The following is a 124,790-nucleotide window of genomic DNA, read 5'->3' as shown; positions in this document are numbered from 1 at the left end:
TGAATGGAAAGGAAGTTAAAATACTAATGCACAATCACATTGCGGCTTCCATTCAGAAACTAGATGAACATCCTGAAGAATTGTTTGGCGACAACATTTTGTTTTGTACACTTACAAAGCAAAGAGTGTTTTAAAAGAAAATAATTTTTACTTAAAAACTTCTCTCTCAGCTACTTCTTTGTTGTATGGCTGATCACTGCCTGCTCAAGCTGCATTATCACCCATAGATGAACTTTGTAGCAAAAGTGCTCAATCCATCTTTTGTTGTGCTACTGATGGGTGGTGAGATATTCAACCTATTCCCATTAAAATGTTGGAATTCTATACAGGAAGCATTTCATGTTTACTGTACCACTATACTTGATCAGGCACTGGAGATGCAGGTCATGTGCCATCATGCTTATAATGTTCTCACTTCCGGTTTTACAGAGACACAGCTAAAAAAAAAAAGCTTTATAAATATGGGTTAGTTTTGAAAAACAATGTAAAAGTTGATTAGGATTTATTTTTGCCTCATGCTGTTGATAGCTTTTTTTCTTCCTATTTTGTTTGCTCTATGATATTTGCCCTTTAAAATGATTATTCAGTTCCATGGCCTCGAGGCAAGATGAATTCTGTACAGTGCTGATGTTTTTTTTTTCTTAATTTTTATGTTTTTAATCAAAAACAATGCAAAATCACAATTGTTCAAGATTTTGATGCCTTTTGTATCCTGGACTACAGTTGTGTCCAACAAAGCACCTTAATCTGCAGTCCTCAAGTAAAGAATATATATATATATATATATATATATATATATATATATATATATATATATATATATATATATATATATATAAAGGTACCACTCTAGGCTATAATTGGGGACTGGACTCATTGTGATGTAAATTCACCTTTAATTACAAGGCACCCCAAGTACTTCCCTAATAGCGGTGGCTTTTAAGTGCCAATGTACCCCTGCATCATGTTAGGATTTCTGTGAGCTTCCTGGCGCAGTAAATTATCTAAACAGGTGTTTTTGTACAAAAAAAACAAAAAAAAAAACATTCCAGATTGAAAAACAGAATGAATTTTATAGGTTTTCCTTATGCTTCAATGTCACACAGTTGGACAGTCTCTTTATCTTTCTTTGAATGAAACTTTCGTATTCAAAAAAACTAAGTTGAATGTTGTTGATATGAATTTTCTTCGATATAAAAGTGATATAAGCAGTATATATTGTTGTCATAAGATTTTTTTTTCCCCATCTAGTTTAATTTGCAGTTGACTTGTCGTAGAACACCCCCTTTTGCTGTACTGTATCTTCACACTGGGAACTCCACTGCTGTCTGCTACATAGAAAATATTAGCTCTCAGTTTTAGTCTGATGTACTGAAAAATATTTTTGTTTTGAAAATGAGCTTGATCATGTCTCTTGTAGAGTTTTTGTGTGCGTGGGGAGGTTATTTCTATTTTCAGTATGTTTATTTTAATTTGCTTGGTTTTTAAATGTTCTCGACGGATAGTTTTCAGTTTAACGGTGCAGATTCTTATCTTATAATTACCAATAACAACCAAACAGTCCCATTTGATTTGCACAGCCCCCATTAAAATTCACATGACGTATCTGAGCCGCACAACTGTTTATATACCATAACCTGAAATGTAATTGCTAATTAGTGAGCGACATTGAATGCGGCGGACCTACAGCTGAGACTGTGAGGTCGCCCCTTACACCAAAGTTAATGGGATGGCTGTGATTATATTTAACGTGGACGAGATTCGACTACTAAAACTGCTCTCAGTAAAATAAACAAGCTCATAACTTGCTCGGGATTCTTTATTTTGGATGCTTTTTTTTATTTTTTAGCCAAAATAGTCCTGCTTCCCTTTGTTGGGGGTGATGGGTTGATTGTTCTCAGTGTGTGCAGTTCATTTTGAAAATGTGTTGTTTCATTGTAACTGTGTGGCACAAAAATAAAGGTCACAATCACAGTGCTTGTCTTCCAGTTATTGTAACGGCTTACACTCTTTAACTTTATGTTTGGTGGAAGCTGAATTTCTTCAGACTTGTTAGTGAGATGGATTAGAATCAAAAGAAGAGCCTGATATTTTTTTTTTTCTGGATCTTGATTGCTTGCCGAATATATACAAAAGCGTTTCCCAGTGCTAGCGTATATTGCCTGGTGGGGATACTTTTGTGAAAGGCTTGCAAATAAGAGGACTGTTCATCCAAAGAGCCTCAAACTCGACACTGATCCTTTAAAGTGTTGAGAAATGCACCTGCCAAAATAGTGAAGCAGATCAGACAAACAGTTGTCAAAAATAGTGCTTTTCATCTGCTCAAATGTGAAAAACTGCTGCCTCAGACTGGGGATTTGCTGAATATTAAGTGCATGGAAGAATTGCGCTTGGGTGACTGACAAAAGATAGACGAAGAAAAAGGAAGCAGAGATTTCCTGGTTGTCAGTTGCAAACAGCATCTTTCATTAGATGCTTTTAAATTTTTTATATGTTGAGGTCAGGGGCGGAAGAACCCTGACAAGGTCCTAGGGAATATTTCTCAGAATAAGTTTGGAGAAACTGTGGGAGTTTGTTTTGAAGGATGAATGTTATTTTTTTTAAAAAGGATGCCATAATGGAAGTGTGCATATTTAATTTGATACAACATCTTTACAGTACTTGGCAAAAGTATTTACCGATTAAACCTTTTTTTTTGCCTTTTGCAACATTACAACCCCAAACTTCAATGCATTTAAATTGGTTTTCTTGTTGGTGTTGATATCTTTTTTGACAGACCAACAGAAAGTATTGCATAATTAGTAGAAAGTAATGGTGGTTAATATTTGTTACACAATAAAACTTGAAAGTTTTGCCATATATTTGTTTTTGTAAATATTTAGTAGATCAATTTTAACCGCAATTTTTCTCTCCGCTCTTTTATAGAAAACAGCTCAAGTTCAATCAGACTTTATGTTAAGCATCTACCTATGATGTAGATTCTTAGATGATTCTATGTCAAAGTCAAAGTCTGAACTTTGACCCACTGCAGCTGTGGATGGGTATTTTTTTTGGGATTTGCTGCCTTGCAGGAAGATGAACATCAAGTCTTCTGCAACATCTCTCTGGTTTCCTTCACATATTATCCTGTATTTTGCTCCTTCAGTCTCCCTGTCACCTTTGACCAGCTTTCCTCATCCTGCTGAAGAAAAGACTCACCACCACAGCATGAAGCAGCCACTACCATGTTACACTGTAGGGATGGTGTGTGTCTGAGGGTGTACTCAGACCAGAGTCTACTTTCTACTTTTGAAGCTAACCGAATGCACTTGATTTTATTCATGGTATCATAGCATAAAGGGGTATTTTTACTTCACACTTATGTTGGAATGTGCTTCCAACAAACCACATTAAAATTTATAGTTATGTGAAAAGTGTGGAAAAAGTTCACAAAAAGTGTGGAAAAGGATCAAACGGTATAAATATTTGGCTTGCAAAATATTTAAACCATGGGATACCATAGGATTGTATTTGAGCAAAGTAAATTCACTCATGACTGAGCCGTGATACAAAAGTTCTCATTTATTGATTTATTTCACTGCATATCTGTTATTAAAACATCTGCAAAAAAAAAAAATAATAATAAAATAAAAATAAAGTCAACCTTACCTTCAAGGATCCTGTGTGGCACGGTTATTTCTTATCAAGATTGTTTTTAAAGCACAAAAGCATCACACAGACTTTCTTTGCATAGACTGCACCACCATCGCTTTCCATCAGACGCCTTAACAAGGCTGCACAGCACGAAAAGACTTTGACCCCTTTTAATTTGCTATCCTCCAGAGTTTCTCTTACTCAGGGGCCTCCTCCTCTGTAAATAGGAGGTAAGAGTGTGAATAATTACTTTAATTGACCTGAACTCTTTGTGATTATGATAGTTTAGCTGCCACTCTACAGCATTTACAAACAGTTTGAAACAGAGACAGGTTAAAGGGGTAACTGAAAGCATTTTAAGCTAGAATATTGGATATTTCTGATTTCCTCCCGACCAATTCTCATTAATGCAATATTTACAGGGTAATCTTAAGCAACCATAAAAAAATACACCATGGCCGATTTTATACTTCTAAATGGTTCGAAGAGTAAATGACAAAGAGAGCATCAGTGTATGAGCTTCTTTACCTCTGGCACGCAACAAATATTTAATACCTTAATGCCAAGTAGTAGTGACAGTCCTTCAGGTTATGCTTATAGTTATCCGAGTTTATTCAAATGTCAGTGTTTATTTACATAATTGTTTTGAGAAGAGATATTATAAACAGAAATTGTTTTTTTGTTGTTGTTGTTTGTCCAATTGAGACTACTTATGATGAACCAGATATTCAAAGTCATCTTCTTTATCCACCAACAAAATAAACAGCAATAGACTTTCAGCCAACCTGACCCAAAAACAGATGGTAAATGGTAAATGGACTGAATTTATATAGCGCTTTTTCAATCATTTTGACCACTCAAAGCGCTTTACACTAGAGTCACATTCACCCATTCGCACTCACAAATGCTCACACATTTCGCAGATCGCACATCTACCGATTCGCAGATCGGTAGATGTGTTTATACTTCACAATGCTGAGTGTCAGGCAAGAACAACACAGGAAACAACCTAAAACATACATTTCTCTCACCAACAATGTTGCTTTTTAGTTATATGTGGACTCTAAACTGAGGGAAATAAATCTGACTTTAAATGAGTCTTGAATTACATTGTCCGTTTAAAAACACAAAAACACTTAAAATGAGTGTAATGTCACTCATTTAAGCCTTGACTATAATCCAGTCAAGGCTTTTTTTTTCTTTGAACAAGTTTACATGTTTTAGAAAAAAGTGCTTTTTCATATTTTTAACTCCAGAGGCTAGATGCATAAATCATGTGTACACACACGCATGCATATGCACACACACACACACACACACACACACAGAAAAAACATACATATGCCTTCAACTATTTATGCTATGGGAATATTGAGCCCCATTTTTCAGACCATTTATTTAGCGAGTGATTTCAGTCAAATAGAATGAAGCAAAATTTGAAAAATGTGGAGATAATTTATCATGATTGTAAAAGGTTTTACTAGAACATAAATGAGAACTAACTATTTGAATACCATACTGTACTCAATGTATATATCCCAAATAGAGGGTTTCCTGTCAGGCTATATATTTATAGTACAAAAAAGGAGTTCTTTCATAATTATTGAGATTTTTGCAATGAAACTGAGAAAAGTCCTGCTCAGAAAATGTTATCTAGTGATAATGGGTTATTTGCCTCAATATTTGAAAACAAGACATTTTATGTAATCATATGAATTTAACAATGATATTATGTTCAGTACATTTAGTTGTTTTGGCATAAAAATATTTACTTTCTTGAGATAACTTTAAATAAGTTTGGAATCTTGAAACAAAAGCAAACAAAGAATATAAAACGGACAGATTTCTAAATGTGAAAATGACCCATTAAAGATCATCGAACTACTGTGGCACCAAACTGAAGTGTCATGACAATGACAGTGAACAATGAAACTGTGCCTTCTTTAATGGTTATGGTGCAAAATAATCATTTGCACCATAATCAATAGGTCAGTTCGCTCAAGATAAAAGAATATTCAGCCTGCAATCGAAAGAAAATCACATTTAAATTAATAATAAAAGCAATTAAACTCATTATTCAAAGAAAATGGATGTTGTTTTTGAGGGACAAAGAAATAAAAATGGCTTGCTTTCTTAAGACGAACGAATATTCAACTTGTGACCTTGGGAAAAAAAAAAATCACATCCAAATTAGCTCGCAGACTAAGATAAGGCTGTTATCCCAAGAGAAAATCCCACCTTACTATCCCCAGATAAAAAATAAAGAGTCAGTTTGTGATGTTAAGAAAATCCCATGCTAATTAATAATCTTAAGTAAATTTGTACTTAGCTTCCAATGCAAATGAAGGATTTGGTAGTCTACAGAAAGTAATTCATATGCTTTTATGAGTACAAACCATAGAGCCATGAGTGTGCACATCTTTATGCATCAAGCCCAAGATTTTCAGTGAAGTTTCACAGAAAAAAGACAAACTACTGAGGGAAATTACCAGCAATCTCTGTTTGATATGATAATCATGTGGTTGTCTGAGGCTTGAAAGAAAGACAAAAACCCATTTCATGTCCATCGAGTCGCTCTCAGAAGGTTTTCAAAGAAGAGGTTCAAAGTCAGGTCCAAAGTAATTCCTGAAGTCTTCAGAGATATCAAGTGTAATACTCACAAAGAGGTCTTTATTCTACTAACGCGTCCAGCTATCTGCGACACACTTATAGCCTTGATCCTCGTTCAGCTGTCCGTCGTCTGAGGCGATTCTGGTCTTTTAAAAGAGGTCCGGAGACAGCAGCACCTGTCAAGTGGTGTATTTCAGTTTTGGAGTCTGTGAGTTGCAAGAGAGGCTGGACAGAGAAGGAATCCCAGCAGTCGTAGCGCTGCCTTGGCTCTCCACAAACACTGGGTCCAGACAAGCAACTTTGGCAGCAAAGAAAGCGTGAATACAGTGAAGAACAGCAAAGAGGTTTGAGAACTCCAGCTCCTAAACGAAAGCAGAAAATCAAACATTTACAGATAAAAACAGATATTTACACACACTGTGTAAAAGACCCCAAATACTTTTTTGCTTCAGTAAAATGAAATTCAATCACTTTCTTTCTCACTTTTTTTATTTTATTTTTTTTATTTTTAGGTCAGCGAGGAACATTAAAATTATTTTCCAAGTGCTCAGTGTCTGAATAATAATAAAGACATCCAAAATTTCTCACAATAGTTTGGTGGAGATTTGGACCATTCCTGCTGACAAAGCTGATGTGACTAAGTGAAGTTCGTAGTCCGTCTCACTCATAAGCAACTTTTCTGCCTACAAATCTTTAATGGGGCTGAGCATGCTCCCATTTAGGGTTTTGTGGTGACCACTTTACAAAACCCTTTGTTCAATCATCTGATTATTCTATCAGTAATTTTAATGTATATAAATGCCAAGTTTTTAAAAAGTCATCAATAAATTATCTGAAAATTGTATTATATTATTATATATTTAGGAATAAAATTAATTATTTTGGTAAACTTAAAACAATCTAAAATGGGAAAAACATTTTCTCTGATTTAGTGGAAACAAGGGGAAAAACAGAATATATACCTTTTTAAATAAACTAAACACTAGTTTGTTTAAAAATAAACCATTAGTATCATGATTCAATTTGTACAATTTTGTAAAATCAGACTCACCTTTGCTTCAATAGACTTGGATTCTGTATTTTGGAATAAAAATTTGATCTTGCTTTTTCCATCATCAGAGGATCCTTTTAGCTGGGAGAATTTGTATCTCCACAGTACTGCCTGAAATGACAAGAAAAAGAAAACTAAATCTCCATATTCACTACAATTCAATTACAGGATTTCTTCTCGAGTCACTTTTTTCATAAATTATAAATAATAAAATCTTCAAGGAGTTGATTGGAAATGAGGCACATCAGCAGATTAGTCAAGTACAATCCATTGTGAGAGATGAATGTGCTGTTGCTGCCAGTGGAGAAAATGTGAGAATTCGCAGCACAATTTAATAAGAAGTAGCGCTTCGGTGACTCAATTAGTGCTAAAATCAGTAAACAAAAGCTTCCCAGTTAGTCAGTTTTCAGGCTCCTCAGGTGGACAGTGAGCTGTGCTTTCCACATGACTATGTCACAGTGTGCACACGCTGTTAGACAGTGAAAACTGCTTCTGGGACTGTAGGAACAACTTTAACAATTTGGTTAAATGCGGTGTGAAAAATCATGCTTTAACGCGACATGTGCATCAGATGTTTTTTTGAAACCGGCTTTCTTGTAAAAATCTACAGCGGGTAATAGCCAAGCATAATCAGAGTGCAGCAGAAGTGTCACCTCATCTATTTTGCCTTTGAAATTCATGCATGCTAATCTTGTCAGAGGTAATGATAGAGTATTATCTTGTCCTCAATGCCAATCACAGGAACTTTATCAGGAAGATTTAGAAGGTGACACTCTAAAATGCTAGACATCTGCAGCACTGAACTTATTGCAGCAATGGAAGTACAGCTTTGAACTATGGTATGGCTTATCATTATCTTTATTTTATGCTACACAGTAATTTTTCAAAGTCTGTTAGCTGCTATTTTTTATGCATGTAAGAGGAATCTTGAATGCAAGTTCAACATGTTTTCATAGGATTCTTTTTAATGTTGTTGCTTATATGTACAGTTCTTCTGTTGAAATAGTGTATATATAGACAACAGATCATATTTATACTTTCCAAAAACATTATAAATTTTCTTGAAGATTCCTGGTTTGAAAATACCAGGACAAGAAAGGAAAATAATCAATGTCATCCCAGTATCTGCCACCAATATTGGATTATTTAGCAGGAACTTCTTTGCAGTACTGCATCACTTTTTAATAACAACAATAAAGCCCTCATATTATACTTGAATATTTTTAAATTAGTTTTAGATCAAGTGAAGCCAGGACAGCCTTCCCCACACAGCACATTTCATTTTCCGGGAAATTTTAAATGCTAACTAAAAGCCACTTCCCCACTGTTTTTGATATTACCCTCTTGAAGACCCCTGTAGCGACACCACTTTTCTCTATTAAAAAACAAGTCGCACAATTTTTTAAGGTTTCCAAAAGTGAGAAATTCATACTAAAATAGAGCCCACTTTTTGAAAAGTCTTATTTGTGTTGCAGTAGAGCTTTAAAGCTTCACCATGAAAACTACAGTGTTTTTTCTTTAAGTAGAAGCTGAAATCTATTTATTTCTCACAAATATCTGTACTGGTGATTTTCAAAACAACACTCAGGGTTTTGCCCTGATGTTTTAAAAAGGTTTTAGTACAATGTTATCACATGAAACAGGAGGGAGGCTGGTATTGAGGCTGTACTCAAGACACTGTTAAACAGGACACTTTTTTTCATCCTTCAGGCACAGGCTTCACTTGAACCACTGTAATACTGACTGCCACAAGAGATCCTTTCTGCCCACAGCCATCAATATCTACGACTCTTTGAAGAAAATTGTGTAATATGAGTTATAGTATTTCATTTTGCTCTGTGATTAATAAAATATTTGCAAAAGAAATTCTGTGCACTTCCAATGATCTGGAAAGAAGAATAAATATATAAAACCAAAACCAAACAATTCAATCAGAATGGAAATTTGAGAATAATGAGCAGAATAACATATCAAAAAGTAAAGAGAGTCCCAGTGAAAGGCAAGGTTTATAAAATCAAAATTTACAAATAATTGAAAAAAAAAATCTATTGAATAGGTATCAAAATGTATTATGGCAGCAAATAGTGCAAGACATTATGATAAGCAGGATTAAATCTGTCATTCTGCACTTCTCATGGTTTACCTAATCACATCACTGAGTCATGTTTAAACTTATGTTGTTTAAACATGATGCACATTGAATGTATATAATGTAGAGTATTTCACCAGATTATGCAACTACAAACAGATGTCCTTGTCACGGAGGAACAGAAAGTCGTATTGTATCTTCACTCAAAATTTAAACCTGCTTAGGTGTGACTTTTGACCCGAGACAAAAGAAAATGGAAGTAATGTTATGAGTTTAAATGAGAGGACTTGATATTTCTCGCTTTCCTCTTGCTTGGTATAAAATTCTCCGGTTGGTCTGGAAATGTTAAGACACAATTTAAACAATGGTTAAAATAATCTTTCATTGTTTCTCCGTTTTACTGTGTCACACAGTTTGGCATCAGAAGGCCCAAAAAGCATAAATCATATGAGATGATGCCTCAGAGACATGTTACGTTTTAAATCAAAACCATAAAATCAAATAATAATTAAGTAGATTACAAACAGACAATACTGAAGGAAAAAGATACAACTGCAATCTTCACCCCACACTTTGATGTGCTTGGCTGATCACCGGCTTGGCAGGCTCTGCTTCCCCAAGGAAAAGAACACACATTTGATTGGCAGAAACAAATTCATTACTGCGTGAGATCACATTCACCTTAGAATCTATCTATCTTTACAGGCTCCAAGCTATCCATTTGAAGCCAACAGAAAGACTAAGATCAGTCAGCATCCTATAGTAGCAGCTAGTTGCCAGCTGAATCAACAATGTTAGTTTGTATTTGCAGAGTGACTGTGAGCAGGGTCTGCAAATATAATGTAGGTATTCTCAAGCTCTAGAAAACCAAGAAAAGAAAATAAACATCCATGACTGAGAAATTTGCATTTGAAATTATAGGATGAGAGGAGCAGGGACCTTGTGTAGTTATCCCTAAATCCTCTGGTCAGCTCAGGTTCTGCTATTAGTTTTGACACGCTTCACGCTTTCCAAAAGGTGTAATACATCAAGGGTTTACCTTGGTTGGTTTAAACATTTAACTAGGTGAAACCAGAAATTTACAAACAAAAACTGTCATGTCTGAAGTTAAATCAGAGTAAAAAATATTTCTATTTGCTAAAAAGACTGAAAAGATCTCAGAACTTTATTTATTAATATCTTTAAAATGAGATATTTACATACTGTCATAAACCTGAGTTATCTCTGTGTTGTGTGTCTTATTTAGAATCCCTCCTTTATTTCTGCGTCTTAAATCTCACCATTTCGGTTTTCTCTCTCTAAGTTCTTTTCTGTCTGTATTTTCATTTGTACATTTAGATTGAGGCTCCTTAAATGACTGTTTCTTATTGTTAACTGTTTATGATAGTTTCAGGATTTTCCCCCTTAAGTTTTATGGTCTCCCATTTCTCCTGCTCTTTTTATCTTTCTCCCTCAGCGTGCCAGCTTGCCTCTCAGCACAGATGTTCTCAATCACCTCGTTCTCCTCTGCGTGCTTTCTCCCTCAGCTGTTCTCATTTCCATCTGATTAGGCTTTTGGGTTGCATTGTCATTTCTACCTTTGCCTCAGTTGCTTCCCATCCTTGTTGTTTTGCCGTTGCTTTCTATTGTTCAGGGTTGCTCATCTGTGGCATGTATCTGGTTCCCTGAAGACTGTCTCTGTAAGTGTTTTTGTTTTTTAATGAGCATGCATATTATGACAATGCCCAGTTTTTGTCTGCAATTTTGTCCAACCTCGACAACATCAAGCATACTACATTTCCTCAACATTTTGTAGCGTTGCCTTCGAACTAATATGATTTGGGGCAAATGTTTTGGATTTTTTTTCCACAAGTTTCTCACAGTAGTCTGATGTTTTTAGATGTTCCATTAATATTTACACATAATGTTATTTCCTCATGTCATCTATTTTATTAAATTAACTAGATTCTCCTGAAGCAAAACAGGATGATTCTGCTGCCATATGTCACAGTTGGGGAGGGTGTTTCTTGACTTATAAATGTCCACTTTTTTTCTCCAAATGTAACTGCTCATTATAGCCATTAAGTTTTGTCTGATTTTAACTTCATTCAGTATATGTGAACCTCTAGTTTCAACTGTATGAACAATAAAACACTTATTTTTAAGTGTGAAGCATCAAATGCAGATATTTTGCGCCCTAGTGTTTTCTTATGTCTAAAGAGTGTGCAGTGTCCCAATGGAAGACGAGAAGTAAACTAGATCTCAATTACAAATGTAATCTGTGATGCCTACCACTGGGAAATTTATATTCATCATAAAATTGTAAAGAAAAAAAATGTGGATTTTATTTTGTTTACTAATCATAAAATAATTATAAAAAAATATGCTAGACAATTATACCAGAAGTAGCCACTTCAATATTAGAACAAAAACTTCCATTGGAAACACTGTATGCTACTTCATAGAAGAAAAGTCAAGCCAGAAAAAACGACACTTAAGAAATTTACTACCCTGCTAATACTCTGCTAGGGAACATTTCATTCTGATATTAATGTGGCTGTGTCTAACTCTTAACACAATGCACTACAATAAATGTTGAAGAGCTCCAGGAGGTCTACAAGAGTACAACTAATTAGACGCAGTCTAAGGACCCCCCCCCAAGTCCCCGTCACATTTACTATCCATGGGTCTCACCAGAGGAGAGCAGAACCACAGAAGGGCCACCCTGAAGACAAGGATCTACTGCTCTCATCTCACTGCCAGACACCCCCAGATTCCCAAGTCTGTCAAAATGACTTAAGCAATATGATGCTATATTACACTATTTTAGCAGGAGGTTATTACTTTTTATAGTAAGCATTGATTCTTTTCATATTTTTTAAGCAAACAGCTGTCAAGGTTTTGTTAAAGTAGCCTAAGACTGATTGAATAATTTTTGATGTCAGTCTTCTCATGTTGAGCACTATGCAGATTTTAGCAATGCATTTTTTTTTTAATTTGTACAACATTTAAAATGTACTCACAGGGATATACAGTCATCTATCTTACTAGTTACATCTTGCTATGACCAGATGGGAATTCTTTTGTCTTGAGAACTGCCTTAATTCTCAAGGGTGTAGATTCAACAAGGTGTTTTCTAACATTGCTGGGATTTTGCACTATGTTGACATGCTGGCATCATACAGATGCAATAGGTTTACACAAGTCTCCTTTCTACCACTCTCCAAAGGCATCCTCCTTGGTTGAGATCTGGTTACTGTGAAGGCCATTGGAGTACATTACACTCATTGTCATGTTCAAGAATTTATATCCACAAGGAGTCCCTGACACATGCAAGTGTGTTATCAGGAGCTAGAGGTGAGTTTATTGAAGACCAACTCTATGTAATGGGTCAGGAATATATGAGAATAAATAATAAAGCCATGGATTATTGTGTCAGTTTGTTGTCTGAACATAGCATTTCTTAGTCAACCAGATGGCACATAATTTCAAATTCCTGCTGCCTGCTGAAACTCTAGCATGGGTAAAATAAATAAATAGTTATCTTGCCTAACTTCGCAAAATTCAAACTTGAAGTCGGTATTGTCTGAGTACAATGCCACAGTTTATCACATAACTTCATTGAGCTGTTCTGGTTTACATATTTTATGTCCTAATATATGCAACACAGTAGTAAGTACCATATGCATGCATTGATTCATCTTCCCACTCACTGTGTGTTCATCTTTTAAAGGTCAGAGATGAGCTTACTTGTGTGTGAGCACAGAAGAGAACCGCAGACATGAGAGAAAAAACTCCAAACAAAAGCACTGGCAGATAGATGGTGATGGAGATTAACCATAAATATTTTATCAAGTCTTTGCTTTGTATGTTGTCCATGTGGAAACAGTACTGCAGAGATAGAATAAGATCTGACTGTATTTTGAACCCGCAGATTACAGATCTGTTTGTCAAGCAGTTACATTTTGGTTGGTTTCTGTCAAAGCAGCATGCTTGTCAAATTTGCCAAAAGCAGTTTTCAATTATGGAATAATCCCACTCACATTGTCTGCTACTGCAGTTTACATATGGATTGTGCTTGGTGAATTTCTCTTCATAAACAATGCTCTGGCAACATTATTGTCATGCTTGGGGGACATTGTTGCCACCTACTGCTGGAATTAGGGCCAAAATCGTAGAGAACAATATGGCAGTGTTTGTGTCCCCCTCATCAACATAATGTGCACCAGTGGAGTTGTATGCATGCCTGTGAGACTTGGGGAAAGGCCAAAATGAACTGTACGCTGCATTAAGAGGTTTTAGCTGAGAGGGGTTCAGCCGTCAAAACAAATGAACTCACAACTCCTGAAACACACAGTGAGCAGAATAAGTTAGCAGCAGCACAAAAAAAGTCAGCTGAGGCGTCATGATTTGTTCCATCCAACTGTATACAACATGCGCTGAGGAGAGCACTCCTCCATATTTGAATGGACAACAGAGGATTCCCCTGCCCTAACATAGAAGTTGGCCAACTGTATGACCAGATACTCACCGCTCAGAAGAGGCAGAATCTAAAATTTCACACTTTTCGTTTTCAATCAGTGAACGCTAGCTCGGTAAGCGCTACTGGGTCATGTTAATTTTAACAATCACCAGTGTGGAAGGTTTTGCTGTGAGAACAAAACTTGGTTATTTTGAAAATCACAGAGGTTTCTGGTAAATTTGGAAATATTTGCTTTCTTTTGGAAAAGGTCCAATAGCTCTACATGTAATACAGAGAGTTGTAGAGCTCACCACATGCAAAGCATACCAGTAATGTTCGTTGTTAAGAGAAGAAGCTAAGACGATTTAAAATGTAAACTCTGACCATTTTGTCCTTGTCTAAAAAACTTTGCAAACTTCTGTTGAACCGTAGAGCTGTGTAACACTGACTGCTCCCCATTTCCCACACATAGCATGAGGTTTCCTCCAGTCCTAATTCATCACAATAGAATGCTTGTAGGTCATTTATAGTTAAAAAAAAATTTTAAATAATCTCAGACATCATAGCTTACTTGCGTAAGACAAGTTATTTCCTAATCGTATAGAAAAAAAATCGCAAGTGTGCACCACTTTTTTCATTCTGAGGCATGCACAAAAAAAATTACATATGGTGTAATCTGTCGTGGAAATTATATATACTTAAATACTTTTTACAGCAACAGCTCAATAATGAATAAATTATTTTACCAAAAACATTTTAATGTGAAGACTTTTTAGTTTGTGCAAAAACTGGACAGCAAAAGTTTGTAGAACTGCAATAAATGGTTAATATCGGCATCAGCAGGTCAGAACTTGACAAAACTGTTGATATGAAAAATGTGTACATAAATCCAACTTTGCAATGCTGAAAAATGAACCGATAAATGGAGATGCTGAAGGCTTAACAGAGGGTTGTCATGAACTTGCCTTTGAAGCAGCATCGAAGCACACAAATCCCATGCTGAAGTCAACTGTAAGTCCCATGAGGTGGCTCTCCATTATGCAAGCATATGTTTTACACTGCAGAACAGCAAGATACGATGTTACAACAGTTACAGATGTCTCGAGAGTGTTATCAGTTTTTTGTGCTAAAACAACTGTGCTGAAACAGCCTGAGGCTGTTGTATAAAAACCAGACCTGTATCCTCTCCACCTCCAGAAACGTGGCCATCTGAAAAGCCTTTTCCCAGATCAGCAGTTCACACTCCAGCTCTACGCTGAAGAACATGTCCTCCCCACTCTCTGTCTGAACACTGAAGCAGTGTCTCCTTTTGTCCAAAAGGTCACCGTCCTAAGATAACACAGAGCAAGCTGACAGATAAGACAGCAGCACAGTTCCTTGACAGGCATTACTAATTTAAATAATCATAATTTAATGTGTCGTCTCACAGCTTTCTATAAACTAAAATGCAATTTAAGTTCAGCCTACAGGTAATTGCATTTGTGAATCCATATCAAGCTATTCAAAATCCGTTTTTAGATAATGAATGGCAGATAAATTCTCACCATCAAATTCAAAGTGACCTGAAACCTGCATAGAATAATAACTACAAGCCTTGAGTCTGTCTGTGGAGAAGAATACATGCAAATGTACTGTATAAGTGAGTCATATAAGAGCATCCCTCAGATTCACTTCTGCTGCTTAATATTCTGGTTTACTTTGTTTGAGATCCGCTGCTCTAAATGCTTGGGGAATTGAGTGAAAAATAAAGACTGATACCTTTAAAATTTTGCACATTATTTCATACACGGTAAAGCTTTTCTCTGCTCTGGTCCAGTCCCACGTTGTCACCTGAAAACAGCACATGAATGTTGTTTGATTTATGAAAATCTCAGTGGAGAGGAATAAAAAGATCAGTAGCTGTGCCTAAGAGGAAACACGGCATGTTCTTTTTTTTTTTCAATGGGAATTGCTTGGGAATACTTTTTACATACAGAAAAAACTATTTACAGAACAATGCACAGAGCTTTTGCTAGTAACGTCAAATCCAAAGGACTGGAACATTTACCATATGTCCTTGCTGATTGATTGATGTACCCAGTAACTTGCGAATAGAATTTTTCCCATTTTCAATTTATTTGATTGAGATTTTATGATACAAGTAATGCATTTTTGTGAAGCAGAAGGAAAATTATACTAATCTTAAATCTAAACATAGTTTCGCAGGGTGAGCCTGTGAAAAGCAATTTTCATTGTAAGTTCAGGGTGGTGTGCCATGTTAGTTATTCACCACATAATATTTTGAATGTAGGCCACATAGTTCATTTATAATGTTGTCTGACAAGGAACCTTGTTCGATGTCTCAGCTGTGTTCTCTACATGGGTTGGGGAAAATTGTTAATGGGACATCATATGGCTTTCTTTCAATAATGGCTTGCTTTTTTCAAAATAACTGCACTATTAATAGCAGTAATGGATTTCTGTAGTTTCTTCAGAGTTACCAAGGCCTTTTTATTTACATGCACACAAGTAGAGCGTATGGGATTTAAGGATGTCATTCTAAAGGGGGTCTGACTCGACTCTATGCTTTTCAGATTTGTATTTTCCTTCTACTTCACCAGTATATGAATCCCGATAAAAATTTATGGTTGTAATGTGACAAAACCGAAAAAAGTCAACAGGTTATAAATATTTTTCAAACCCATTGCAACCTTTCAAATTCCAGTTACATCCTTCCACATGAAGGAAGCCAACATCCCAGATAACTAGTTTGGATTAATAACAAAGCATGTCCTGACTTTTGAACGTGCAAGCTCTCATGTTCCCTCATCCTCTCACATTAGCATATTCCATTTATATCAGCACAGTCACCATCAGCAGGCAATTTCAGTTATCTATCAATCTCTTGCCATCAACAGGCGCATTGACAGCTTATCCCTCTCATCATAATAACCCAAATAGCTGCCAGAATGTAAACACATTAAATGATCATCATCAATCAAGACAAAGATCAATGCACCACAAATGATTATAAGTGAGCTGCTTCCTGTTTCTTAAGCAGGAACGCATGCCCCCTCCCTTTCCTCAACAATAGATTAGCATTAAATGAAAATTCAATATTCCTCCCTGAAGAGCAGCAGAAAGAAACAGGAGTTTGATCTGATGAAACAGAAATTAAAGTGACACAAGAGAATGCTTACGGGAGGAGCTGTGAACTTGAAGAGGGAGGAACCCCTCAGAGCGAGGAACTTTGGTGAGTACATCCTGTCCTGAACAGAGTCCTGCTCCTTCTCATCGACCCAGCCCATGTAGATAATCTGTCACATAAAGTCAACAGCATTGTACTTTATAAAGTAAAATAAAATTCAACTGGAATTAAACATGACCTTAAAGGTGTTAAATTTTATATTTTAGCCATGAAATAAGAAAGATGAAATAACTATGTTCACCTAATAATCAAAAGAACTTTTCAACCATGAATATTTAGTACTAAATCCAGCTTTGCAAAGTTGTGAAGTGCCTGGAAAATGAAGGATTTTGCAACGGTAGAAACTATTTTTGAACTTCCTTTGTCTTTATGAGCCTATAGAAAAGAGTTCTTGTGTAAAGATTCCAATTTTTATCTCAGAAAACAGAAATCTACTTATATTCTGGCAAGTGCAAATTTTGGCACAATCTTCGAACTCCAAACTGACTCAGCAGTGACAAGTTAGTATCTGTACTTTTTTCAGAAATTGCTCAGAAGACGGACAACTAACTATTTGATTTGTTTTGGTTTTAGAAAAGACTGATTATTATTATCCCCATTATTCTAGACAGACCAAGATGAGATTTGTCAAACATTTAATCTTTTAGAGAGAGTGCGTAAGACTGGCTGTATAAAAAAGTGAAGGTCAGTGGGTGATATTAATGACACAGTGGAGAATGAGTTTCAAAACTCTAGTCGTAAAATGAATAAAACTGCAGGAAAAGACCTTTTAAAAGTTTTCAGAAAAATATTTAAAAAAGCTATTTCTGCAGAGAAATAAAGACACCTCAGCATGACTCGCACATAAAATGGTTGAAATCTATGCATTTTCAACATTTGCTTTGTTTAGACCCCCAACATTTCACTTGGTGTGGTCCTCACACCAAATGACAAAATGAACTTTATTATTCCAGATAATATGTTAGGTGATGATCAATGTTTCAGGCTTCAGCACATATGATTTAAATTAAAGTCTGATTAGCAGGCTTGTACTGAACTGTAATTCTCTGAATGTGTGTAAAAGCAGGGAAACATCTAAAACATGTTTCCCTGCTTATCCAGAGGGATATTCTGAATAGGGATATTTCTATCCAGATAGGAATCCGGGTAGAAATATCCCTATCCAGATGGACTTTAGGCAAATATCCAATTGATAAATTCTGATAGCATCTAAAAATGTGCTGCATCATCTTGATGGTCCAACAAGAAAGAAAATGCACCAAATCTCTAAGTAAAATTACAGTTCTTTATAAGAATTATAAACTTTGGCACCTTTACTGTCATTTCTCCCTGATGGTTAATACCTGGGATTGAAAGATGCTTTTTTTTCCCCTGATAGATTTCTTCAGTTTTCAAAAGACAAGGCACATAGTTTCATTTGCTGTATGTTGCATATGCCAAGCCAAGTGTGAAAAAGTCCTGATGATTCCCAGACTTTTGGGGAAAGTATTGTAGACTGACATTAAATTTGGATGTGATCTCTCTATGGGTTTTCAGCTTGAAGTTGGTATTTGTTTGAGGTGAAGTCTCCGTAACATGTGAACAGGCTGTCAAAAGTCCAGTCACCCTGTTTGAAATAGACCTGCAAGCGACTAAACAAGCCTAAACGCTTTCATATCCAGTTCCTCCTACTCCTCATTAGCAAACGTATACCCAAGGCTTTCATCTGACAACATGACAAAAACATTCTGAGTTTCAGTTTGGGGCTGGAAAAAAAAAAAAAAAAGATCCCAAGCTGCTTCTCTGATTCATTGATTCATTTTTTTTTTTTTTTTTTCACAAAGCCCTCAAATCAAGGACTGGTTTTATTCACAGTTAATTAAAAATGTGTGAGAAAAGTCAAAGAATTTTAGCTTTAACAAAAATTATTCTCACACAACTATGTCATACTTATTTCTTCATCTAAAAACATGGGATAGAAAAAATGTTAAGATTTTCAAAAATAGGGAGGTTAGGACGTGTCAATATTCTTCAGAAGAAGGAGAAATCTGTTTTAAATATAAAGTATATTTGAAACATCTTTTTAGGTTTCATCAAGGTTTATTTTTAAATAATTTAAGGTTGAAATCTTCTCACAGTCATATATAGGAAATGTTATATACAAATGTGTAGAAGGATGATGATGTCTTGATCAAGGTGTTAAAAAGTCTTGAAAGAAATGCTTTTCTAAACTGCAGCAGCATAATCTTCCACTGAATGTTTCCAGAAAAAAATACAAACTATATTTTGAGCCTTTTTACTCATTTTGGGGAGAAAAAACTGCATGGCACAAAATAATTGTTTTGAATAAAATCAGCAAAGTCAGTTGTTGGTTCCTCTGGTCTTAAAAACTCTGTAAAAACTTTACACTGAGGCAGGAATCTTTGACTATTCCTTTCAGTTAATTCTCTAAAAATCATCCAGAGTTTGGAGTTCACGTTAGGCTTTTTATTATGCTTTCGCTCAGTGACCTAAAATTCTGATGGATTGTTGCATTTCTTTCCTGGTGAAGACAGAGGAGTCTATTATCTTTCTCAATGTACAAACCAAGAGGAACATAACACTGATCTGGAGAACTCCAGAATAAACGAATAAACTAACTACTAGGAAATGAAGTCATATAACAACAGCCCCACCAGACAATAATGAATAAAGGTATGAACAGACAAGAATAGGGCAAGACCTTTTCCTGTTTTACAAAACAACAAAATGAAAAGATTTGTGACACTGTGTAACTTTCCATTGTGAATTATAATCTTAAATTTGCATGGCTGCTATTTTTTATTGTTGTGAGGCAGAAGCTGCAGTAAATAAGCAGAAAGCCCTTGATGCATGTTTGATTTTCTCCATTTAGACTGAAGGTTGACATGATGAGTTAACTGACTGAAAGCACTTAAGTTGTTTTCAGATCATCCCCCAGTGGATGGACTTAAATGATGCAAGCACTTCACATGTGGTGTAATAGCTGGCAATGCAGGCCTGTGTAACTTCTGTGACTTACAGAAAGGCTCAGAATTGACTCCGTTTTTATGTTGGCTAAAGCACAAACATTAAGGATATGTAAAATAAAGTATGTTGAATAATTAATAGAAGAGCTCACCTGCTGGTTTACTGGAAAATTCCTGTTAATTTTCTTCACCTGCAAAATTTAACAGGAGCATCAATACCCACAGTAACATATGTCATAAACATTTTAAAGACCCTATGTGCCTCATAGTTACAGTGGCAAAGTAAGTAAACATTTCAGTTGCAACATATTAACCACACATATTGAAGGAGAACTCAATTAATTCAAAGCATGCAAATTTCAAAACGAGATAGATCCAGCCATTTCCATGAAGTCCAGAGGCTCTTCCTAAAAAAAATCCATTTAAAAAAATCAATTCTCTCTCTGGTAATAAAAGCAGAGAGAGCAGTCAGGCTTCAAATTAAAACCCTGTGTTCAGGTCACAGGTATCACTCACAACTAATCCACAGCTACACCATCAATATAACTCTTTCTTAGAAGCAGAGCACCAAATTAAGATGTCCATTCCCAAGTCCATCCTCCTACAGAGAGCAGAACAAGCCAGAGGAGTGAGCAATTGTTAAAGATACTGAAGTTTTTTGGGGAGCGGAGAGAAGAAAAGCTATGTTTTTATTTCAGCAGAGAAACTGTGAAGGGGGAGGGGGGAAAGACTGATGTGAGCTGGGTGCGAATTTATGGGAACAGTGACAGCAGGTTTTCTCAGATTCAGCTCTAGGGTCTTTATGCTGCAGGTTTGTGAAGCTTTAACTCAAATCAGGAGAGATTTATTAGTTCACTTCTAAACTTCTAAACTCAAAATCAATAATCCACCTCTTCTAAAAGTATAGACAGGAAATCATATCTGAAATATTTTGGCCTCTGCAAGAATGGAAAGAGAAACAAATGTGTGATCAATTTATTTAATCTGTTACTGGTAACAAATTGTGTTGGTTCTTAGTCTATTTGGTTAATAATTATTATTTAAATGTTCCTGATTATGTTTTTTCCTGAATTTGTCTTAGTTTATGACTTCTTATTATTGAACATTTACCACATTCAGATCAAAATAGATACAAAATTAATATTTCCCACGCATTTAATTCCATTTTAAGAAATTTCACAAGGAACCATGTTTTTAAAAACTACACCAAAGAACTTAAATCCTATAAATGACAATACATAAGAACCATGCTGATTTTAGAATTGTCTACTTGTCATTGTATCATGCGGCAGTTGTGCAGAAAAACTGGGACTTCCAAATCATCTTGCAAACTTTTTTTATGGCTATAATCTATTTTTGGAGGGATTTTATTATACCTAAGTCAAAATACACAACAAATAATAACAATTTGACACACTCACACTGTTACTAAATCTAAATTGAGTTTTATTGATTTTATACAAAAGTCTGACTAAAAGCCTGAATGTAGCATTCTAATTTAATGCACTTGTTTCTTAGGTTGCACAGTGGTGCAGCTGGTAGCACTGTTGCCTTGCAGCAAGAATGTCCTCGGTCCGATTCCCGGCCCGGGGTCTTTCTGCATGGAGTTCGCATGTGGGTTCTCTCCGGGTACTCGGGCTTCCACCCACAGTCCAAAAACATGACTGTCAGGTAAACTGGTCTCTCTACACCAAGGTCTGAGTGTGTGTGTGAATGGTTTGACAAACGTTCACTGCCTGAAACGTTCACTGGAGATGGGCACCAGTGAACCCCCCCCGAGCCCACTAGGGATTAGGTTGTACAGGAAATGGACGTTTCAGATTTCAATATGCTTTTAAAGCATTAAATGATTCCTATTTACTGTACATCTGATTCAGATTTAAACTGTGAAGCATGAAGAGATCTGGGATGTGTTCACATTATCAACACAAAGCAATTGGTAGACACGCTTTCTGAACTCCTGATGCCTCCAAAAACTGTCAGATCATTTAAAGCTGCTGTTAAGAAAGAAAGTTAATTCAACGTCTTAACTTCTGAGAAGTGCAAACAAAAATCTACCACTGTTTGTCTCCTTTTTTAAATGTTCTGTAAAGTCAAATCCCTTTAATCTTTGGCTGCAGTATTTATGCATTATTTTTTCTAAATTCTTTTTCGTTTGAAAATATTTAATGCCATCATCTCTTTCTTATGCTCTTTCTTCTATTTTTAAGTATCCCAATTAATTGTTAAAATCACTAAATATTTCCTGCTGAGGGAAACTGACTTTACAAATACACATGCGGTGCCCTGTCATAAATAAGACAAGCGCTACATCAAAAGTAAGAAGCATTATATCTTCACTTTAAAATATAAAAAAAAATACTAAAATTATATATTTGTGAATTTAATTCATTATGGCAGACTTAAACAGCAATGCATCTATTTATTTTCCTTATTAGCAATGTCTTGTTAAGCAACCATGTTACAGGAAACACAAATTTTCCTTCAAGATTGCTTTTAAACTCGCACAAAGAGACAAAACCTAATCTATAAGAAGGGAGAGTGATCCCAGCCCAATGCCCGCTGACTGAACTTAGAAATACACTTAACAGTGGGAGCTACTGAATGTTACTGAAGTAGAGCTTTAAAGATTTCCACTGAATTGAATCGGCACCTTGGAGCCTGAGTGTTCAGGCTGCACTTTTCTAGAAACAGCTGGAGACTTGAAGCCGAGCAGTGATTAAAAGAAAAAAAGTAGGCTTGCATTTAAGGTCAATACGTAGAGAAACCCGACATGGTGGGAAGAGTAGAGTACCCAAACGTGAACGCAATGAGTCATTAGAAGTTACTCATCATCAACCCTTCTCCGAACATCATATCTGATTCACAAATCGTGTTTGAAAATAAAATGGCAGACGGAGTTCAGCGTGCAATAGCACTGTTGTGCGGCAGCTGACTGGTGGGAGTCATTAGGCGCAGTGGAGCAAGTACTTCCTTTCATAATGTCCTCAATGATGCCTTCAAATGCATCGCTAAACAAATTCAAGAGGGGCTTCATGTACCCTGAGATGGCCTCTCCAGCCACTAGACCAGAACATCACTGAGCCTTTATGGAGGGTTGTCGAGCGCTGAGAGTAGAGTGGATTTTCCTCCTCTGCCATCGCTCAAAGAAATGAAAGCGTCTCACTGTGACAAATGATACGTGTTTGACTCCAAATAGATTGTTCAAAAGACTGACATCTGCAAGCAACAAAGCACTCTATTCCGTAATTTATTTTCGAAATGCTATAGTTCAAATAGCTGATTTTATTTATAAAAGAACACACCCTTTATTCACAAATAATATTTTTCAGATTAAATTAAACCGAATCTTTTCTACTTTTGGTCAGTTAGCATTACCGAAATGACTTTTATTTGCTAATACAATCCAAAACAATCCAGACATATGGACAGATTGAGAATGTCCATATGTCATAACATTTAGCATGGAGATGGATTCAGCGCTCCAGAGACAAATATGTGTTTTGCTGCCAAATTTACATACCAAACCCCAGACAGCAGCATAAGACCTTGTGAAAATGTTGTATGCAGTTGGTAAGTGTGTCATATTCACAGAGAAATCAGACTAATACTGTTTGAAAAGCCCCTCAGCAAGGAAGAAGGCATTGTTTCAAATGCAACATTACAAGATAGATCCAAGACTGAATATTCACACACACACACAAAAAAACAACTTTGTAAGTCCTTTGGTCTGATACAAAGGTTTGACCCAAGTCACAAAGTGTAAAAGGATAATTTATTAATACCAAGGAAATGTAAACCGATGTATTTGAAGTTTTATTGCGGAAAGGGATAGTTTTTGTTTTTCTATGACCTGAAGCAGGACAACATCAGTGTGATTTAATATTAGTGAAAAGGGGTCGTCTTGCCATATTTTCTTTTTATACAGTATGTAAAAATATAAAGTTTCAATTAAATGTTTCTGTGAGTCAGATTTAAAAGTACAGTTTTCTTACACTTTTTCAAAGATCTCTTTAGGACTCTGTTGAAATTAAACAATAATGATTCATGATGAACAAATCAATAACAGTTTATACGTCCCAAACGCCTTTTTGGTGTTCCCTCAGTGTGATGAAAGCAGGAAGAAATCGGATGACCGAAATGAAACTCGCACAATAAATCACACAATCTCCTATAAAAGAGCCAAACAAATAATAGTGAAATGCACTGGTGGCTCATCAATTTCATTCACAATACCGACCCTAACAAAGAGATCTTCTGAGCAGAAATCTGCACCTCATGCACCAGTCTATGTTACTCCTGCAGCTCGATCAAACACCTTTGTAAATGCCAAGGCTGAAGTGAGAAATTCAGTGAGTCATGTGTGTTATGTTTAGTGTGTCCCTCACTTGGTCCACTCCAATTACCCAGAGTTCCATTATCCCCCCCCCACCCAGACACAAAACCCTCCCCATGGCCACATTATAATTACAAAATCCTCAGTTTTTATTCTGCTGCTAGCTTTATGCCACATTCATGTCCCTTGGAGAGCCAACACAAAGGCCTGTTTACGTCTATGAGGTCCAAAGCTTCATAATTCCTCATTAATTCTTAGAGATTTCAACAAAGAAACAGCAAAAATATATTAAGGTTGTGTCAAAAGCCTGAAAATAAATTAATCTTTTGTTGCTGAAACAAAAAACAAACTAAAATGAGAAAGAAATCAACTACTGAGTACTTATGGCGATGGTTTAAAAAATCCGGTGTTAGGGAATAATAGATTTGGGTTTTTTTTTAACAAAAAAGTAGTAGTATTACAATAACAGCAGCTTTGTTCTGCGTTAACATTTTACAAGGGTAATGCATGGAGTGAGAGGAACTATAGACTATCTTTCCAAACTGATCTTTCTCTGAATCATTCAGAGTCCCTGTGTTTTCTACTCATCAGCTCATCCCAATAGTTTTCAACAGGATATATGACTGTCATGAAGGAAGGGAGAACCATGTCTGTGATGGTTTTTGGATTTGCTTTAGGTTATAAGCCGAAAAAAATAAGGAATAAAAAAAGATAATTATCCCGATTACATTTTATAATTTCAATAAAACAGGATTTAAAAAAAATATTTTCCCAAAATATTAAAAGCTAATTTGAGCATTTATTTGAAGGAAATTATCAATTGTCAATGTAAAACATAACTTTCAGATCTCAAATAACACACAATCGTCTTTATTTTAACACTACAGGAGGGTAATATTTTACTAATGTTTATTGTTTTTCACTGTTTTGGATTCAGGGGATCACTTATTTCAAAAGTCAACAACCTTTAGAATCCAAAGAGCCATTTTTAGTCTTTCCTCCTTTTTTTGAGAAAAAGATTAAATCGGTTTTTAGAAATATAATCTAAAAGCTTTTTGTCTCGATTTTCAAACTAAAGAACAATTTTACTTTCAAGTGAAGGAGTAAGGTTTGACCAAAAATACATGCAGATTGGCATAAAAAATTACAAAAATGTCTTTTTCTTAATTATTCCTAGCAAGATTAGTTTTACTGTTGTGTAAATTGCATAAAAGTTGATATAAAAATGCTGCTAGAAACTTGTATTTTGTATCCATTGTTTTTATTCAATCACATTGCTATGATCTTTTTTTTTTCAGCTGTTCAGCTGTCAAGAGTCAATGTGGAGGTTTTAAAGAGCCACTAGGGGCTCTGAAGCTGGATACTTGAGCAATTTTAATTCAGTCAATGGTCCAGCTCTCCACAACTGTCACAGCTGCTTAAGTAGCTCATCGCTATCAAAGAGACCTGTTGACCCCAAAATAACCATTTTCTCTGCAGTTCTCCAACAATCAACGTCGGTAGTTTGTTTTTTAATTTTCATTCCATCCTGCTTACTGTGCAGGCCAGTTAAATAAATGTCCTCATTCAGCCATTAGCTAAATACACATATATCCACAAGGATGGTTTTTCTACAATGTTCACCAGAGATTAAGCTATTGCATTAAAAATACATTCATTTTCAGACCTTTTACACATCTTGAAGGCAATGTCTCCTAATGTGGCATGCACATTTTATTCTTAACGTAGTGTTTCTAAGTTATACACTTTCAGAGAGATTTTATGCAAGCTGTTCTCCATGATTGAGCTCAGTCGGCTTGATGTATTTTCCCACATTAGCTTTAGCATAGCTCAAAAAAAGATAAAGCCTGGCTTCATCTTTGCTGTACTTGTACCTTGATGTCATTATTGAAAGATTATGTATGATGAATGTTAAATAACACAATCGGAGGAAGTGTAGGGTAACGGTATGGCTTTTTTGTGCAATCTCTGGCTCTGAGATAAGTGTGAAGACACATTATTACTTGTCTACATTACCTAATACTGTCTGACATTTCTAAGACAATCAACAAGACTGTGTGAGTGCTGCGTTAACAACATGCCCAACATCCCCCTGTTTTACACAGGGGACAGGGCTCTAAAAGCTGTTATTGTTTCTTACTCACATTGTGCTTGGTGAGACTGGAGATGTTGCTTGCTATTGCCTGAAGCCAGTCCAAGCAGTCTTCAGCAGTGGGAAACTGTACGACTCCGCTGCAAACTCCGTCCACAGCTATGACTTGGAAAGCATTTTTCCTGAAAGTGTCAAAGGAATAAAAAATTACAGCAGGAGTTTTCTTTCAGTATATGTTAACATAATAGTGCATTTTAATGTGTTTTAGATAGCTATCAGAACCTATTTTACAAGTGTAAATTATTATTCATCGTTTTCATTTAGTACTCTTATTCTTATTCTTGTTATTTTTGTTGTTGTTTTTTTTTGAGAGCAACACAAATATTTGTAAAATAAATAAGACTGGGGGGTGCCGTGGTGACGCAGGGGGTTAGCACGCCCCACGTTTGGAGGCCTCTGTCCTCGATGTGGACATCGCGGGTTCAACTTCCGGTCCCGGCAGTTGCCGCATGTTTTCCCCCCTCTCCTTGCCCTCTTTCCTGTCTGCCAACTGTCAAAAATACGAGCCACTAGCGCCGCAAAAACTCTTCGGAGAAAAAAAAAGATGATAAAAAACCCCCCAAAAAAAACATGATAAAAACATGGTTCTTAAAATTCTTTACAGTTGAAATCTGAAGAAAAAAAAATCTATGCTGTTAGTATGTATTCCAGTCATTTACTCTCATACCTCTAAATTCAGTACTACCAAACTGCTTTCAGAACTCAATTGAGAAATCAAAATCAAAGATAGATTCAAATCAAAGGCAGATTCAATCGCTCAGACATTTGTCAAACTGAGAATCAGTGGCAAGACTTTGAAATGACAGTTTGTGGACACTTTCCATTCAATCTGACAGTTAACTATTTTTAAAGATGAATGGAAAAACATTTTAGCCTCAAGATGTGCAAAGCTGGTTGACATATATTCCAAAGAACCAGCTGAGGGACTGAATACAAGTAGATCCCACACTCTGATTTTTACATTTGAAAACTTTTTCTCACTTTATTAAAATGAATAACATTGTGTTGATTTATTACATAAAATGCCCCCCCAAAGATGCATAAAAGTCCATTATTGTAAAATGACAAAACGTTAACAGTCTAACAGATATAATGACTTTTACAAACCAAGATAACAACACAGATACCACAAAAGTAATTGACAAAGGTACGTTAGGTTCATGTCGATGTTTATAATTACACATAAGCCTAATTACCTCATTGTATAAAACAACACAATAAAAATCTATGATGCTGTTTGAAAACTGCTTCTTTATTGTACAAGACCTTCAGTAACAGGTAGAAAAGTTTGCATTTTTAAAATATAATTCCTCACATGAGACCATTAGCCTGTATTCACTTCTTGACACTGGGGGCAGGAAAGTTTTGCTTGCCAAGGCAGAAAACTGTCTTACAGCAGATCTAACCCATAAATTAACATTCTAAATTTAAGTTTAGAGTCAGCAAAGGAACAATAACTTCAGACTGAACCAACTGTGAGGTTTTAAATGAGATTTATATTTCTAAATGTTGTATTTGCTCCATCTTTAAAAAAAAACAACAACCGAAAGTCTTAATATCTTAAAGAAAAACAACACAATAAAAAAGAGAACACATTTAAAATCTGTGATGCATGTTTATCATCACTCAGCCACAACACAAACTGAAAGCCTTGTCTGTAATATGGCCCATAAATCCTAAAAACTTGTGCAATATCCCCAGCCAGCTGTCAGTTAATGGGCTAAAGCCGGCCAAACCACAAGTGAGATCCATTAACGTCTAATCCGCAAGATTACTGCATCTATCACTTACAGGGTAATAAAATGGAAATACATTTATTGACAGCTTAATGGTTTAATACGTCAAGCATAAAAAAATCATGAGATCAATTCTGATGCATATGCAAAGAACCCACATGCAAATAAAACTTTGGGAACAATTTTTTATGTTTTGATCCTAGTTGACATGTAACAGAGAAATAAAGTTATAAAATATTATTGAATAATGTCAGCAATTTTTACTCTCGTCATACTGTTTTCACAAGAATCAAAATAATAAAAATGAGAAGGCAGGTTAGTGTATTTCTTAACGGTTGTAATATTAAGAAACAAGCCAAAATTTTCACAATTTTATTGTTTCAATAGTTAGATAGGCGTTTTGGGACATTTAATGTGATAGAACAATATAAAGCAGTAAAAATTGTGGAAGGAAAGTGGAATGAAAAAAACCCACAATTTTGAGAATTTTACAAAATAAAAATCTGAAAAATGTGGATTCACTCCCACTTCTCCTTCTTTGTAGGACCACCTTTTAATACAGCTGCATGGATTTTGCAGAGTGTCTCTACCAGCCTTGCAGATCTAGATACTAAATATTTACCACATTCTTCCTTGCAAAATAGCTCAAGTCAGTTTGGAGTTTTGCATAAAATTATTTTAATGAATGCTTTCTCATTTGTAGAAAAGGATACATCTCCAGCTAAAAAAAATACTGCATAACAGCAACTTGTGAAAGACTCAGCCCTTTCTGCTTGACTTGTGAAGAGCTGATCTGTTAACTATGTTTTCAAATAACTAATTGGATAGGAAAGGGTGATAATGAGAGGATTTGAACAAGGTGAAGTTAAAATAATGCTACTTGAGGAGTTCTGTGTACAGCATATTTACAGACAAAGTAGGTTTGTCATCTGAAAAAAAATACATATACTTTGTAAAGATTTGGCTTAATTACTGCTCTCAGTTTGTTCTTTCAGCAAATGGCCTGTTTCAGAACCTGTGCACTCTAATTAACAATATTCAATTATTAAATTAGATGGTGATTATTCCTCTAATTCATTAATTATGGTTAATCTGATTAATTATTGCAGTTCTAAACCTTTTCATTGTAGCTTTCTCTGAAGGTTTAGAATTGTTGTCCTTCAGGAATTCCTCATTCTAAACACTTTTTCAGCCTCTAGCCGGTTCTCTTCCAGCATTGTCCAGTATTTAGCTCCATCTTCCCATCAATTCTGTTCAACTGTTCAAATTGCCATCATATTTCACAGGCAGAATAATGCAAAAATCATAGGGTGATGTGAAGTGTTTGTTTTCTGCCAAACATGTTTTTATATGGACAAAAAAAAGTTCCATTGCTGTATGATTGACAAGCACCTTTACATGGGTCAGGTGTCCCCAATATGACTAATGTAGGAGAACCTCTTATGGATTTCAACAAATGACTTCTTGTTGCCACCCATAAAAGGAACTGCACGACTAATAATTGCCCTTTTAACAGATTCTCATACCTGAGCTGTAGATCTCTGCAGCTGATTGTGCTCCTTCACAGTTCCCATGAGCATTTTGTCATGATTAATACTTTCCTCTAGCCAGCCTATTAGTACAGATACGCCAATGGCTTTGTATTTCAGTAGTGCCATGCTTTTTCCATGTTTCCTATGATAAATTGGAGAGTGCTGTTTCAGACATTTAAAGTTTGGGACATTGTTTTTGGTCCTGACTTCTCCAAAACTTTATCCCTGACCTGGCTGCTTTTTTCTTCGCCTTCCTAATGGTGCTCCATTTTTAATGTTCCCCAACACTCTTCTGAGGCATTCCCAAAAAACAGCAAATTTTTTATCTCTACTGAGATAAAACTTGTCGACTAGCAGACTCGTTTCCCTTTTTCCCTTTCTACAGAAAGCAATTGATTTCCAGATTTTGAAATTGTAAAAAACAAAGAGTCTTCACCATTTCTTCTAATTTTTGTACTTGTGTGGAAATTGGTGGTTGTGATGTGGTCAAATAAGAAAAAGGTAAAGTTGAAAAAAGTTAAAGTGGTAAAAATAATTTTGCAAGTCACTGTATATAATTTGTTAGAACAATAAGCTTTTTAATATATAATCTGATTATGAGCATTATTAAAGTGTTACATCGCTACTATAAATGTTACAAACCGGTAATAACATTATATGATGTGTAACATTTCCAATTGTTCTAAAATATTATTGTAGGACTGCCCTATTTTATTAAAATAGGTTATTGAGCAAGAGAAGAATGCAAAGGTCTTTTATTGCACTTTAGATTTGATCTATGAGGGACCCAAACAGCTCATAAATAGAAGGAGCTTTATTAGTGGATTATATTAGTGGCTTAGTAAATAAAAGCTAGTTTATTGTTTTATTTACTCTGTTTTGTGGGTATAGATCAGTTGGAAGCAAAGTAAGTATGTAAAAAGGATGTTGTGCTAGATTTATGAACTACTTACCACACAAAAAGTTCATTTTTATCAAAAAGAGCAAGGTCTGACCAAAGGAGCCACGTTGAGAAATCATAAAATACGGCCTATTTATAGATGGACCTCAGCAGAGTGCTCCGTTTTAAAATCCCCAAGAAAGAGATCTCAGCACAACTACTGTATTGAGCCTTGAAAAATAATTAATAAAAAACAGCCCGGTGCTTCAAGATTCTGACTCACAGCTCACCTGCAAACGTCAGAGCCGGGGATATACTGCGACAAGCGTGAGTGTAACAGAGGAATAAGGCGCAGGTCCACCCATCTCTTCTCCCACCGAAGCCCCGGGGAAGTGGGCCAGGACGAGCAGGACAACGTGTCCTGTAACAGTGTGAAGGATAAGTTAGAAGAGGATTTTATTTTGTGTGTGTAAAGTCTTTCACATATCAAGTGGTGCCACTGCTGCAGCAGCTACTGGTGTTGCAGATGTACAAACAGGCTGCAGATTAGAGCTGATCCACCCCTTTTCAAGCGGTAAAGACGGAGCGTCGTGGTTATCAATGAGCAGTGACTGTTGCATGGAAACAACTCGCTGGTAGTGACAGTGAGACGTTTGTTGCACGACTACAGAACAGTTATGGAATCATTCAGTCACACAGTCTGAAGAACAGTACCGTGTTGTTGGGGTGGTAGTTTAAGTGCAGGCCGCTGTCACACAAAGGAGATGATGTCCCACTACTCTGGTCACTGGGAATGCCTAGAAATGAAGCAAGTACATAAAGGCTAAAAAAGAACGTATATATTATACATTATTTTCTCAATCTGTCACATCAACACGCGCTTGTTACTTTGTTCTGCTCCATTGCTGGGTCCTGCTTTGTGCCAATTTGTATTCAGTTGACTGACTGACGGCCAGTCAACCTGGCCTACATATGCCTATAAAAGGATTTTACAAAAGCTTTCATGTCTGATGATGAGCTGAAGTTCTCTCATGTGACACAATCAATTGCACCACAATGAGCAATGAGTCAATTCTTTCAGCTTGGTCTTTAGTGCCTTTTGTGGAGCTCAACATGAGTCTCCTTTCCTGTTTTTCTCTTCTTAAAAAAAGTAGCATCTTTTTTGGTCTCAAACAACCAAGTGTTTAGAAAGACATGGTTAAATTTCATATGCTGTATAAAAAGACACAAGCTTGTTTTTCTCTTGCTGTCTGATATAAAATCTTTTTTTTTTTTTCTGGGTTAGGTCAGAAAATCCCAGAATTTTCCGTTTTCTTCATTACTGAAGTGGACAGTGTGACTAGAAAGGTCCTATATAAATTCAGTCCATTTACAAAACTCATCCAATAATATCGGTTCTGTCAAAAGGAGACAAATATCCAAAACTATATACAAGCTTATGCAAGGATAGACTAAATCTTTGAGCAAAACCTTAAATTAAAAGACACTTAGGCCATAAATACAATGTATGTGAACATCTGACTCTAAAGAAAGTCTAAAAATATATCTAAAACCCATATTATTCTGACATTTAGCAAATCCAAGTAATCTTAGTAATCCTAACCATTTTAAAACATTAATACTTTAGTTTGATATAGTGAAGCCAGAGAGAAAAAGTGAATGTGTTGTCCATTCACTGTATATAAACATCACTTTTATTTTTCTCAAAGAGGCTTGAGTTTATTGTTTCCAGGACAACCACCTCTAGACAGAAAATAAGACCAGCTAAAAATAATCCTGGTTAATTACTTTCCAGTGCTTCAGCGTTTGGTGGAGGGTTCTTACATGTGCAGTCCTCACACAGCGGCAGTTTCAAAAAGGCTGGAGTCTTCTTCAGGAACGACACCGTTAGGGTCACCTCTTCACCTGCGTTTCTCAAAACCTGCACCTACAAATTACACAGAACAAAGTTTTTTCTTCACTGGGAGGTTGCTGAGGGTGAGACATAGCATGGCAGTGTCTAGCTAAGAATGGAAATCCAAGATAAGGGATTTAAAGAAGCTGCATATGAGTTGCTTATAAGAAGGGATGAAAGAGGGAAAAAGTGGCTTTACATGTCAAAAAGATGCACATCATCAAAATAAGTCATGATAAGCTGTTGAAAGAGTTGTTTCTGTGTAAGAGACTATGAAATATGAGCTGACAGCTTACCACTTCCTCGTGGCGATAGCTTCTGACATTTATTCCATTTATCTAGAAAACAACAGTAACATCAGTCCTCTGAATAACATTTTACCACCAAAGTACTAAAGCTTTCTTCAAAATGATTAATGAGAGAAGCATATTATAGTGCCTTTCAAAAGTATTCAAACTTTTACACAATCTAGCTGCAAGTTTCTGGTTGGAAGTCTAATAAAATGTTTTACTATGACTGTAAGTAAAGCACAAAGTTGCATAATTGTGAGATGAATGGTAAATAAAGCACGGTTTTCAATTGTTTATGGATAAAGCTCTGAATGAGGCCCACTCCCTTAGACCACTTCACCATCAAATATGAAGCCAGTTAGATGTGGGTATGACATCTCACTGATTCATTTCAATATGGTTTGATCTGAGCCATTCGGTTGCAGCTGTTGCTTTAAATTTAGTTGTCATACTCAAAAAGGTAAAACTTCAAATCAGTCCCTGGTCTTTTGCAGCCCCTAACATGTTTTCTTTCATGAATATCTTATATTTGTTTTTATCCAACATCCCATCAAGTCTGACTATCTTAGCTGTCAATGTAAAAAAACAAAAAATAAAAATAAACATCGCCTCACCATGTTACTACCATTACCCTGTTTATCAACCTAGCAAATCTAAGGACTGGAATTATTGCCCGTTCTCAACATTAATGGTACCAGACTTGTCTGGTGTGTTCACCAACAAGTGTGATTATATTGCAACATAATCTCAACAGTGGGATTATATTACACCTAGATGGACTCTGATTACTAATTAGGTCCCTGAAGGCAGTTGGTTGCTCTGGCTTTTACTTGGTGGTCTTAAAATAAAAGGAGTTAATGCCACACTTTTCAGATTTTTATCTGTGAAATAAAATATCCTTTTCTTCTACTTTACATGTACATAGTACTTAGTTGCTCTCACATAAAATTTAATAAAATTTTAGTTGTAAGATGGCAAAAAAACAAACAAACAGCAATATAATTGTTCTACACTGAAAAGTGTAAATATGAGCATCATAATTACATGTCTCCTACAGTTACCATGTGGGACACCATGTGCTATTTCTTTTTAATTAATTCCTTTGGCTGAAATATATGTGATAAATGAGACTTTTGCCCGTGTGGAAGAGTAATTATTTCACATAGTTTCCAGGACATGTGGCACATGAATTATTAAATATTCCGGGTGTGTTATTTTGCACAATGAGAGAAGAAAACATTAATGTGACATTTTTACCTGAAGGATGCCGTCTCCGATGAAAAGCAGCCCAGAGAGTTCAGCTGGAAACAAACAGAGCAACAACAAACACTTTATAGCAAGCACAAATTAGAGGGCTGAAACATCGGGATATGAAAAACATCAACAAAATGGATCTCATACCTTTTTGTTCTTTTGATATTTTTGATATCACAACAGGGATTTTGTGCTCTGCTCCACCCTGTGAAGGCAATGCAAAATGAGCTGGAACATAGAGGCATTGAGTGTCTGATGCTGCTGTTGGTGCAGTTCGACAAGGAAATGATCAATAACACTTGTCCACACTCAACTTAAATAAGTCAGGTTGGGCAGCCTTATCAGCTGAGATCTAAATTACCTTGATGCTGAGACCAAACCCTCCAATCGTTTGCCGTCTGATTGTTACAGTCCTCTCCTGCAGTTAGGGGGAAAAGACGAAATTAGGCTGCTGTCAGACCTGTCAGGAATTGCTCTTAAATTCAAATGTAGTAATAATGAAAGGGCGTGAATCAAGATGAAAAATGAATTTAAAAAGGACTCCATTTACTTTTAATGTGCACTAAAACTGATAGCGTGGAGTCACATTGTGACTGTTATTTTCTCCTAGGTCCACATGAATAACTATGTCATCAATCTAATTAAAGCAAACAAATTAGCAAAGCTTTCTTTGACATGGGGAGATCATGATCTGATGTTCAATAATAGACAGCAGTGGAACAAATGTCACGGTTAGCCGGATGAATGAGAATGTGGCTGTATTTTTGTCATTGCATTAACCAAGATCAAGATTCATCTTTAAAAATGATTTACAGAGGATTTGCCTGTGAGTCTGTTTTCCTTTCAGCAATTTTCATCAAACAAGAGAATATCCAAAATCTTTGAAATATGACATCCAGCATATTTTGTTTGAAATTCTGACTATTAATGTTAATAGGATTCAAAATGTTTTTTGTTTTGTGTTCCATTTATGATGGTGAACTCCTAATTAAGAGAGTTTATTAAGAATTCGACACTAGGAACAATCCAGCTGCTTGCTTTACTATTCTCATTGTTTTTAGTGATTTAGCTGTGAACTACATTAACATTCAAAAAAATAAGACAAAAGCAACATGAATGCCAATCTCTAACACTTAGATATTAGTATTAGCATAGCATAGTGGCATGAAGTTCTGATCATATATTTGAAAACACACATTAATATCATACTGATTAGAGGATTTATTTAATCTTTATTTAGCTAGTTAAGCAATTTGGTCATGATTCATTGGAATAAAAAATTTAAATAAAACTGCAAGACATTTAAAAAGCAAGAATTTTGTGCACAGGTTTGAAACTGTTTTTTTTTTTTTTCTTAACACAGGCTAAAGATTATAAACAATTTTATACAATCGTTGGCTTCTCTGATGGACACACAGTGGAAACTGCAAATAACGTTAAGAGCTAATCACACTAGAGGGCTCAAAGCATTAAGGCACCTATATGTGCTGAAAATGGCTTGCTGAAGCTCAGAATGGAGAGCAGAGGGGGTTTAACTGTATTTTAATAAGTCATGGTTGTTGATGCCAGATGGGCTGGCCTGAGCATTTCTGAAACTACTGATCCGCTGAGATTTTCCACCATCTCCTGGGTTCACAGAGAATAGTCTATGAAAGAGAAAATATCCAGTGAGCGACAGTTGATGCCTTATTAATGTCAGAGGTCAGAGCAGAGTGGGCAGACTGGTTCGACATGATAGTAAGGCAACGGTAGCTCAAATAACTCGTTAGAACAAAAGTATGAGGAATGCTATCTGTGGACACACAGGAGAAGAAATGTTGGACCAAATGGGCCACAAGAGTAGAAGATGACAAAATGTGCGAGCTCCGTCATCAATAATTCAGCTAGGTGGTGGTGCTGTAAAGGTGTGACATTTTTCTTAACACAAGTTGGACCTCTTAATAACAACTGACTTTTGTTATTTGTCACAATTTGAGCATCGTTATTGGTCATGAATATTCTTTGTGATCACAGCATTACAGGCTTCACATTGATACTTCTAGCAGGATTATCAACAATCCCAAACATGACAAACTGTTTTTTAAAACATGGAACTTGATTTACTGTTCTCTAACGGCCTCCATCGTCGCCAGCTTTCAGTCCAACAGAGGACTTCTGGGAAGAGGTGGGACGAGAAATTTACATCGTGGATGTGCAGCCAACAAATCTGCAGCTACTGAGTGGTGTTATCAAGTTAATATTGATCAAAGTCTCTAAGGATTTGAATTGTTGAATCTGTGTCATCAAGAATTAAGTACTTCCTAAAGGCAAACTGGGGATCAGGGCACACCTAATTAAGTGACCAGTTAGTGTAGTCTAACATACCGATACATCCCCTCTAATAGAATAGACTAATAGAAAGATGTTAGCTTCTGGTGGATCCCTCGCTGGATATTTAACCGCTGTTCTTGGCAGAAATTGTAGAGTTCATTCCACAAAAAACTATATTCATTTTAAAATCAACTTTATTTGCAACCATTGCACTATTACGGTAGAACAAATTCCAGCCAGCTAGCTTCTTTAAGGTAAGATATGTTTGTTCATAGTCCTTCAGATCAATCATTCCACCCACATTGTGCAGTACCAGAACAACTGGCACCAAAACAGACACTAAGAATTATGCTGCCAATGTCCCGATTCACAGTTGGAAGTGTTTTGTTTTTGTTTGTTTTTTTAAGGATTTTAAGGCTCACCTTGACACCTCCAAACATTTTTGTTTTCTTTGTGAACAAGTAACAAAATGTTTGTGCAGAGGGTTTTTGCTTCATCCATTGTGATATCTGCTGATTTCAGCAAATATCACAATGGAATAAGTGTTTGTATTGAAGCAAAATTTGCATTCTTGGTAGCTGTACTCTCAGAAACCGTTAAATCTGAATCTGCTTTGACATAGGCATTGAAATAGGTGTTTCAGCACTTTCCAGACGGAGTCTTATTGGATTCTGAATTGGAAATTCACTTTGCTGTCATGTGTAATTGTAATTGATGGTTGGTTAAGATTATGATCTCAAATGGTTGTCAAAAGTGGTTTTGGAAGGCTTCTTGAATGATGTTCTTAAATCCTGAACATTTTTTAAAAAACTGGAAACTAACCAACTAAATAAAACTCCTAACTCTATTTATACATGATAAAACATGATAAAATATGCAGCCAGAATTATGCCCAGAGCTTGTTGATGGCTACAAAATTGAGATTAACAGGCAACTTGAAAAGTAACAATTACTCAAATAATATGTGTTTGTATTTATTTGAGGATGTAGTAACTGTGTGTGTATTATAGAAACTCCTCCAGAAATTCAAATGTCTGTATGCAGTTTAAATATCAAGAAGTTGTGTACTGTGTCCTTATTCTATTGTGGGAGAAATGGCTTTTGATGCCTGCATAAACATTTTTTTTTTTTGTAATTTTGGCTTTACCATACATTTGCAGGAATATAATCATTTCTAAAATATAAAGATTGCAAACAGAAACAGGCTATGAAGTCTTGTGTAAAGTGAATTCACATCAATTTTTAGAGGCTAAAATCTTCCTTGATGCGTTTTTGAACCAATTGGTGCAACTAAGTGTAACACTGTTTGAGCATGTCCCTCCTCACCCTTATCAAACCAGTGCCAGATGGCGACCCAAGCACGACAGGGTGGGAATGTGTTGGAACAGGAGGAAGGCAGACACATTCTGCCAGAACAAATGAAACATAAGGCCCCTCAGTCCACTCATCTGTCTCCGATGCAGTAAAGTTTTATCAGGGGAAAGTTTAACATGTCTGCAAGGTTAAAAACATCCTCACTTGACATGCTAAAGATGTGTTTGGACTTCTATGTCTTTGACCTTTTCGTAGATTAGTAACAATGTTTTGGAGGACGTAAACCTCCATTTGTCTGTGGCGACTTTTATCCGGGAAAATGTTATTACACGAATGCCATTTTGGTAAAGGCCATAGTCTCCAGCCTTGTTTCTCATGAGAGAGTGCATTTATAGATGCAAAGGAAAGGCCGTCGGAAGTGATGACAAGTGAGAGCTAAATGCTATATTCAACACAAGATCAGCAGATGAATCACTATTTAATGAACATATTTCATTTATAGGGCATGATTCTACTGATGTAGATGTGTTGTGAATGCAGGCAGTGCCATGACTTTGACTGGGTTACTTACGCTTGAATAAAAAGGTTCTCCTGAAATGCAGATGACATCTTGTTCTTGAAGGATAAGAATATCTTTGGCCAAGTGTAGTCGAATATTAAATGGCTCCTCATTACCTTCTTGCATCAAATAAATCCCAGTCTTTGTCTGCAAACAGTCAGAGAGATAAAATCATTCATCATCCCCCCCCATGACAAAATTAACTGGCCATGAAATGAAATGTCATTGAGAACCCTCGTTGCAGGATGAACATGGAAATTAGTTCTGGCTGATGTCTGTTATTTTCCATTTTTTCCCAATGCTTTAATTGTTAATACTAATATCAAAACAAATAGGGAACCATTTCTATTAGAAGTATCCATAAAAATGGATTTGTAACTTCAAATATTGAACTGTATTTTGTGAGTCCTGAAAATGATTTGCTTTCTGTGTGCTTTGTATTATTTCACAGACAAAGGTGCTCTCAGATTGTATCATCTCATTTAGCCTGAGAGAAAGGCTGCGGTCAAATCAGGAAGCTGTGACATGGAAAGACCAAAAGAAAAAAAAAATTTAAACTAAACGCTACGTTTGTTTCTACTTCATAACAAGCAAAAGTGAGGACTGTGCGTGTATTTCCAACAGTCCTTTAAAAACACACTAATCTGCATAAATTTGCATTCTGCATCTCCTTTCCTCCTTCAAGGCTAATTGTGATGCCGGTCCCGTCCTTGACTTAAAAAAGGTCTGAATAAGAGAAGCACCTTCACCTGATGAGACTGCTAATAGAAGAAAGCCACCAGTGTCAGCATCCTTGTCACCCAGCATATGACGCATATGAGCAGATAAGACGCTGAGCTTCGTTGCTGCTGGAAGTTTAAACTCAGGTGATAGTCAGTTTATATATTTAGGGTTCGATGAGAAGCGCAGGAAACTGAGCTCGTCCACTCCCACCTGCACCCGTGGCGTTGGAAATTGAATGACTGAGGCATTAATTCACATTATTTGAAGTAATATGTGTCTGCACAAGCATCATTAGTGAAGCGAAATGAGGGCAGTAGTGTCTGTGTATTATTGAGGTCAGGCAGCATCTCACTTGACTAAGTGTCGTCTGACCTGCTGTGCCTCTTATACTGCAAATAATTAGCTTTATCTTCCATCCTATTTTAAGGTGCACCATCACTCCCCTCCTAACAGTCCAATCTGCATCATCATCTTTGCTCTGAGATGGAGTGTATTAAATTTTACTGACAACATAAGATAATGAAGCAAGGACATCTTGTTCTAGACAGGGAGCATAATATTAAGAACTAACAGGGAGGAAAATATGAAAGGTGCAATTAACAGCTGATTTCTTTTTGCTATTTTTAACTTTGTTATGTAAATAAAATACCTTGCAAAAGTTGTACCCTTCAAACTTTTTCAAATTGTTACAACACAACCAAAAACCTCTGTATTTTATTTTATTAGGATTTTATATTGCAGGCCAACACAATGTAGTGCAAAATTATTAGAGGGGATGTTGATAACTCCTGACTTACCTAACCCTGTTTTAAACTTATCTGGCTCTTTATCTTTGACTTGTATTTGGTCTTGCTGATATTGTTTCATCATTAATATTCTCTAAGAAGCATCTGAAATAATAATAATAATAATAATAATAATAATAATAATAATAATAATAATAATAATAATAATAATAAAAACTTGCTCTGAGAGTACACTTAGCAGTAGAGAACTTTATAATTTAATTTGGTGAAATCTGAAGACAATGGGTTCCTAAATGTTTATTTAGGGGAATTCAAGTAAATTGGTCTTTTACTTGAAAAGATGATGAAAAACAAATTATTTCCTTCCACTTCAAATATATACACAAGACATAAAATCCCAAAAAAGGCACATTAAAGTTTGAGGTTGTACAAATGTGAAAATAAAATTGGTGGTTTGAACACTTTGTAGAAACAGGTTGAAGAATAAAACAGTGTCATTCCTATTAAAAATCTAAATTATGTTAGAGACTCTGTTGTAAGATTTTTTTGTTCTTATATTTCTAACTTACTTGTAAGACAAATGCCTAGAGCACTTTAAGTTTCTACGTGAACTTTCATTTCTTCATGTTTTACTTGAGAAGAGGCATATTTTCTTAAAACCTTTTCAAGCGGTGGTGAAAAATATGTCAGACTTTCTCGAGGCATTTTTAAATTTTATTTTGGCTTATTTTTTGCTTATTTTTTTGACTCGTGTCAGACCATCTTCCATGAAATGCTTTCTTGTTACGGCACCTAATTTAAGAGACTCCTAACTTCCACATCACTAGCTAAATCTTAAAAAAAAATTTAATTACACCCTTAAATAGATCATAAAAGATAACTCTGTGCCCAAAAACTTTCTCATGGAGTGATCAACTAAAATATTGGCATAGTTGATGAATAACCATGTATCTGTCAAGATTTGTGTCAGACATTCGCTAGAGTTTTTTTTATTTTTTATTTCTCAAGGGCATGATTTCAAGTACTTTTCATCACATTCTGATATATTTTTCTATTGAGCATTTCTTCATTTGCGCTTCAAACAAAAATGAAAGCTAACTGAAGGACAGGTCTGAGCATGAATTTAAAGAAGTTTGATGCATTTTGCAACCATTTTTTAAAACTGAAAGAATATCTGGCTTCTTGATATAAATGTATAATGACATGAGAAATGATTTTAATATTTCTGCAGTGTTTGTTGGCAAAACTCATATGTGCACTTCACACATTTGTGAGTCGATTCTGTAAGTTACAAAAAAGTGACACAAGAAAAGAGGTAATGGTAATTTGTGTCAGGATTTTTGTCAGACCATAGAACAGAGGATGGGTAAACGGCACATAAAAAGAAGGTGGAGCAACTGTGTGTTTCTTCTGGTAATGAACTCTGCATGCAAATTTAATCAATTGTTCAAATTACACCATTTCTAAAGTTCTCTAAGTTCACTGGAGTGTGTTGCGAGATGGGTTACACCTACATGAACAGCTATAAGAAAGTAACATTACATAAAAGTTGGATCGGTTTAGAGATAATGCATTTCAATATCAAAGAGTGGGGAAAAAACAGCAGTAGTTTTACATCAACCCAGAAGTTAGTTAAATGAGGCCCCAAGAGTGAGAATGAGCATGAAGTGTCATGCTGATTCAAAGTACTTTTTTGTTCTATAATGATGTGCGCTTCATGATGAAGGATGTACTACTGGCCTCATTTGAGATTAAGCCCCATGGTTGTAGTTTACTCCACAATTTAACAAGTGGACTGAGGACAGAAGAAAGCTAACTGAGATCAGATTGGTCAGGTAACATTCGCTGGCAGTCCAGGCTGATTATTACCACAATACGGCCAATGTTTTGTCCGTTTGCTAACTTTGTAAGTGAGCCCTCATTTTTGTCATGTTTTATCACAACTTGGTGTTTTGCACAAGAACTTTTTCATATTCTGTTGCATCACAATCCCAGACCTCATTACATTTTATTGAAATTTATGATCAACACAAAACAGCATATAACTGGTTTTAAGAAGTTGTCTTTTTTTAAATAAAAATCCAAAAATATGGTCTTTATTTCTAAGAGAACATTTTGAAAACTGCTTTTTGATGACATGACACCGCCAAGTCTTTTCAGGTATAACAGCTATTTACATCTATAGACTGAGGTGGGGACCCAGACTTCTTTACAAAATACCTGAGCTCGGACAAATGGAGGAAAAGAGTCTCTGGAAGAATAAATGTTTAAGTCTTGGATGGTTTGTTCACAGTGATGTGTTTTCACAGCACATACTGTAGGGTTTCTATGTAACTTGGTATATTATTTTATAAGTTGTCTGTCTGCAGTATTCCTCACCTTTAACAATAAAATTGTTCAAAAACTTTTAAAGACATTCACAAAACAGCTGGAGGTACCAGGACTGTACAAACAGACAAAATATTAGAAGTAATTTCCTTTTCTATGAATTTTACCAGTTTGTGTTGGTCTATCACATAAAATCCTGAATAAATCCCATTGAAGATTGGCTTTGCAGAATGACAAAATACAGAAAAGTTTAGGAGCTCTAAATACTTTTGTAAGACATTGCATAGTTAAGGAATGACTAATGACATCGGGGTAGACTTAACATATACTGAATATATAGCTCCAGACATTTTTATTGCAGTGACAGTGGATGCATTCCCTTACCTAAGCTATGAATACGTCCTGTATATCCTGACTGCTCATCCATAATCCCTGAATGTTTAAAGCCAAGACAAACTGTGGGTCTTTAAAATGTGTACTTTGATATATTATATTGGGATGTGTAGCGTGAAAAGCGGGAGGAAAAGCATTGTTGAACATTGCTCACATCTTATGCAGCCAGTGAAGCTGCAAAGAACTGTCGAGACTTCTTAGTTTTTATATATATATTTATATATATATATATATTCTCACACAGTTACTGATCCAGTATTAAGAATGAGAAGTTTAAAAGCTTTAATTTTTCTCTGTAGTCAGCAGAGGTGGGCTTACACACAGAGAACCTGTCAACACAACATCAGTCATTTCTTCATCAGTGCAAGCATGACTTACCAGAACCTCTGTCAAAATACAGTTATTAACATGACGCAGACAGATCTGACAAGTGTCAGATTAATGTCTCTGTCTATAAGAAAGTCTGTTATGTGGTTTGCTCTGAAAGCAATTCCTGATTTTTTTTTTTTTTTAATAAAACATTTCTACAGCCCCCCGCTGACTGTGAGTCAGATCCTCATCTGTGATATTACTTTATCGGCATGTGGAACTGGAGCACGGAGCTTATCGCAAACGGTCACTTGAGACCCCTGTGGAGGCGCACTCTAATGTGAGATATTGGCTAATGCATATAAAGCTGTCCTTTTGTGATCACATAGGATGTAGAGTCATAATAAGATAGAAGTTCATCCTCTTTAGGGTTAGGGTTTTACGTATGAAGAATAAAAAATACATTTTTAGGCCAATCATTTTCCCAGTCTTCCTTCAGTTAGTTGAGGTTTTTATACTAGAGGAAAGATACACATATAACTAAACCGAACGTCACACTGGCTTTGTAATTAGGGGACGGCTGCGTGTCAAGAAAAGGTCTCATCTGTCCCAAGTCATGCTGTTATACATATTTTTATACATACATTTATATTTTTATAAATGTACTTTTTAGGCACATAGTGCCATTTTATAGCACAATCAAGTAACTGTTACCTTCAGTTGTTATAAATATGCTCTATGTCAAACATAACTAAGAAGAAATTTGACTCTGTAATTTGATGCTTTGAATTTGGCCTCTGTCTCTTTAAGAAGCTCCTGAGTTCTCAGGATTGTTGGACTGAGAAGTACTTTGCATAGTAAGATCAGCAAACTCACAGTTCCACCAGGAACCAGGTGAGTAGCAATTACTAGTGTGAGTAATTGCTACTCACACTAATCTGGAGGAGATGAGGGAATAACATTATAACATGATGGAAAGGTCAAAAAAGTTCATTTTACATAATATCCACAGGTTAATTCACTCCACTTCCATTTCTAGGAAATTGATAAACTATCTTCAGTATTTTCACTTATTTACAATACTTCTCAGTGGCCTCAAGTTGTTTGGAAGTTGCTTTTTAGAACCTCACTATCCATTGCTTGTTATCAGCATCACCTAGATACATTTATTGTAACAAATGTTTTATTTATTGTGTCCAGATATATAAACCCTCTAACTGAAAAAGGATGCACATCTTTTTTTAACCACTACTGCATATTAATAGCAGATATAAAGATGTGGCTTCTGTACATCTATCATCACCATCTTCTAAGAGGCTAAGGTAGCGAATAAGAGGCAAAACCATGAGACAAAAAATGTTCTCCTGCGGTCCTACTCTCTAGCTTTTTAAACATGCTGGGAGGCTTAATGTTGTGTTCTAATGCTTTAAAATGCTTGGCCACTTTCTGTAATTACGGTCAATTGTCAGACTGATTAAATCCTACCAACCTCTTCATTTGAAGTCTTGAAATCCATGTGCTACAATGCAGTGAGAGATTCTGGAATGGAGAAAAAAGAAAAATTAATTTAGGTCTGCAGGGACAAATGCTTAATGATAGGATGGAGTCATGTAGGAAAACCACACGGCTGAGTTTAAATCAGCATTGTTAGCAGGTTGCCTACACCCGTTATGCTCCACTCTTTCTCATCTGGAGCTTAAACAAAAGAGGAAAAGAGACTTTTCTATTTAAATGTTCTTCTAAACTTGACTGAACAAGGAACCCCAATGGTGCAATTTTCTGCAGAAAACTGGAGACCATTAAGCATTAATGAATAATTTATTAGCAAAGGTGAGAGCTAAGGTATCCTAATAAATGTTTCAATATTGAATCCAGCCTCCCAGAAATGAACTGTGTCACCATGTCTGATGGCTTGTCGGAGAGATGAGAAAACCAGCCACAGTGGAATGTTCTGTATTATTTTGAAAATAAAAACCTAAAGATCTTTAATAGTAAACAGTCTATATGTTTACAATTTTACACTCATTATATTTTATTCTAATAATCAAGTCATTTTGACAGCTGTTTTGAAGAAGCTTAATCGACACAACCAGTTTTAATGAAACAGGACAGTCACTGGGATACAGAAAATAAGCGCAGAAAAAAAAAAAAATCAGTTCGCACTCAAGTTAAAGAACCAATGCAGCAGAGAGACTGAGACTTACCTCATCAGAAAGGCCTCCAGCTCTTTGAGTGTTGAGGTCTAGCCATCGAGCGGCGAGCTGATCCCTGATCTAAGCCGTAGCAGGGGGCCTCTCAGGATCATGGTTGTCAGATTTGGGCGGCGGGAGAGCAACACTGTCACTCCTCCTGGCTGGCTGTGTGTATGTGTAAGCAGCGCTATTCCCAGTAGAGCCAATGCTGGAGAGCAGATTGAGGTTATCGTTTGGAGGATGGAATTTCTTCTAAAGGTCCCTGAACTGTGGCTGCGCTGCAGCATCAAGGAGGATGGGGCTAAGAAAACATTCTGCTCTTCCACAGAGGTGAAGTCTGGAGAATAAAATGGATAAATTAGTGGATGTTGTTAATTGCATGCTTTTAACTTTGAATGAAAATATATAATCTACATTTGCAAGCAATACAGATGTGAGAGTTGTTATTGTAAAACTAGTATGTATGTGTGGGATGTAGAATCTGAGGCAGTTCTGGGCTTAAACTCCTAAACAATCAACCGGAAATAGAAATGACACAAACTCAAGATCTGAATGATTCTGATGAAGGATCTGCTCAAACACTTCACACACAAACCTGTAGATTAACATGCAAGAGAGCAAAAAATGTAATCAACTCACATTCTTCTATTTTCTTGGATTTTGCAAATACCAAACAATTTCATTTTTCATGATAGTTATTAAATTCCAAAAGCATACCCTTGAAAAACCTGTCTCATTAGTATCCATTGTTTATTCAATGCCACATTAGTGTTGAGCAGCAGTGCTGCTACTATCATCATTGTCCCATCTAAATCACTAGTGCAAACAAGTGATTTAAAAAGACAAAGTAAATTTTAGTCAAATACATGTTTTAAACATTTTTTACTATAATTTGTACTTACACAACCTCTTGGTAATTAGCTGTGCTATTTTGAGGACACTATTAATTGAAAAAAGTTTAGGTTTTCTTTATTCTCTCTCTGTATTCTTTTCACAGTAGATTTTGTTATTTATATCAAATTTGACCAATGTCTGGTGCAATGACGAATCGAGAACATATAACAACAATGGTCTGAAATATTATGAAACAAATCCATTCAAATAATTAGAAAATTGCTTCCAATTTGTTTGCAAAGTTGTATATATCCTCATCTAGACTTAACTGAGCTTCTAATTTTCCTCTAATGTACAAAGACAAAAATGCACTTTGCTGTGATGTCAACGTATCTCCAATCATGAGCTCTTTCTCAGAGATTCACAGTGAAATGAAAGGATGATTATTGTAAAAACTTTATTTACACAAGTTTAGATATATTTTTATTTCAAATAGCATAAGATAGGATGCCCACAGGCTCTATTCTGCGATCCATACTGACTAGCATGCTTCCCTTTGGCCATGTTTTTTGGGAAATCTTGGATGTATTTTTAATAAAATATCGCAACTCGGTTTCTCTTTAACAACTGCTTGTTTATTTGTTTGTTTTCTTTGGTTCTAGGAATCTTTGCAAAACATTTTCTTTGGATTCAGCTACTCTGAAGCCTTTTGTGAAATTGCATGTCAAGAATTTGAATGTGATATTTGACAGTGATTTTAACTTTGAGAAATAAAATTCCTAAAATGAGGTTGTTATCAAACTGCAATTCTTTTGGTAATGTTAAGTCATGCTTTTATGACTTCCAAACTACAACAATTCATTCAGTTTTGATAACCCAGGTCTTCTTAGCACTGGAATAGCTTGTTCAGATTACTGCAGTGTGTGTTAACACTGAGAAGAAAGAATGTAAATACAAATAGTTAAATAGTTAAGAAGGCACCACTCAAACATGTTAAGAATGGGGGTAGATCTAGATGTAGACATTGGACAGAACAGTTTTCATACAACTTGACAGTACTTAAATAAATTTAGTTTTACTACTTCTGTACAAAAATTTGTTGAAGGTTTTGCAGATATAGCAGACAAATATTTTGTTTAATCATAACAATAATAACAGTTTAAGATAATCTCAGCTTACATCAGTCTATAAGTCAAGAAATCTCTTTTACTCAGCCCTGAGCTTTTCCAGTCCTTCAACCTTACCCAGTATTTCTTAACAAGCTTATGGAAAGAGAAAAGTGTGAGTTTGCATACTAGATACATTTGCAGCAGATGATTATCTACCAGAGTGCATGGGGTTATATTCTGTATAGAGAAGATGAGATATGTCATTCAGTGGCCTTTTGTGCTTGCCTGTAGGACAAAATGCTCATAAATCCCCTAGAGAGAGTGGTATTCCTTTATCTCCATATCTCAAGTATGTTGAGTGCAGTTATTTTTCTCAATAGAAAAAAAAAAACAGACAGATTTCTGCCTAAATAAAATAGCATAAGAGTTTTTATATAAGGATAATTTGCCCACATATCCATAAAGAAACACTGTGAGATTGTGAAGGACAAATCTTCATATTCCACGTTCCAATAATATATGTGAGCAATCCAATGGAGTCTCACTGCAAAAGATGCACACACCTAATTGAGATGACAGTGGTGAAGATGCTAATACACAGAGAGTGTCGGGAGCATTGTGACAACAGAAGAGAAAGAGAGGACATTTTGCACTTTAAGCCAAGATTTTTTACAATGAAAAAATCCCCATTTCATTGGGTCAAGTTTTATCTATTTTGCCAACAATATAGACAAATAATACAATTCATTTAATTTTCCTCTCATGAAAATGCAGAAAAATCTGCAGGTTTTAGTTTTTGAATTAAAATACACACTACTTTACCTTTTTTTGTTGTTGTTGTTGATAAAATAACATTGCATCTTATAGACACCTAAATAACAAAAACATTTAAGATGTTAATCCCTTACATTTGCTCATTGCAAGTGTATTCATACTACTGAAACTACCCCATTTTGTATACAGTCACAAACTTTTAAGTGCAATATGTCTTTGTGGGATTTTATATGGTAGATCAACACAAAATAACACTTATCCGTGAAGTGTGATAATAATGTTGCATGGTTTTCAAATTTTACACAAATAATGCTGTGCATCTATATTCAGTCCAATTTACTCTTATATGCAACTGCAAAGTTCCCAATTACAATGATAACTAGAAATGTGGGAGGGGATGAAAGGAAGCTTGAGCAAAAAGATGGTGTGCTCATATTAGTTTAAAACTTTTTGGGATACATACTGCATGCCAGAAATGTAGAACAAAAAACTGACAGTAAATCTACCATAAAATAAATCTACCACCCTGGAACATGGTGGCAGTGGCATCATGCTGTGGCGATGGATGTATTTCAACAGGATGACAGCCCTAAACATACACAGCCAGAGATACAATGGAGTGGTCTACATCCAAGCTTAAAACAATCCTTTAGAGTGGGCCAGTAAAAGGTCACACCTACATATAATGGCGCAATTGGAAAAAGATAAAATTGAATTTTGTATTTGTAACATCATCAAATATGTAAAAGTTTTAAGACTTTTGTGAAGACGCTGTAAAACAAAATATTTGTTTCATCGATCTGATGCAGTTACAGGATTTTTTTGCTTCCAAGCACACTCTTATAAAACAACTGCGTGATTGACAAGACAGCAGCCCTAGTAAATGTTAAGACATGCTTTAAAATTGGATGTCTACAAATGGTCAACTGAAAGACATGTCTGCAGCTAGAAGCAGAGCACTTTCTTTTAACAGGCCCTCCTGAACAACCTGCAAGACGGCAGCACTTCCCTTTGTCCTCTGAGAATTCAAAGATTAAACTACGGACCTTTTGTGTCATTTCAGCAGAGTCAGTGTTGCTCCTTTTATAATAACAGGTACTTTCTATCCAAGCAGTTTGCTAAGCACTGTGTTTCCAATAATGCTCTTCCTTTTGACAAGAAAAGGAAGCAAGCACACAGAAAGAAACAGAGCAAAATCGCTTGGATGATGTGGCGATTGCAACATGACATCTCCATCTTTGAGAGCTGACGACAGCTGCGGGCCACGGCGGATGACAAATGGCCCTTGAAGCTTCCAGGTGAAGCAGCTGACTTCATTGAACTCCACTAAATTCAGTTTCACTCTTCAAATACTGCGATGGGCTTTTTTCAGTCTCCTGCACACTCGTGTCATTTTACCCAGAACAGAAAGTCCCGGTGACATTTTTTGTTCTAAGAGATGATAGGCATTATGTTTTTTAATACAAAATTACAGCATCAAGAGGTCATGAGCAACAGCAAAAACACGGCAGAAAGAACACTTCCTATTCCTATCCCGACAAAAAATTACATTTCTTCTGCAACCAGTATCTTTGAAGATCAAAATCCCCTCTTAAACAGAGTATTTCTTTCCGAAATGAATCAATTATGATCACAATGTGATCAGTGATCAGTTTTAACTCATAAGATTGCTTTTTAATAGTCAATCTCCAAGCTGCAAAGAAAAGACATCTGCAATTGTATCTTTCCAACTTTTATAAGGTGTTGATCTGCCTCACTTTTTAATGCTAATCATGCAGCAGAAAACTGTATGTTTAGTGGTAGCCAGCAGGTGCAAGATACATATAGATCTAACTTAAATCACAGCAGCCTACATGTGGTTTCTTGGAACAGGGTAGAGCTTAATATAGCCTTTCTGTCAAATGAAATGAATGTTTTTTATAAAAACAGGAATAAGAAACAGGACCTAATTTTACACAAGGCACCAAACAAATATAATCTATCATGTTGACAAAACTACATTTCAGGTATTTTTCTCATGCATTTTTCTCTCTAAAAAAAATCCTCTATTTTAACTAGTGATAGTGGTGATGTTCAACATATCACTAGGAGTAATTTTATCATTTCATATTGTATTCAAGATTTATCAACACATATTTCTCCATTTGGAGAAATATCTCTAATAATCAAAGATGAATCTCAAGGATTAGAAAAAAAAAATAATTTTTTAGTGAAAGATGTTTGGATCCATAAATGAAGTTGATGTTTTAATCCTTTAATTTTATCTTGTGTAAAATATAATATAACTATTATGGCTATAAAGCAAGGCTTCCACAAATAAGTCTGAATGTAATATAGTTGTAAGAAATAAAACTGGGATAAGCAGGTTTGATTTCAATAATATGTAATAATATATTACTAACTCAGACTTTTTATGTTTTAAAAATCCTTAAGCTACTTGTCAAATGTTTCATTGACGTAACTTAGACTTATCAATGTTTCTGTTGCACATTTATCATTGTGTTGTCAAACTGTGGCCACTGACACTGCTACCTTTCTAAAGCCTGACAAGTTATCAACTTTACTCTTACATGTGTGAAATGATCTAGATCTGATGCTTCTATAGAGCAAAAGTTGTTTTCTGAAAAGATTGCAAAAAGCCTCCTTCTGTCCTCCTGTCTGCTTGGTTTTAATAGAGACCATCAATCAAATTACCCAGAACAAATACAAGTCAATAATCCAGTTTTCTTTTCTTTTAAAGGGGAATTAGAAGCATTGTTCTTTTGATTTAGAAGGTCTTTATATTTTGTAGAATAAAATATCTTCACTGCAGCAAGTCTACAGGGGCAAAGTTTGGCCAGTTTGGTTTGTTCTCTTTATGTCAACAAAGCAAACTTTTTATCACCATCCAGCTGAGAGCTGCAGAAATCCTTTACGGCGTAAAAGTAATTAAATGAAATGAAGGAAGAACAGTCTGAAATCTCTAACAGGTTACGTCACACGTTGCTTGTACAGCCTCTTATTGTCACTCATTTCCACCACTAAACAAAAAGTGAAAGTTTGTTTTGAAAAAGCAGCTCTGACTAGCACATAAAAACTACATTTCAAGTTATAAGATCACAACATTTTTGACATTAATTCCTTAAACTGCTCCATAATTTTAATCATTTGCGATTCATTCTTGATGACTATGGTATTCAATAAAGTGTTCTTGAAAAATGAAGTGTAAAACTAAAACTGCACATCACACTGTGACTGAACACTGGGGATATTATTTTTAAGACAAAAAAAACTGGTCAGTTAATGATGTCACATATCATTTTCCCTTCATAATTTGGTTTCCCAAATAAGATCACTCACATTTGTAAACAAAATGGGAACATTTCAAAATGTGTTAATAGCTTTTGAAGGAAGGGTAAACAATGTCCTTTAGAAATATTCATTCAATGCTTTGTTCCCCCCCCAAAAAAGAAAACATGTTCAGAATTAAAACAAGCTAAATTGGAAAAGTTTGTGTGCACAAACTAGGGTCTGGACTTCAGTTTTACAGTGTTCAGACATTAAGTAATAATATCTAAACTGTAGACGGAATCAAATAAAAGACAAAAAGAACAATACTATTATTTACTTGTATTAACACAGTAATGAGCAAAAATGTGGCCCGGCAAAAGCAATCAGTCTAGCTTCATGGGGTTTTCGTAGAAACATCTGCATATAAAATGATGTGTGACGCGTCCTCTTCCCCTGACATATTAATAAGGCCGTCCCTCTGACTTTCTCCAGCAGCGAGCAGCCTCATACCAGGAGGCTGTAGTCTGAAACATTTGCTTAAGAACATCTTCTATTCATCAGGGGTCGTTTTGTGAGCCGCTAAGAGGTGCAACTTCTTAACCCCCCCATCCTCATTCAGATTATGTTCAAGATCGATTACTGAGAAATGTTCTGAGTGTCTCATCACGCTTTCAATTCTTTTCCCGCATTTGTCAAAAAAATAAGACTTTCATTACCTCATAAGTCAATACCTGCAGCTCCAGGCAGAGCGCGCGATGCTCTCTATGCCAAATGTGCATGAATGATAGACAGAGAGGAAAATTAATGATGGACACATTTATAGACTGAGATCCTGACCTTGCAGACTATGATGTATGTATTCCCTGGCTGCAGGGAACCTCTAGATAACAGGTGGGTGCCAGTTTATATAATATCACACACTATTAACGGACAAAATATCAAGAGTAGAAACAGATAAACACCAGATATACCTGATGATAAACAATAGGGAAATTGTCTCTTTAGGTATCCTCTACCCTGATTGTTAGCCATTTTTAAAATGAAATGATGCATTAGCACAGGACAGGACAGATCAGACCAGGTAGATACAGTTTTTGAGCCACTGAATTTATTTGCTATGTCATTCTGCTTAAGCATGAAAAAGATTCTGAATATATTAATCGTGTAGCTACTTTTGGTGTTTAAACCAGCAAGATCTACACTGCCGTACAGGAAAAGACTTTTGGATCTGGAAATGGCTCCATGCTGAGTGATGAGTACATGAAAGGATTTAAAAGCTCAGCTCTTTCCTGAAGGCTTGCTCGCTGAAATGATGCACATTTTAGGAACAAATGCGTTTACTGAATGAATACAAAGTAAAAGAGTATATATCCCCCTATCTCTCTCTATTCCCTCTCTCTTCGGTTCGGGCTAATTATTTTCAAATTCAAACTGTGTTGGGTAAAACAAATTTCTTTCTTGGAGAAGAACCCTCATTACATCATAAACCTTGAAGAATAAAGGTCTAATTGGAGTTCAAGGCATCATTTTGAAATTTCTCAGGATGATTTTCTGGTTGTACTTAATTTTAAATTGCATCTTAATGCCACAATTACATACTATGTAAAAGTGTGGAGTCTTACCACTTCATCATGTTGAGTATTTCCACAACTTTGCCTGGTATTTTGCCTTGGTCAAGCATGACAACAAGCTCAAGGAGTAAGACTATTTTTGCAACACTGTAAACTCTACCAATAAAACCAAAGTTATCAACCTATAGGACAGGGAACAGGTGTAGTTTTTGCCATAATAGCTGATTATTTTCATGGACTTCCAATATTCATTCCCAATCAAGTTCATTTATAATAAAAATGATGAATACATTTATACACAGATATGCATAGATTGAGATGATGCAGAGTTTAATGAGACGTAAAGGTGTACAACTATCTGATTAAATAACAAAATGGGAAAATCTTCTTTTTCTGTGAAACACAGATCCATGTACAGAAACAAATTTGATACTTTGATGAGAAAATACATCTTCTATCACAAAGGTCATTTTCTCTCTGAGTTTTCTATTAAAATAATCTCACAAGCAGTTTGTGGAATTAGTCATGATTCACAGTTTTTCTAAAACCCTTTTGTGTTGTAACACAGATGGTAAAACGTTGAGAAATGGCGCATTCACAAAGAACTGTGTTTAGAGTGATAAAAGTAGGTAGCATATTGAGCGCCTGAAAGGAGGGCGGCTTTACAGTTCTTGCTTTAAATTTTCTTTGAGTCTTTGAATTTTAGCGAATAAACATTGAATATCGTCCTGTGTGTAGCAATTGATACATTCCTCAACATTTTGACATTCTTATCAAATGTTATTGCTCAACAGCTAAAATGACTTACGATCTGAAATGCATGCCTCATACTCAGAATTAGTCAAAGTATAATTATTTTCATTTTCCTTTGTGCATTCGGCTCAACTGTACATCTGCTTTTAGTTTAAAAAACCATCACCATGCATTAGTAGGGCATTATTTGTCAGACTGTGATGTATGTTGTTGTCTGTGGACAAATTAATGCACTATAATCTCAGAGAAAGCTGTATACAGAGTTTTATATACCAAGAGAAAGAGCCTGAGAGTTGGAGACAAAACATTAGTCTTGTGATTTTACGCCTGTCTTTCAATAGTGGTGTCCATAACGCTATCAAGCAACAGTTGTCTGTGAGTGCTTATTGGACAAAATCACTACCTCTCATTGTTCAAGGTCAGAAATAGCTCTTTAGTTGCACAAGCATTATGTGTTTGTGTAATATGTTTGGTGTTTTTATAACTGTATCGGAAACGGTTACCAAAATATAATCCCTTTAGAATATGGCTATTTAATTCCTTCTTATTTAATTTCTTACCCCTAAGCAAACCTGTTTATTTTTATCTTCTCAAGTCACTTAGTGTTAGTTTAGTTCTCTTGGTAGGTAGGTGGATACATGATTTGAGGAGATAAATATTAATAGAAATGGCCAAACCTTCAGGATTTTTACACAATGCCAATTAACAACAAATATAATCTCAGGACACATTTATTGTTACGTGGACTGAATTTATCTCATGCTTTTTGAGTTTTAATAACCACCCGCAGTGCATTTATACTGCAGTCTCCATTACCCTGCCACACTCTACCATATACCAATATGCAGATCTGTAGGCAACTGAGGATAAGTGCCTTGCCTAAGGACAAATTATTGTGCTGTGGAAGGGTGGAATCGAAACCCAAAACCTTGCAATTGCAAAACGACTATTCTGCAATGTACAAAACAAATAGATTTAGTTTGTATAATTAAAATTATAATCACTAGTGCACTAGAAGATAGGTACACTCAAATGTTTGACTGCTTTCCATTTAACATCACAGTTTTACAGCTTCTCTTTTTTGTATCCCTGTACAACAAGGCAATATCGACTTGTAAAGGAATAATTAAGAATCTAGAAAACAAGTTTTTTTTTAACCATGTTTGAACAAAGCAAGTAACTTACTGAAAAATTGTTTCAAGTGCTTGATTTAAACTTAAATACATCTCAAGACAAAATGAATAATAAATGAAAAGAAAATCTAAATTACATGTGCAAATGTTTTACATTCAAGCCATTTTTCTCTAGAATCATTTTGAACTTAAAATTAGTGAATGGATGTTCTTTTGCAATACTGTTGGCAACGATAAACTTAATAATCTCTGCCTGGTTTGACGATCTGTTTGCTGCTGTCTGGCGCTGAAAGGCATTGTGAAGAGGGGACACTTGGGCAGTGCATTTACCAGGGTATGTCATTTTATAGATGCATTGTGCATTTTCAGCGCTTCAATTCAAAATGTAGAACCGCGGGGGGTGTTTATGAGTGGTTCATTTACATACACTTTGAGATGTGAATGCAGACATTGGGCTGAGCACCAAAATGAGAAAAAGGAGAGTCAGAGTGGAGCATGTGTCAGCACAGCAACAGGGCTGAACATAAGCACAAAGGAGGTGGAGCAAGAGTTTGTTAGAATGTATTGCATGCCAGAAGTGTTGGAGCACAAATAAAATGCCATAATTAGTGGAAGTGCAGTTCCACTAGCTATGGAACTGCACTTCCAGGTCCATAACTAGAGAAGTAGACAGTTACTTACTTTTCTGAGTAAGTAACCATCTTACTCAGAGAGGTGTGGACCCAAAAGGCCCACATCTCCCACAGATATGATGCCCATTGCTTCACATAACCTGGAAGGTTGATGGGTTCATGTCAGAACATTGGTAATACTTGGAGCGTTCATCCCTCAGTATTTCTATTCATCAGCCTACTCATCTTTATATCTGGCTACAAGTTACAATATTCACACAAATAAATAACAGGGCAGTGCATTTAGAGGAAGGGTCTTGGCTATCACTATCGCTGATTGGTTTAGTACATAATATTTATACTAAACTATACTAATGTATGTCTAGTGTTGAAAATAAAATGTAAAAAAATGTTAGAGACTTTTATTTTATTTTCTCAAATGACTTCTAGACCAATGTGACCTGAGAGTTTTTGTAATTACACCAGTGTGAATTAAGTTACATGTGTGAGCAAATTGGTCTAACTCTAGAACCCTGGCCTTGATCAAACCAAAGTAACATTATGTCACTCAAATATATTTTCAGCTTGAGTAATCCTTCCAGTAGACAAGTAGATTATAAAAAAGTACTTTAAATTCTTGGTTGTCAAAACCAATACAAAACATTCCCAAGGTGTGGATGAACTGATGTAAGGTGGCTGCAAAAACACTCCGTGGCTCCATTTTGTTCCCAAAAAATTGGGTGTGAAATGACCAAAACTACAGAGATTAAAATGGCAAAGTACCCATCTGAAAGACTTTTCCTGTTTGTGGTTGTAACTACTGGATACCAGTATCAAGGCAACCCAAGGTTTTAAAAGTTATGGTTTCAGACTGCTAAACCCTGATGCCATTCCAAAGGTTTAAAGTCCTTTTACTGAGACATCAGACAAAATCCAGGAGCTGCCAGAGTGCCTTCTCTTCTTTTTCGTAGCACAGAGCTAGATGAGCTGGCTGAAAGAAGACTATGAAAACTTTCCAAACTTTAAGACAAATTCCACTCTTTGCAAATATTATCAGCTGCAAAAAGACACACTTAACCCTAACCCTACTCTATAAACTCGTCTTTATTTTCACTGTAGAATCTTGAAGACAACAGCTAAGTTTCATAGGTATTCTATATTTCAATTATCGCTTTAAGTAAAGCAGTTAGATTCTGTTTTTGCTTGAAGTGTTTGTGTATTTACTGCAAAGCCATGGTATTATTACTAAGGGTGTGAGAATTTATTACACTCTAATATTACTTAGTAATTAATGCTTAATTACTGTCACTGATGTACTGCTCCACATAAACTTCTGTTGCAGACAGTTCCACAGCTGTTCAAGAAAGCTATCAGTGCCATTTTAGGCATTATCCCTGACAAAAAAAAGTAAATCTGAAATGAGTTGAACACTGCTTGGGGCTATTTTAGGCTTCCATTTACTGATTAAATGGATTGCAAATATTAAATGGAAACACAGTGACACAGATTACAGCGTGAGCCATCAAGGCTGAGCTGTTCCCATATCGTGGCTTCAGAGCAGCAGTGCTTAACGAACAAGCAGACTCTTACACATTAATCAAATATGACCTAAAATTGTCCAATGTGGGCTACTTCCAGGTTGCAATGTGTACAGAAAACATCGTCCACCCACAACAGAAACCCTCCTCTGGAGGTGCAGATGTTATCCGACTGGGTTTTGTCATGTATATGTAAAATGATCATTTATCATTATAGATAATCTAACCCCTTATTGGTTTTCTCAAGGCAGTCATCACCACGCATGTGTAGCTTTAAGTGAGTGGGTCTGTGTTGCAGTCCCGGATCCTCTAAATCAGATAGGCTGGTGTATGAGGTGCATATAAATGAGAGTTGTGCCGTCCCCTTCATGAAGAGTTGGGTGTGCATTCGCTTCATTAGCCATCAGTCTCTGTTAAGACAGAGTAATGGTTTTCTTGTGGCATGACAGTGATGCCATGGAAAAGACCGTCAATATATTTTCTCCGCAGAGCCTTCTTCCTGGGAGAAATGTCCACAGTTTCTTTTTATTTGTGCCGCTCATATATCACTCTGCAATAAAGCCGCATTGCTCCTCCTCCTTAACATCTGGTGCAGCTTGTATGGATGACTGACCAAACATTTGCTATAAAAACCCCTCAGAAACATCAGGTAGAATACTTCTTCTTCCCTGCTGCTGAGCTCCAGGGCTCTGCTGTGATGAAGATGTCCAGGATTGCTGTTGCAGACGGTTTAGGTTGAGGAAATACGCATGCACAAATACTGGTTTTATTTGTTGCTTACTCTTCATGTTAATTTCCTGTTTTCTATATGCAAATATGAAGAGTGACTTGAAAGGTTTGAATTTTCAAAATCAAATCAGACTCATGGCTTATCAGTAAAGCTTATTCATCTGAAAATAAATTGTTGTTCTTTCCAAGAAGGCACAATCTGCACTGATAAAGTAAGAATGGCAATTTTTATTTATTTCCTTTTAAAAAAAAAAAAAAAGAGAAAAACTAATAGTTTGCTGAGGATTATAGATGTGATTAAAGGCCCCACCCACTGTCTTAAGGACAGACACTAATTTGTCACTGACAGTTTTATTTCAAAACGCCCCACCCCATTGTTTCTGATTTTGTCTGAAATAATTTTAAAAATCAATTAATATTTACTTGCTACTTTACAAGGCATATATATATATATATATATATATATATATATATATATATATATATATATATATATATATATATATATATATATATATATATATATCCCATCAGAGTTCACGCACAACAAAAGGAGCAAGTGCCTTTTAAGTCCAACACTAACATTAAATGGCCAGCTGTATAATCACTGATGTGCGATCTCCCTAATGCCCAACTACTTAGTTTAGAAATACTGTACATCTGGACACAAAGGACATAAGCACAGATTCTGTCAGGGACTGAGGTCTATTGATATGGAGAGCCATTCCATTCAAATTTAAAGAAATACTTGTATTACTAAATAATTACAAAATATTCCATCAAATAATTAAATGTTCCCATAAAATAAAACCAGAATAAACAAAAAATATATAATGGGAACCTTATTTTACCATTCACAGTTTTTATTTATTTATTAATTACAAAATATACTTATGTCAGAATTTACATACGTATTTATTTCAGCGTCATTTTGTAACAGCCCAAAGCTACTTTGCGCATTTCGGGGATGTTTACATTTCAATGCAGTTAACTCATTATTTCAAGCTCTTTTTATTTTATGTTCTTATATTCAAATGAGAGGATGTAGTTTTTTTTTTTTTCTGTGGGATGGGGCTCTGCTGGTCAGAGTGAAGTGAGCTGAGACACTGAACTTCAATTCAGTTCGATTCAGTTTATTTATATAGCGTCAGTTAACAACAAACTTCAGCACATCTGCATGAGGGTGAAACGTGCAAGACATCGGGGGTTCAACTTGCCTCCTGGTGTCTTGCGAAAGTAACTATCCCTGACAGAATTTGCTACCCTGCTTCAGAACGACAGGCCTTGCTTCCCTTTTGTAAGCAGGGAAGTGCCACAAGTTTTGTTTTTCTTTTTTAACAAGTGGCATCCGGGGTAGCCACTGCCTTGACTGGGTTGATTTGAGCAGGTTGTGAAAAACCTTTGTTTAAGCAGAGATGGGTTCCCGTACTCCAAAGATATTCCACCTCCTTTATTGTCCCAGTAGAACCTCAAAGCTCACACGTTACACTAGATGCACTGTAGTTTGCTCTCTCAGCTAGTTTCATTCACAGAGAAAAATAGAAATAGAGTTAAAGCACATAAAGCAGCTTTACAAAATAAAAGTCTCCGAAAATAAAACAATTATGAAATGAGTAAGTTCTCATTTAAATACATTAAATCTTTAATTTGCGAAAAAAGAAAATAAATTAAATAGAGATTGACAAAATAAGCTCCCCATCATTTTTGTTTTTCTCATCTATTTAAGTTTCATCTCATGGACACATTTACTTATTTGATGGAAGAATTATTATTATAATAAATTTTTAAAAGATTTTCTCCAGCTCACAGGGCCAACAATGGTCTGATAGGAAAGTGGGTTATGAGAGAGGAGGAAGACAGATGTCAAAGGTCATCAGACTGGGACTTGAACCTGTAACAGCCTCATTGATGAGTAAGGCCTCCATATATATGTGTCACATAATTTACCCCTGTACCACTGCCGTGCCCAATGAAAGACTTATATAGTACTTATTGTTAACATTATTTGTTTATTTAATTTTCAATCATTTTGTTTTCTTTCTTTTTTGATCCTGGACTAGACGTCTTTAAGTCTTTTGTTTTGGACTTACAACCAGGCTACTGAGACAAAAATTATGTGCTTGAAAAAGTGACAAAAGAAAAAAGAAAAGAAAATAAAGAAGATGGGTAAAATCAGCTCTACTCAAACACAATCAACTTAGCCTAGCACAGAATGTGAACCACACAATAATCTCAACCACAGATTGATCTCCCCCAACAGGGAGATTAATCCCAGTCCACTTTGTCGGATCCAGCTTCTTAGCTTATAGGAAAGCTTTCTGAGTGTTCAATGCTGATGACACTTTCACACGGGGACCGACTCATTCTATGCAAACCAAAGCCTAGTGTAGCTGCATCATATTATCAAGCTAATGAGTGAAAGGGAGTGAGAGATAAGATTGAGTTTTTCCTCCCTAAGAGATTCAGAGATTTAAAACATTTACCAACATCATTTCATCTTAATGAAAGAAAACTATCCACTAGCTTGTGTTTTGCAAATTCATATTTTAAACTTAGAACTATCTTGCAGGACAAAAACTGTTTCCCATTCAGAACTTTGATTTAATCCATCTTATGATGAAGAAATAATATAGTTAACCTTTATGATCTCTTGTTTACAAATCACCGGACAGCTTTCATGTAGGAAGTATGATACAATAACCTAATAGCAGCTTGAAATGTAAAATAATATACTTATATTATTTTATTGTTTTGAGAAGAGTTGCTAAACTAAGACTTAGTTATGAAAAATCAGCTGCACTGCTAACGTGAGCAGGAAAGCAAACAATATCCGGAGGCGAAAGGTCAAAATGAAAGTTATTTCATGATACATTATTCAGTACAGTGCTCGCTTTTAAGATCAAAATAATTCTGAGAACAGGACATGTAGCATTAAAAAGGTCACTTATGCTTTATTCAAAGGAAAAAAGAGTAACCCTTGAATATTTAGAGCAGCTCGATTACATATCAAGTGACTAGGTGTTGCTGGGGTAGTGCAACAGCACTTTCAATGTGTTAACATACAAAATTAATGTCAATGCACTCATTCCCTGCTTCAAGTGATCCTTTCGGACTACTGTTCCTGCTTACATATTAGAGGATAATTAGGAAGGATTTTTTTTTTTTACTGGAGGAAAAGGACAACAAAAAACAGATGAGTACAAAGAAGCTGTTTTTTTTTTTTTTTGTTTTTTTTTCAGAATTGACTTTATATCATGCCTGTGTCAATTTGAGTGCAATATAGCAAAGATGGATTCCGAAACAAAGTTGTCTCGCGGCCTGATGTGCAGCTCAGACAAGAGTGACAAGCTTTTCACCTGTTCCCTTTATCTTTTTTCTCCATCTTGAGACGGCACATCCCTGTCACTTGGTCAAAATGCTCTTTGATTTTGGATATTAGCAGAAAAAATGTAATGGGGGTTATGAAATAAAACTGTCAGTGACAAATTAGTATCTATACTTAGACAGTGGATGGGTCCTTGAAGCACATCAAACCCGAAAGGACCTGATCTCTGAACACGTCTTTTCAGGGTAGGTTCAACCTAGACACACTGAGCAGGACTCCTTTACCTTTAATTACCTTTAATTATGTTAAACAAATACATACTAACTGCAAGAGTAGTCTGTTGTGTAGTATCTTGCAAAAATATTCAGATCCATCAAGCCATTTAACTTTGCATTTTAAAACGACTAACTTCAGTGCATTTTATTGATATTTTATGTGATAGACCAACACAAACTAGAATATAAATGAGAAGTGGATGGAAAATGAAACATGTTATAAAAAGGTTTTACAGCAAAAAACAAAATCTGAAGAGTGTGGCAGCCACATTGCATTTGATTTGGCTCCTTTACTTTGATATATCTAAATAAAAGCCAGCACAACTAATTATCTGAAGAAGACCAATGCAGTTCCCCTTTGTGAAGGATTTAAAGGTTTGGTGAACAAACACTGTCATGGTTTGATCATGAAGACAGTGCTGATGGCATCATGTTGTCGGGATGCTTTTCTTCAGCTGCCAGGGAAACTGCATGCTTAAGTTTGATGGGAAGATAGATGGAGCTAAATACAGGACAGTCCTGGAATAAAAACTCCAAATTACAGCGAAAAAGACTAAGTTCACCTCTCTGCAGGACGACGACGCTGAAAATATGATCAGAGGTGCTATAGCATAGTTAAGATCAGAACATATCTTTATGTTTGAATGGTCAAGAAACAGTCCAAACTTGATTCCGATTGAAAATTAGTGGCAGGATTTGAAAACTGCTGTTCACAGATTATCATCCTCCATTCTGTCTAAATTTGAACTAATTTGCAAAAACAAATATGGACAGATTTCTATCTCTAGATATGCAAAACTGGTAGGAATCATTAAGCAAAAGACTTGCAGTGGGTAGAATGCAAATCCAAGCCACACTTTTTAAATTTGTATTTCCAAAAATTATATAAGTCTATATCATATATTATGTCTAATTGTAATGCTTCATCAGTTAAAACCCCAATGAAAGACACTGAACTCCAGGGTTGTAACATGATAATATTTGAGAAAGTTAAAGGGCTATGAATAATTTTGTGCCACCATAAGGGAAGCAAAACAAATGGTCTGATTTAGAAGTTTTTTTTTGTTTTTTTTTTTGAGCAGCTAACAATGCACAGTGGGCCAGCAGCAGTTGCTGTCTGAAAGCCCTCCACAGATGGACATTGCCTTGATGCTTCTTCCAAGCAGGGAAGGATCGAGAAAAAGAGGAACAGCACTGAAGAATGATTTGTGAACAGCTATAAAAATTGGCTTATTCTCCCTCACCCCCCTCCCAACCGCTTCCACCCCCAAGTGGGGATGTTGTGTTGGATTGGCATCCAGCACAGAGAGAGCAGGCTACTTGAACGCAGCTGAATAGCTGCGTGGATGGAAGAGGTCTGCTGCCACTGCACTGGCTTGAGGAACTGCAGTTGCTGCCTGTATATACCTTCACTGATGCAATGAAAAGGTTTGTGCAAGCCCACGTATCCTCCACTTAATCAAATATATATATTTGAATCCGTTTTATTGGGATGTTTCCATTCAGCGCACCCCACTAGTCCAACTATTAAACGTGGGTATGCTTTATTACCTTCTGGCTCACAAAGGTGATGGGTACATAAATCTTTGGTGCGCAACATTACGGTGCATTTCACCTTTTAAAAAGTACAGTGCGACTAAATCCATGTTTCATTTCATGGCTCTTTGGGAGAATAACAATGCACTACGTGCCGCTTACTGTGAGTGATTAGAAGGTTGTGCAAATGTTAAAAGCGACAGTGGGTTTATGAGGCTTACCTGATTTTCTGGTAACAGGTGGCGATATCTTATTAGATCCCTCGTTACCTCCTTTACTTGTTTTTAATCAATGCAATGGTGGCGAACACATCTCCGCCAAATCACAATATATCCCTTGTGACTGCATCGCCCACACGGCATCCAGGTCCACTATATGCTGCGTGCAGGAGGAGGAGAAGGGAAAGAAAAAAAGAAAAAACAATATTTAAAAAAAAAAAAAAAAACGAAGGAAAAGGCAGCCCGCACTCGCGCAGGAAAACACATATCAGTCCGTATAAAGGCTGCATCCCGGGTTGGCGGAGGTTTCAGGGACTCCGGCTCGTCGACATCCCTGGCAGAGGGTCCGGTTTCACAGCCCCGCTCGCGTCTCCGCCGCGCATCGTGCTGCCAACATGACTGAAGCTGGAAATCACATGCGGCGTGTTGAGCGCGCGCCTGCGTTCACCCAGAGGCACCTGCACAACTCTGAGCGCATCAATATTACATGACTCCACTTTTTTTCTATGCTCTTTTATTTAGTTATTTTTTTCCGCCGCCCTGGCACGCATCACTTCGCACAGCCTTATTTACACTCTGACATGCTCTGCAGTGCTTTTCTGGGAGTGTTTGCCTTTTACCTGTAATTTAGGCTGAATCCCATGCCACTTCTCTCTCAGCCCTCACGCCTACATAAGGAAGGGTTAGGGCGTCCAAACCGGAAATAAAGTGGTAGTAAATGTATGGCTGAATTAAATATTCTTGGTTTATCCTCGGCTGTATCTCATTTAACCTCTTTTTCATTATTTTAACCCTGATTTTCTTTTCTAAGGGGGAGAGCGTCCTAAACCTTTCTGTATAGGAGAAAAAACAAAAATATCAGTTTCATAGTGAAAAAAAAAGAAAAAAGTGGAATTTTTGAAACTGCTGTTCTGTTTACATGCAGGATTCAACGTATCAAAAAACATATGTGCTGACTAATACCGTGCACATGTATTAGCATATGTTTATATGCCAATACAGTAAAAATGTCTTTGTTATTAAATAATTCAAAATTCAACATTCCAATTACACAACACATCACTGTTGCAGATCTTTAGTGTTGAATTGTTTTAACGTTGTAGTAACTTCATTCTCTTGTGACTCCTCCATGTTGATAAGCTTTTTAGACATTTTTCACATTATTTCTAAATGTCTTTTTCTTTGAAGGAATGCAACAAAATACTTCCACCTAATTCTTTGTTTCTTTTTCATTCCTTGTGATCCTAATTCATTGTCATACTACTGAAAAAAATATATTTAGAAGGTACTCATATTTTTCATGAGTATCTTTTTTCATGCCACACTAACTTGTGCATTTCATAAATCTTGCTATTCATATTTTTCATATTTATTCATATTTTTCGAGGGAACCTAAAGTTTTGTCAAAAAAGGACATATTAAATATTCAGTTCTTAACAAAGAACAGTGTTATCTTGTTGTATATTCTCTTTTGTGTTTCTGGGAAGGAAAGTGATTTGACTACATGGAAACAGAAAAAAGGAAGAATTGAACATAAACATGAACTCATTAAACAAATATTTCAACAAAAACATATTTTCTAATTGAGGGAAAAGTTAAGACACCATAATCCCTTAATGCAAGTCTTACCCCCTTTGGTTAAAATAACTTAAATGAATTGCTAGATCTATAGACTGATAAGAGTTTGAAGAAAGTTTGGCCCATTCCTTACTTTCAGCTGGAAGATGTTTGAGGGATATATATATATATATATATATATATATATATATATATATATATATATATATATATATATATATATATATATATATATATATATATATATATATATTCCAGAATGTTTTTTTAGATTCTCTTTGAAAAAAACTTTACCTGGCCTTTATGTTTTCTCAGACAGTGAAGGAAATCAGCAAGAGCCAGCTGTGGGTCTCGTATTGACACTCCTAATGTTTTGGGAGTTTAGTTTTAGCATCCTGTAGTCATCTCTGACCACCAACATCCCAGATGAATCGGATGTCTTCCACTTGTACTACCTTTAAATCTCTTATCGTCACAAACTGCTACAGTATCATTTCTTAAGACCTCAGGCAGCTCTTTCAATCTCAGAATGCTCCTCACGTTTATTTAAACAGTCAGTAATACACCAGCTCAACATATAAGGTTTGGACATGTTGGACCTCCTTCAAATGCTGGTGGATGATGTTCTCATCATCTGCACCTGGTGTGATACATCTGTACATTACTTCAGCCATTTCAAAGGCAAAGGTTTGTGTTCGTGTTTTATTTTACTCCTCACCGAAAACTGTCACATTTTACTGAATATTTTAAAGGGTTCATTCTTCCTTTTTTCAAAGGATTTCATTAACTGATACAAAACCACATCCAAACCAAGCTGGTCTGTGAAAAACAGTAGCAGATCTGCTTGTTAAATTATAAATGAACTATTTCTAACTAAATTATTTGGGAAAATGGAGCTTAGTTTCATCAGCCACACACAGACCTGGTTATTGCTAGGCTCACAGAATCAAGAAATTAAATAAATAGTTCCTGTCTGACAACATGAAGTTGACTAAAAAGAACTTATCAGGTCTTGAACTAAAAAAAAAAGAGAGAACTTACCCATAAATGGAAAAATCTTCCCAGGACTGACAAGTCAGCCAAATAACTCTGGACAGCACTGCAGGCCTCACTTGCCTTAGTTAATGTTTGGATTCATGATTCAAGAATAGAAGAGACTGGAAAAAATAATAGCGTTTTCCAAGGTCATTTCCAAGCACTTGACCTTGGAAATGACCAAAACATAAACAAATGTTCATCTCATATCATTTACTTAAAAGAATATTGATAATCACAAAGATTTTTGGGGAAAATATTTATGTAAGTAATGTTTATATAAACACCAACATTGAACACCTGCTGCAGAAGGGACGAGAGTTTAAAGGACACACAGTCAAAATCTGGCTTTCACACTAAAGCCAGATTTAGTGTGAACCAATTTAAGATTCAAATTAAGGGCAGTGGATGAGAATGAGAAAGACAGGTTGGGATTTTCTCTCTCTAGCTGCATAAATGAAGGAATGACAAGATCAAATTAGCTTCAGGGCAAGGGCATGGATATAAAAATATAAGTAGGTTCATAAATTTACTTTTCCAGTCACATTTTGCTTCTCTTTTACCGAGAAGCAGATCTAGCCATTATCATTCATCCTTTAATTTGAGGTGAAATGAAATGATTTGACATCCGGGTCAAGCCTAACAAGGTTGAGTAAGGACAGACTCTAAGGTTATATAAGTAGACAGGTTTGTTTGGGTTATCTTTAGGGTATGATGTCATCCTGCTTATAGGCAATCCAAAGCAAATCAATTCACTTTGATGTCATCAATACATCATTCTCAAGGTTCAAGTGGTAGCATGTTAGAGGTGAAACTCTCCTGAACGGTAGAAAGAAAAAGCATGGGTGGATTTCAGAGTGTTGCAGAGTCTGACACTCCTGACTCATTTTGTGCCGTCAGTGTCACTGAACACATACACACACACCCACACACGCAGAAACACACACGTACATTCACATACAATGTGCATGCATCCAGACTCCCAATATAGCATCTGAGCTCGCCGTGAGGCCCTGTGAGCAGCTGAGCACAATGACCAGGTGCTTCTCATTTCCCACACTGTCATCTCGACGGCTGTAGCGTCTCTCTGTTTCAGCGTGTCAGATCATCTGATGTTTAAAAGTTGCTCGTCAACCTGAGCCAGCCATCATAGTACAGCTAATTATAAACGGAGGGGTATGTGAATAATTCTGTCTCAGGCAACAATCTCTTAATTAAGGCATGTTAATTAAGTTTTAACACTGTTGCAGTAGATTGCTTTGTATTGTATTGTATTGTTCCTGACAGCTGTTCTTGAGGTCATCTAGACCAGTGGCAATGATGATGTGATTAGGGATAATAACTGTATGCCCTCTGTGACGCTTTCCTCACCAAACAGGTTTCCCACTATTAGTAGCTGCTGTTTCAAACAGTCTATTTTTAAAATATTAATAGAGTAAGCATATCTCTAAGTCATGCTGTCATGTTTCAACATCCCCAATATATCTGGATCTTAAATAAAGAGTCTAACTGTGGACTGTATATGAATACAACTTGATGCAACAAAATACAATATGTAAAGACTGAACGAAAACAGAAAGGGTGGAGTGCTGTATCAGAAATAACATTTTCTCAGTCTTCTCAAGATTGTTTGAAAAAAAGAGTGGACATGAATAATCCATATTAATTCCTTTTACAAAAGAGACTGTGTGTTATTGTTAGTCTCAGTGTTTGTGTGTTTTTAATGTTCTCTTGTTCTTTGGTGGGGAGTGACCTGGGTTCAACAAGAAATATGGCAATTACAGTATGGAAGCAGTTGCATTCAAGTAAAACTGCAAAAGAAATCAAAATCAGCTTAAGTAAATAAACTGATGCTTTTGTTTTATAAGAGCAAATCCATCACATTTTCCATAATTCATTTTCTAAGTCTAACTGCAGCATTTATCCTTAAACACAATCACAGAATCCAATATCTTTTACTGCCCCTAAATACACATTAGAGTTTTTCATATTTTGACCCGTTATAACTATAAATAAGAATAAATATTTTTTATTGTATAGAATCAAGACAGAACACTTAACTTTTTTGAAAATGAAGAAAAAATACACATAGGATTTAATGAATCTCAATGAACTGTGATAACTCTGGAGGAGCAGCTCAGGTGGGACAAACTATTCACAGGTAACTTGTGCATTTCATAAATCTTGCTATCATGGAAGGTTGGCTTAAAGCAAATTATGATCAAAAGAAAACCACACAAAGTCTTGGCAGCAGGTTGCTACTACTCATGTAGGGTACACAGCAAAAATGACAGCGCAAACCTTCCACTTACACTATGGTCAGTGCTACAATAGCAGAGCATGTCTCTGTATCAGAATGACCTAATTAAAGTCCAGAATTAAATCTAACCTGTAGCAAAACCTCAAACTTGCTTTTCACATATGCTCTTCACTCAGTGTAAACCTTTTTTTTTTTCTTAGCTATTTCACAAAGAAAAACATGCAAGATTTCTGTATAGATATGCAAACTTGAAAGAGATAGTCTTCAAATTACATGAAGCTGTGGTTGCAGGTAAATGTGGTTCTACGGAGTATTGACTCAGCACAATTCTGCCACACTTCTGATTTTTTTACTTCTATTTCACAGACGTGCAATAGAAAAGAATATTAAAAGAAATCCTATTAAAATGTACATAAGTTTGAACTCATAATATGATAAAATTCAAAAGTTTCAAGTCATTTCAATACTTTTCAAGGCACTACAAAACATGTATCAATGTAGGCAGAAGCACTTTTGCGTATAGTTGCATAGATTTAGAAAGATTCAAGAAAAACAAAAGTAGGTGCAGAAGTCATGTAAAAAGACTCCTTTGAAACTCAATGCAGAGAAACTGCATTACAATTAAGAAAAGAAGAGATGAAAAATGAAGCACAAGAGATAAAACAGAATCATTTCTCATTCTGGTGATTCCCCTCTTAACACCAGTTTGATGTTGGTGGTTGGTTTAAATGTTTCCAGAGATTAAAAATAATAGATGACACAAAACACAAAGGATTAAACACAACAAACATCAATCTAAATTAAAATTACTGGAACGTGAAGGAAGATGAAAGTACTCGGATTGTGCAGCAGATATCTGCACAATCCGCATGTTATCCCTTTTATGTGTGCTTGACCAGAGAAACAGAAGCTCGCAATTTAATTTGGTCCATTTTTTTTTTTTACACTATGACCTCCCGCAACCCAAAGATTCAGAGAGCTTTTAAATAATTTTCAAGCTCCGGATCTGCAGCCTCTGCTTTTCAGGATTATTTGATATGATGTGAGTCCTGGCTGCTGCTTGCTTTAACTCCCACTGACAGTAAAAGAGCATCCACAGGACTGAGGGGAAACAGAGGTGAAGCATAAAAACTGCAAGATGGCATCTTTCACCTGTCCGTGCACGCTTTGCTTCTCTTGGTTGCAGTTTGGGCGGTATTGATTTCGAAGCGTTTTACTTAAGTGTGCACAACATTTTCTGCTTGTTCGCCTGCAAATGCCATTGTTCCTTGCTGTATCACACACCATACAAAGAGCTGAATCTGCCACAGAGGCTGGGAGTTATTATACACTGATAACCTTCCATTCCCTTTTCTAATCCAAGCGGGAGTGGAGGAAAATCATTCTTGATCTACAATTATGCTTTCTAGATAAGATAAGCAAATCTCAATTAACGTAACGCTCAGCCCAGACATAAGGAGTTTTTTTCATATTTGCTGACCCAACCCATCAAAGTCCTGCAGGTTGTAGCTAGTTTTCAACTTCACCTCAGCCTAAGCCTCTGACTTGTTTGTGAAATACCCCAAAATTCCCTTTCTCTGCAGAACTGACTCCAACACAAGGGGGCGTACACTGCTAAGTTTGCCTCTCTTTGTCCAATTCAGCAGCAGTGGGGCTAAACTTGATTATCATGCTGACCTTGAGACAAATTAAAATTTACATTCTAAGGAGGAAAGCCTTATTGCATGTCCCTTTTTTTTTTTTTTTTTTTTTTGCCTTGATCAAACTGACCTATTGAGGAATGCAGTTATGAAGTTTTGTCTGTTGATGGTTCTCATGAACCCAATGGTCATTTTTCTGTTTGGAATAAATAATTGTGCAAATGTCTGCATCGGGAGTTTCAAGTCTAAGACCAGATGACGTTCACTTGATAAGAGTTGGGTTGAAAAGCAAAACTGAAGGCAATGATATCATTTCAGAGTTTAATTGCCGTCATGTTTCATGTGTGTGTATTGGGGTTTATGGGTGTCTAACTTTGAAACTTAGGTCAGTTGGAAAAAAGGAACAGGAGTGGGGGCCAGAACACTATAATAGTCAGGCACCATGAGTGAAAAAACAACCAATTAAGTAAATGAAGGCACTCAAGAAATGTGTGTGTGTGTTCCTTTTTTTTTTTCCTTTCTTAAAATCATATGTAAAAAGATCTTTGACATCCAAGGTGTTCTGCCAATAAAAATGTATCAAGTTGGGCAGTTCCCTAAAGCAGTACATTTTAATGACTGAATTGCTAATGATTACCAAATAATTAAATTATATTGATTTGCAACTGGTTGTAATTTATTGTCCTTGAAGTGAAAGTATTATGCATATAAGATTGTTCTCGCCCAATGACTGCTGCAAACAATGCCCAATGACTGCATTCCCTACCTGTCTATGCATTATTTTTTGTGTATGAATGAGGGAAATATGATTGTCTGTGGGCGGATTACCACAGGATTTCTCTAAGAATGATATTATCCACCAAAGGTAGATGATATCACACAGCAAGGGTGGTGAATGATATCATCATCATGATGATGATAAACTTGATATCATCATGATGATGATATCAAGCAGGAATGGGGCACCCCCATTCCCGCTTTTGGTGGTGCCCCTGCCTTATCTTTGCATCCTCCACTGAGATGTACAAATTAAGGGGAGAGAATAATAAAATCACACATGACAAAGCAGAAAACTTTTTTGTGAGCACCTTGACAGCAACAATTTCTTTTTCAAAGTGATGACACAAGTTCTGCAGAAAGCACCTGTTTTAGCTGGAATAATAAGCCTGACCCAGTTTAGATTCATGTACTCCTATAGGCTAAAATCAGGAGAGATTTAATTGGTTTGAGCTCCCAGCATATGTAAATGGCAGTAGATGGCTCCTCCTATGCACCTGATGGGGCAGTATTTACAGCTCTTTACAGCAACTACCCGCGGCACTGCACAAGAACGCAGCGCACCAGCGGACACACCACTGGATTGGATTACGCAATAAGGATTTCCGTCTTTGCGCAACAAACTTTAAGGCTCGCAGACTGCTTGCGGGTGCGAGAAAGGGGAGAGAAAAGTTTGACAAAAGTTGTCCTCTTGTTTTCCAAGATGCCACGCTCTTTTCTGGTGAAGAAGCACATAAACTCCGCAAAGAAGCCAAATTACAGTGAGCTCGAAAGCCCAACAGGTAAAGTTTGTTTATAGAGTGACTTTATGAAGTTGTAAAAGTTTTGTATGCATATTGTGCAGAAGTTCATTTTGTAACTTAGTACCACTCGCCATGCCAGCTCTGAAATCAGCGCTCCTCACTCAGGCAGATAACAGTGTTCATCCCACGCTCTTTATTCCAGTGTTCATCACGCCGCACTTCTGCAAGGGCCTCCCCCTGTCTGTCATTCCCCAGCCGGAGATCCTCAGCCCGGCCGCCTACAGCCCCATCACCGTGTGGACCACCAGCAGCCTTCCGCTGTCCCCGCTGCCCAGCGACCTGTCCCCCATCTCCGGATACCCCTCGTCACTGTCCGACACCTCCTCCAAGGACCACAGCGGCTCGGAGAGCCCAAGGAGCGATGAAGATGAGCAAATCCTGCCCAAGCTGACGGACCCGAGCGGGGTGGAGGTGGAGAAGTTTCAGTGCGGTATGTGCAGCAAATCCTACTCCACCTACTCTGGACTGCTCAAGCACAAGCAGCTGCACTGCGACGCCCAGGCGAGGAAATCCTTCAGCTGTAAATACTGCGAGAAGGAGTACGTCAGTCTGGGAGCTCTTAAAATGCACATCAGGACTCACACCTTGCCTTGCGTTTGCAAGATATGTGGGAAAGCTTTCTCAAGACCGTGGCTGCTCCAGGGACACATCAGGACACACACGGGTGAGTGGATGGAGAATTAAAACCTTGGGCCTTTTGGGTTAAGGAGGGAGCAAGACCAAGTTAATGTAGTTTGATTTATGGAGCTTACATGAAGATGTTTGTGTTTTTAGTTCCTCGAGTTCTGTCTGACTGACCTCAGAGTTTGAAATTACTGCGTCCTCATAGAGTCTTTTGTTTTCATTTCTGCCTCCACAGGCGAGAAGCCCTTCTCCTGCCCACACTGCAACCGGGCGTTTGCAGACAGGTCCAACCTCAGGGCTCACCTACAGACCCATTCGGATGTGAAAAAATACCAATGCAAGAACTGCTCCAAAACCTTCTCCAGGATGTCTCTTCTGCACAAGCATGAGGAATCTGGCTGTTGTACAGCCCACTGAACTGGGAATACATTTCTGTGCCTTTTGTGCTTTTTTTCCCCTCCAAAGCTGCAGAAAAGGTGTCAGGGATTCACACCAAATATCACGTAACACGCAGACTTATTTTGTCCTGCAGGCGGCCCATTTCATTTCAAACTGAGAAATAGCTCAGCGATCACATGTTGTTCTTTTTTTTCTTCAATCAGTGTTCCTGATTGCAATCAGTGTTGAGCTTTTATCGAACAGCGAACTAACGTACCTGTGCTACTCAAGCACTTTCTGCTTGCTCAGAAAGTTTTTCAGGCCTTCACAATGTTATCTTCAGTGTTTGTACCAACCTTTTTCTACAAGCTTTAACCAAAAGCTGTCTTTGATTGGCAGTATTTATTGTAAACCAGTGTAATACTAAAGTCATTGCTACATAGGGAACAAGTGCAAACTTAGATGTAGCAAGATTATCATTAACTTTTGCACACTCTGTAGAAACAGTTTGCCAGCACTCAAATATAGCAGAACAAGTGCCTCATTTTTACTCTGCAATGTTATGTATTTTTCCGCAAAAGGGTGCCTTTTTTATATATATATTTTTATATATTGAATGTAAGTATGACTGAGATGATTGTACATTAGCAGTGAAAGCTGTGATGCTGAATGAATTTGATATTTTCATATTTTTTATGACACTTTTAAAAATAAATGACGTTTTTGTATAATTCCTTTGGCATCCTCTGAGTTGCTTTTCATCTCTGAGGCTCTCTGTCAGCAGCTCTTTCAAGCAGGAAGGACTCAGCTGGATTTACTGATTGTCACACACTTCAAAAAGGAGAAGAAGCACACACAGGAAAAAAGAGGAATAAAAACATAAATGATATTTAATCTAGCTTGCACCATCTCTTGTTATGGAGTTGTTAAAAAATGAGGAGCGGGGTGACTCAGCTCTGTCAGGCCTGAACCTGTTCCTTGTGAACCTGTCCAGACATCAAACAACCTTGAAATTTAACACATACTAGCTATATTGATCTGCACTCACTTGCTATACCCTCCTGAGGGTCCTTGACTCTATCTTTGTCCAAAGACTTGCTCAGTTGAAAGTGAAGGTACAATAAAGTTAAAACGTTTGCCATAAAAGTATAACTTAAGCTACATTGAAGACATTTTTCTTTATGTGTTAAAGCTCAATCACTTCAGGGAGCTGGGGTATTCCAATATCAAGACTGTAATAATTTTTTACCGTAACATCAAATTTGCATTTGCTCTAACGACCTCCTTGAGTTCTGGGCTGCTTGTAATGGAGGATTAAATAGATTTCCTCTGGCTACATTTTGTTACCACATGCTATCTTGCAGCAAAAAAAGATTAGACTACAAAAAGCTCGACGCCTTGAGGTATACAGTCAAAGCCAAGCTCTGTCTAACAAACCCCACAGTGTGTTCCTGTTTCCACTAATGCCCAAAAGCAGCTGACCCAAAAGATGGGATCTGACAAACAAGACACTTGTTTTTGAGCTGCGAAAAGGCTGAACCACCCTGCAGGTATATTCTCTCTCTCTCTCCCCTCTTTGAGTCAGCATCGAGCTATTCCAGTAGCTCACCTCTGATTGGACCTGCTGGCTTCGGGGGCTCTCCAACTTTGCTTGGAAAGCAGGTGCATCGAGCAGGACTAAAACCCACACCCATAGCCTTACTGATACAGCAAAAACCCCAACTGTGACCTAATCTGCAAATGGCACTAGCAAGCAGGTCCTATTATTCACATCATAAAAGTAAAGTACCATTGAGAGGGCACTTTAAACTCTCACAAACACTTTCCATCCTCACTCCTCTTTGGAGGGTTTTATATCACTCCATCCATTGGCAGAACTTTATCTTACCCGTAACAGAGAGGAAGAGAAATCTGAATGTGCTGATGCCTGTTAGCTTTATAATCTGGCTCGATTTTCCTTGTACAGCAATAATTAACCGCCTGACTGGTTTCTCAGATAATAACAATGTGTTAAACCTCCCCACTAACCCTAAAAACATGAATATTTGATTTAGCAGCTTTGACTGTGTAGCGGGAAGAGGTAGCGGGTGGGAGAAGGAGTAAGAACCTATTTGTTTTAAAGCATGCAGCTTTTGGGGGATGTGCTGCAGAAAGTGAGAGCAAATATTTGCCAGATTGCGGGGACTGCTAATAGTTGTGTTGTTGTGCTAAAATCTTTATGATGCCAAATGCAGGTAGAGGAGATGCCCGGTGGGTGTTTATGCAATTAGATTTGGAAGAGGGGAATCTGAGTGGAGGTATGGTGAAAAGGCATGCAAATTTAATTCCCAATAAATAGATTGATTGGATTTAAGCAAATCTGACATTTGAAGTGTGTAAAATGGCCCCAATTGTTGCTTTGCTTTGTTTACTTGGTAAATCTAGATTCATCCAGGCCTGAAAAACCCTCCTTAGGGAAAAGCTTAAAAGACACCAACCAAGAGTCTGAGAGGTTCATCTTGCAAACAGTCTCATTAGGTCTGAGTGTATCTCTGCATGAGTTGTGCCCAACTCACACAACAAAGAGATCTATTACTTGATCCAATTTGTCCCAGCAGACAAATTAGAATGTCTCCAAACTCATAGTCTGACTTGTCAAAGCAAGGAGAGATTAGAGTCCTGCTCAATATTATGTGCTTTTTAATAACGTTTTGCTTCATTAAAGTGTTTTAGGACCTAAATTGAGTCATTTATTATAAATGTATACACAAGTCTGCTTAATTTACCCTTTTATTCTTTGCATTATCATCAACTAAAGATTAACGTTGAATCTTATTTCTCCAACATCATTTAATTAATATGTAGTGATCTGCCACTTTATTGGGTACACCTGTCCTATTAATTTTAAACACAAGCAGCTCATCACCATGTCAGATGGCAGCGAGAAAAGGCATTTAAGCATCTAGAAAAGTTCAACATAACTTGCTGGTGATCAAACTGGAAACCAGAATGAGGAAAAATGCAGATGAGACTTTGAACATCGCATGGAGTATTTAAGAAACCTTGGATGTGGGATTTCCATTTCTTATCCATCCACAGATACAACAGGAAAAAAGGAAAACATCCAGTGAGATAGGGTTTAAATAAAAATGTCACGTTGATGTAAGAGGTCAGATAAGAAAGATTTCAGACCACAATCTTCAAAGGAAGGCTGACCAAAGTTTCTGAATAACAAAGATGAATCTTAATTTTACCTGTAACATGCAGATAACAGGGTAAGGATTTGGTTTAAACAAAGATGAATCCAAACTGCCCTGAATTAACAAACAAGACTGGTGGGTCTTATGATGGTATGGGTCATTTTGTCTTTATACACTTTGAGCTCCTCAGAGTCAGTTGAGCATAAGTGAAATAGAGATATCAATGCTAACCTAATCCAAACTGAAAAACATAAACATGAAATAATTAATTACTTTAAACTTAAGATTAAACACTGACCACAGTTGTCCTAAGTTTTGATAGTAACACTATCCATCCACTCAAATGACAGACAGATTTGAATATAGTAAATGAATCTAGGCTCTGATCCTGACAGGATAATGCACCATGTCATAATGCACAAGTCATCTCAAAATATTTTTTTCAACACCACAAAGAAGTCACCAGACCTCACTGTAATAGGGCATATTGAGGATGTGGTGGTGTAGGACTTTTGCACCATTGATGTGCAACAATGTAACTGAGCTGTTATGTCCCTGCGGACCCAGATCTTTGAAAAATATTTTCAGCATGTAATTAACTTGTTGAAAGCGACAAGTTAATTAAATTGTTTTCACCTATAGCATATTTTCATGCAAACACTTTGTCTGCAGTTTTAGAAGTGCTAAACGCTCCACTTACCCTGAGCCATAAACTCAGTGATATACAACTTGCTCTTATGAAGGACAAAGACAAAGCTAAATAGCTGACACTCAACAAATTGAAATAAAATGGAGTCATATTCACCTTTGATTTAAAAGAAAAAACATGACATTCTGGTCTTTTGGTACAGCATGAATTTAACTAATGGCTGAATTAGTCACATCATTTATTCTGTCACATGTATTTTATCACATGTTAAATAAATGTCCACATTTAGACTGCTCAGAGCAAAATAAAGTTCCAGCTTCAAAGAAGACAGTGAAGGATGTAAAGTGTGGGATGATTCCCCTAAAAACCTGCTGACTTTATGGTGAATCAGAGAGCATGATTTCTTTATGACCATCAAGTGGAACAAATACAATAAAGGGTGTTCTCTGAGGTCTCGCTGTGCTAACCCGGGAAGCGATCCTCAGCACTTCTCACAACCCCACCACATCAGAAAGGAGATGATTGTGCTTTCCTTTCTCTCCAACCGCCTGGAGGAGGAATGTTTCACCAGTTTACTGAATGCCTATCTCTCTATAAAGAAGATTTTAGTACAATGACGTTTCCTTCAATGAATGGTTATACTATATATATCAGTGATTTTGTTGTGGTTTTATTTAGCTGTTTGGATCAAATTTTTGCTGTATGTTTTGTGTTTGATGGTAAATTTGTTTCCTGCAGCTCAAGAACTCATAATCTAATCAGTGGGGATGTTTGATTTCTTCAAAAAATGCTGGATGCAATGCATTTTAAAGAGGAAAATAATTCATCTAAAGGATTTCAAATTGTTACACAGTTGGAAGAAAAAAAAGAAGCTGACTGCCTGTTTGATGAGTGACAGACTGCTGTCATGTTCAAATAAATTGTGGTTAAACCCCCACGTAGGTCAAAAATGATTTTTCTTTGGTGTCTCATGTAGAGAACAAACATAAAGTAGCCTGTAGAGACTGACAAGGCAGCATTGTCCCAATCACTGGTCTCTATGGTCTCTTTTTTGATTTTCCATTTAAGGTCAGTTGTCAAAGAATCCTGTGATCATATTTACTTGATTGTATTTCCTCCTAATTGCCTAACCCACTGAAATCCCATGACCACAGAACTAAATGATGATCATTGTGAAACAGCATCATCCTTTGTTGCCACATATAGTTTGCAGAACTTATGTTTTTTATTCACCAAAACAAAAAAGCCCATATCTTGTTTTGTAATTAGAAGAAAATTAAGCATGTTCATAGTAAACACACAAGCCTAAATGTAAGGATTAAAACCTCATCAGTTATTTACATCCCACTAAATGTTTTCACATTCTGTATGCAATCCATTTTACTTTCTGACATAAATTGAGGCCCAACTTTATCTGTCTTAATTTTTTACATTACTAAATGCAATTCCCTTTGCAAAATGCCAAAATGAGAATGTGATTTTTTTTTTTTGTTTCATTCAGACGTTTACTTTAATTCCCTCAATCTGTGGTAGAATTTTGTTTCAAACTGCAGGACTTTGCTTAAATGTTTAGTCTTGCATAGTTTGACAAAAGTTGTGAACAGGTCAGGGCTTTTTTGATGGCAGCTTCAAGTCATTTATTTTGTCGTCTAATTCGATTCTATCTTTCAGGTCAATGTCTTTGTGAAAGACCCATTTATTATTGAAAGTACCCACGTTATTGAAAGTTTTTTTATGACAGTTTTAGGAAGATTATGTTATCGCAAACTGGACATTTTTGGTTTATTTGTCTTGTCCAAATTCTAACCAAAAGAAAAGACAAAAACAGTACACCCAGGCTTATTCTTGTCAACTAGATAGAGAGCAAAGACTTTGAAGTCTTTTCAACTTTTTTTAATCAAAATCTTTGCTGAAGGTGGTGGTGGAACCCATGAGAGTTAGGAGTGTATACTAGAGAGGAGGTGCAACACTACCTCATTAAAATCACTGGGTTGATTTCATCCAAACAGACCAAACTCTCAGCAATATCTCAAGGCTATAATCTCTTCTTGCTTCTAAATGTCACAGCAAAGTTTAATTAGACCATCTATGCAAAGATGTTTGATATGATGGGGCTGATCTATTCCTGTAAAAGTGAAGAAAAACTGTACCATATTTCCTGCCACTGGAGTCTGAAGAAACAAATTGTAATTTTAGCTGCACAAACCCATAAATATTCCAATTTAAGTATATATATATATATATATATATATATATATATATATATATATATATATATATATATATATATTGACTCAGTTTGACACTGCAGGCCAGCAATACAACTTCTTCATTTATAAAATGATACACATAATCTTTTTTATGTATTTGTCCACATCTAATGCATAATTGATGTTTTTTGTTGTTGTTTGTTTGTTTGTTTGTTTGTTTGTTTGTTTGTTTGTTTGTTTGTTTAAATAAATTAAATTCCTTGAAGGTTTAGAACTTTTCTCCAAACTCCAATAGATATAGTCTGGGTTGTACTAATCAACTCATGTTTTCAGGTTTTTCCATTTTGAATTTAGCAGAATATTTTATGGTTGGTTGGTCAACCAAGTCTCAAAACATGCAAGATGACTCAATGTCATGTACATTTCTTGAAATGTAAGCACACAGATGTCACTTCATTTGGATGTTGTGTCCATCATCTTGAAACTCTCCAACGTGAAGCTTCGTCCCTTTATGTCCTGCACAACCACGTGCTGCATCCACACATCTAACATCCTCTCCACTGCATATCAGGACAAGTCATTTCAGGACAGCTTCCAGATGGACAAAAAAAAAAACCTCTGACAATCTCTTTGAATGTTGTCACTTTTACAAAGCGTCTACTGCTGGAGTGATATGAATTTGCTGGCACCCAAAGAGGGGAAAGCCTGCTTTTAATTTGAATAATGATGGTGACATTCTTTGAAAAGCGGGTACAGCAAATTGCTCATTTTTAATCCTTTTAGACCTCAGAACTGCCTTTGACACCGTTGATCATCCAATTTACATTTTAATGCTGAGAGCACTGGGTGGTATTACCTGTCATGTGCTTGACTGATTCACCTCCCAGAATTCAAACTGAAACTTTGGTTTCAAAAATGGAAATTTTCATTTTTTCATTTGATTTTTTATTTTGTGGAAAACAAGAATTCCTGAAGGCACATTCTGCTTAGCCATCTGCTTCAGACACACTTTAATACATTACCATCCAGTGTCTTCAAATAAGTAATTGCTGAAACTGTTTTGATTTAAGCGTCTAAATCACTGATGTGGATTTTTATTTTTAATTGATTGTTTTTAAATGCTTCAGTAACCTTCTATCGCCTTCTGTTAAGCTGAGTCTATTTCCTGAAATGACTCATTAATGTAGCTACTAAAACCATTATCCATGTGTACGCGTTGTTTTTATTTCAACAGAAGGTGCATCTACTTTCTTGAATAGAATAATAATCTAACAGACTCATCAATCTCAAGAGATTTTTATGTACATATAAAAGATTATGAAATTAACAAAGTTGTGGCTACCACAAGTTTTGTGTCCTTTTCTTTTCATGGATGGTACACCTAGGTTTATGCTTCTGTGTTTTTTCTGTGTCTGTTTTCTCCTTAACCTTCACTGGTTGCAGAAGATGTCCACTCCTACTTCCTGTTAAAAATTGAGCAATTCCTCTCCATCACCCGCACAAACCTGCTCAAGGTCATACTGTAAACATACGAAAACTAATGAATGAGTGAAATCTCAACTATTTTATACATTGCCAAAAACGATCTATAACTGTAGTGTAAGCATGCCAAGATAAATTGACATTGCAGGGTTTTTTTTTTTTTTTTTTTTTTTTTTGTGGAAATCAAGCATCAGAACTTCTTCCTGTTGGTAGTTTGCATAATGGCCTCACATTAACCATGCCCCTTTAAGAAGAGAGAAGTCCAGCCTCCTGTCAATGCACCTGTATTTAGTTTTTCAGAAATGTTTGCTGTACTGCTCCTTTTGTTTGAGCTAACCTAAGAAAGAGAGACATAAGTATGCAATTATTTCAAGAAAATAAAGAAATTAGAAATTTACAACATCATTTTCTTACAGAATGTGGTGTTACCATAAAAACTGGGTAATGGTCTATCAAAACAACAAAATTAATGGGGGAGGGGCTAAAAATTCTATTTACCTTCTGAACAGTTTGTTTTACTGTCTAATTTGAACAAAGTCTTAGAGTGAGTGTTAGTTTGAGAAAAACATATTTTAGTCATCGATGTTGTTTGTTGGAATCAAAGTAGAACAACTGCTTTGAACTAAAAGGTTTATTCATCAATAAAATAAAGATAAAAATCTGTTGAGTTGAAAATCACATAAGATTATAAATATCGGGCAGTGTTGGGGTAAATAAAGAATATATACATATATACATACATACATACATACATACATACATACATACATACATACATACATACATACATACATACATACATACATACATACATACATACATACATACATACATACAGACAGACAGACAGACAGACAGACAGACAGACAGACAGTAGGTATATCAAAAATTTATTAATCTAACAGCTCTTGTATATTTACTGTGCTTATTTTTCTGATGGTAGAAGTGATTTGATGAAAAAAAAATGAAGTCCTTATCTTTGTACTATAGAGTTTTAGACCAGCATCAAGCAGCTAATTCTGCAAGAGTGAGTTTCAGCTGTAACAAAGTTGGTAAATGTTCACCAGATAGGAGCATGTGGGTGTTTGACCCTGCAGGATATTTTTGGGTGACTCAATGCGACTTGTGAGTTCTGGCAGAAGAACCCCATTACTGGGTCTCCACTTTTAAATGTGATTATGCCACTTCAGACTCAAATCTGCTCTGAGCAACAAATGAAGGGAGGGAAGGTCTAAGCAAATTGCATATTTGCCTGCTGTTTGGATCCAATCAAACTGTGCCTGCATTCATTCACACCAAGGTAAGGAAAAGAAATTGCAAAATTGAGAGACTTTGAGAAGACAAATGGAAAAGAAGACTAGCTTCTAATTGTGCAGCTGTCTCCCAGGCAATTTATCCCATTTAGTATCATCCTTTTGTTTACTGGTGGAAGGAAAGCATGGTGCATTTCAATGTATTTTTTATTTCAATCTATTACATGCTCTGCATATAGAAAATATCATAAGTCACTTATCATAAAGTCTAATGACAAGGTGATTGGAGGTAAAAGCTGTTACCCTTTATTCAATTTACCTACTAAATACATTCTAAAGAATAATGTCGTGCAGTAGATGAGTTCAAGACTGATTGAAAGACAGTTTCATGCACATTCACTGCATCATATTTTGACCACTGATTATCCCTGAGTACTGTTAGCGGGGCACATGTAAGTGGCTGAGTGTGAACTGAACACTAAGAGGCCAGCAGACCGAGTCAGTGACCTAATTATGATGAATCATGGTTGGGGAAAGCTGTCAGACTACAAGTTGTTTCTAAGTGGTTTTACGCTCCACGGCAACAACATGCACAGCTTCAAACAAAAAACAGCAGAGCGAGGTTAAGGAAAAATCTGATCATTTATCCTTTCTAGCTGAAAGAGGAAGAACATTTTTTTCTTCTTCTTCTTTAAACATACAATTCAGAGATGAAAAATGTTCACCTAACTCCTTTAGTAAACTGATATTTTTGACCTGCTCTATGGTAAAAAAACAACCAGCTGTCTGGAAATTGTGGAAAGCTTTCATTGTGTCCAAATGAAACAAAATCCAAATACCAGCAACTCCGAAGCTCACTGGGGGTTTTCATCGCGGACTGTTTCTTGAATTAATGTAGCAACAGCAACATTTTTACTATAAACTATACATTCTATATGTACTATTATTCAATCACAGCAGGATCCCTGGCAAGTTCACAAACATATCCAGACAACAGCTAAGACAGTGGTTCCCAAAGATTTTCTTCTGGGCCTCCCAGTGGTTCCCAAAATCTTTCTGGTTCTCCCTATGGATAACAATAACCGGGCACATGCATCCTTCAACCAGACATAAACCTATTCACATATTTTCTTTTCAAACTCCACAGAAGTTTATTTCACACTTCAGGTTGAAACAAAACACACCACAAACCATTTTTACAGTGAAACACTTTTGTCTAACTTTTTTTTTTTTTTTTTCATCCATATCGCTTCCCACGCCCCCCTGCTATGGCACTGCGTCCCCTTAGGGGAAGTGCCCCACACTTTGGGAACCACTGAGCTAAGATGACCAAGAGAAATAGTCTTGGACAATATGTCATTCAATACTGAGACTTAGATTTTTTTTTTTTTTTTTTAAAAAGGTAACACAATGTAACATTATTAATATTTGTCTATTTCACACAAGCTGCTGTATGTCAATTTTTTGTCATATATGAGCTCACTTTGGTCTCTCTTCTCATAAGCATAAAGAGCCTGGTAAAGATATTTGATTTTATTTAGGGTTTTAAAAATGAAAGGTGGCTAATAGAAACCACTTTCAGGCTCAACCTGAAAGTGGTTTGACCTGAATTGTCAAACGACTTCATTGTGTGTTGGCGGAAGAACCAACCACAGGCGGGAAGCAAGTAGAATCCAGAGATAAGTGAACAATTTAATAAAAATAAAGAGTGCAAAACTGCCATAATAAGGGAACAAAGACATCAAACAAATCTAAGTTAATGCATTCTGGGAGGAGTGATTAGTCGAACAAAGAACAGGTGAGTCTAATTAAGAGTAGGAGCTGCAGCTGTGTGGGGGGCAACAACTGAAACATGGAGAGAGAAGAGGCCTGAACTGCACTGAGAATATGTACAAACTTCAAACAAACAGAAAATAACTGAACAGGATAAGTACAGGAAAACTCAGGAAAGAGTAGAATAAAAATCAAGTAAAATATGAATTACTCTACCAAAATGTAAGATAAACACAAAGTGGTGAAACATCCTTCAGTTCCTGGGAGAAGAAATCTCTTTCTAAGCCACAATTTGTTGTTTTGTTGTTAGTCTGGAAATCAAAGGTGGAACTGCTCAGCCTCATCATTTACTGCTTATTTTGCTCTGACATGTCCTTGCGTCCAGGGCAGAGTGGTCTTCCACCAGCAGAAGGTCACTGCTTCGATCCACATCCTCTTCATGTCTCAAAATGTCCTTGAGCGAGGCACTGAACTCCCTTGCGGCTTCTCACTTGCTTATTTATGTGTGACTAAAAGAGAAAAGATGCTTCCGATGAAATACATCCACCTACTCATTACTATGCTATACAACCTGTATCCTCAGAGGTTTGTAACATATATATTACTATGCCGGTATTAATGTTATTAGGTTGTATCTTAAAAACCAACAAGTATTCATGTGAAACAGTAATTGCCTCTTTTGTTAAATCCCATTTTAAATGTGATTAACCACGTTTTTAAAAAGCTAAGTTAAATTTAACTGGCCACATCCAGGCCTGATTCCTGCCAGACTCCTAAAATCAAGAAACCGCTTAAATAGAACTTGGCAACATGAAGTAGGCTAAAAGTTCTGACATCTCTAAAGAGAAATATGAGTGGTAACACTTCTAGTTCTGTTCTCATCATTTAAAAAAGTCTTTTTTCCAAATGTTCCAAATCTAAAACACTGAAATGATAATAACTGGGTAGATCTTGTTACTGCTATTCGTTTGTCTGTTTAGGCTTGAAAGCTCTGCTGTTCAGAGAAACATGCATCAGCGGATGACCTTTCTTAACTCACGGATACATAAAGAATCTAAATCCTATGGGGATTGAGAAAGACCCAACTTGGCTTTGATATGACATCACACCACTAAGTCATATTTGACATCTTAAGAACTGCACCGAGACTTGGATATGTTATTTTAGATTTCTTATAACAATGTTTTAGCCCTGCGAGATAAGAAAGCACGAATGTATTCTCTGCTACTCGTTCTGTAAAGAATCAATGGCAGATATAGCTTCCCAGAAGATGGTGTGGAGTTTTTCTTCCCCCCTCATTTTCCTGGTTATCTGATCATCAGTGCAGGGAAAAGGTGAGTGTGGAGTGCAAACAAAAGGTGCTTGAATAAACTAGCTCCTGGCCACATTATTCAGACTCCGGGTATTGTACTGCTGACAAGCCTCAACAGGACAGGAACTGGAGAAGCAGTTCTGGGGATGGGTAGTACGACTTCGATCAGCAGTGATCTCAGTGGAAAAAAAAAAACAACAAAAAACATGATATTGCGTATCTTTACTTCTGCGCAAACACAGCTGCCATACTACATGAAAAAACAGCATTGTCTTGTTGATTTTTTACATAAAATATTCTTCTGAATAGTTATGTCTTTTTCTTGATGATGTGGTGTTGAGTTGATTTTTTTAGCACACTTTTGGGGTTTCCTTAGCAATTCGCTGAACTCTTCAATAACACTCATGGTACAAGTTGCATATTTGTTGAATATGAAGGTTTGGATGTATTTGTTAATTTAAATAAACACATAATAAAATGATCTAGATAACCAATAGGGAAATATTTTTAATCATTTTTAGCACACAAATAACAAGCCAGCCTTTAAATAACATATTACAAAACGAACAAAATCTGTAATTTGTAAATTGATAAAAAAGAGAGAAATGAATAAAAGTGAATTCTGTCTTTTCAAAACCATCTAATAGGCGTGTTACTGCTGTTGAGCTTTTCCAGTTTCCAGTTGAGTGATTCATGTTGTCTTTGTGCCTGTTATCAGTGAGCCAACAAGCAAAAATGTCAGGGCTTTGTACAGTTTGAACCAGGGCCAAAGTTGCTTAAAGTTTATCTTTAAATAAATCACTGTTGATGGCCTAGTTTTGAAGCTGCTCAGTTTTCTTCTCTCTAACTGCATCAATAACCATATTAGGATTCTATGGGTTTATTTTGTTAAACCAAGATTTTGTCAAAATGCGAATGATTCACTACGATATTTCAAAATGGATCTAAGCAAATTAAGTAATGAATGGCAAGTGTTACATGTTAGTACAATGTTTTAGAAAAGCATACATTTCTCTTTTTTATATTTTTACACATTACAAACTCACATTTTATATATTTTACCAATTTTTCTGTCATAATCCAACACAAAGCACATAATACGTAGCACATAAATATAAATAGAACAAAAAAGATGCATGATTTAAATTTTTTTTTAAAGAAAACTGAAAATTCACCTACTTGAGATCCTCTCTATGGATGCTCTCAATTGCCTATTTCAATAAGTCAAACATACCATTTTGCATTTATATACACATTTTAAACTGCCTTAGCACTACTGCAGAAGCTTACATCCATTTTATTACTTCTTTCTCTGCTCTTCTGGATTTGCAAACATCTGCCAATAGCATGTCCAGTTGCAGCATAATACAACATTTTTTTTCTTTCAAACATGTTATGTATACTGTATGTAGAAATAGTTGAATTGCCAAAAGGTGCAGCTATACTGTATTCAATACTGGCATAAAATTTCAAGGATTTGCAAAAATTCAGGACTGTGGGTACTTTTGAAAGGAACTGTATCAATCCAAATATATTATACCTTATCACAATACAACAATGTTTTAAAACCAATTTTAGCTCCTGGTTGTTTTCTGAGAGCACATGATATGATAGATATGGTGATCACAGCAATTACTGTTTCTATGGAGAAGTGAGATTTCCTCTGGGATGTTTATGTTACTTTTACAGGATTGTGTTTGCAATTTTTCTGTTTCTCAAAAGGAATCATAAATGTTTTAAAAAGTCCAACATATCCAGCAAGCAACTGAATATTCATCTGAAGTAATATTTTGCAATTATGAGTCCTCTAAACAGCACATCAATATTACAGCCCCCCTCCGAGGAAACAGATTGTTTGTCTTTCCGAGCTAGTAGTCACAGTCTTCCCTGCCATAAATATCCTCTGTCACTGGTGCATTCCTCAGCCTTCACCGCAGCCTTTGAGTATTTTTGGAGATAGTCTGGTCTGCACCAATGCTTTCATTCCAGTGGACTGATCACAGAAGACCTGATCCAGCTGTGTCATGAGCCACAGAGAAAACCACGGGCTGATAAGAGACAGAGAGGAGACTGAATGATGTGGGATAAGGCATGCCTTTCAAAGGCAAAGCGGGGCATTTGGATCACATTAGGAGGTAATCCTAATGACGTTTAAATCAGTACTAATGTACGTTTGCGCGATTGGATGTGCAGTGAAAAAACAACTGGCTCAAGATGACTCCTGAAAGTGTCAACATGAGACATGCCATTGAGCACAAGAATGGATATGAATCCAGGCCCTGGAGGGGCAGACACGTCATCATCCACAAACAGCCGAAGTAGTTGCCACAGACAGCTGGAATGTTCCACTGGCATGACAGAAGGTGTGTCAGATCGCAACCTCCCCCCACCTCTCTCAACACATCCTCCCGAATCCCTTCAACCCGCACGGCCCCCCGGATTGAGCCAACCAGTCGGGGTAGACAAATGGCAAGGAGCCTCAGAGTAGCAAAGACGCAGCAGGTGCTGCAATGTCAAAAGGCACTTCACACCTCCTCTGCCTCTCATATCACTGCCACCATCAGCCCCCACCTTTCGGGCCCTGGCCACCCTCTCTGTGGGAGGGGACAGAGGGGTTCTCAGAGCCTTTGCTTGGTTATCAGCCCACATTGGCTTTGAAGTGAGCTGGGCCCAAATCTGGACTGTGTTTATTTGAAGGCATCTTCCCTTGTTGTGTGTGTCAGCCTGAGGTAATTACAGCTCGCCGAGTAGCCCTGACCGTGATGACACGGTGTGGTAGGTGTGGAGAAGTAGCCCAGGGTACATCAGGGTCTGGTGCTGCTATTACTCACTCGGATGTTGTGTAGACAACAGAGCTCCTAAGGGAGAAAACAGGGATCTGGCGGGGTCTGCTTACAAGGGCAGGATTTGATAAAAGAACCAGTGATGGACTATAATGTCATATAATTCTGTTGTTATCAAAAGGTGCAGGCCTGTTGGGCTTTTTATTTTTGGCGGTGTCACATCAAAGACTTGTCAGGCAAATATCCTACCTTAGGAAGTGCATTTTCACTACATTACATAAGAATGTTTGATGTCAATATTTTGGCCACATCAGAGCTTGATAAAAGCATATTTTACTCAACAAGTTCCAAATACCTGAATGCATAAAAATTAAATATGTTGGTACTTTGGCCGCTACCTATAAAAAACAGTCAAATTTTTCTATGAAATCCTGTGTTTTAAAAATAAAAATAAGTAAAGCACTGACACACAAAAAACAAAAGACATTTGACTTCAAAACCCATAGTGGAGGCAATAAACCACAAATTACGGTGGTAAATGACAATTCGATTTCAGATAGGTGACAAAATAAAGACAACTGAAAATTTTACAACTAATGAAAAACATGTCTTAATTATTCAGAATCATTTTATTTCAGAACCTACTATAGACATAACACCTACATATAAGTCTTTGTGATAAAAGTCTGTCTGAAAAGGTTCATCCAGAGTGTTGTGTCATCTTGTTTATTGATATTTTACTAACCCTATTTTACTGATATTGATGCTGCTCTCCTGAAACACCACAGCATAAGTAACAGCACTCGTGAGCGGAGACTGGTAGAAGACCTCCAACATGTTGCGGCATCAAAGTCTCATCAGGAAGTAGAATCGGTTCATCCCCTTCTTCACAGTCCAGTCAGTCGTTCAAGTAGGTTTCTGTTATCTAAAGAAAACCAGCGTTGCTTTTCTGCTCCATCTCTTTCCCTTTTGGGTCTTATTTTCTCATTTGCATTCTGTTTGGGTCCTGCCATGTTAAATCACCACTGCTGCCATCTGTATGGTAAGATGACCTGCAACAGTGGCTCTGGTCCAGGATTTCACTGCATAAAACACAGTAACAGCAAATATGCGCATTAAGTTTTAATCAGATGCTGGGTTTGTAATATTGATAATTTCCCTGTGGGGATTAATAAAGTATTTCTATTCTATTCTATTCTATTCTATTCTATTCTATTCTATTCTATTCTATTCTATTCTATTCCAGAGGTAACAATACAGTTTACATCACATTACTGTGCCTTCATTAAATTCCCAAAGCAAATGAAATATCTTTGCATTATTCCAGAAACACCAGCAATATGCAGTTTAAGCTCAATTACAGTAGCTATATGTTAATAAGAGGTCACCCACTTTGGTCTCCTTACTACACATAAAAATTTTCTGGAGCTGTAGGAATACTAATTAACATTCTTAGTGCTCAGAATATTTAAAAAAGATCAGTGCATGTTTATCAAACCAGTCAGGTTTAAATGCCAGAACCTACAATCCTGGTTTTGTCACAGATCATGTTTTACAATCTTGTTCCCTGTCGACTTCAAACATGTTGACAATGTCAGCATTAGCATGAGGTCGGAGGCCAGATTCCATATAATTCAGCTGAACCCTCTTGAGCAGGAAGCCTTCCAGATGCAGCATGCACTCTAATCTGGAGCCAAAGTGACCCTGGAGACTGATGCATTGCAAAAGGCCAGATATTCTCCCGGTGTGTCTGTCAGAGAGGATGTGTAAGCTCGCTGTCACGCCATCACCACTGAAAAAAACAAACTAAAACCTTCTTTATTGTGTGTCTTGTTCTGCAAGGTGAATTTTCAAATGACGCAGATCATTTAAACACATTAGGGAGGGAATTGTTATGAAACCCAATCCTCGTTCTGCTGACAGAGGTATTTTTTTCACATAACTGTTTGGCTGGAAAAATAATCTAAAGCATTTGTTAACAATGAGGATATTATTTTGTCACTTTCTACTTTAACTTGTCGCAATCAAATTTGGTTGTTATGCAGATTTAATGGACATTCTCACTTCTGAGCAACTAATTGCACATCTGTTTTAAGCAGCCCTTGAGCACACAGCTAATTTAATAAGTAAAAACAAAAAAGAAGAGGAAAAAGATAAATCAATTGAAGTTGAAGAATAAATGCTTTATTTTATGAACAATAGTGACATTTCCCACACAGAGCAGTGATGAATCACATGTGACAGATAGTTAATGTGACAGAGAAAGCTTTGTCAAAGAGAGTACACACACAGATTGGGGAGGATCTACAAAGTCTATTGCAATCTGATAAGATTTTTTTTTTTTTTGTGGTGTTTTCACTGGTGAGCGTTTCTGCTTTTATCTTCTGCGACTGCTGAGTTCCTCTTATCACGTGCAGCAGCACTGGCTGGAATTCCTGCCTCTGATAATTGTCTGGGTAATCTTCTGGTTACCCAAGCACAGAGTTAAAAAGTCGGGGACTGTAAAACTTTTCAGAGACAGACTCACCACCTGCCACTTTGTCGGATAATACAGTCTTTGAATTTTTTTACCAGGCATGTCGACTGAACATTTGTTTATGATGTGCTGGGGAACGGATTGGGTGCAACAGAGAGACAGTAATTACAGAGGCAGAGGAGGGAATACACCGTGCATCTTTGGTTTTACTGGAATGATTTCAAGGATGAGATGGAATTAAAGTTTTACTTTTTAAAATACACAAACAAGCAAGCTCAAAATTCCACATTGCATTGACAGATTTAGATTTGCAATTATCTTGATTCAATTTAGAAGTTTGTTTATTATAGGAAATAAATCGGTAATCAAAAGAAGATAAAACAACATAAAAGATGTGATCATTTTGAAAAAGAATAATAGCTCAGTTTCTATTCATGTTTTATTAAAAATAGCATATACATGCTGTGTTTGTTATACAACCCCTTACAAATAATCAGTGAATGAAGTTATGTTTTTTATTACAGCAATAAAACCCATCTTAGTATTGCTGAACAGCATTCAGCAGGTTTCCAATTGTATTTTGAAGATTTATCTATGAGCTCCAAGTCTTTGAAGTTGGAAGGCCTCCAAGTCAGGACTGGCTTGGCCACTTCAAAAGGTTAGAGTAATGTCCAGTCAGAAGAAAGTTGTGAATAAAATTAAAATAATATTTCAAATCTAAATCTGCCAGAGGTAGGAATAAGTATGAACTTAGCTGTAGATTTTCTTGAGAACTCAGTCTGTTTGGCTCTTTTTCCCAAAGCCTTCCATCTTTGCGCGCAATAAAATTAGATCTAATTGCATTAAATCTCCCTAAATTGAATTGTTGCAATTCAGCTAAGGTGAACTGTCATATCTTTGTAGGTTTGCAGTTGTGTTATAAATGTCACATTTTAAATAATGTACTGAGCTGTGCTCTGTGCGATGATCAATAATTTTGTTCTGCAGGTTTAGTTTTAGGATTTCTGACTTCAGCCCTGATTAACTTTTCAGTTGCGTTGCGTCTAACCATGCAAACTGGACCTTGAAGAATTTTGCTTACAGATTTGGTGGGATTTGATAAATAGAAAAATCATATTTGAATGTCAGCCTTCACAGATGGGAGGGATAGGGATGTTCTTCCAGATGAACTAAATATAATATCCTCATGTTGTTGTTTTTTTTTTGTTTGTTTTGTGTGTTTTTTTGTCTCAAGGGTAAGACAAGAAGATTAATACCAACTCACATGTGCAGATTATCTTAGATAAGATAAAATTGGAAACTGAAGAGAAACTGGAGGTAACATAATCTGCCTTGTAGCTCCTCAAAGCTCCCTAATTAACAAGACACATCTCATTTGCGTGATCCGTTCTGAACACAAAGTGTACAAACAACATGAACTGCTGCAGGTATCTGGGGCTGGTTCCGAAAATACACTTCAAAACCCAGATAAAGCTTAAATTTGAATGTTCTTCCTTTAGTTTCCAAAGACAATAATGCACTTACGCTGACTGAGTGTTTCCCATTCTTTCAGTAAATTTTGGGGTTGACAGGGCAACACAGCAAAAGACTTTATTAAAAGCCACTGTGAAAACACATTTTAGGGCTTGTTAAATTTTAGATGCCTCTTTGCAAAACAAACACACTGACATGAGAGCTGGAGGAGTTCAACTGGAGCTTGAGGTAAAGCTCAGCTGCAACGGTGCCAAGGGAAAGCGGAGGCAATGGCTGACCTTGTCCTTCTCTGCTGTTGGTCTGTGGGTTTGGGCCAGGGACAGGAACTCCCCGTACAGACACTGTGTCTGCAATTGCTGAAACGAGTCCACAGAAGAACGCTTTGTTCGCTGCCACCAAGGAAAGCCTAGACAACAAAAACACACACTCTGGAAAAATGAACAATCAAAAGGGGTTCATTTTCCTCCTCAAAAAATGTCTTCCTCGGATTGCAGTGGTAAATAATATTCCCTTTGAGAAGCAGGGGAGTGAAGTGTTCCAAAAATGCCTCAAAATAATACACATGGGCCGGTTGTTTTCAGGCTGTCGATCTTGAAGGTTCACTTTTAAAATGATGGCAATAACTTCCTGTGAACTGATCAAATTCATTTCTATCATTTCCCAAATTTCATGAATGAACTTGCCAATGAAATAAAACTGCAGCTATGCTATTATCCATTATTGACAACTTCTAAGGTGATTTTGATATTATAGTCATAGTCAGTTTACGTGCACTTTAAACTCACACATTTTTCTCATTGTCTAACAGTAAACCAGACCAAATATTTCCCAATTTTTGATATATTAGATAATCAAAAATAGTTTTGTTGCCTTAATAATAAGATACATTTTTCATATATTGTTTTATTGGTCCATGTTTTGGACTGGCCGTCACAAAGCTCTCTTCTCTGTCCCAAAGGATGTTGTAGGACAGAGTTGAAACGCATGTATGTAAACATTCAAATTTTAAAAATGAAATGTAAAAAACAATCCTCTCATCATTCTGGTAGTCACTGGTTAAACTGAAACAATTTGGTCATCTTTTAAGAAAAATACTCTGGTTTAATGTTAGTGAGAAAAACCATTGTCTTTTTATTCGGTGTATATGAATATGTGGTTCAACTGTATCTAAATAAAGGAATCTTGGCAGCTAAATGCTAATGAAATAGTAAAGTCATTGCCAGTATACCATGCTCAGACATTCAACATTTCTCATTCACTTCTAATCTGACTGGCCAAATATCACTGGCACATAGTGTCACTTCAATCAGAGTGCCCCAAAAACTGATAGGTTATCCAATTATGTGCGTTGATGCATTTCCTGTGAAGCTGGGACATTTCTCATGACCTTTTCTGGATAGAAATTAAATTTTCTACCCTCAGGCTAAACAAAACCTCCATGAGCCCCACCCTTTGAGTGAGTCATGCAATGGATAGTCAAGCAAGCCTACGCAATGAAGAATCCATGCACATCACTCCTGAAGAAGAGCTGTTTAGAAGTCAGACGCCTGTTCTTTTTTCCCCACGTCACACAACCTCTTTTTTTTTCGTACGCCGGTATGTCTCGGGGGTATCAGAGACGTGTCGACATGGGGTGGAAAAGGCCTTCGCAGCCTCTTTGCTCCCTGTCTCAGAGCAGGTTATCTCTGCCTGAAGCAAGCAGCCACGCGCCTGTTGCACCTGATTGTCTCATCCGCACATTCCAGGTGAGAGGTTCTGACAAGTCAGGACAGAGCATCCAGACGGTGATACACTTGTTCTGCAGCCACAGGTGTAGCTGGCCTCCTTTTTTCCCTTGCACTTTAGTGTAAAAAGTAATTTTAAGGCAAGGCAGGGAGGGAAAAAAATCAGTAACAAGACTTTTTTTTCTATACCACGGAAAGAAAAAGAGCATTATTAAATGGTTTTAGAGGAAGTCACCTTCTATTATCATCCATCCTTTAAAAAGACCTCACAGTAAGTAAATAAATGCAATAAGATGCTAGTGTTTTAAACACCTAATGCTGCCTTCTTTTGGATAATATATACATTTATTGAACCATGTCACCAGGTATTCAACAACTTTTTCTTGACTTTCTGAACTGTTTGAAGACTCATATCAGTTCACAGTTCTAAGTAGAAATGGATGGATAATTTTCACACTTTATTTTATCCCTAAAAATCTTCTAAGACCAGAAAAGTACCCAGATTTTTCCACACTGCAAAGACACTCTGTGTGACTAAGGTTTCAAAATGGCTTCATTTGCATGTTTTGTTAGTTTTTTTATTAATAGTATGAGAAAAAAATCACAAATTTGCAATGATCTAATAGTGCGAATGATTTGTGCTCAGATTTTGTTAGTTTGGGTTTCCATATTATAAAAACAAAGAATACCCCAAGTTCAAATTCATTATGGCAGCAATGTGAAAGTTGTAGGAATTAATTATTCTTTGCCCCACTGCCTGTTGTATCCTATAAAACTACCAGCTCATTATACTAAACAGTCTGTTAACAGGTATGTTCCAGGACTGTATGAAAGCATAAAATGGCAAAAAAAAAAAATGTTGCACTAGCTTTGAATCACTCATAGAAATTAGCAGAACCCCAATTACCAAATATTATTGATTCTAACTTGCAACTACAATCCACTCAGTTCAGGTGTAGCAGCGATCCCGAATTCAAGCTCTGACTTCCAAGATGAATCAATTGCAGCACAAGCATGTTGAATAGATGAGGATTTACAACATTCACCAAAGAACAACAAAAAGGAAAAGAAATAATCACACAGAAAAAAGAAAAACATCTTATAACCCATATGAAGATAACTAATAAATTATTGTAGTTTTAGTTGATTTAATTTAATAAAATCTGTGTTTTTTGTTTCACAAATCAAAATATGATGCTTCTCTAATGTATTTACTGATTAAATATCAAATTTTTCAAGTTATAATCATGTGAAGAGCCATCTTCAGGAATTAATAACTTGAGTTACATCTATTTTTTTCAAGCAACCCATTGAGCAATAGCAATAAATGTAATATCTGTATTTTTGAACATTTTCCTCTAGAGCTAAAGGGTGCACGTAAAATCACAGTTTAATTATTTGATCAAGTATGTATTATATTCCATAAATATTTGTTCTGGACAACCTGACTTAAATGAGAGATGATTGGACTACTACAAAACATACAATTGGGGGCAGTTGTCTGCTTATGAATGTCTCTGTTTCTTTTAATATGGTATTTCTATGTTATGTGATATATTATGAACTTCAGGAAGTTTACCACTGACCCGTGGTTGTATTTGCTGAGTTTTGGGTAAAGGAGTGGTGTTGTATCATATATTTTGAAGACAATTAAAGTCTCCTTTTTTGAAAAGATCAGAGATTTGAACTCAATAAATGCAAACAAAATATCAAGATTTAAAATGACAAAGTCAAGCTTAAACTCTCATAATGCTCTCAAAGCGCTTCAGAATCATGAATTTAATTTCAGCCTCAGAAGCAGAGACATGATCTCTTGCTCTAATAATACTTGTGTCTCCATGACAGAAATAGCTCCCCTACATCCATTCAGACATGCATTAATGTGCTGTATTTTCTGCATTTATGGTTTCATGGGTCTGCTCTGCTGCCACTGAGGGATGATCAGCCATTCAGAGAGAGAGGGCGACTGAACAGGAAGTGAAGCTTTTTAATGATGTAATTGGCAGCAGATGGGGAGGAAGACGGAGATAAAGGAGCAGGAATTCAAAATAATGTGAGTTTGGGCATGCATCAGGGAGTTATCATGAGCATGGAGCAATCGTGTTTTGACTTTTCTTTCTCTGATTCATGGTTACTGAAGTTCTTTCATTTTTGCTGTGGCTTCATCCATTGAAATTTGAAATGAGTGTAGAGAAATAATGTAACATTTATGAAAGGAGCTTTTTTATAAAAACTTGGCTATCCCCTTTTGATCAGAGTGAATACATATACAGGAAACAAAGTGCTTTTGCAAATACAGAGGACACACTCTGAGCAGCTTGTGAACAGCAAACCATTCAGCAGGGAGGAGCTCTTTAAAGCCTGGGAAACGCTGGAAACAATCCAACATTTCTCACTGGACAGAAGTTGGGCTCTTTTGTGAAAGTCATGGAGAAATGACTAAATGAAGGTCAGTTCTCTACGTTTTCCTGCCCCCCTTGCGGTCTGAAAGTGAAGGTACGACAATTCAGACCTGAGTAAGAGGATGCAGGAGGGGGTGGATGCAGGCTGGGACCTGCACCGGCATTAAGTTATGCCTTTGTGAGGCAGAAGCACTTGCCTGTGGCAGGTGCAGGTAGTAGACGTGACGCTGTTGAGGTGTTCCTATTCAGAAGGACTCAACCTGTCGAGTTGTCAGGACAAGTCGGAGGGCTCAGTCACCACCCTGCTCTGAAAAGCTGAGGAAGATCAGCATAATGTGACTTGCACTTCTAAAGAAGATGGAGGAACTGGAAAATCCCAGGGTTTAAACATAAAATTATGGGATTGTTTGGATGCTTGTCGTGGGTACTAATGTGGAATATAATACATCATAACAGCAATTATAGCTAGAAGGGATAGTTTGTTTTATGTTCCTCCCCATAAGGCACTGAAAGTATTAACAGATTTAGATAGAAAGGCAGAGCAGCATGATCTATGCCTCGATGTAAAATTCACAGTGTTAGCTTTTAGGGAGTGGACTAATCTCGCAGATAGATGTTAGAGGGATACATAACAATAAGGACTTTTCTCTTGTGTGTTTTGTTCTGACAGATGAGGCAAGCAACATGGTGGGTCTGGTTGACTTGCAGTGTCAGGGCGTATTTGCTCAAAGTAAGAGAAAGTAATGACTTCCTCCTTTTACATACAGATACATCCCCCCCAAAAAGAATATAATTGAAAGTTTTTTCAAGTAATTCAATCAAAATGCATTCACATATTTATAATATAGTAAATTAATATCACTTATTAGATCTGGTGAGTCTGGATGCCAGTGGAGTCCAGTGAATTTATTGACATTTTCAAGAAACCAGTTTAAGACTATTTAGGGTTTGTCACAGAGGTAGATTATTCTGGTAGAAGTAGCCGCCAGAAGACGGGGACTTTGTGGACTTGATACAAATGGTCCAAAGTGTGTTAAAAAAAAAAAAAACAAGATTGTAGATTAGCCATAGTGTTATACCACCACTACCTGCCTGAACCGCTGATCCAAGGCAGCAGCTTTAGAATATTAACCTCAAAATTCAAAGTGCTGCAGAAAAGCTATGCTACTCCACAGCAGAGCTCAAACACATTCATTCAACATGTTTGAGTTACTGTCATGTTTTTTTTATCATCTTGAACCACTACGATCTCGGAAATTATCAGAGCCTTTTTGTCCACACAACTGGTGCTCACTGGATATTTTCCCGTTTGCGGACAATTCCCTGTCAAACCAGAGAGACGTTTGAGCCTAAACCCCCAATAGATCAGCAGGTTTTGAAAGTCGCTTTATTCCCCCTTCTTCAATATCATGTTACTTGATTTTAACTTTAGTGATTCACCATGTCATGATGCCAAAAAGCACTGAACTGCTGCCAGATTTGCAACACATTTTAACAAATAATTGAGCAGGTGTACCTAATAAAATGACTAAGTGTGTCAAAAAAAGCAGAGCCGAGGGTGAAATAAGAAAATCTCCAGAAGACAACAAGACTTCATTTTAAAGAAGCACACACCTGTGGTACGTAGGTCACCCTGCCCCTCCTGTTGTATAGTTGACTTTACCGACCTAATATCATGATATACCACATCCAGTTCAAGAAAAACTGAATTGGCCTCAACAGTTCATGGTTTTAACCAGAGACTCAGCTGGTATCTTGTGGTATTTCCTAATTAAATCATGCTGCCTGTTCATCAGACACTTACTAGGTCCCCATGTGTGAGCACTGATTAAAAAGCCTCTTGTCTGGTATTTATGCCACTGAGGCACCTGTAGCTGCAGCAGAGAAATTTAATGTAAGCTTGCAAGTCTAGCCACGTCAGGTGGAATGGTAGAATAGCATTCAACCGCACTTATGAGTCTGGCAGAGGAGAAGGAAAAATAAGAATGAAAAAAGGAAATGCAAAGAAAAAATCTTCTAAAGGAGACGAGACACTGAACCTACTCGAAACATTTTCATGGTTTAGGAGTGGCACTGGAAGGCCCAAGGCAATCATTTTTCGAGTGCAAAGATGTACCAAGCAGACTTATTTCTGACATACAGCAAAGAGACAGAGAAGGAAAGAGTGAGAGCTTCCTTTCTTTAGTGCTGTTTAGCCAGAACTTATCAAAATTCCATATCAGACTGTTCGCAGTTTGATCTGAGCAACGACATTTAAGATTCAGAGCCTGTTTCAGCCTGTGTGGAAAAAGAGACTGAGAGAAGGAGGAGGAAGAGGAGGAAGATGAGGGGGAAGAAAAATCCACACACAAGAGCATGATAATATGAGAGATTTTCAGCCCTCATGCTGGTTTAGAAAATCACAGTTCACGCAAATGCCCACCAACATGGAGTCATAAGAATTTAAATATACCTCTTCAAAGCCCTCTTTAAGCCTCTTCTTGAGGATTTTATCAGCAGGTAATTTCAGGTTGGGACCTATACACGCTGCCATTATGGTTCTTCTTTACCCTCAATAAGTTGAGGTAAATGAGTTGATATGGATCTAAACAAAAAAAGGAAAAAGTTTGTCCACAATTACCTGAAAAGAGTGCAGGCTTCTGACTAGAGTAAGCAAAATCGTTTGCCTTCCCTCTTCTGTTTGCTTTGGCTGAATGAACGGCAGATCCACCGCCGAGGCAGTGTCAGAATAGATTAGCACCATGGTCCGTCTCCCTGGCTTCACAAAATCAAATCCTCTTAAAAGCAGGGAATGTCACTCAATCTCCAGAGATGTGCGCTCACTTGCTGGACTCTCTGGTGGAATCTCACTGCTGGGAAATATTCCTGAACAAACAGAGGAATTTAAAATAGAAAATAAGCTTCTAAAAACAGGGTTAAAATATTTTTTTCTCTGCATTTTTTTTTTCACACACTTGTATCCGATAATGCCACAGGTTGTCCTAAACAAGTCCACTTAGTCTGATTCTATAACCTGCTGCATCTTTAGTTTTGTGAAGGACAGGTTTAGAGATCTCTTATCTTAAAAGTATTCTCATATCGCCTTCAGCAATCTAATTGTAGCCCTGGGCAAAGAGTAAAAGACGGCTTTCAGAAAACATTCAGCGTTTTCAATCCCTGTACCTAAGAAAACAACAGGAAGTTTGTGAAAGACCCAAAGGCCGAGGTTAAGAGTTCATAGCTCACAAACCCCTTCACCGCTTTTCTGACAAAAGCCTTTCTCTCCTCAAATTGTGAAACACACCATGAAGCCACAAAATTAGGGCTGTTTGCTGACCTAACAATTTAATTATGTCTGGAAATCTCAGTACAGATTTACAAACAGCTCGAAAGTATCCAAAGATAAATGACCAGGATCAGTTCTATCACAAATGTTGCTCCTCCTTCTGTACCCCACCCAATCACCTCTACAAACACTATTAAAAAAATAAACTTAAACTTTTTATTGTTCAACTTATCATACACATGAAGGACAAATTAAATATCACTGTGTTCAAAACAAATGTTGCACTTCACAAAAAGAGTTTTATAACTGATCTTATCATTCCTGCAATATTTTTAGATTTTAAGCTAGGGATAATCAAATATGTCCTAGATTAAATTAAACGTTTGTGGTCAGTGTGTGTCGTAGAGGCAGAGCATGCAGAGGCTATAGTTTTAATCCAATTATCCAGATTATTATGCATATGGGAATGCCATGCCACTTGATCTTTCACCCTCAGTGAAGTGCCAAGTTTCCTATATCAGCACCAAAAAATTTATAAATAAATGAAATCAAATAAAATAATTTATTGTCTTTTGAGATACTTAGTTTTCTTGCAGCTGCCAGACTTTGCTTAGGTGATTTCTTGATTCTGCATGTGTGAGTGTAATCTTGTTCAGGTGTGGCTGATGAAATATAAGTCAGTTTTTCAAAAAGTCATTTGTTTATTGACAAGTTCATTCACAATTTAACAAGGGAGACAATTTCCTTTTCCGTGCACGGCCAGGTTGGTGTGAGATGCTTTTTTGTCTTGCAATAGATAAAATCATATTCAAATGAGTAGCATTGAGTCAGGTTACTTTTGTATGATATATATATATATTTTTTTTTGAATAACAGAAACATGCAAGTGTGACAAAATAGCAAGAACAGAAAAAAATCTATAAGGGGATGAATACTCCTTTATGTTACTAGACATAATTGTATGACACATAATTGTGTGACAAACATTTTGAAAACCATTTTCATTTTCCGATACTCTCCAAGATATTAATGTACTTCTATATTGATTTCATTATATGATACTTGTGTTGGTCTATCAGGAAAAACTAAAACATCATAGAGCTAAAAGTCTGAGTTTGTCATGTGATAAAATGTTAAAAAGTTTAGGGGGGTACATACTTTTGCACACCCTGGTCTATCAATAAAAGCCATTCCAATATACAAATACAGCCATTAACTCCACTTATCCATTAAATGTTCAACATATTGAAAAACAATTTTTATATCACACAGGTTCCCTCATATCAAAATCCAAGTTAAATAAGGATTTTCCCCAAAGTACATAACAATGGCAAGCTGATTTACATGGTGGCTCCTGAGCTGAGCAGGATCTGGGTCATACACTTCCAGTAACTCTGCTCCAAAAATGATGGATTCAACTGGTAGTCATTTACAGAAGTATTTGTCACTTTCCTACTGATTGGTATAGAAATCTGGCTGTTTTGTGCTTCTGCTGCTCTGTCCTGTCTTTATGCACAATGTCAGCCGCAAATTTGTTTTTGCCATGTGTACAAAAATAAATGTGCGTCATACGAGAAAGTGGCTAGTGGGAAATGTCTGAGTTTCACACTCAATGCATGGGAGTTTACAGTCCTGGCAGATTGTAACGCCAGCATTTTTGTGTCAGCCTTTATGTTAGCTGATATGACAGGGTAAGGTAAAAAAAATAATAATAATAGTAATGTAGACTGATTTTTGAACACAGAAGATGAAAAGTCAGGGTACATTTCAGATGCTGTTAAGTCACCAAAAATCACAGACAAGTCAAGGCAAGAGAAACAGAAACACCAGACTGAAGGAAGTGTAACTTTTCCTATGCTGACCCGTTTCAACTTCAATAAATATAGCCTGCCACTCTAATTAGTCAATGATTGATTGTACGGCTGTTCATGCCACCCTGCTCCAACTGTAAGAGTTGGAAGAAACAAAATCTAAGCAACTTTCAGAGACCTGGGAGCAACAGAAGAGTTACAGGAACTGATGTAAGGAAAAAAACTAAAAACACTTAAGGATACTGAGATTTGTGAACTGCACTGCTGACATTAAAAATATGGCTAAACCATGCCACTCGTAATCAAAAATAATAAATAATTTACTCAATAATTGCACAAAAGTGGTTAGGGGTTCAGTATGTGTCATTTATGCTTTGTTTTTCTTGAAAATTTGTTGTGAGGATGAACAACACATTTTCAAAAGCAAAACATGTCTTTTGATTGTAAATTGCCTTTCTCCTGTCCTGACCTACATAAAATAGTTTAGTTCAGCCTTTGTGTACATGGAAAATGTTAACCACTGAACATGTTTTGCTACGAGAAAAGGAATGCAATTTCAACTTTTTTATTAGTTGTACATTATTTGTTTCCATTAGGAATTTTGAAATGCATCTTTCCAATAAAAAAAAGACCATTTAAGACATTCCTTTCAAATATGAAAGTAATGAAAGGAATCAATTCGGAATAATGGCATAGCATCTTTGTTGCAGACCTTGACTGTCCATTGTTGTAAACAGATAATGCATATGTCAAACTGAAGCCTGTCTGCTTATTGGTAACAAAAGGTTTCAAGAAAAGAAGCACTTCTACTGTGCCATACACACATACGCAAGAAAAGTTGGTGAGCTTTGTAAAAGTATAGAGGAAAGGGAAGTACATTTCTCAAGATTAAAAAAAAATGTTATTTTAAAAACAGCATCTGCCCAAAGAAAAAAAAAATTATCCAAACTGTCTTTCTGCATTTTGACCAATGGCAACTTGTCTTAATATAAACTTGTTTTTCTCTTGATGTCTGTTAAATGACCAGTGAGTTTCAGATTGATGTTTTGACTTTCCTCCAACTATTGGACAACTAAAGAATATTGATCACAATTAATCCCCATTTGTGATTCTTTATTTTGTTGAATATTACACAAAACCATCACTTCTTTTGTTACTTACATTACACACTGATGCTAGGATAAATGTTGAGATTAGAGGGGTTTTTTTTTGTACAGCTGTCGTAGTAATTTTAGTCAGAATAACACATGTTGCAACATTAACTTGAATGCTTGCACAATCTTGGGTTGTCTAAACTGGCCGTTTTCAGAAACAGTTATTCATCACTGTAACAAACTAGAGTCATAGTGCTTTACTAGAGTACTTTTAATTTTCTTATGGCCTCCCTGTTACAGTCTGTCAAAAAATATTTCTCCTGATTCATTCTTCTTTACTGGAAAAGTTTATTTTGTTATTTTTTTAACTCCTTAAATCCATATATTTTGCTGTTATTCTTGTGTGAATACTCTTGAGTGGATATTGCACTGGATTGCATTGATGCAAAATACCTTCTGCTGTACCTTCTGCATCAACATCATGCTGAAACTTGACCACAATTTTGTGTTTGCTTTTTTTAGCCATGTTTCTGACAAAGCGAGATCTGCAGTTCTAAGAACAATTGAAAAGAAAAAGTTGTGGCCTTTTGATATTTCTAAAGTTCACAAGAACAGCTGCAGTAGAAAAATATGTTTAAAAATCATCTAAAATGGTACAGACCTCGAAATTAAAACCTCTGAGAGTCATTATCGATATTACTACTAAGTCTCCATAAATGGACTGTTTGTTTACCGTGCTTTCCCAGCTCGTCGTTATCTCATATCATAAAGATAATGAAGAAGACACAGTGATCCCTAAGATTTCTAGAGACACTGACCTGTAAGATGGATTATCTCCCAGGGATGCACACACACTGCTGGCCTGTCAGCCTTCTGCCTCCAGCAGCTTTCAGAGTCTGTCAAAACAATCAAGTCACTGCAGATTCATACTCAGACATTATGAAAACACACACATCACATATTTATGCTCTCAATGTGAAGATTTCTTCATCTTCTGCAACATTTTATGTTTCTTGCCTGTAAAAAGACTTTGGTCAGCGGTTACGACTTCTCCTGGGAGAAGTGGGAAATTTAGTGTTATGTTGTGTTTTGTTATTTAGTGCTTCCAAGACGTTACAGCTAACATTTGAGAAAAGGATGTAATAGTCTTTTTCTAGCAGACCAGGTTTTCTCCACTCAAATTGATTTGAATCACCTTCTGTATCTTAACACGAATCCTGTCGCCCGCTTCTTTTGCAGCTTTTTCTCAGTCTTCTGCTGCAGCTTTTTCTCAGTCTCATTGATCATCGGAGCTACTGCGATATAGACACCATGTCTGATCGTCATCCCAATGCATCTTTGTGTAAGTGTGTGTGCGGCTCAAGTAACAAATCAATGGTGTGGTCTGGAAGTACAAAAACAATCCATGTAGGCATGTAGGAATTGTAGTGATTCATAATTTAAACACTTTCAAGAGCATTCTGAACCTCAATTTAATCATTCTCCAGTATTATTTTTAGGACAGTTTGTAACAGCTAGAATTGGGCTAAATCTTCACAGGAAGAAGTGTTTCACACAACACCTCAGAGCAATTGTGTACATATATTTATGTGTGCAAGTGCCTGCCTGCATCCATGCGTGTGTGTGTTTGTGTCAACCCCTGGCATAATGATAGACTGACAGCACCACCCCAAGCAAGCAGAAAAGCCCTGCATTCCTGGGCTGCGAGCTACACATTGCAAGTTAAAACACGCAGCCAGAAGCCACCACTGGTTCAGTAAATACTTTTAGAGCTGGTGTTTGGAAATCATAGCTCCAGGACAAGGGCAGGATGATTTCCCAAACAATGATAACTTTATAGAAAAGTGCTAAGAAATAAAAATTAAAAAAAAGGTGACCTCTGGAAGCAATTTGTTGCTCTGGATTGCATTGTCTGCTATCAGAGTAAAAGGGGCGTGGCATAAATACACTCCACACTTTTAATATTTTCATTCTGACAGCTTTTTGGCATTACATTCTGTTCTAAGGTTAAAAAAAATTACCTCTGCAAGATACTGTACTTGACCAGACCTACTCAATGACAAGCCAAGTCCAAAATGGCTCAGTTTGGCTTCTGTTGTTAAAAACACACACACACACACACACACACACACACACAGATTTGCCCAGCTGCTCATTCTTGCTGCATAGATCTGCATTGATAACTGCCTGCCACTCATTTCTGAAACACCTGCCTCATCCACAGAGTCCGCTGCCAGATGGCGCCTAGAAGAAAACATAAAAAAAATCAGAGTCTATGTCAAAGGATTTTTTTTCTCAAAATGATTTAGAAAAAATACTTTCTTAATGATGTTTTATTATCCTCAGTTATTTCACACTTATCTAAGATTTATTTGTCCTTTTGTGGTTAACAATGTTCTTTTTACCTGCCCTAATCCCAGCTGTCCAGGGGGTGGTCAGTTTCTGAGAGAAACTTCCCTGAACTCCCATCCAACACAATCAAATAGAAATTGCTCCTAATAATTATAGCACCCATTCCCTGCATCCACTCACCAACCGTTTCCTCCCTTTGCTGCTAATTGAAACATTAATCAAACAGACTAAGTGTGATCGAGCAGAACTCAATATTCCCAGGCTATAAAGGAGGCGGACTGGGGAGAACAGATCAGTGTGTTGTAGATTGCGTCCAAAAGACCGCATTTCATGCTTGGTGGGAACACACATGCACACACACGCATACGTAGGAAAGGAGGATCCACTCCACCTACAGGATTTCTCAGGCCATGACAGAACACATCTTCACTCAGCTGTGTTAGCTCAGCTCAGCCTGCTGTGATGAATCCTTTCGACTTGACTTGATAACAAGCTTATTTGGCTGCCCTGCTCCTGTGTCCTGGTGTGTTTGCCTCATCATTTTCTTCACTGCTGTCCTGCAGTATATTTGAGCCAGCTCTGACGCAACCTGGTCTAGTTCAAGCAGACCAGGTTTTCTCTACTCAAATTGATTTGAATCACCTATTTTCTTCAAATCAATCTGAAATCAAATCAATTTGAATTACTTAAAAAGACTTAAGGCTTCAGTTCAAATGGATTTGACTTAAGATCTTTTTAAGATAGAATATACTTTGCAGTGCTAAAGGTATTGACTTTTTATGTTTTATTACATTTACAATAATCTTCTATGTGTTTTGTGTAGATTGTATTTAACAGACCAGAGATTGAGCATGTGAACAAACTTTATCAAATGGTGGTTGTTCACCTAAACAGTAAGAAGAGTAACGGTATTAATTACAGAATAGACCAATGTGCCCATGATGAGTCAAATAGGAAAATCCTTTGACAGGACAACTAGTAGGCATACACTCTTCAAATGTGATTTCTATTGAGGATTGGTTAGAAGAAAGCCATCAATGAAACAAACACAATAATTAGTTCAGATTAAATTTTGCCGAACCATGTAAGACACAGAGACATGAGGAGGAAGGTCTGGTTGGTTAGAAGAGGCCAAAACAGAATTTTGTGGCTCACATGCAAAGCTCTGTGACAGTCCCAGAAGGTAGCTTGCAGCAGACTAGACACTGGAGTAAAGCTACAAATGCAACCCTTAAAAAAACGTTTCAGAAACAGAGAAGTGGGGAATTACTTGGAAACAGATTCAAATCCAACTAGTGTGTAGAAGCAAGTCTTGGAAGCTAAGCTTGGACTGTTTCGCAAAGGTGAGTGGTCGAACTTTTAAAGTCACTAAAAGTGCAAAGCTGGTAGAAACATTCTCCAAAAGACTCAGAGCAAAAGGTTTTAGAAAGGGAGCTGACTGCACAAGTTCAAAGTGAATTTTTTAGATGTTGATTTTATATATATATATATATATATATATATATATATATATATATATATATATATATATATATATATATATATATATATATATATATATATATTATATATATATATATATATAAAAAGTATGCTCATATTGCATAATCAGTACTTTGTGTTGGTCTATCATATAATCTCTTCCCCAAAAGTACATGGAAGTTTTTGGTTGCAACTTCATAAAATGTGAAAATGTGTAAAATAGTTCAAAATATAGGCACTGTATATGATGTAGATATTGGAATAACAATGATGCTACATTTATTTTTGAAATATTTATCAGGTAGACTAATTGCTAATAGTCTACTTGATAGATTTAATAAGATAAAATTGTAAGTGAGCCTGTTTATTATTTTCAAATCCACACATCACAGCTCAACTTCACCTTACAGCCTGAAATCTGTGCTTTCTGTGCAGCCCACTGAAACCCAACAGCTGCCCCACATGGTTTTCTGCAAACAAACTGAGTTTTAGTACATCTTTCTTTTTAATGGGTGAACTGCTAGAATAAATCCCCCCAGTCTAAATCCTGGATGCTGCATGTCAGACAAAGCTGCTGCAGCTTGTCCAATTTGAATGACGCAAACCCACTGAATGGAGCATTTCCAGGGGAATATCATAACTGCTTCAAAACTTGAGCTGTCTGTGTGCTTTTCAGGCAATTTTTATTGATGGACGTCTATTAAGCCTAAGTGCTTAACATTGTCCGTAAAGTCTTCTGTTCAGAAAAAAAGCAGTAGATTCAACTATTTACTGAAATGACATCTTGTTGATTAAAGGGCATTATAGAATGAAGGCCATTTAATTCACTAAACAGTGGTTAAATAAATAAATGAAAGTGATTACAGGAGCTTTTTTTCATGGCATATTTTCAGAAGTAAATTAGAAAACAGCTGGAGGTGAGTAAAATGCCTAATGCTTTTCCCACAACCAGGCCTTTGCATTTTAATTATTTGTGGTAAACTTCTGAGCAGAGATGTTTATCATATTGCCTGTAGCCCAAAAAGGCTTTCTGTTATGACTCAGACAGACCTGCAGTGCAGAGAAGCGTATGGTGGCTGTTGCACCTGATGAAACAAGGTGCCTGTTGCCACCAGCTGGAGCAGAGCTGCAGTGCAACTTCACCTGCAGGGAACACCTGGACCCAAACAGACAGGTGCATCCATTCATCCCAATGAGCATGTGCTGTTTATACATCCCCACATACATCTATGTAGTGTCAGAGACACATATGAACGAATAAGGATGACCTTAATTTCTTTGAATTCTGCATCATCTCGCTTCTCCCAGACAAATAGGTTTTGTTTTTGTTTTTTTAATTAAGAGTAGTCTCCCCACAGCCACAACTGTGATGTGTTTAGCAACTCTGTGTGAAACTGATGAGCATCGCGGCTTACCGATAACATTCCACATAAAATCTGGCAGACTTTTGACATGTGATTGGGAGGATGTTGAAACATTGGGGAGCAGGACCTGCTGAGCGCCACAAGCGAATATTGACGCGGCTAATAGCAACAGAGAGGAGGAAGATTACTAAAAAGCATTGATAGGAGGAGCAAAACATTTTAATATAAAATCAAGTTCAAAGTGAAATGAAAAGATTAATACTGTTCTAAATATTATCCGTTCAAACAGCTTCTATTATGTGTTAATATCATTTAACACTCAGTCACTTTAAAAACTACAATATCAGCTGAAGCGCAACAAAATGCAGAAGACACAACAAACTCTTCAATGTGATATTAAAAATGTTAAATAAAGAAAAAAACACTTGGGAATTTTTCCAAATTTATCTTCATATTGAATAATAATTTATAAACCATTAAAGTGGATCTGTTATTGATTCAGTGTCTAAACCCTGACAAATTCAATCTGTTTGAATGAAACAAAGTTAGTTTCACAGCAGGCACTGTAGGTCTTCATGCATTTTGGGATTTTCTTTTGGCTTTTTGCACCCACAAAATCTGCCTCAATCCCAGCGTCCTCGCAAAAGGAGTTTTGCACCTCAAAAAAGTGCCAATGTTGACTTTTAAATGAAGCAGAAAGGAACATCAATAGAACATTAAGTATTCATATATGATACAGAGTCATCAGACATGGAATGGATTACTTCAAACTTTTATTGTTTTGATGATTATTGTTTACTCACAACAAAAACCCAAAAATAAATGTATCAGAAATTAAGAACACTATGAGGAAGTTAAACATTAGAAACTCATTGTGTTACACCTTAAACAACTTACCTCAAAACAAAAAGTTGTATCTGCATCCTAGCATATTTAAAGAAAATTAAGTGAACAGAAAAATTGTGGTGGGAAAAGCAGGATTAGCAACAGGTGCAAATAAAGCTTTGTTAATCAAAACCCATTCATCCATTCATTTAGAGGAGCTTCACAAGAGGTAGACAGAGGCTAGAGTCAGTACAGCCAGGAACAATGATCTATAAACTACAATAATCTAAATTACAGTAAAGACATACAGTAAAGCTATTATATATACATCACTCTATGTGTAAAGAATATATAAATATATACAGTACATGAGTTTTACTGTCTGAAGTGAGTGACAGAATGAGCTGAAGTAAACATTCAATGCACATCCAGTGCAAAATCTAGAGTAATAAGAAGGTGTAGCTCAAAGACTGTAGATCAGGACAATCATTTGGATGTGTCTTCTTATGAAGCCACTAATTTATTCTTATTTGTATGCCCCAAAGACAAAAACAAATAGTCAAGAGCTGATGCTTTTGTTTCTAATCCCTCATTAGCTGGTTCTTTTTTGTAGGTTGTGTTATTACCACAGGTAGATTGAATGCATTCCATTTATTTGTTTTTGCTCTGCGGAAATAAAAAGCTGCTTCATTAGATGTAGAGTTTCATTCACATTAATACATTTGTCACGTCTGAGAACAGCAATGCACACAGACTTTCATCACAAATGATAATTGATTTCACAATGAAAAGAACTTTTCTTATAATAATTATTATTATTAAAGTTATTTTTGGCCCAGCCAGGCGTTCTGGACGGCATGGCAGTGTGCCAGACCCTTACAATAGAGAGGAAAACACCAACTTCCCTTCTGATGTGGAGAATCTACTTTGTCATGGTATTCCCAGCATAGCGCCATTCAAACTTCACATGACAGTATGTTTAATCATCAACTAAAAAGAAGACAGTAAAGGTTATTTTGGAACATTTAATTACGACACAAATACTCTCCTGCTTGGTATATTAGCATTAAAAAGTTAAATTACAACAAAGTGAAGTCAGATTAAAAAATATAATTATGACTTTGCTATAGCCTGCAGTATTGCACAAGACTCTTGTTGTCACTGGAGGCAAAGATCAATGGCCAGTGAAACAATGGCACTGGGAGTAAATGCTTCAAGAGGCTCTGAATCAGATTCCGTTTTGTTCAGGAAGTTGTGGAGAACCAGGAAGGACACTGCCCCTTGCTCTTCCTCTGCAAAAATACACCAGCTCCCTCCAACGCTGCCCAATGAGGATCCTGTTTTTCCTCCTTTTAAGTTACATATTTGTTGTTTCCAATAAGGAAAAGGGTCAGTGGAAAGGTATTCCTGGTCACACAGCCCAACCTTAATGTGTTCTTCATTCACAGCACTTGACATTCCATGTTTAATACTATTTAACAAAAAAACAAAACAAAAAAAACATGAGCTCAAGTAAGAATAAATAATTAATTGCATATGAGACTATTGATACTCAGTATTTTGTCTGTTACAGTTAGAATAGGTTTGAACAGTGCAATGATTCACTCAGTTATCACTAATGTCTGAATACATGTCTCATTATGACAGTGACTGTGATTCATAAGTCACTTGACATTTGTGAAAAAACTGCCTGTGAAATTTACGGATTTCTTCAACTTAAGGCAAAGGCCGGTCATGTGTGCAGGATATTATTCTGCTGCTTTTGCTGTATTTGAATTGAACTTGAATAATATAAAACTAAGTAAAAGGAAATATGAATTAAGGAATAACAATGTGTTTGTGAAAATTATTAGAAGTGATGGAAAAATCTGGTAGAAATTTCATAATGCATTGGGGTAATGTGTTTTCTCTCTTTTTTAAAGCAGGTCCTCAGTTGTTAATATACTGGCTCCACTGATGGCTTTGTCAAAGAAACAAAGCCTCAAATAGATTCTTTGTGTATATTTTAGTTTGATTATGAAACAGAAAAGATTCAACTGAGACTTAATGCATTATGCTGTTTCAGTGTCAAGTAAAAGATTTTTTTTTTAATGGCTTAAGTTGTTTTTTTTATAATTTGAAACACTTACTATAATTTACATTTTAAATAAATGATGTATTTTTGAAGTGAATTGAACTTTAAATTTATTTTCTTCCATTCTGAAATGAGATGTTTTCATCAAGGCTACTACTCTAAATTACCAACAGCCTGCTAGTTGTGTGGTAACATTTATTTTAGATCAATCAAATCAATCAAATTTTATTTGTATAGCACATTTCAGCAAGGCATTTCAAAGTGCTTTACATCATAAACACAAGAACACAAAGTCATGCAACATGTAATAGACAATACATTGTTACATATTACATTTCAAATGTAATATGTAATATGTGGCAAAACAGAGTCTGTGTTATACAGATATTTCTGTGTTTATTTGTGGAAATTCAGGGCGCAGGGCACCTTTTAGCCAGAAATACGAGGAGTTTGGCCCTACACAAGACCCAAGTTTTAAAATAATCGCTTATTAACACTGGGTGTTATAAGAAAAAGTGCAACAAACTGAGGTTTCATGCTTTGTTCAACACACAAGTCATAGATATCAGAGATCCACATTTAGGGTCACCTTTGAATACACACAGATCAGGCACTCGTTACATCTGTTGTCGTGTAGAGCTATGACATTTAGCAGAACATCCATCCAAACATTATTAGAAAACAAGCAATTTATTTGTGTGTCTTGTTTTTTTTTTTTTACACACCCGCAACTTAATGATAACTATATCTATCTTGACTAATTATATAGGCTGTAACATATAACAATTTTTCACATATAAGAGTCCAGAACTTTTGTATCTTGCACCTTGTATTATGAATGTTCACACTTCAACCAATGACGTCATTGGCCAAGTTCTCCTTCAGTTTTTTTTTTAAACACCTGCTTGTAATGTCATACTTTCACATTCAAATGCTTATTTTTCTGCTGGAAACACAGGAGCAGTGTACACCGCATCACAGGTAATGAAACAGAAATGGGAAAGTACCATGTAATGTGGTATCTGTGTTCAATCTCCATCTCCCTCCTTGGTAAACTGTAGCTGTGCTTCACTCCTGCTAAGCACAGGGGCTGGACTTCCAGCTGGAAATGTTCTATTGGGCTTTGGGCCCATTTCCTATAATCTTTGCTTATTAAAAGCAGCCCCTTTGCTTTATTAACATGCTCTGTGCAACAGAACACCATAAATCCTCGTAAAAGGCCTAATGTGTGAGAGAAAATGAGACGGAGAAAGAACAAGAGAGAAAATATGGGAACAAGAAATGGGCAAGGCAATTATTCTCCATCAATATTATCATCTTGATTCATTATCTCAGTAATTATTGGTTAGGGGACGAAACTTCATACTGAATCTCACATGCAGGTTCTTTTTTTCATTTGGGGACATTCACAGAAGAGCAAAATGTCCATTAATAATCATTTGGATACTGCAGTACAAACCCAATCAGCAATCATGCAACTTTTTGTTTCCTGATGTATGGCTTTGATATTTGCCAGTGATAAATGCAAGCTGCTTGTTTAAAATCAGATCGCTGCACATTTATGCTTTGGGGTCTCTTGTGTAAGTCTGACTGTGCAGTGAGGAATGAAGTAGGCCTTTTTAACAGGGAAAATATGCACTTTTAATTAATCATCTGGGGCGTTTTATTAATACTGACCCAGTATCACAGAACAAATATAAGCTAATACCACTCAGATTGTTTTGGGGGTTTTTTCATTTATTTTGAAGATAGGTCATATCTTGTTCAGTTTATACACAACAAATTAAATGCAAATAAATACAGTGATGATCTTTTTAAATGGATGGTGTTCATATTGCTCTTTCACCATTTGCATCTTTATAGTTTTTTTTTTGTCTCATTCTGGACTTTTTTGGACATCAAATACTGGACCTTTTACTTTTGCTACCCACCACTGGGACATTTTGTGCCTGATTTGACAACTGACAACTTAAGGTAATTTTCAACACTCATAATCTATTGCAAGAAAATGTGCTTATATAAAAAGGTACATATAAGTCGGAGGCCATTTAGGTTGCTCTGTTTTGGTCAAGGAGTATTTGGTCAAGGAGTATTTTTCAAGTATCCGGGTCATTTTACTCCTTTTGCTGTTCTGTACTTTCGCAGTTTTTAGGGTGCAAACACATTTTTGTCTCTGGTGGGATGCTTTGCATTGACCATGTATCAACTCCTACCAACTTCTACCTACTTTGAAAATTGACAAATAAATGTTACTCCCATCTATGCATTGTCCTAACTTTTCTTAGATTGATAAGGTCCAGGAGAAAAACCAAGACTCAGACATCCCTTATATCAACAACTCTAGGTGATCCCAAGGTGTTTCTGGACTAAAGGGTTGTATAGTCCTTCCTCTAATGCTTGGGTTTGCTCTGGGGTCTGCTTCCCGGGGGATGTGCCTAGAAAACCTCCATTAGACATTAGAAAGACTAGAGAGATAGTTACAACACACAATAGGGCCACCATTTTACATTTCACTCATAGTTTTCTGTAAGAAATGTTGTTATATAACTCACATTAAAAATATCTTCAAGCAGAATGCTATTCAGTTATTTTGGTTAATTAATTATATTTTTCCATAAACGTTTGATTCTGGGAATGTATTTTGATGGTTACAAAGGAGAGAGATGTCTGGGTTCTCCACCTCGGCCTACTGCTACCCGGTCTCAACAGGCGATGGATGTATGGAGGACAAACTTCATATTAGGAACTGAAACAATCCCCATGTTACTACTGGCTGCTTTCCAAGAAAAGCTAATAAAATCTTTTTGGTGTGTGTTGCTATATTTAGTGAAAGACATGCACTGTCAGGCTGCATTTAAGATTACTAAGAACAAAAAAAAAAAAAGAAGCTTAACATGACTTAGAAAACTACCTAATAAAGAGCATTTTATTTCCCTTTTGCTCTTAAATTTGTTCTCTAAATTTAGATTTTTTTTTTTTATGTTGGCAGTTTTCACAAGCGTGAGTCACAATGCGGGCAGAGGTTATGGCAGCTTGTTTCCTTAAATAAAAGCAAAGCACAAGTCACTGCATGAAAAATACAAAAAAGATCAATAAATACTGTTTGTTTGGCATGTGGGTGGTTTTGTGTGGCCCTCTGTCTGCAAAGAGAATAAAGTCATAACTTCAAAAATAGCAGCTGCAGATGAAAAGCCTCATGACGCCGAAGCTGCAGGCGTGCACATTTGGTGCGCGTGACGATGTCGGTGTTGTACTGAGTTTGCATTTTCCCTAACAAGGGTCTGGCGTCCCCGCAGCCGTCAGTGGGATCCACGCTGGGCCCTTTTGCAGCAATCAGCCAGACTGTCTTGCTCTAATTGTTTCCAGATTTGTGTGGGAGGTCAGAGCCCCAGAGTGCTGATCCTTGCCAAGTTTATAAACAGAGCAGTGTTTCCAGATGGCCACTGGCTCCAGACTGGCTAGCAGGTTGATTGGGACCAGAATAATAACAGGTGGAGAGCAGACAATGAATTCCTTGACACTTTTTACCTCTCGCGCTCCTGACGCTCTAAAACACCCAGTAATACACTTTCATCATGGAGAACAGGAGACACCGTCAGACAGGCAGGATGTGGGACACAGTTTCACTTTTACACACACACACACACACACGCTCGCACACACGCACACACGCACACAAGAAACATTTATATATTTTAACTTATTTAAATAATTCATTGTAATTGCCTGACTTTAAGTTAATACAGTCTCACTTTTCTGGACCAGTTTCAACTTTATAAAGCTTTCGTTCCTTTTAAGACGTGAGTTGCAAAATAAGAACTTACAAAATGTGCAGTTCCTCTAGGAAGCCAAACGCTTTCCTGTGTTATTATTGGATGTCATGTCAGTTTGTGAAATCACTTTAAATCTGCGAGGCATCAAATGATTCATCTTGTTATATTCAGTCATTTTCTTTGCACTTTATGCCTAAAAGCCAAACAAAACAAGCCCCGGGGAAATGTAAAGGAAATAAACATGTCACATGTGTTAAATGTAAAATTATATCTCTTGTTAAAGCTGACAGTTTTTGGATGAGTTCCTGTTGCAAAGTTTGTCAAAACTGAACTTTGCCTGTTTTTCTAGAAAGAAAAAAAAAGAAAAATCATCCTGTTTTGCAACATGTACACATTCACGAATGCATGTAGTTACACTTTCAAAGGGGAGATTTGAGCAGTTCTTGTGGAGACATTCCCACCACAATCACATCATTAGTCCCACTATGTCTCTTAATACCTCTCTCAAGTTTTTGTTTACAGAATCCAGTCCTTCCAAGGTCTTTGTAATAGCTTGAGTGATCTGTGCACTGGAAAGGAGGAAGAGAGGGGTTGTGTGTCTGCGTGTGTGTGTGTGGATGAAGGGGAGGGGGAAGGCTGCCTTTCATCGGTTTTGCTCAGCTACACTTGTTTGGGCCAAGGTTGGCCCCTGTTTTCAGTAAGCGTACTCCACTCCAGATGTGCAGCGGCTCCAGAGTGGCTGCCATATACAGTAAATCGGCATCAGAGGGCTCGTCAATCTGTGGGGTAGAGCGATGCGGTGTCGTCAGCCCCGGCCACCGGTATAAACGGAAATTTGTACTCCTGAGCTCCCATGAGGTCTTCCGGGGGGGGAGATGGGATTCAGTGGAAGGGGTATGATGCTGGGGGTGGGGGCAAGAAAAGGGGGAGAAAGTATTAGAAAGTGAGAACTCCAAACTGAAAGTGTAGGGAGAGATTCTGGGGGATTGTTAATGTGCACAAAAGGTGCAACAAACTGTTTGAATTTTCTCAACCAAGAGGATAATGAGCTCAGTTGGCACAGAGGCGTTGCGGCTAATGAGCAGCAAGGAATGACGTCGAAGTGAGAACAAATGATGACTTTTGCAGGAAAATTTATCCGCTGCTGAAAATGGAGACATGAGCACTGGAAGCAGGCCACAGTCAAATGTTCAGACATGAAACAAGAGATTTCAACAAGCTCCAAATGAAAATGTATTAGCATGGATATTGTAGAGCACAGCACTATGCACATATTCTTGCCATATTCACATCAACCTTTCACATTTTCAGGCATTACAACCACATACATCAATGTAGTTAAGTGGAATTTTATCTGAGACTCCAAGAAAGACATTATGATTAATTTTATAGGAAATATTTTTTTTTTTATCTGAAAAATGTGAAATGCATATTTTAACACCTTAATGGTAAAAAACTGTTTTTGCTGCTGTTTCAAGTATTGCACGGTACGGCTGTACCAGCTTTACACATTCAGAAAGCAATCTTTGCAAAATAGCAAGTCAAATAAGATGGAGATTGTCTGTGAACATCAACTTTCAAGTGTGGATTTAAACTAGACAACTTTAACACAAGATCTAAATCTTTTCTTTGCAAATGTAGTTCAAATGTTCAGGAGCAAGCTCAGAATTGTACAAAAATAAAAAAAATTTGAGTATGTTTCAACAAAATAAACATGATCCTGATATATAGAGTTACTTAACAAAATACTTTTTTACTGTTATTATGAAGTCGGTAATATTGAATATGCATGTTTGCATGACATACAATATACAAACTGTCATTTGTTTTTGTTTTTTTCTTACTTTTTATTCTAAACCTGTAACTTTCAAATCCTTCCAAAGCTGACACTAAAAGAAGGATCTATCATTGTTTCTATCAAAATGGTCTGGTAATATCAATGTTTAAACTGAGGAAATAGTGTATGTCACAAAAGAGAGATGGTAAAATAAATATACCAAAAAGAGAAATAATTGTGTTTGTTTTTAAATGGCATGGTGTAAAAAAAAGTTGAAGTTATTTCAAACTGTTTGGCTCTTATAGACCTTGATGTCTGCCATGTTCTTTGGTCATTATGATGCTGTTTGTTCACTAATGTGTTCAACTGAACCTCAAATGATTTGATCATATTCACAACGTATGTGATTTCTGAAGTGAATCAGTTGCAATGGGTTTTATTTAGAGGAGTCAGAGTCAAGATGAATTACCAATACATTGAAATTGGAAAATACATGTGAAAAAGTTCAAGGGCTACGGACAATTTTCATCTCAGGAGCAGAGTGGTGTTTTCACACCAAAATACAAATGGAAAAAGAGGAGGTTATTAGCAGCAATAAATGTTAACACATAAGGTCTGAGTCAGTGAAGAGGCAGGTCATTCCAGAGAGGACACAGAGCAGACTCTGGAGTGTCATCAGGGCAGACAGAGTTTCCCCCGCACATTCCTCCCTTTACATTTTCCCATGCTCGGCGCTCCGGCCCTGACTCAGCGCCATTATCGGTACGACCCAGTCATAGGAAGGCTGCTGATGGCTTACAGAGTGAAACCCTCATGTCCAGACTAATGTTTTAGCTCCTCGCTCGATATGGTTTCCTCCCATCTGATGGTGCTTAAGGTCAGCCGCCAACATGAGGCAAGAGAAAGATACAGACAGTAGAGGAATTAGGGGAATATCCTCTATCAGCTGGGTAAAAGCTTTATTACGGTAATAGCTAAGGTCATGTGTTTCTCTGCTGTATCAATTTGGGGTTTTTCCCCCCAACACCTAACAATACTTTTAACTATCTAATCCTTGAGGTAAAATCTGACAATGTCAGAGCCCAGATAAAGAGATGAAGAACTCAGTAAACCAAACGTCATTTCTCATCTTGATGCTTAAAATCAGCTTGCTAAGAGTTTGTAATGACTCCCTGCTTTCCGTACTACAACCATAAATGATATATTTACATTTAACAGAATGTAAATGTAAAGAAAAAAAATTACAAACACAGACCTGGAATGTGTGATATGCATGTTTTCCACCTCAATTTGAACGTCTGTATTCAGCTTTAGCCCTCACTCCATCAATTCTACAGGCCTTTCATTTCTCTGCTGAAGGAAGATTTTCCCACAGCATGATGCTGCTGCTACCATATTTCAGGATAAGGATGGTGTGAATATGTAGATTACAAATAAACAATAAGAATGCAACCATACTTAAATTGGTGCTAAAATACCTTCATTTTGAGCCTCACTGTGGAGCTCACCTACTCTATGTAGTTAAGTTGAGAGAACAATAGCAAAGATTTATGCATGAAATAAACTACTTGGTAAGAATTTAAATAGATGCTCTGGTTTGCTTTGAAAAGAGGCACTGTTCCGCAACACTGTTTTTCTTTTTTTTACAAACATCTTCTCTTTCTATTTTATGAGTGATGAGAAATTCTGCCACATCTGAAACAAAAATTGTTGTACTCTGGAAACGAGAGAAACATCAAAACGAAATGCAATCCTTTGAAAGTGGTGTTGGATTTTAGATAGAAAAATGTACAGTCCGTGATCATTCATCTGTTCACATTCATGAAGCTTTTTTCTTTTTAGCAATTTGTGTTTTTTTTTTATGTTGTCTTGTAGGACTGAGCTGGTGTTTTGGTGCTGTGAGAAAAAGTACGCTGAGTTTTTGATAATTCATTTACATTTGATATGATTTCCTGATGTCATGTTGGTCCAGTCAAACTGTCTGTGTAACAAATTTCTCTTTTGCCATACTAATGTCATCACATTTATTAAAATGTGATGAATTTTTTCCCATCTGAATATTACTTTATTAGATCATTATTTAGGTAAATTAATATGCAAATAAAAAAAATCCAATAGAATAGAATAGAAATAATCTATATTGTTTGTCAGAAGGGAAATTCAGGTGTACCAGTAGCAAATATGAAATGTGAATAATAAACAGGTTGATTTAAATAAGTAATCATCAAAATAAAATTGGAATTTCAGACATTTCAAAAATCATATTCCTACTAAAATAGATCATTTGTCTATTACTTTCGTATAAATCTTATAATAGTGTGCTTGAGCACAGACCGACGACATTTCACAGAACAAAGAAACTTCTTTTCCACTTATTAGAAACTCTGAGAATATGGAAGCTGTGTGGTGATCCCTGTGCAGGAATGCCCACATCGTGACCTTTTCTTCTTTGAAAGTCAGATCGGCTGCCCGAGTTCTGTCCCTATGTTTCCTCTGGGATCCCCCACACTCAGCTCTGCGTTGTTGCCCCCACCCTATGCAGTAACAAGGCTAGGCGTCAGAGGCCTGATTATTTGCACTGACCCTGCTCTGTCTCCTTGGGGCGGCTGCCTCGGCACAGTTGCACTGAATCCTATTGACACGGTGAGAGGGAGAAGAAGGGGGGAAGAAAACAGGCGCTGGCTCCAGTCAGTCGGCCCTCCTCGGCAGGTTGATGAATGTCCAGGACTTCATGATCTTTGCCACCCAAGCCAGTGGAGTCAGGCTACAATGAGTTACAGTCTCTGGAAAACCCTCCTGACTCCTGCCACCGCCACCACCAACCCCCTTTCCAGCCAGCCCTCGAGCCCCAAAGTCCCCCTGAGAACCTGAGCTGGCCGGCCTCCCTCCCTGCACAAACACTGGAGGTCTATCCTGGACTGCTCCACGCCGCCTTCCTGCCACCACCTCCTTCGCCCCTTCAACTTTTGACTGTGACTGCTGCTTCCACCCGGTAATGCATACTCTCAGGTCCAACCACAAGTTGGCACAGGTCGCTCCAGCTTGTCCTTTTATTACGCACTTTGAGCTGCTCATAGCAGGTTGCTGCAACTCTGAATCGCTCAAGTGTTTAGCACCTGACTGCACTGAAACCGCTGCAAACAAGGATGCAAACAAGCTCGAATAATGAATAAGCTGCACACTTAATTTCTTTCTTGTTACCTTAAATCTCCGTCTGTGTAAAATATGTGCCTTGTAAATGCAAAACAGTAGTGAAAACATGTAGTTAGGATGGCAGTAAAACTAAACCGCAAGAGGAAAACAACAGCATTGTTAAGATCGGTCCCCTGCTGCTGTGGCTAATTGTGCTCCAGTCACGGGCAATTCGCTGTCACAGCTAGCTGGAGACAAGCATCAACTGATTGAAGAAACTATTTTTTTCTCCCAGTGTTTCCTCCCATCAACTGAACTTGAATAACCAAAAAGGAGTTGAAGAGAGGAGGTCTGCAGGATAACAAATGTAATCACATGCTCATACAGCTACTGTAATTTTTTTGTGACACCTACTGTTTTCTGAATATCTTCACTGTTTTAAGGGGCTGAGAAGTTACCGATACGTCAAACTGAGTGAAGGGGAAAAAAACAGCAGGAGGTATGATGCAACTGTACAGAATGGCGAGAAGCATGCCATACCATTAGGATTGCAATTATTCATTATTACAGCAAAGCACACTCATTATGTTCCCCTACAAATGAGACTGGCAGCATTCGTGGTAATTTGATGACGCACAACTCTTGGTGCTTTTGGCTGCACGGAGTGAGACTGAGTGGAGTGTTTCTTGCCATTTTTCCAGCTTCACTCAGAAATCCTGTCTGCCCTTTTTAATCACCTCTGATTTATCCCCTTTTTTCCCCCCTGGCTGCCCAAGGAGGTTTTGTTTTATCAAGTAACACCGCAATTGTTCCCCCAAAGGGCTAATGAGGTGCTATCATAATATTTTTATGAACTGTTTATTAATTTTACAGCTACAACATTTTGAGAATTGGTTAAAAACAAGACTTTCAAGGGGGCATTTGAAATCACTTAACTTATGAAAAGAAAAGGATGAAGTAAAGTGTATTTATACAGCTGACTGAATAAATATGACCCCTTATGAAGTAATTATAAAATCCACTCATCTTCCAAAAGATGCCAAGCACCAAAATGTGCACAATAATGCAATTTTGGGCAAATTCTGGTGGTCTGGCAGACCACTTAAGGTAAATGGCTCAATTTATAAGAAGATGTTATGTCTACCTACAAGGTATAAAGAGTCCCATCAAAGGTGGAATAGATCCTGTTCCTGAACATTTTTCTGGGAGCCATGTCAAAAGACTCACATTGACAGAGTTCTCAGTCCTTTATGTTCATTTTAAAATGTATCAAAATGTGTGTGCGTTTATAAAACCTGCAAAAACAGAAACAAGAAGGAAGCAACGGCATACGGATGGAAGGAAGAAAGAACCGGCTTAACAGAGCGAGTAAAGTAAGACCCAAGCAAGAAAGAAGCAATACTGTAGAGACACTGAAGACAGATAGGATGAAAAGACCCAAGAAAGAAAAGACAGAAGGAAGGACAAAGGGAGGAAATGGCAGTTTTGATGTAAAGAAAGGGAAATCAGATAAAAGGAAGGAAGGATTCAAAGGAGGAAGAAGGGAGATGGGATGGATACAAAGGAAGAAGGAAAAAAGTCTGGGAATACAAATGTTTTTTCACACATTTTTTCATACATTTTTATTTCCATTTGTTCACACTTATCCAAAACTGAAATCAAATTCCAGACTTTCCTGACTGTGTAGAAACCAAGACGACTCTCAGAGGAATTTGCTGCAGTCGCTTCAATCAGCAAGTAACAGACATCACAATCACTTGTTTTCATCATGAATGGGACTTTGAGAGTCGTTTGCCTGTAGGCTGCATGTTGAGTTATCACCATGTATTATTTATTTTCTCTGTATTTCCTTCAGTCCATGATAATAAGTTACTCCTCTGTGTTTGTTATATGGCCTCTGTGCTCTAGTCACATATTTATGCTCTCTATTTCATTTACTCCTTGCTGGATTCTGTTGTTGTCCTTGTTGTTTCCCATAGCTCCTGGATCTTCCGGTGGGTTATGTTTTCTCTTATGGTTTTTGGATTTCCTGCTGCTTTTGCTTGTTTAATTGAAATTCACTTGTCAAAACATTTTTGTCTGCTTCCTGCCTGTTGTTCACTTCAACACATAAAGCTGGGTGAGGGCCAAAATGAGTTTTTGAATATTTCAGTTACAAAAAGAAATCATCATTCAGCAAAATCTTTGACTTAATCCTTCATTTATTGGACATAACTCCACAACAGGGAAGACTTAGTGTGACCACACAACATGTTTTTGTCTACTTTAAGTGTCTTTGAGGAAAACCAAGAGAAAGTACCTGATACATGAAAAGTTTGGAAGTACATCAAACAAAGGAGATGTGAACATGCTCTAAAACAAAGTTACTCATGACATAATGTGTCTTTACTAATAAAGCAATAAGAGGATAGGTCTACATGTATCATTGTGAAAAAACTGAAGTACTCTAGCACAGCAAGAGGATATGCACTACTCATGAGTGGTTTGGTGGATGTATTTTAAATACAGATTTTCAATAATCTCCAGGAGAAAAGGAAGTTCTTATATTCACAAGTTGATGGATTGTTTCATCTCAAGCGTAAAATATCTGAGAGGCAGTTTCTTACCTTTAAATCAAAATGTTGTCAAAATGATATATACAAAATGTCTGAATTATCAGCATGCACAATGTTGTTTTCTCTCTTTATACCCACTGATGGAGATGCCAGTCTTCATTCAAATAAACAGTAACTAGATTTGAGCAAAGGGGCTCAAGACAAAAAGACAAAGAATGTCTGATAAAGCAAGTCTTCATCTGAGTACTTGATTAATCGAGGGATTATCCAATAGAGTTCTCAAATACTAAAATATTCAATAGCTGTAGCCTTAATAGACATTAGATAGAATTAGCAGGACTTGGCAGAGCTTAACAGAGACAGTATTTTCAATTTGCATGAGGCCAGGAGGTTGGAAACAGAGTGATTCTTGTTCAAATGAAGCAGTGAAAGATAGGCTCAGAAGGAAAAACAAAAGGCACATTGGTCCAACGCCCAGGCCTGTCAGATAAGAAACTAAGTTCATCTCTTGTCAAGAGCCATTCATTCTTTCGTTTTAGTTCTTTATTGTCCATACCAGCTACATCCTGTCCTGGGTTGGAAGAGGTTGGAATCCACACCACCAGTTACCAGGCTGATAAAACCTGGAAACTTGGCAGTACAACACAGAGATGCAGAACAAAGTGCAATGTATAGGTATGTCTGAACTGAAGTCACAGTGTGTTTCAACAGTGAGCACAAACTGGAGTGTCAGAAGAAACCCAGGTTCAATATGAAAGAAAAAACAAAACTAGATATAAACCAGAAGTCTTCTTGCTGAAGACAACAGTGCTAAGACAACAGTACGCCCCCCACAAACCAATTACCTTTCCACAATTTCACTTCCTGGTTAAATTATTTTGATCAACTTCAACATTTAACAATACTTGGTGTATTCAAAAAAACAATAGAAAGCATGATATCTATTTCAATGTACACAGTAGAATTTGGGGTTTATATAATGCCTGACAACTTTTTCATTTACTTCAAGTAGCTTGCATCATAAAAAAACCAGTACAAACAGGACTTCAAAACCTCCCAAAACTTACTTTTGTGTCTGAATGCAAAAAAATATGAGAACTGTGTTGGTTCTGATCCAACAGAAGGCCAAAAGAATTAGCAGAGACTCTTCTGAATGTATTGCCAACAACAAAGAGGAACCACAACTATTTGCAAAATCCACTGTTTACTTATTTGCAACTTAGGTGTAAAACCATTCCTAGACCTGAGCTCTGATTTCAGAAGTAAATCCAACACACCTGAAGTTACCAATATTATGATGTGTATGCACATGTATGTTGGATGTGCACATCCTTACATTATATTAAGCTTAAACTTTATGTCTGCAAAATTTAATCAAAACTATTCAAAGGGGCGTTTTTCATTCGGTCCAGTCAAATGGTAATTATAAAGATAACTGGACCTTCTACGGCTCAGTCAGAGGTCTTGCATCACTTTTTACTTCAGAGAGAGAACTTGCAATCAGCTGACACAGTCTCTGTGAAAGGATTCTTTCAATGGCCTTTCAAAGAAAACAGTGTCCGCACACGGTTCATCCGTCTGTTCCCTTTACACCACATCTTCCGTTCAGCCCCCACCTTCTCTGGAGCAGGAGACATTCCTCACAACATGGTTGAATGGCAGCCCTGTTGCAGGCCGGCCGAGGCGGCAGCAGCAGTCGTTTTTACAGGCTCCCTGCTGTGTGGAGCTGTGACCTGGCCTCAGAGCGGGACTCCCAGGTGACAAATAAAACACTGGCCCTCACAAGAGTACCACTTCAAGCTCCACAATGCTAATCCCCCACAATGCATCTAATTGTGGCCATTTGCAGAGATGGCAGCAAGATTGTCTGCCAGCTATTCGCAGGATTACAGCTAATTGGGAAATAAATGTGCAGTAAAAGCGTCTAGGATGAGGTAGTTAATGTGGATCTTTTCTAGTGGACAAAGCTTACTGGGTTCATTTTCACAATAAATTGTTCCATGTAAAAGTCCCATTTTCTTTTTCTTTATAGCGTTAACAGAGATTTGGCACACAGATTGTTTTGGTAGGCAGCCCCACAAATCAGCTTCAAAGGCATTTTCTCTAAATATCAATTTAAGTATCTCAGTAGTTTTGTGCTATGCGTCAAAGCATAAATAGAGATAAAAAATATTTTTCTAGTGATCATGACTAGGAGAACCTTTGCAATCTGGAGACCAGACGGCTGCAGGGCTTATGGCTGATGACTGTAGTTGATATTTTGTTGTAGCATTAAAGGCACATGTGAAAGGCTCGTAACATGGTAAAAGTGTAGCAAAAATAAATCAGGATCATGAAGCTTCAAGCACTTAACTCTAAATATGTTCCTACAACAAAATCTCAAGAAATAATCAATAAAATCACTTGAATATGGTGAATGTTGTTGGTGTGTACCCACCAAGAGATATGGTGAAGGATCTATGAGACTGTGGGTATTTTTCTCTACCACAACTCCTGAGAGCCTTGTCTTTGAGTGCATGGTATTTTGAACTGCTAGTAAAAAAAAAACGGACTTCAGTTCCAAAACGTCCATCATATGATTAATTTACCACACACAAAAATCAACCTACTTTCATGGCAATTTTAGTCCCCAGACTGAAATTCTGTATAATATTTACTGCAGAACTATTTTTTATAAACAGACTTTTAAAGCGTTCAAACATATTCTGTTGACAAATTGCTGTTTCACGGAAGACGGGCTTTTGGCAATATTTTATTATATCGATCTTCAGAAAATTAGCTGAAAACTGTTGTAATCTTGCACTTATTTGAAAACATAGTTATTGAGCAGTTTGTTTGTTTTTAGCTATATTATAATTAAGCATTTCGACATTGCGCTGTAAGCTCTTTCCCTAAAAGAGACTTTCTCTTTCAGTCTGCAACTTTATGTTAATTTCAAACTATTTTTATTTATCACATTACCTTCCTGGATTTTTTTTTTTTAAAGGATCATGCTTTGACCCAGAAAAGATTTCAGCCCAGAAAAAGCTCTCAGATCTGTTACAAAATATCAAATTGCCAGTTTGGAAGCAATATGTCATGTTGAAATAACACCTATCTGTTTGTGCCCTCAATTTCAAGTTTGTGACATCAAATCACAGGCTTTGGTATTTTAGGTTGATCGATAAGACAGACAGTGTGTGTAGCAAAGTCGGGAGCACTGCCGCGTGATCTTGGTGTCAGTCAATAGGTTTCTGTTTCAATTAAGGGGACAAAATAATCCTGAGAAGCAAATTGAAACTGAGTGTTAACCTTGCAGGGGGGTTAACTTACGACTCGGGGTGATACAGAGAGTACAACAAATGAATTTTAACCAAAATAAATGTCGTTTCTGTGGCTGTTAAGGTGGTTTTTCTATTTTTCCTTTCATTTAACATCAAGGAGTGAGGCTTTGTTGTTGCTCTGGAAATGTATTTCAAAGTGCTCTGGCTGCCAAAATGATGGATATGGTTTGTTAAATCAGACGTTGCATCAGTAGCTTAAACAACACAGCCATTCCTGCTTCAGCAAATACATTTGTTATAGGAGAACATGACACAAAATCTTTTAGGACTGCATATCTTTACATCAGCATAGTTCTTCAGAGTCTTTCATGCATGTTACAACGTGTTTTACATGGAGTTGACTATAGTCCATTCGGGAATTCACATAATTCATGTAACTTTCACTGACCTTTTACATTTTTAATGAGCTCCTTCTCTGCTTTACTTAAAAGGTCACTCTAGGACTTTTGAATAAGTTTGCAGATTTATTGACATTCTGCTGACAAAGCGAGATTTACTAGAATAAGCCCATGTTAGTGTGATGTTTATTTTGTATGTCTAATTTAAATTAAACATTTGTGCTTGTGGCGAGGGAAGAGCTGTGACATTCATGACTTCCTATGGACAAACTCCATGATGAGGATGACTTTTAAATCTGAATCCTTTGACAAAATACGCATTTTCTTTTGCTATTGCAAGAATTTATACAAACAAAGTTTGTTTTGAATTGAAATGTCAGCAGTGCATTACCCTGCAACAATAACATCATTGTGACAAATGAATATGGTGTGCTGTTCTCTATGATGTATAGCCTAAGTTGATTTTCGTACTCAACTGAAACCAAACAGGAACCAAATAAAGGCCAGCTGTAATGTCAAGAACACTGAGATCAGCTTAAACATTAAACTCTTGACAGGTAAGTAGAATAACATATTGGTTCATATAAACAGGCACTGAGTGACAAGAGTTGGTCGACACTGCCTTGCAAAAGTATTTACACTTCTGGAATATTTTCAAATAACATCACTCTATAGCAACACACTTCAATAGAATAGAACAGAACAAAAACATAATTTATAGTCCCACACAGGGGAAATTTAAGATTTAGGTCCACATGAGGTTCGAGGTATTTTACATAGTTACATGTTGTAAATAATGTAATGTCATTTCAATGAAGAGCACTAAACATTATTAGGATCAACACTGGATGTCTAATGGAGAGAAGTTAAATTCAGAAAGTAAAAAAGAAAGAAAAAAAAACATCCCCAGTTTTGAACACCTCACAAAGCACTACTCAAACCCCAAAGAAAAAATGAAGAGTGAAACTGCAAATCTATCAAGATGCACCTGTCTACTTACACACATGCTGGGTTGGGAGAGTGTTAAACAAAAAAGCAGCGAGGAGGTCCATTGTAACTCTTCTGGAGCAAAGAGAAAAATCTGTTGACAGTACAACTATTAGTTGTGTGCTGTAGAAATCTTGTATTTCTGGGCAGTGAAAAGATGTCATACTGGCCAAAATCCACATTAAAAAAAATAAAAATAGGTCCGACAAGATGCCCCAATAACATG

General features: G+C 36.7%; 2 protein-coding genes across 2 annotated transcripts; one reads left to right on the top strand and one right to left on the bottom strand.

Moving 5' to 3' along the window:
* Positions 1 to 3,478: 3,478 nt before the first annotated feature.
* Positions 3,479 to 62,953, bottom strand: sntg1 (syntrophin, gamma 1). The gene is made up of 19 exons (XM_055033822.1): positions 62,605 to 62,953; positions 44,938 to 45,262; positions 44,223 to 44,272; positions 38,247 to 38,381; positions 34,413 to 34,469; positions 34,199 to 34,256; positions 34,055 to 34,098; positions 32,804 to 32,845; positions 32,438 to 32,540; positions 31,328 to 31,410; positions 30,904 to 31,034; positions 26,458 to 26,587; positions 20,130 to 20,168; positions 17,004 to 17,120; positions 15,583 to 15,654; positions 15,001 to 15,153; positions 14,786 to 14,882; positions 7,295 to 7,401; positions 3,479 to 6,605 (listed from the first exon to the last, which is right to left on the bottom strand). Exons 3-19 carry the CDS (start codon positions 44,247 to 44,249, stop codon positions 6,423 to 6,425), a joined length of 1,578 nt encoding a protein of 525 aa, XP_054889797.1. The 5' UTR covers positions 44,250 to 44,272; positions 44,938 to 45,262; positions 62,605 to 62,953; the 3' UTR covers positions 3,479 to 6,422.
* Positions 62,954 to 70,489: 7,536 nt separating this feature from the next.
* snai2 (snail family zinc finger 2) lies at positions 70,490 to 72,430 on the top strand. The gene is made up of 3 exons (XM_055033225.1): positions 70,490 to 70,673; positions 70,837 to 71,358; positions 71,554 to 72,430. Exons 1-3 carry the CDS (start codon positions 70,595 to 70,597, stop codon positions 71,733 to 71,735), a joined length of 783 nt encoding a protein of 260 aa, XP_054889200.1. The 5' UTR covers positions 70,490 to 70,594; the 3' UTR covers positions 71,736 to 72,430.
* The last annotated feature ends 52,360 nt before the right edge of the window (positions 72,431 to 124,790 follow it).

Source organism: Poeciliopsis prolifica, unplaced genomic scaffold (genome assembly GCF_027474105.1).
Source record: "Poeciliopsis prolifica strain line A6 unplaced genomic scaffold, Auburn_PproV2 SCAFFOLD008, whole genome shotgun sequence".
NCBI lineage: Eukaryota > Metazoa > Chordata > Actinopteri > Cyprinodontiformes > Poeciliidae > Poeciliopsis > Poeciliopsis prolifica.
This window is presented reverse-complemented; position numbering and strand designations above follow the sequence as displayed.

Bases quoted from the DNA above. Each gene is read 5' to 3' on its own strand.
- sntg1 (XM_055033822.1), bottom strand. From the start codon at position 44,249: ATGGATTTCAAGACTTCAAATGAAGAG. The intron at 31,411-32,437 runs GTAAGAACCCTC...CTTCATTTCTAG, and splicing joins GCTGTGTGAGGACTGCACAT to GCATTCCCAGTGACCAGAGT. The intron at 6,606-7,294 runs GTGAGTCTGATT...GCTTTCGTTTAG, and splicing joins CCAAGTCTATTGAAGCAAAG to GAGCTGGAGTTCTCAAACCT.
- snai2 (XM_055033225.1), top strand. From the start codon at position 70,595: ATGCCACGCTCTTTTCTGGTGAAGAAGCACATAAACTCCGCAAAGAAG. The intron at 70,674-70,836 runs GTAAAGTTTGTT...TCTTTATTCCAG, and splicing joins TGAGCTCGAAAGCCCAACAG to TGTTCATCACGCCGCACTTC. The intron at 71,359-71,553 runs GTGAGTGGATGG...CTGCCTCCACAG, and splicing joins ACACATCAGGACACACACGG to GCGAGAAGCCCTTCTCCTGC.